Source organism: Eptesicus fuscus, chromosome 22 (genome assembly GCF_027574615.1).
Source record: "Eptesicus fuscus isolate TK198812 chromosome 22, DD_ASM_mEF_20220401, whole genome shotgun sequence".
Taxonomy (NCBI): Eukaryota; Metazoa; Chordata; class Mammalia; order Chiroptera; family Vespertilionidae; genus Eptesicus; species Eptesicus fuscus.
The window spans coordinates 9,007,596-9,109,536 of NC_072494.1; the positions used below are offsets into that span (position 1 = coordinate 9,007,596).

Consider the following 101,941-nt stretch of genomic DNA (forward strand, 5'->3'; position numbering starts at 1 on the left):
CTTTCTAGGTCTGTGAAATATGCTGTTGGTATTTTGATGGGGAGTGCATTGAATCTGTAGATTGCTTTGGGTAGTATGGACATTTTAATGATGTTTATTCTACCAATCCAGGAACATGGTATGTTCTTCCATCTGTTTACGTCTTCCTCTATCTCTTTTTTCAGTGTCCTGTAGTTTTCTGCGTATAGGTCTTTTACCTCCTTAGTTAAGTTTATTCCTAGGTATCTTAATTTTTTTGGTGCGATGGTAAATGGGATTGCTTTTTTAGTCTCTCTTTCTGTAAGTTCATTATTGGTGTATAGAAAAGCCATAGATTTCTTGGCGTTAATTTTGTATCCCGCTACATTGCCGAATTCATTTATTAAGTCTATTAGTTTTTTGATGGAATCTTTGGACAGCCAATTTTGACTGCCAATTCTAAACTGCCTTCCGATTCCTTTCATCAACATTATTAAATCAAGTCTGAGGCAAGACACTGAAAGGACAATACTCAAATAGAAAGATAGTAACTTCCTTGATAAACAATCTCCAGCTGTCATTCAGAAGCTGAAGTTATTTGATGGCTTGGGAAGCAGTGTCCATTGAGTTTTCCTTTCTGACCTGAAGCGACTCACTGCTGATGGACAGTAATTCCCGAAGTTCCTTATTTTCAAGCTGGAAAAAAAAAAGGTATATGTTTATTTCAGGTATTTTGACTGTTTAACTGCATTGGAACACATTGTTTCGGGTCAGGAACAGAAAGCATATTATTTTAATTTTTAATGTTTTAAGGAAAGAACTGAGTTTCCTAAAATACTACTTATTTATTCATTGAACAAACATTTACTGAGCAATTTTTATATGCTACATTGTTAGGACTACCAAAAAAAAAAAAAAAAAAGATTCCGCTCCACTAGAGGAATTCTCTGCTTATAATACTCTTCTTGGTTCCCCAAGTTTTGCTACTGTTTCTTCTGTCTTTCAAATTCCTAACACTTTCACTCCGCTCAATCTTCTCTCCTATATGTCCTAAAGGAAAGGGGGAGAAGAAACTAATTAGCCACACAACCAGGAACCACCTGGGTGTCTTACATGTATTATCACCATCTGTAGGGTAGGCACCATTGCCTATATCCATACTCTCTTTGAAATGAGGACAGCGTGGCTCACAAAAGTCCAAAAACTTGTCCAAACTCGGGTACTTGGATGTGGTGTTGCTGAAATCTCCATCCAATGCCATGCTTTTCCACTTGAAGTATTAAGTAAAATTTGTCTCGGGTTTCCTGAGGGCTCTTTCCATAACTAAGGAGAATGTAGACAAGGTTGTTCCATCATTTGAACTAACTCCTAATTCCTACTTGGAACCTTGTCACTCCCTTAGATTTCCCGATAGGGCCATTAGCACTCTTTATCCTTATTCTCTCTGCAGGAAATTCTGGTTTTCAGGCAAGAATCAGAGCCTATGGTCATTAAATCTTCTACCATATAAAGTGCTTCCCTTGTACTTTGTATCTCTCTCCTAGCATTTATATACCATTTCACATCTTACTAGAGGCCTGGTGCCATGCACTGGTGGGGTCCCTCGGCCTGGCCTGCGCCCTCTCGCAATCTGGCCTGGGAGGGACCGTGAGAGGTTGGCTGGCCAGGGAGGGACCTCGGGAGGGCTCCAGGTCGTGTCCGGCCCATCTGGCCCAGTTCCAATAGGCTGAACCCCAGCAGCAGGCTAACCTACCTGTCGGAGCATCTGATCAACCCAATGATCAGACACTTAACACATTAGGCTTTTGTATATATACTAGTAGCCCTGCACACGAATCCATGCCACAGTAGCTCTCTGCCCCTTTCTTGTAGCTCCCCCCAGCCCATAGCTTGCTGCCCTGCCCCCTCCAGTAGCTTTTCGCCGCCCACTGTAGTTTGCTGTCCCACCCTCCTGCAGATCCGTGATCTGGTCGTTACTCGGTTGGTCGTTATGCCTCAAGGTGTAAGGGGATAATTAGCATATTCCTCTCTTATTATATAGGATTATGTAGGATCTTATAAGTACAATAAGTCGTCATTTAAAGTCATCAATAAGTACTGTGACTTTAAGCAAAACAATATATAAAGAAACCAATTTTACCATAGGCTAAATGATATAAACAAGAGTTAAGTTCCTATGGTATCTCATCAATGTTGTAATGAAATGACATTGAACAAAATGAAGTTATTCAAGGACCTGCTGTACCAGTTTCGTTCCTTTTACTAGACTCTGAGCAGGGATCCTAGCTTGCTTTTTCTGTTATTTCTCAAAGGGCTCACGATAGCACCTAGTAATAAGCAGCATTCAAACCATCTAATGTTTTTCCTTAACAATTTTATGGGCATACTAACACCCCAGGCCTTTCTTTGTAGAGTATTTCAATTTTAATCAAAATAATATATGAAAATAGCTTTAAAAAAATCAAGATTACAAGGCTTATAAAGTAAACAGTTATCCCTTGGCTTTGTTCCCCAAAGGCAACCACTTTTAATACTTTTATCTATTTCTTTAGTATTTACTTCTATAATTTTAAATAATATGCCTGTACTGCTATTTCCTTATCATCAACTTTAGACATTAACTATTTGACTTCCTTTAATGGCAGGTGAGGGATTATAATTCACATGTAATCTATCCTTTCCACACTCTCTGCCCTCTGGATATGATAACATCTCCATTTCTAGCCAGTACATAGTTGGCATTTTCATTGCTTGCTGCTGACTACATTTCCTTTTTTGAAAAGGGTATGGAGTTTTAATTTTAAATCAGCAGCAGCACACAGAAAACATCAATACATTGCAGTGACAGGATGGCGATGGCATTCTCCAGACTCTATGAAAACTTCCTGAAATACTGTGAACCTAAAATAGCAACAATCTTACCTCTAATTGGGCTAGTTTTTCCTGAATCTTACAAAATTGGTCATCATCCACCTGAACTGCTTTCCTCATCACTTCTCCCATTTCACAGATTCTGTCGATCTGACTCTCGATTTCCTGTGAAGATAACACAAAAAAGGTGAAAAAGTCATCTTTTTTACAGATAGGAAGCTCATGAGAACATGTCCATTATGATGTTAAAAAGTTAATTTAATCTATGCTACAGAGGTTACACAGCCAATTCACCATATCTGAGTCCTCCGAGGTAAAACCGTAATAAAGTTATCCTGTGGTATTCACAAATAATTTGTTTTCAAAAGATCGATTCTAGTCTAACCACCCACTGAATGTTGGACAGCATCTCTAAGGAGCTTCTTAACTTAAACTTGAATACTTTTATTGGCAAGAAGGTCAACACATTCAAAGGTACCTTATTCCCTCTTTGGACTTAGCTTTTTTTAATTTTTACTGATTTTTGGAGAGAGAGGAAGGGAGAGGGAGAGAGAAACATCAATGTGAGAGCAAAACATTGATCGGTTGCCTCCTGCATACTCCCCACTGGGGAGGAAGCCTGAAACCCTGGCACGTATCCTGGGAATCAAACCAGCAACCTTCTGGTGCATGTGACCTCACCCAACCAACTGAGCCACACCAGCCAGCGCTGGACTTATCTTTTAACAAGTTTTCCACATGAACTAAAATCTGTTTCCTTCAAGGTTCAAATTTTCTCCTCTAGTCTAAAGAAAATAAAATTTATCTTTCTCTTCCATATGAAAGCCATTCACATATTTAAAGCATCGCTGTTCCCTAAGACTTTTCTTAAGTCAGTAAAATGCTTTCAGGGGAATCTAGGATGAAACTTTCCCTAAATTTCACTGCAGCAAATAGTGAGGCACTGATCTATTAATCCATGATTAAGTGATACAGTACATGTGAATGTACAAGGACAACCATAAAGCACTCTACAGACATACGAACAATTACTGGGTCTCCCAAGTTCAATCATAATCAACCAAAGTGTAGAAACGATGCCTTGTATATGTATTTTTAAACCATACTTTTCTCTCCTAATGAGCACGATGTTATGTGGTTCAGTTTAATAAAAGTTTCCTGACTGCCTGCTGTGTACCAGGTACTATGTTACGGATAAAAGATGAATTTATGCTCCTTACAACCAAGGAGCTTACAAGTTAGTAAAATGTACAATCATAACCAATCAGGTATTTACGGAGCCCCTTTGACACTAACTAGCATCATGTTTGGTGGAAGAACTAAGCATTCATTAGCATCTGGAAAGACCTTGGTGAGGGAGAAAGGATCCTTAATCCTATTCAAGTGAAAGAACATGAGAGTCCCTTACCCTTCTTTTTATTCAAATCTTTACAAAGCTACAGCAAAACCAACAGTGAATGTGATAAACACGAAAGGAAAAAAAGCTTACTTTTCTTCAAAAACAGGCACACAAGGTAACACAATTTCAATTCAGTTCATTTAGAATTTATCAAGCTTTCTTACTGCAGAGTGAGTTTGGTGAGCTTTCAGGACTGGTTCAGCATCCACTGCTTTTTTAACAACCATTAATTGTAACATCTGTTTCCGGTATTTGCTCATGATGAGCTCCAAAGCATCCTGGTGTTCCTCCAAGGACACCCACAGTTCTGTCAAAAAATAAAAGAACTTGGCAGTGATGTCCGAGAGAGAGCTTTCAAAGCCAAACTCTTAACAGTTGGAATTTTATGGCACTCCATGAGATATTGTGATTCCAAGTCATTGCCTAAGTCCACAAAACACAACATTTAAGGTCAATGTGAAACATAACTCCAGGCAGAGCCAGCAGAGTTTGGTAGAAACATGGGCTTTGGAATCAGAAGGCATGGGTTTGCGTTCAGTTCTGTGAGTTATTAGCTTACTACTCTTAAGCAAATCATTTAACCTCTCTGAGCCTATTTCTTATCTGGCTCATATACTCAATATGAAAATATAAGAATACAATGGGATGATATATGTGGAAGCCCTCTGTCAACTGACATACAAATAACTATCCATACTTCTATCATCAATAACGCACTTGTCAAACCTAAGAATATACATCCTGAGTATAAGATTCAGCTCTTCCACTTTGTACAAGAACATAAAAAAACTCTTCAATCTTTTTTAAAACTCTTTAATCTTAACTTTAGTACATTTGAATATTTAAACTTTACAGTTGAACCCCTTGAGGATATTAACTCTAATTCACCTCTACTAAGCACTCTTTGATAAGCTGCCTATAAATACAGACAACCTTGAAAAGGGTAATGTAACAAACTTTATTTTACTGGACCAGCACAGGATAATTCTGTTACTAAAAGTACTGATTTGGAAATACATACAACATATGCACTTTAGTAAACGATTGGGCAGTTTTGCAAGAACTTTCGCAATATTATTACTGGGGATGAGAAAATCACAATAACTACACAAAAAGGCCTGACTAACCTCTGTTTTCCTGCTGCAAGTCTCTAATCTGTGTATTCTCTTGGGACAGCAGAATGTGAGGTTTGTATTTGGACATGTCCTTTATATCGGATGCATCCTCTTGATACTGGACAAACAGAGACAGACTAAGCACAGGTGCAACCGAACAGGCAGGTGTCAGGGCTCCAGGGCGGCGTTCTCAGCCCCGATCCCGCAGAAAGCTTCTCACCGCCGCCCCCCAACCCCCTCCGAGACCAGGAATACATTCCAGGCCGAGGTCCCACTTGACCTCGCCCTCCACCCGTCAAGAGCCCAGAACCTGAGGGCACGGAGCCCTCCTCTCTGCCCGACCTGGTCCGGAAGCGCCGTCCCCGCCTCCCGCATAGCGGCCACCCGCCGGTGCAGCGCCGCCGACTGATCCACCAGCGACTCCGCGGCCGCATCGTGCTCCCGCAGCCTCTCCAGCAGCGTCTTGGCGTCGGTCAGGATCTTCTCGATGGTGCAGCTCATAGCGACTGCAGGACCACAGCCCCGGCGCTGCTCACCTAAGCCGGTCGCTCAGGTCCTCCTGAACCTGTCCCAGCGCCACAGACGTCACTTCCGGTACGCTTAAAAGGCAGCGGGGCCGCCGCCACGTGCGCCTGCGCAGTAGCTGCCAAGCCCGTGGGTGACCTGCTTTGCTTTCACCAGAGGCTTCCCTGCAGCCCCGCCCGGCACAGAGCCGGAGGCCTGCCCTTGCCACGCCCTTGGTTTCCTGTTCCCACAGCCCGGTGGGCAAGTTTGGATTTGCGGGGCAGGTGGAGTTTCGTTACTGTTTTGTTTTGTTTTGTTTTGTTAGGGTATGTTTATTACAGCTGGGGACAGTGAAACAAGGAAGGGTTCAGGATAGAAGAAGCAACAGGACAGAGCCTAGGCTGGCGGTTTGGGCTCTAGAAATGGTGTAGGAAAGAAATGGGCGTAGGTGGGGCTGCTTTGGCTCACTGAGAAGTCAGAGGAAAGGGGGCCTTGGAGACAGGGTCAGGGGGTGAGCCCCAGCAGAGCTGCCGCTGCCCACTGCTCCCCTGGTTGTAGGTCTCTGGGCACCATTAGAGTTTAGATGCTCCCCTGAGAGGGAAGAAAGGCCTGGGCGTGCTCCTGGGAGGCAGGGCCCTCTGCCCTACTGGTTTTGATTGATGTGGGTTGTTTTTTTTTTTTTAAATTTAGATTTTTTTAAGTTGTGGTAAAATACACCACCTTAACCATTTTTAAATGTACAGTTCAGTAGTCTGACGTACGTTTATAGTGTATGCAAGCATCACCACCACCCATCTCCAGAACTCATCTTGCAAAATTGAAACTGTACTCATGAAACATTAGCTCCCTAGTCTGCCCTCCTCCCAGCCCCTGGCAACCACTATTCTACTTTCTGTCTCTGAATTTGACTACTTTAGGTACCTCATATAAGTGGAGTCATACAAATTGTATTTGTCATTTTGTGACTGGCTTATTTCACTTGGCATAATGTTCTCCAGGTCCATCCATGCACATCACAATTTCCTTTCTTTTTAAGGCTGAAAATATTTCATCATTATATATATATATGGTGGGGCAAAAGTAGGTTTACATTTGTGGGCTCACAAAACAGTATTCTTGTATTATTACTGTGTTTTCAAACGAACAACTGTAAACCTACTTTTGCCCCTCCCTGTATATCACATTTTATTTGTCCATCGATGGACACGTGGGTTGTCCACCTTCTGGCTGTGTGAATAACGCTGTTATGAATACAGGTCTGCAAAAATCTGTTTGAGTCCCTGCTTTTGAATCTTTTGGATGTATACCCAGAAGTAGAATTATTGGGTCACATGGTAATTCTATTTAAAAATTTTTGAGGAATGACCATAATGTTCTCAACAGTGGATGCATCATTTTACATTTTCACCATCAGTGAATAAGGCTTCCAATTTCTCCACATCTTTGATATTTTCTGTACACTTGCTATGTTCTGGTTTTTTTTTTTTAGTAGCCATCTTAATGGGTGTGAGATTGAGTTATTTTCTGCTTGCCTATTTTTTCCATTTTAACTCAATAAATTGAGGATATATTTAATCAAAATAGCAATGGCTTTTTCACTGTTATAATGGTTTATGAATTTACTTTGTCTAGCTTATATGTCAAACTTTGTTCTTTTTCATTTATTACTTTAGTAAATATTTTTGGAAAGCCGCCTTTGTTTCAGGAACTGTTCAGTGACTGGGAATTCAGCATTATCTTTGCTTCCAAACCTGCTCCTCCTGTTTTAGTAAAGAGCACATTCATACTCCCACTTGCCCAAAAACAGAATCCTGAAAGTCAACCTTTATTCTTACTACTAAGTCTTTACACTTAGTTACCAAAGCAACCCATCTCTTTTATATCTTTAGAAGGTATTTCCTTTTTTGTATTTTCACTGCTAGGGCCATAATTTTTTCTCACCCAGATAAAGCAAGTTTCCAGCTGGTCTTTTTCCTACTTCAAGTCATCTCCTCCTCTAGTAGCTCTACCTCAAGGTTACCACAACCCCTTGCCCTTTCAATGGCAAGTAATTATTTCTATGCCCCACCCCATTAGGACTGAGAATTAGACTGGTCATACTAATTCCCCAATGAACTGACAAACAATTACTTTTACTTGCTTGTGTAAAACCTCCATTTTATTTGAAGTTGGTTTTATCTAGCTGAAGACTCTTCTCTCCCTTCCAATTACTTACCTCCTATTTTGGGTATTCTCCTTTATTCACAGAAGACTTGAGTTGGCTTACAATCTTTTTGATTAATCCATATGTAGCTCTCATCTTGGGTGATATTCATGGCCATGTGAATTCTTCATGTAATGTTCTATTCTTCTTTGGCCTCCTCAGTTCTAGAAACATTTATTTCGGCTATCCATGGCCAAGCCCTTTATCATTCACCAAAAATTGTTCCTCATCAGAAATGTTAAGCTTTAATATCTAATTATTTTATTGCAACCTTTGCTTCAATCTCTCTAGTTCTCGTAACTCTTTCTCCCACTACTTTCTCTTTGACCTCACCCAGCTCTAAGATTTCTGAAAATACTCATATTCCCCCTACTTATCAGACTCTTTTCTTGTAGTTTTATTTTCTTTCCTTTATCAGGCTGGGCTCTTATGATTGGCAATCTGAATCATTGTCTTTCTAGCATCCCTAATTTATTTTCACCTCTCTTTTAAAGCCAGATTCAAGCAGTGAACTCCAACCTCTGACCAACCCCATGATTTTAATAGTGGTTAAAAAGGGATACAGAAACAATGGAAGGCTTTTGTTGTAATGAACAAATCTTGAGTATATTTAAAAGGCTTTATAAAGGAAGGATCCAAACGAGAAAGAGATACAAGAAAGTAGGGAGATTTTTAAAAATTATATTTTTATTTATTTCAGAAAGGGAGAGGGAGAGAGAGAGAGGAGAGAGAGAGAGAGAGAGAGAGAGAGAGAGAGAGAGAGAGAGAGAGAGAGAAACATTAATGATGAGAATCATTGATTGACTGCCTCCAGCATGCTCCCAACTGGGGGCAGAGCCCACGACCAGGGCATATACCCTGACAGAAAATTGAATGACCACCTGGTTCATAGGTTGATGCTCAATCACAAAGCCATGCTGCCCAGGTAGTAGGGGGATTTTTGAAGGAGGAAGAACCAGGAGGAGAAGGGGCATAATAGCTCCTTAATCTTTGCTGAATATTGATTGGGATGATGGGCATAGGGTTAGTACATAGGTGAATATGCTGGACTTGAATAAGAGACATTCCATTCTCCTTAATTAGAAGGAAAGTAAAAAGGATAGGCACAGATATAGATTCTAAGTGGGGAAACATGAAATTGAAGGGAGTTGTAACCTTGAAGCCATCCCAGTGCTTCTGCAGCCCTTCATTAAACCAGTAAGAGAAGCTCAGGCAACTTTAGTGTATGGGTATTACAAAATTACCCAACATCTCTTTTGCTTGTTCTGACTTATTTCTATTCTGACCTAACTTCTTTCTGGCTCCTGTTTCTTGGCTCCCTTTCCTCATATACTTTGGGCCAGGAAGCAATTTTGGGTCTCCCTACCTTCATTTTCAGATGGCCCTATTAGAAATTCTACTCCGGCCTTTCTCAGAGTATATACCTTATCCCAGTGATCCTCTAATGATCCAAATGCCAAATCTGACCTACAGGGCAGTGTTTCCGCCCCACTTACATGAGCTCTAGAGAGGGAGGGACTTGGACATGTTACTGAAAATCTCTCTCTCTGGTACCACGCCCATTGCTGTTGCCATACCACACAGGCAGGATAACAGGCTCACTCCTGAACCTGAGATGCCCTGCTCAGAGGTGTCGGAGGACAGGGGGCAGATGGTGGTCCCAATGGTCCACAACAGAGACGGGTGGAGAGACTCAACTTTCCTGCCCCTAGCACCCCCACAGCTTTCTTCAGTCATTGTCCACACACCTATACTGCACCCTGCTGATGTCAAGCTTTTGATACCACTGGAAAATTTTGTAGCAATCCAAAATGCACATCTTTATAGTAGTAGACACTTAGAATCTATGTTTAGGAAGCATAGATGTACAACATTACATGCTCCATATTACATTTATTAAATAGCCCAGTTGCTCCTTTTTCCTTCTCCAAATCATAAATTTTGAGCTTTCAGACCTATTTTTTCCTGTTGTTGCTAACTAATGGCTTTCTAGCACTCGGCCTTGAAAAACCACAGATCCTCATAATTATGGTGAAAGAAATCTCAGCAAGGTAAGGAAAAATGTTCAGTCTTCTAGAAAGTAAGAAAAGCAGAGATTAGTTTTTATTATGAAACTCTCCTTGTAACTGTTAATTCTAATTAAGGGACACCCTGACTTTAGAAACCGTTGCTGCAACCTATGATTAGAAGGCTGTATTCTGATCTGAAAATTCTTCAAATCTAGAGTTCTCATGTAATGTGTAATAAATCAAATATATATATATATATACAAATATATATATACATACACACACACATATATGTATATATATCAACTTAATATTTCAATTCCATGATATTGAAATTCCAAAAATTAAATAATTGTAGTGAATGTTTCTAAAGCACTTCCCTCTTTGACGCTTCAGTTTCCCCAGCCACAAGTGATTAGATTTATGCTAATTAATACAAAAACAACTATTTACCTCTTTCTCCTAATGCCTTTACTTTCACATTTGTTTTTTAGGCTGAAGAGGATAGATCACTCTAATTTCCAGTGTTTAACTACAGTTTGATAAAAATCCTTAAACGTGGGTATCACGTGAAAAATGATTTTGCTAAAGGTTAATGTTTTCATGTTTTTAGTAAGTATTAGTGCCACTTCTGCATCTTGTCAAAATGATACAAGTTCATTCTGACAGGACTCAGCAGAGCAGCTAACAAAGAATGACTTGATTTAAAAACAAGAAAGTTTAAACACAAGAAAAACCAACTATCCTCTTCCATAGATAATTTAAAAAATATTCATTCTAACTTTGACATTAATAGAGAAGTGCCAAGTAGTCATAAACACTACATTAAAAATGTGAATCATTTCTTACCCTTACAACTAGAGCTTGAACTGATCTGTCAGTGCCCCATTACACAAAACAGACTAATAATGACAAAAAAGAGTCTGCACGAATAATGTGTATTTCTATAATATTATGCCAAACATAATATTAAAGACAAGGGGAGGTATAATGAAAAAAGTCTTAAGAGTACTTAATTCTATATTTTAAAGTGCATGTATACAAAATATCTGACATTACATTACAAAAAAAACAATATTTAAAGTTTCCTTAAACCAACAGGAAAATTTCCACGTGAGGAGTGTCAGTATCATAAATGGTGACTCCCAAATTCTCCCTGATATTATTCAGTTTTTAATTCACACAAAGAAGATTTACCTGGCTATTTAAGCCAGGTGATTCCCCCCCATACTCCCACCCCCCAAATAAGGACCCTTAACAGGTACTCCTGTATTTTTCTCACTTTGGAAAAAAAGTAATATTTTTCTCTGCAGATTTTCACTGGTATTATAGGAAATTATTGGGCGTAGTAATATTTTCCAAATTCTGTCTATAAAAAAACTTTAACTAGAATACTTTAGAAAATTTTCCTGTCCTTGAAATTGAGATTATTATAAGATTTAATTTCCTCATTGGTTATTTTATTAATGTGCTTTTGAAAATGTATAATTTCTGCAAAAGCTGACTAAAGAAATTTTATAAAATCTCTCTCTGGAGCACATGGGCACCTTTCCCCTGTCCTTCCTCCAGGCGTGTTCTCTCTGCCTTTCTTTTCCCTAAGCTCCAAGGACCCTTCTTTTGTTGTAACTTGTTTCCTGAACCCATTTTTTCCACAGCTCACTTCTCCTAACTCTGTGATATTCTAAGTAAATTTTTGCTTGTTATTTGAAAAAAAAAAAAAAAAGGAACCATAAATATTTGGAGCTGTTTCTTCATAAACCAGTGCTAATCAAGAAGATCAAAATATATTAAGTATCTATCTATATATAAAAGCCTAATATGCAAAGTGTCCCCTCGGGAGTTCGACCAATTGGGAGTTCTATCTCTCACTATGACGTGTGCTGACCACCAGGGGGTGGCACAGAATGAAGGAAGGTCCTGGCCAGCAGCTGGCAGCCACTAGGGACCCTACCTGTGCACGAATTTTGTGCACTGGGCCTCTAGTAAATTATAAATAGGAAGAACTAACCCTGTCATAATCTACAGATATCTGTATTATGAAAGGTCTGTGCTACATTGATGTACTAGAAACAACATAAAAATGAAGAGGAAAGTATTTTAGAAACATATCAATTTTGGGTTCAACAAGGCTTTATTGAGTACCTCTTATATGCAAGTCACTTGGTTAAGCACCAGCGAGATAACAATGAACACGATCTCTGCTTAAAGGTATACATGATTAATTTGTTAGGTAAATCTGAATGAAAACAATTATAGTCCAGGGAGATAAAGCATAACAGATGTATACACAAAGTGTCAACTACTAACGCTCAGTTTTCCTCCTAGACAATGAGTATAAATCTTGAATTTAAAAAATTTAAATTCAGCTTGTATTTCAAAAAACAAAATTAAATTTAAAATTCATGTTCTTAAAGATTTAAGAACATGAAGTCCTTTAGTAAGTATTCTGATTTCCCAGAAGCATTCCTTTATTACAGCTTTACTTTTAATATCTGGATAGTTAGTTTCGTTGGTTAGGATAGCAGTCATTCATTCTTCATTCATTTATTTTTACTTATTAATCATCTGTTATGAGGCAGGCCCTGGAATGGGCACTAGGAACACAAATATGAAGAAGATGGCTGCAGACCAAGAGTCTAATGGAATAGTAATGAATAAAATATCATAGATTGAATCACCCTATGAGCCTTTTTCTGCTCCAAACCTACAGATCAACCCCTTTAGCTAGCAAAGTGCAATGATGAACTAGAAAAAAAGCTTCAAGAACATGATCAATTGATGATCAGCCTCTAGCATCATTTATTTTTAATTTTTATTGATTTCAGAGGGAAGGGAGAGGAAGAGAGAGATGGAAGCATCAATAATGAGAATCATTGATCAGCTGCCTCCTGCACACCCCCTACTGGGGATTGGCCTGTAGCCCGGGCATGTGCCCTTGACTGGAATCAACCCGGGACCCTTCTGTCTGCAGGCTGATGCTCTATCCACTGAGCCAAACCAGCTAGGGCAAGAGTGGAGCATTTTTATTTTTTTAATATATTTTATTGATGCCCTAACTGGTTTGGCTCAGTGGATAGAGCGTCGGCTTGCAGACTGAAGGGTCCCAAGTTCAATTCTGGTTAAGGGCATGTACCTTGGTTGTGGGCAAGTCCCCAGCGGGGGGTGTGCAGGAGGCAGCTTATCAATGTTTCTGCCTCTCTATCCCTCTCCCTTCCTCTCTGTAAAATATCAATAAAATAAATTTAAAAAATATTTTATTGATTTTTTACAGAGAGGAAGGGAGAAGGATAGAGAGTTAGAAACATCGATGAGAGAGAAACATCGATCAGCTGCCTCCTGCACACCCCCTAACTGGGGATGTGCCCGCAACCAAGGTACATGCCCTTGATCGAAATTGAACCTGGGACCCTTCAGTCCACAGGCTGACGCTCTATCCAAACCAGTTAGGGCAAGAGTGGAGCATTTTTAAAAAAATAAGTCACATAACACTTTGTAGTATTCTCATTAAATTCCAGTAGAACAATCTTTTAGAATTTAATTTTAAATCTAATTTTGTTTTTCAAAACTAGCTGAAAATTTTGCTTGTGCAATTTTTAAAGTATATCTTAAACTAAGAAATATATTGTGCACTATCTCCCATGCTCCTTTTCTTTTTAAAATATATTTTATTGATTTTTTTATTTATTTTTTTTTACAGAGAGGAAGGGAGAGGGATAGAGAGTTAGAAACATCCATCAGCTGCCTCCTGCATAGCCCCTGCTGAGGATGTGCCCACAACCAAGGTACATGCCCTTGACCGGAATCGAACCTGGGACCCTTCAGTCTGCAGGCCAACGCTCTATCCACCGAACCAAACCGGCTAGGGCCCATGCTCCTTTTCATTTAACTAAAAAATAAGTATGATAGAAAATAACACCTCTATAAGTGGCTTGATTAAAAAGGAATATGATTTTTATAAGTTGTAGACCTATAGACATGCAGCTGCAAACTCTGCTTTTCACATCTCTGGATAAAAAATCTTGTTAAAATAACCACCCTTGTATAAAAGAATTCAGATAACTATGTCAAGAGAAGTGCTTGCTGTAGGTCTTCAGGATTCTTTCATAATAAATGGAAAACAATAACAAAATAACTAGAATACTCCTATAATTAGTTGCAGCAGTTTTTAAAGAGCTGTTACTTTGCCCAGATCCTATTCTTTGTTTAAATTTTGTTTGACAAGCGTTTTATAAATGATTAGAGGAGGTGGTTTCTGTTTCATTAAGTTGATAATGATTAATTACTAAAATGGAATTTACAGTTCAAAACTAGATTAAGAATGAAAAGCCAATTATGTAGAAATGGTCCAGTTGTACTAAATGTGATTTCCTTTTACTGTTAAAAACCTCAAAAATTTAAAACACTTGAGAAAAAGCACACAACCATCTATCTTGTAACTTTATTTCTTACAGTTTTGTTTAGAATGAAAAGCCATGTCTAGTTTAGTTTTCAAATTCAATGAAACAGCTCCAAACCCCAAAATGGAATAGACATTCTTTTTGGTTGCTTAATATGAACTCTAACTGTAGATTTCAGAGTTCTTCATATATTCTGAATACTAGACCATTTATTAGTAACTAGACCTCAATACTAGATATGTGATGTGCAAATATTTTCTCCTATTCTGTAGATTTGCTTTTCATCTTCTTGGTAATGGTCTCTCATGCACAAAAGTGTTTAGTTTGGATGATGCCCAACTTTTCTATATTTTCTTTTGTTACTCATACTTTTGGTGTTATATCTAAGAAACCATTCCCAAATCCAAGATCATGACAGTTTACCCCTACGTTTTTTTCCAATAGTTGTATGATTTTAGCTCCTAATTTAGGTCATTGAGCCATTTTGAGTTCATTTTTTTTATATGATGTGAGGTAGGGATCCAACTTCATGCTTTGCAGGTGGATATCTAGTTGTCCCAGCACTATTTGTTGAAGACACTATTCTTTTCACCAACCGAATGGTATTGGCACACTTGTCAAAAATCAATCAGCCATAGATGTATGGGTTAGAGACTGTATTTTAAATTACTGAAAAACAAAATGGACATTTCCATCTTACCACAAAGATCCTCAAAAATGTGATTCCAGACCAACATGGGTGTGTAAGGATTTTCCAGGTGTTACATGTTCTGGTCTCCTGGATTGGAAGCTACTAGGGTTTGAATCATATCTTTGCATTTATTTGTCATTGACCTCAGACAAATAACAATCTGTTTCTATAGGACTATTGCCAGAAGTTGTTGGTATGTTGCCCAAAACTGTAGTCATGCTTCTGAGCTATGTTCTTTTACTGCAGTAACAACTGGGTGGGGAAGGAGATTCACTGGATGTTTTCTTTATGACAAAGTGTGTTGTAGAAGAAAGGAGTTTGGTATTTACTTTCCCATTATATATGCTGTTCCCCTTACATCTTCTACTTAGTGATGTGGACTCATATCAACTTATGGAGTCAATTGTATGCCTCTCTTTCTAACTTTGTGTTCTGCAAAATCACATTGGTAGCTGGACATTGGCCTTGATGGGAATATATACACTAGGGATATTATCAAATGTTATAAATCGAGTTTATTTTTTCCAGTGACTTGGTTCACTAACTTACCACTGCTTCCTATCTTGCCTTTCTAATCTTTTAAATATTTTTTTATTGATTTCAGAGAGTAAGGGAGAGGGAGAGTTAGAAACATCAATGATGAGAGAATTATTGGCTGCCTCCTGCACGCCCCCTACTGGGGATGGAGCAGCAACCCGGGCATGTGCCCTTGACTGGAATTGAAGTCAGGACCCTTCAGTTCGCAGGCAGACACTATATCTACTGAGCCAAACCGGCTAGGGCTGCCTTACTAATTTTTAAAGAGTTCGTTTAAGTGAAATCTTATTCCAGAAATCTTCACTCACCTCCCCAGGTTAAGTGTACTTCCTCTCTGCTTTCATGGAAGCTGGTGTGTAACTTTATTGCCTTTCAAGGATTTTTTGATGGTCAACTTCTGTATCAGTCAGGATTCAGAGAAGCAAAAGTAGGAATTTTATTTATTTATTTATTTTAAAAAATATATTTTATTGATTTTTTACAGAGAGGAAGAGAGAGGGATAGAGAGAAACATCGATGAGAGAGAAACATCGATCAGCTGCCTCTTGCACACCCCCGACTGGGGATGCACCCGCAACTAAGGTACATGCCCTTGACCGGAATCGAACTCGGGACCCTTGAGTCCGCAGGCCGACGCTCTATCCACTGAGCCAAACCGGTTTCGGCAAAAGTAGGAATTTTAAGAAATTTATTATGAGGAATTCATTGATGTAATTGTGGAGGCTGGCTAAGCAAGACCAAGGTCCATCAGCAGGTGGTTAGGAAGAGCAGTTTCCCAGCAGGCTAAACCCATGGGCATGAGTTGTTTCGAGTCTTCTTTCCCACTCCCTTTCCTCTCTGTATCATTAGTCTCCCCCCACTTCTCTGCTCCCCATTCACAGCAAAGTCAGAAACTGGATGTGTCAGGAAAGGTAGAGATGCATATTGAAGCTGTGCTATGTTATGTGAAAGAGGACTGAGACCAGAACCTAGAGTCAGGTAAAAGAAGAGTCATAAGGGCAGAGGAAGTGGGACTAGGAGAATAGGAGTTTAGTGGTGGGACATGTTTTTTTACTTTACCTCCTTAGAAATGCCTTACAGGGATGAAACTATAAACCTAGTGTTCAACAGACTTTGTTTATTTGACATTTAAAAAAATCATAATGAAGTTATTTATAACTTTTCTGACTTTACTGTGAAGGGAAGCAGAGAAGTGGGATGGTATTTAGATTGAGTTGTTAGGTTGTAGATTTTCCTGCTTTATTTTGTTGTTGTCTTAACTTGAAGTTGTAGACTATGTAAGATGATGGGAATGATCTCAGAGAAGAGGGGAGAGACTAATGATCGCACTCCTCTCTCCCTTGGCCTTCACAAAACTATTGTTCATGGCCGTGGGCTTTTAAAGGAACCTGGTTCCTATTAGATGCCAAAGGAGACAAATTTCAGAAATACTACTATTCGAGTCATCTTCATGGATATAGAAACCTTAGCCATGAACCTCACACATGAGTAATAAAGATTTTTCAATACAATCTCAGAAGTTTGTCATGTATATCTTTGGGTATGATTTAAAACCCATTTGCTTCTATTTTGGTCCTTTTCAAAGGTGAAAACTTATCTTCTAAACAGAGAGGATAAAGCTATAAAATATGCTGGACTCTCTAGTGACCTTTATTTTCTTCTAATAACTTACAATTTCTTAAACTGTGATTTCCTGTTTAAGACTATTCAAAGATGCATTATTTTTGGAGTTCCTTCCTAGGAAATAACAAAAATAGTTTTTCCCATTGGGATAGTCTTAGATTTTGAATAATTTTTCCTCATAATAGCTTATGATTTCTAGACTTTATTATTAAAATTAAAACACTTTCTGAGTAATCAATAAACTATTTTCATTAGTCAAGTATACTCCAAATTAATATTTTAATGTTTAGCATGTCACAGTGCTATGAAAGAAATATTTATAAAAACTTAAAAGAAAAAAAAAGTGCTATGAAAGCTATTCTTTTCCTACTCTTTAATTTCCTACATTAAAAAGTTAATTTTTCTTCTTATTTTATCTAAATTTAGAACACTTGACGTCTTGAAACCATTAGAATAAAGGTTCTGGGAATCAGTTACTAAGTCAAGAACTGTGTTGGATTTTACATACATTAATTAAACTCTCCCAACAACTTTGCTAGGAGAGTTTTTATTCTCTTCTACAAAGGAAGAAACCAAGGTTCAGGGAGATTCAGTCAATGACCCATAAATAAGTATGAGAGCGGTGTGTAAAGCCTCACTCCAAAGTTTGGTACACTTCCAAGAGCCACTGTGAGTTTACTAAGATTTATTAAGTTGTTTGCAAAAAGCTGAGCAATAAGAAATGGGCAGAATTAAATAATTTGGTGTGTAGGAATATGAAAACAATCAGTATTTTCCAGTTAAAATCTAAATATAAACTCATATGTAAATTCTGCTAAATTCTTTATTTTCCCAAACAGTATTTTACTTAGGCTCTACAGCAGCGGTTCTCAACCTGTGGGTCGCGTCCCACAGGTTGAGAACCGCTAGCAGGGTTGCCTAAGACCATCGGAAAACACAGATATTTACATTATGATTCATAACAGTAGCAAAATTACAGTTATGAAGTAGCAACGAAAATAATTTTATGGTTGGGGGGGTCACCACAACATGAGGAACTGTGTTAAAGGGTCGCGGCATTAGAAAGGTTGAGAACCACTGCTTTAGAGGAAACAAAGAAATTTGTATGTGGTTCATTACTGGCAAGAAATAATTTATAATTAATTGTGTTAGAAAATAAGAGCATAAACATAAAAGTTTAAAATTTAAATAGTTGTTTGAAAGGAAATAAAATTATTAGTTTTATTTCTTTTTGTTGGTTAGCTGCAGGAAAATGCAAATGCTGAACTGTGTTTTTTGCGACTCTCAGAGACAGTAGTCCTACACATACAGGGGTTAATGGATTTTACCAAGGGACTCCCAGGTAATCACTTTATCTTTGGAAAAAAAAATAAATTTAACACAATTTTTTTTTCAAGTTCCTTGTTTTAAAGGAAAGGGACAGTTTAGGAAAATAAAAACCTCTATGTTCTCATTAAAACTGCTTCTAAATGCAAAAACATGTTTATTTTTCCTGCTTTAATCGATCAAGTGGGTAAAAGTATAAATATTTAAAAATATTATTCAAACTAGAGGCCCGGTGCACAAATTTGTGCATGGTGGGGGCCGGCTGGCCTGCCCTGATTGGCCCCAATCGGGCTGGGGGAGAGGCCATGGGAGTTTGGTGGGCTGGCCCCACCCCCAGTCAGGGTGGGGGACCAATCGGGGGAAGGGCTGGCTGGGGGGGGAGGGGCCACAGGTGGTTGGCTGGCCGGCCCTGCCCCCTGGTTAAACTCCCAGTCGAGGGAACAATTTGCATATTAGCCTTTTATTATATAGGATTATTTCAAAAACTGCCCTAGCTGATTTGGCTCAGTGGATAAAGCCTCAGCCTTCAGACTGAAGGGTCCTGGATTTGATTCCAGTCAAGGGCACATGCCCAGTTTGTAGGCTCAATCCCTAATGGGGGGCATATGGGAGGCAGCAGTTGGTGGTTCTCTATCATCATTGATGTTTCTATCTCTCTCTCTCTTCCATACTCTCTGAAAATAATAAAAATGTATTTAAAAAATTATTTCAAAAACTTAGACGAAAAATGTGATTGGTTGTATGTTTTTTCTTTTTGGAAATAAATTGTTTTTGTTTTTTATATAAAATATGGAATATAAAATTTGCTATGCAATATAAATAAATCAAGACACTGTTGCCTAAAACTTATTTAAAAAATATTTTTATTGATTTCAGAGAGGAAGGGAGAGGAAGAGAGAGAGAGAAACATCAATGATGAGAATCATTGATCAGCTGCCTCCTACACAATAGGGATCAAACTGTGACTTCCTGGTTCATAGGCTACTGCTCAACCATTGAGCCACTCTAGCCAGGCAATCTATTTACATATACAGATAAATCACTGTAAAAATAAATTCTTCAAGGCTAAAGTATGTTTAATTTGCTCTTGCTATAGGAAAGTGTTACTTAATTCTGATAAAAGTGCCCCAAAATATTGCCATGTGGAATCAAGAATTTGATTCAGTCCGGCTGGTGTAGCTCAATGGTTGAGTGTTGACCTATGAACCTGAAGGTCATGGTTCAATTACCGGTCAGGGCACATGCCCAGGTTGCAGGCTCCATCCTCAATAGAGGGTGTGCAGGAGGCAGCCGATCCATGATTCTCATCATTGATGTTTCTCTCTCCCTCTCCCCTTCTCTCTGAAATCAATAAAAATATATGTTAAAAAAAGAATTTGATTCAGATTTAAAGTCATATCATGATTATTCTAAGGAAACATTTAAGATTTATATAATTAACTAAACAAATAATATAAAATGTTAAATCCTATACCTGAAAAGTTATCTTTTCATTATCTATTTAAGACAATTATGTGATCTTTTCTTAAAGGATTTAAAAATTTGACCAATGAGGATCAGATTGCATTACAGAAGGGATCAAAAACTGAAGTGATGTTCCTTCATGCAGCCCCACTTTACAAAGACTTGTCTTTCATCAGCTGCTGAAAGTAAAAAAGGCCAACTCAATCTTAATAGTTACTATTAAATTTAGACACAAATTTATAACATTAAGCTTTTTTTCTTATTATATTTTAATTTTACTAGTTAGTGTAGGAAGTACTTCATAATAGTTGTTTTTTTAAAAAATATATATTTTATTGATGTTTTACAGAGAGGAAGAGAGAGGGATAGAGAGTTAGAAACATCGATGAGAAACATCGATCAGCTGCCTCCTGCATGCCCCCTACTGGGGATGTGCCCGCAACCAAGGCACATGCCCTTGACCTGGAATCGAACCTGGGACCCTTGAGTCCGCAGGCCGACGCTCTATCCACTGAGCCAGACCGGCCAGGGCCATAATAGTTGTTTATAGTTTTCTAATTTATTGGTCTGACTTTTGCTTTTCTTTTAAAGAAAGCCATTCTTTATTATATGGCATCATGGAAAAAATATTTTTGGAGGGTCTTCTATATAATATTTCTATAAAATATGAACTATCTAGCTTTATGTTTCAGTAATAAAAATGATAGAGCTACCTTTCATTGAGAATGTTTCCTTATGTAACAGAGTTTAGAGATTGAATTTACTATCTGTATATTTTTTAAAATCAGAATTTATATTTTTCTCTTTTACTAGGTACTGTGAGATTATCAAATCATCCAGATCATTCACTGAATTGTCACAATCATACCGGTGTTGGAAGTGTTATTTATTCTATGGAAACATTTTGCAACAAAGCCTGTTCTTCCACTATGCTGACTGGTAAAATATAACATACAATACAGAATATTAGATGGAAAAGCATTGGCCAGGTAGAATGTTTCATTTTCTTATACTTATTTTTTTTCTTTTTTTAAATGATTTTTTACAGAGAGGAAGGGAGAGGGATAGAGAGCCAGAAACATCAATGATAGAGAAACATTGATCAGCTGCCTCCTGCACACCTCCTACTGGGGATGTGCCCGCAACCAAGGTACATGCCCTTGACTGGAATCGAACCTGGGACCCTTCAGTCCACAGGCCGACGCTCTATCCACTGAGCCAAACAGGTTAGGGCCTTATTTTTTTTCTTAGAGAAAAAAATTATAATGGTCATATCTGCGACTCTGCACTAAGTTCTGATGAAACTACATTTGATATTATTTTTAGGTATTGCTGAAGAATTTACTGGCACACTGTTTTACTTCTACAGAAGAATGAATGAGCTTAATATTATTAATACTGAATAAGCTCTGCTCGCAGCAACAACTGTATTTTTTTCAGGTAAAAACTATCCAGCAGTAGAAATGTGGATTAAGTTTGGCAATGAAATCATGGTTTGTGGTTTTTATATTAATCACTGATGCCAAAAGTACCCATTTTGATTCAAAATTGCCTTCTCCATAAGAGCATTCCCTTAAACATGCTGTAATTTCTTGCCTCTTAAAAAATACCTTCTTGACCTCACATCTCCTTTTCAGCTAGTCTCTCATTTCTCTGTTCTACATTATAGGAAAAAAATGTTTTTAGAGTTGTCTACACTCCCACTTCCATGTTTCTCTTCTCATTTACTCCCGAACCCAATACAGTCAGATTTTATCCTCTCCTGTGCATTCCCCCATAACTTATGAAGATCTTCTGTGATTTGGCATTGCTAATGCTACTGGTCAATTCTTAATCTTCATCTTACTTGACTAATCAGTTAGATTTGACAGAGCAGATAACTCCCTCTTGCTTTTTTTTTTTAAATATATTTTTATTGATTTCAGAGAGGAAGGGAGAGGGAGAGAGAGAAGCATCAATGATGAAAGAGGATCATTGATTTGCTGCCTCCTGCACACCTCACATAGGACCGAGTCTACTACTGAGCATGTGCCCTGACTGGGAACTGAACTGTGTCCTCCAGGTTCATATGTTGAAACCCAATCACTGAGCCACGCTGGCTGGGCCTATCTTTTTCTTAAACCTATATTAAATATGCAACAAATCCTGTTGGCTCTAGCCTCAAAATATATCCAGAACTCTTACTCTGTCCCTGCTACCCTAATCAAAATACTGTCCTATCTCGCTTTCCTGCGTCTGCCCTTGCCTCCCTAGCTTCTATGCTCTATACAGTAGCCAGAGTGATTCTTTGCAAACAAGCCAAGTCATGCCATTCCTCTGCTCATAGAGCTTTAATGGCTTTCTATTTTACACAGATTAAAGCCAACGTTCTTTCTATCATTGCTTATCACTATTCCTTTTGCTTTTCAAAAATTTTTTTAACTAGAGGCCTGGTGCACTGGATTTGTGCACTGGTGGGGTCCCTCAGCCTGGTCTGCACCCTCTTGCAATCCGGGATCCCTCGGGGGATGTAGTAGTGTGTGAAGTGGCAGGTGGCTGGGGAGGAGGCTGAGCTGGGCGCTGTGCTGCTCCTGCTCATCCTGGCCCCGCTGCACCTGCCGCTGCAGCCGCCACCACTGCTGCTGCCCGCTAGCACATCATGCAGCAGCGGAGGCGCTCCCACTGTGGGAGCTCACTGACCACCAGGAAGCAGCTCCTGCATTGAGCATCTGCCCCCTGGTGGTCAGTGCGTGTCATCATAGCGACTGGTCAAATGGTTGTTTGGTTGGTCGGTTGCTTAGGCTTTTATATATATAGATTCTCACCTGAGGATATGTTTTTCACTGATGAGAGAAACATCGATTTGAGAAACAGTGATTGGTTGCCTCTCATAAGTGCCCCAACCCAGGATCAAACCCGAAACCTGGGTATGTGCTCTGACCAGGAATGGAATGTGCCACCTTTCGGTGTACAGGACAACATTCCAACCAACTGAGCCACACTGGCCAGGGCTATCCCATTAGTTTTTGATGGATATGTTCCTTGAAATTTTGAAGTAGGTTTCTGTCACGGGTTCTATACTTGATAAATCTTGGAAAGCTCTTTTCCTAGATAGTTACATGGCTCCCTCCTTTTCCTATCTTGGATCTTCGCTAAATGTCTTTTACTTATGTTTACCCTTTTAAAAATAGCTACTTTCCCTCCACTCTATATTCTTATCCTCTTTACTTTTATTTTTTCTATAACACCTATTACTGTAACTTGTTTATTTTAAAAAATGTGTACATGTCTCTTTCCTCTCCTACTCCTCCCAGACCCAGACCCAGAATATAAGCTCAATGAGGGGCAGAACATTTTGTCTTGTTTGCTGCTGTATCTCTAACACAATGACTGGATGAATGAGTGCTGCTGCCTAACCATTCACAATACTCTTCATAGAGTATTATGAAGATCAAGTAAGACATTGCATAGATGCAATTTACTTAGCATAATATTTGGCATATGTTAAGGATTCTGTAAATATTTTCAATTTAAAAAATAATTTGTGCCCTGGCCGATTTGGCACAGTGGATAGAGCGTCGGCCTGCAGACTGAAGAGTCCCAGGTTTGATTCCGACCAAGGGCACATGCCTGGGTTGTGGGCTGGGTCCCCAGTGGGGGGCGTGCGGGAGGCAGCCCATCAGTGATTCTCTCTCATCATTGATGTTTCTATCTCTCTGTCCTCCCTTCCTCTCTGAAATCAATAAAAATATATTTTAAAAATTTAAAAAAATTGTTTTAAATTCATTATCTGCTACCATTTTCTAGTATTCATTAAGATAAATGACAATTTTTGCAGATCGTCCATGCCTTAAAAATAAGCTACATGTGGAAAATTTACAAGAACCAATTTTACAAATTTTTACAAATATTCCAAAGTTTATCATCCAGAAGACCTACAGCATTTTGCTCGGCTCATAGGGAGGCTCACGGAACTAAGGACACTCAATCACAGCCATTCAGAAATACTTAGCATTTGGATAACAAAGGACCCCAAATTGGCTAGTTTACTCTCTGAGAAATGGAATCTGAATTCACATTGCTGAAACTTTAAAATGTGGTGTACCTTAAAATTCCTAAATCTAGGTTACCGTATCATTTTAGGATGACTGATTTGAAAAACATGAGTGGCATTACTATATTACCAATATATCACCATAAAATGGACATCACCGGGACTCATTATATTTTGTTGAATATAGGGCACCACTAGAGGGACACCTGGTATTCTTTTCAATATTGGATTCAAAAGAAGCAACCGTTATTGTTACTGTATGTTTCCTTCAAGAGGGAATAATGCTAAGTATAGTTATTACCTGAAGAAACTACTTTTTCATTTAGTTTAAAATTGAATGAAAAATATGTAGATTTCTTATAGACATGAAAAAAGCTATCTAGGAGAAACTATGTAATCAGAATAAAGGCAGTTTGTGAACCACATTAATTAATATGTGATTGATGGATAAGGAACTAACATTTAAACCTATTCCTGTTACAGTATTTTATAATTAAAGAGGAAAAGAGCTTTATTCAACTTTCTCCTTTTCTTAATGTCTTTAAAAAAGAGATTTTTTATAAGCCCAAATTTAAAAATTTGTGATGGCAAGATACTGAAAAAAAAATAGTGACAAATCACTAAAACATTTTAACATATATTGGGAAGTTTAGCACAATTTACTGCTCATTCTGGTAGACAATATTTTTACATTTGTTTTGTCAATACCTTTTGTAGAAAAAAATGAAGCTCTTAAAATCTTTCCACAAATATTTTCATTCTTGTGAGGATGGTTATACATTACAAATAAATTTCAGCCCTAGCCGGTTTGGCCCAGTGGATAGAGCATTGGCCTGAGGGCTGAAGGGTCCCGGATTTGATTCCGGTCAAGGGCACATGCCTGGGTTTCGGGTTCGATCCCTAGTGTGGGGCGTGCAGGAGGCTGCCGATCAATGATTCTCATCATTGATGTTTCTCTCTCTCCCTCTCCCTTCCTCTCTGAAATCAATAAAAATATATTAAAAAAATAAATTTCATGTGAAAGTGAAATTCTATGGTGGCACAATTCTTTTGAAAGACTGGATGCAAATAAATACCGTGAATTAAGTTAATTTAATACTAGAAGTAGCATTTTGGTTTTCTATAGAGAAAAAAAAAAAGACCATAGTTGAATTTTTCGTTGTTGTAAAACTTGGAATATTTAATTTATACCCTCAACTTAAAAATATCTTACTCAATGTATCAATTACCAGCGGGTACCTTATGCATATTCTTGGTATCATTTCTTCGAGGGAATATTTCATCCTTTTTATTTTTTTATTTTTATTTATTTATTTTAAAATATATTTTATTGATTTTTTACAGAGAGGAAGGGAGAGAGATAGTCAGAAACATCGATGAGAGAAAACACCGATCAGCTGCCTCCTGCACACCCCCCAATGGGATTGTGCCCACAACCAAGGTACATGCCCTTGACCAGAATCAAACCCGGGACCCTTCAGTCCGCAGGCTGACGCTCTATCCACTGAGCCAAACCGGTTTCGGCTATTTCATCCGTTTTAGGAAAATAGTTCAAAGACTCAATTTTCTTTGAACATCCTTTCTTGAACATCCTTTCCAGCTCGAAAATTTTGTAATTTTAGCAGAAAATAGTATGTCTGATAAATTTATACAAATTTAAACAAAATGGGTTATTTAAAAATATTACGGAAATCCTTTGGAAAGGCATCACTTATATACATGGAGAAGGTTAGAAAAACTCATTGCTCACACCTGGTACTTAGCACCACACTATTTATTGTATCTAGTCTCCCAAGCCTGAAACCAAAACCAGGTGGTCGTCACCCTTAGACTTTTCTCTCTTTCGTTGCTCACGATCAAAAAAACCATCACATCCTCTCCACATCAGTTCCTTTTATATTTGAAACCTCTTTATATGTGACTACCACTGTCTTAGCTCAGACCCTGTTCTCAGGCTACTGAAACTCTATCTACAACTCCAGTCTCCTAAGCCTAAACCATTTTCATCCTACACATTTTCCTCTGAACTTGAGCATGCCTCCCTTTCTGCTCAAAAGTCTTCCAGATTCCCGTTCACGAAGGCTAATTTCCAAGTCTCTGCAAGGCCTTCATATCCGCTAAGTCTCCAGCCTCATTTCTTGCCATTTTCCCACTTGGTCCTCACAACCTACACCCTTCTTGGACTCACTGGAATACACTTTATTCAGGAATACTCTTTATCCCGTTCCCTATCTAGCCAACTCTGTGGCCACCCTTTTATTCTCCATTGAAGCAGTCACAGAAGCACAGGACAAAGCCTCTCCGACCCCGCCAGCCACTGTGAGCGCCGCTTTCCCTGAGTCCTAACCACTCCTTAAACATGACCGCCTTTACATGAGGACACGTGGTTATTAACTGTTCGTTTGTATATCAGTTTCCTTCCTAAGACTGAGCTCTTGAGGACAGAAGTGGGTTTTTCACGCTCAGCTCTCATCCATCACAGCAGCAGGGAGTTGAAAGCACGTGGCCTGTACAGAAAATACTGGAAGGAACGGTTACCGACCGAAGGGGAAGTCTCGCGAGATGGAAGGGGAAGTCTCGCGAGATGCCAGTCGTGCGTGCTCACGTGCTGACGCAGTTGACGGTTATTGACCGTTATTTAGCCGTTAAACCGCCCCCAGCCTCATCACTTCTGCTCCGTCCTGCTGGCCGTGCAGGTGGAGAGTGGTTTCCCCGCCTTTTCTGAAGTTCGGAGGCCGAAGTTCTCGTAGGTTCTTTTAGCGGCCTTCCTAGGTGGCAGGTGGGGGGCTCTCGCGGACTTTAGTACCGGGCAGGTGTACCGACTTCCATTTTGGAGGCCAGGACTGGAGCTGGGACATGTCTCCCGCGCCTTCTGGGTGGTGGGCCGAGAACCCAAGGCGGTTAGGTTCCCGCCGCGAGGCGAGGCGGTGTAACAGGGCTGGGGAACGCGGGAACCCGCTTTCTTTTCAGGTCACAGTGTGATGCCGTGTTGGAGTTTCTCGCTAATTTTTGGGGAAGAGGGAGGGAGAGAGGGGGGAGGGAACAAACAGGGGCGCGTTTGCTCCGACCCCCGCAGGGACAAGCGACAGGTCCCATCCATTCCTTTAGATGGTCCCTGAGTATACCAACATCACCTTTTATTTATTTTTAATTTATCTGTATTGTTGAAAGTATTACATATGTCCCCCCCGCCCCCGCCCCCCCCCCCGCCCGTCCCTTTCTATTTCCCGTTGACCCCTTCCACCCTGCACCCACCCCTCCCAGGCCTTCACACTATTGTCTGTGCCAGTGGGCTGTGCATATAAGTCTCCGGTTAATCTCTCCTTTTAAAATGTTAATGAAACAGAGTAAAACATTTACCCCTTCCACTCCCCTCCCCGCTTTGGGGCAATAGGTCCTCCCGACTGCAAGAGAGAAAATGGAGAAACAGAAGCCGTTTACCTTGTTTGTACCGCCAAGATTAAGTAGCAGCCAGGTATCTGCCGTGAAACCTCAGACCGTGGGAGGAGAGTCTCATTTCTTCAAGGTAAATTTGCATCTGAGTCTTGAATTTGACTATTCTTGAGGCAAATGAGGCCAGGTGTAGTTTCTTAGTGGTGATATTTTTTAAAAGCCTTTTCAGTAAATGTAGTCTGATTTACCCAAGAATTTTTTTTTAATATGTTTTTATTGATTTCAGAGAGGAAGGGAGAGGAGAGGGAGAGAGAGAGAGAGAGAGAGAGAGAGAAACATCAATGATGAGAGAATCACTGATCGGCTGCCTCCTGCACATCTTCCAGTGGGGATCAAGCCCACAACCTGGCATGTGCCCTTGACCTAATCGAACTGGGACCCTTCAGCCCGCAGGCCAATGCTCTATCCACTGAGCCAAACCGGCTAGGGCTGCCCAAGAATTTTGAAAAGCATTGCTTTGGATGAACAGTGAGCATATTTAATATGTGTAGGAAATATTCATTTCAAGAAGTGATCACGGTGGCTCTAGAACTCTGCAGACATAATGGAACCTGATTATTTTAATTCTTTCTCTTTCTTTAAATGATTAGAGGCCACTTATAAGACATACACAATGATATAGTAAAATATCAATGAGAAGAATATTAGGATCAAGGAAAATTAAGAACACAGAGATAAGTATGTCAGCATACTAGTAAAAATTACTAAAAATAACTAAAAAGAATAAAAAGAAAAAAAATTACTGTGTGACTGACCTTAAAATTTGCCTCTGAGCTTCCTGGTTGGCAGGATAAAAAGGGAAATTTATATAGTAGAGTTCTTTTTAAAAAAATATATATTTTATTGATTTTTTACAGAGAGGAAGGGAGAGGGATAGAGAGTTAGAAACATCGATGAGAGAGAAACATCAATCAGCTGCCTCCTGCCCACCCCCTCCTGGGGATGTGCTTGCAACCAAGGTACATGCCCTTAACTGGAATCGATTCCGGGACCCTTCAGTCCGCAGGCCGAAGCTCTATCCACTGAGCCAAACCAGTCAGGGCTATATAGTAAAGTTCTTATCTAAAGGAAGAATTATATCAAGTTTCTCAGGCAAAACAAAGCTTTTTCTACTAAATTATTTAAAAAGTTTTTCATGTTGAACTTCATATTGGAGATGGAATGAAACAATGAATATTTAAATTTTTATATGCCATAGAAAACATATCTCTTTAGCCAAGAATGTAACATTAAAATATTATATAATAAAAATAATCCTTAATTATGATGAAATTGAAAGATCATAATGAAATTGAAGAAAACTAATATCCTATGCTACTAATTAAAATTCCTAAAGTTATTCTTGAATACTTACAAAGCATGTATTGCATAATAGATAATTTAGGTTCACCTAAAAAGTGAGAATACCTAATTAAATTTTTTGCTTCATTTACATGGCAAAAGCATTTGATATTTTTAACTATGTATATGTTAAAGGATTTATAATTATAGTCACTTAAGCAGATGTATATTATAGGTGTAACTACATATTATACTGCTTTATACTGCTTGTTATCTGAGTTGTTTGGGACAGTTTATTTAAGAACTTCTTTGTGTTTCTAGAGTTTCAACAAAGATACTGAAGATGACACTTGTTTTCCATTTGAGATGACTAATCGGAAGAACATTGATTCAGGTAGGAGACTGAAAAAGCAATATATCACCTCACATAGAAGCATTTTTAAAATCTACGTTGCTAGATATTGAAAATATAACAGTATTATGTTAATAGTCTTGACACTAAGGTTAGATATAATACTTAATGTAAAAAATAAGATGTTCACATACTTAATATCTGTTGTCTTTTATCTTGCAGATGCTACTTTACAAAAAGTTAACTTTTTGCCCATGCTTGAACAGGTCAGTTAAGTATAGTGCCTGTAGATATAATCTGTTTAGGCATTAAATTGCTTGCTTGAAAAAGAAAAAAATTCTTTAGTTGTTGGATTACTACTCTTCAGTATTTAATTGCTACTGTGTAGAAACTCTCATCAGAAATATTTTCTTACAGGAAACATTTATTCATTTTTTAGGTTGATAATTCTGACAGTTGTTATTACCAGGAAGGATTAAAGGACTCTGATTTTGAGGTCGGAAGTTTTCCCATTCATATGAAATTTCTTGCAATTAGAATCTCATTTGTTATTATTTATATATTTTTCTTTTGAGGCTTCAAAAGAAAGATTGGTTAATGTTTTAAAGTATACTCTTTGATTTCCCCCCTTTTTTTTCTTCATTTAAAATTGCCAAAACTCTAGGCCAGGCGTCCTCAAACTACGGCCCGCGGGCCACATGTGGGTGTTTTTGCCGTTTTGTTTTTTTACTTCAAAATAAGATATGTGCAGTGTGCATAGGAATTTGTTCATAGTTTTTTTTAAACTATAGTCTGGCCCTCCAACGGTCTGAGGGACAGTGAACTCGCCCCCTGTTTAAAAAGTTTGAGGACCCCTGCTCTAGGCTTCTGTATTTTCCTGGGTTATAATGGCATCTGCTTTTTAGGGGCAATTTAAGCTATAGAAATCAAGAATAGAAGAGGGAAAATGGATGCAATATGTGAAAAGGCTGAGAATCAAACCCAGTATTTTATAATTTTTTTATTAATAGGTATGATTGTGTGGCTGGTTTACTGTCTAAGGAATTTGTAGGACTTGCTATCCTTTTGATTTTAGTTGTAAAAATGTTCTTACTAATGGCACATACATGTCTTTAAAATGAGAAATTCCATGACCTAATAAAATAATAAAGTACTATATGTTCGTTGCTGGATTATTGTATCACAGAATTTTAAAATAAAGAACTTATTTTATATATTTTGATAATAAAGAGCATCAATGAGCAGAAATCAGTGTGATTTAAAACAAAAGAAAACAAAAAATACTTTGGCTTTTACCTTGTAATGTAGAAATCAATAATGCAGGAAATCCAAGTAAAATCTCAGGCTAAATGAAAGATCTTGTGTTCACTATTATTTTTCTTGTCGTATTTTAAGCTTCATGTTCTTTATTTAACCCTCAAATGTTTATATTTCCAAAACGTTTCAAGACCATTGTTAAAGTTTATAGATTTCATGTACAGTGATTTATTTTAGATTTTCACCAGCTAGATTTTCTCCTTGACTAAAATATTTCTAACTTCTGGCTTAGGTTCATTTTGAAGTTTTTGATTTTATTCAGCAAGGTATAACTTAGTCAAATGACCAGTAACTTTGTGAAGTAAAGTAACTAGGGACTGCCTTAAGAATACAAAAAAGTTAATATAGCTTTCACTATGCTATTAGGGCATATATTTTGAGGAGAGATTTGGTCTCAAATATTCAGATACTATTACTCATGGATGTTTTCAATAGATTTGGTTATACTAACATTTTGAACAATTAACAATCTTTGAAAACCTATTTTTAACAGAATTCAGAGCCAATGAGCAGACTATATTCAAAATTGTATAAGGAGGCTGAAAAGATTAAGAAGTGGAAAGTGAATGTAGACTCTGAACTGAAGCAGAAAGAAAATAAGTTGCAAGAAAATAGAAAGATAATTGAAGCACAGCGGAAAGCCATTCAAGAGCTACAGGTATGCCCTAGCCGGTTTGGCTCAGTGGATAGAGCATTGGCCTGCGGACTGAAGGGTCCCAGGTTCAATTCCGGCCAAGGGCACATTCCTGGGTTGCAGGCTGGATCCCCAGTAGGGGACGTGCAGGAGGCAGCTGATCAATGAGATTCTTACTCATCAGTGATGTTTCTCTCTCTCCCTCTCCCTTCCTTCTCTGAAATCAATAAAAATATGTATTTAAAAAAAAGAACTACAGGTGTATGTGATTTGGAATTAAAAATGTAGTATAATCTTATAATACAGTTTAAAATAGAATATTGAAAGAAATATCACATGATCTCACTTATTCGTGGAATCTAATGAACAAAATAAATTGACCAACAAAGTAAGACCCGAAGCAGGGAGGCATGGAGCAGACTAAAATACCTCAATGTGGGGTTGGGGGAACAAGAAGAGATAAACCAAAGAACTTACATATGTATATGCATAGCCCATGGACACAGGCCATAGGGTGGTGAAGACCTGGGGGTGAGGGGTGGGAAGGGACTGGGAGGAGGAGAGAATGGTGGGGAAAAGGAGATACCTGTAATACTATCAACAATAAAAAATATATTAAAACAGTATTGTTTCAGGGTAAGTTGCATTTATCTTGTTTCTGTGATGTAGATTTTAAGGACTGGTTTTTTGAAGTTTCATTAATATTAATTGCATTTCAACTTTAGGATGGACACAGAGGATGAGTTGCACAAGATAATTCAAATGATTAGGGAAATGATTGATTTAATGATACTGAGTTTTATTCCTATTACTAATGATGTTTTACTTAATACAAATGTCTTTTATTACATTTAATATAACATATATAGATAAAACTTTAAATTTGAAACTGTTTAGCTTCAATTTTCATGGCATAGTGATAGAAAAATGTTGAGAAACTGCAACATTGGGCTAGGATGAAGATAAAACATTTCAAAATGTTTAGGTAAGATAACTTGATTTTAGATTGATGAAAGTGAGACCCATTGTCTTATGGGAAATCCATAAGCTGTGACAAATACTTTTTGGTGTTCAAAGAAAATAATTTTTATGGACCATCATAGCATGTTAGCAAAGAAATACTGTTTGCTTTGTTTACATAGCAAAAGTACTTGATATTTTAAACACTATATATATGTTAAAAGATTTACAGTTATAGTCACTTCTTTAAGCAGATGTATACTACATGTGTATTATAGTCACTTCTTTAAGCAGATGTATACTACATGTATATTACACTGATTGTTATGCTCATTTATTTTGCTAAGCAATATTTGATGAACTATTCTGTTTTGTAAATTAGTTTGAAAATGAAAAAGTAAGTTTGAAATTAGAAGAAAGAATTCAAGAAAATAAAGATTTAATAAAAGAGTAAGTAATAATGAATTTGTTCTTTTGAAATTTATTAAAATAATTTTCAAAAATTTATTGAGCACTTTCTGTTATAAGCTCCTCATCATTTCCAAATACTTGGCCCTATGTATCTTTTCCGTCTGGCTGTTCCTGAATTATATACTTGTATAATAAACTGGTAATCTGGTAAGTAAATTGTTTCTCTGAGTTCTGGGAGCCATTCTAGGAAATTAATCGAACCTAAGGAAAAGGGTTTGGGAACCTCTGATGTATGTAGCCAGTGGGTCAGAGATACAGGTAACAACCTGGGCTTGTGACTGGTGTCTGAAGTCTTGTTTATTGAAGAGGCTGTCCTTTTTCCATTGTGTATTCTTGACTCTTTTGTCATGAGTTGACTGTATATTCTTGGGTTTATTACTGGTTTCTCTATTTTGTTCCATTAATCTATATATCTGTTTTTATGCCAATACCATACTGCTTTGATTACTATAACTTTGTAATATAGTTTGAAATCGAAGTGTGATGCCTCCAGCTTTGTTCCTCTTTATCAAGATTACTTTGGCTATTCAGGGTCTTTGTGGTTCCATACAAACTTTGATTGTTCTATTTCTGTGAAAAATGCCATTGGAATTTTCATAGGGATTGCACTGAATCTCTAGATTGTTTTGGCTAGTAGGGACATTTATACATATTATTTCTCCTAATCCATGAGTGCAGAATATCTTTACATTTATTTGTGTCTTCTTCAGTTTCTTTAATTAATGTCTTAGAGTTTCTAGTGCATAGTTCTTTTACCTCCTGGGTTAAGTTTATTCCTAGGTATCTTATTCTTGTTGATGCATTCGTAAATGGGATTATTTTCTTAATTAATGTATAGAAATGCAACTGATTTTTGTATATTTTGTATCTTGCAACTTTACTGAGTTTATTGTATTTGTTGTTTTGGTGGAATCTTTAGGGTTTTCTATCTATATAATAAAAGCCTAAGCCATTGTTATGGTGGAACAACCAAAACGACCAGTCGCTATGATGTGTGCTGACCACCAGGGGGCAGACACTCAATGCAGGAGCTGCCCCCTGGTGGTCAGTGCACTCCCAAAGGGACAGCACCGCTCAGCCAGAAGCCGGGCTCAGCTGGTGAGTGCAGTGGTGGTGGTGGGAGTCTCTCCTGCCTCCGCGGAAGTGCTAAGGAGCAGCGAGCTCAGCGGTAAGGATCCTGCCATTAAGGAGCAGTGAGCCGAGCAGTAGGGAGCAAGCAGGTGGGTGGTAAGGAGCGAGGGGTCCCAGACTGTGAGAGGGCACAGGCAGGGCTGAGGGGATCCCCCCTCCCAGTGCACGAATCCCCCCTCCCACATGCACTGGGCCTCTAGAGTGCGTGTGCGTGTGCGTGCGCGTGTGTGTGTGTGTGTGCACGTGCATGTGTGTGTGTGTGTGTGTGTGTGTGTGTGTATGTGTATTTAGTCCCTTAAGACTTTTATATATATATATAGCCTAAGTGACCGAACTACTGGTCGACTAGTCGCTATGACGCGCATTGACAACCAGGGGGCAGATGCTCAACGAAGGAGTTGCCCCCTTGTGGTAAGTGTGCTCCCACAGTGGTATTGCCGCTCAGCTGACCAACAGGTGCCAGACACAGGGCTCACAGCTGGCGAGTGCCACTGCAGTGGCGTGAGCTTCTCCCAATCAGGACTGACTGGGGGTGAAGTGGCAGGCACTGTGGGGCTGGGATGAGTGGGAGCGGCAGGTGGCATTGGACTGCCGGTTTCTGCCCGATCCCTGCAGGCCATGCTGAGGGACCCCACTGGTGCTCAAATCTGTGCACCGGGCCTCTAGTATATAATAACATGCCATCTGTAAATAGTGGCAGTTTTACCTGCTCTTTTCCTATTGGATTCCTTTTATTTCCTTTTCTTGCCTAATTGCTCTGACTAGGACTTCTAATACTATGTTGAATAAAAGTGGCAAGAGTGGGCATCCCTGTCTTGTTTCTGATCTAAAGGAAAAGCTTCAGCTTTTCACCTTGAGTATGATGTTAGATGTAGGTTATAATATATGGCCTTTGTTATGTTGACGTACCATTCCCTCTGTACTCACTTTCCTTGAGAAGTTTTTATCATAAATGAGTATTGAATAATTTCTCAACATCTGTTGAGGTGATCAGAGGTATTGTTATTCACATAATGAATAGAATATTACCTATTTTGTGTTTTTGAAGGTAAGGTAGCTGGAATATTTATGAAAAGTCCAACCCTCTCTTCTGACCTTTAGTCCCTTAGGCAAATCTAGAACTGTTTACTAAAAGGTTATTGGTAGCTACTTGGGTAGAAACTTGTTAAGGAGTTATTCCTTTTAGTTTTAAAAGGAGGCAGTTTCACTAACAGTACAGTCAGCCCATTTTTTCTTCATATAGTCATTTATGAACAATATGATATATACAAAATATGTTTAAGAATTCCTTTAAAAATTGTAAAAATAATGTTTCAAACTCTTTTATATATGGTTTTACTTGCAATCGGATTAAACTTAGGCTGTTTCATTTGTTCCAGGAATAATGCTACAAGGCATTTATGCAATTTACTGAAAGAAACCTGTACCAGATCTGCAGAAAAGACAAAAAAGTGTAAATATCTTTCTTGTTCTATGTGATTTTATCAATTTAATATTATTTTAATGTGGGGATTCAGAGTGGAAGAAATAGTCCTTTCACCATTTAGTTTTAGGCTCTCAAGTCAGAGATCAGATGGTGGTTTGAAAAATCTTTTAAACATTTTTTAGATGATCTTTTACACAAACTAAAGATTATATCTTAGTGTGACAGGAGGGATGGTTTTTTCTTCTTAAAAAATTCTTAATACTTGCCTTATTATATGTGTGGCCTGTTCTTTCTTTATGACTGTATCTTCCTCTCCCATTGAGGCCATACTATCTTGGTTCTGTTGAGGACATCGAGTAATTTTCTGAAATTTTCATCTGGATTCTGTAGAGTTCATTTTCAGTGATAGGCATATTTCCTTTGTTTGATAGTATTTTTTCATAGGTATCATATAGATTTTCTTCCCTTATACATCATAGATAAAGGCAAGAACTATCTATACTAAATAAACTACATGATAAAATGAGTTTGATCCTAATTTACCTCCCTTGGTTTAGTGGTTGAATCCTCTTTTCATATTTATAATTGTATGGCAGGTCACTTAGCAGTTTTTAAAGTTTTCGCCTTGCACAGTTGTGTCTTCTTTCTGCCCCTTCTGCTGGTTTTTTGGTATTCTGGTAAATTTTGTAGAGTATATGATTCTTAGTAATTTTAGTCAACAAACTCAAGCATGCACAAAATTTTTATATCTTAAAATGTTTTAAAAATCTTAATTTATAAAAATCATAATGCTTTGATTCTGCTGGCATGAAAAAACTTAATCTTAGTGAATTTGTGAAATTTTCTCCTTTCCCTGGGGTTATATCTAAATTTGGGAATGCGCATGTAATACCATGTGGTAGAGAGGGACATTTGTTTTTCAGTCATCTAGCCATTGAGTCTTTTATCAGTTCCATTAGTATTCAGTTAATGGTCCACATGGGTTGCTGCTGAGTTGTTCCTTGTACCTGTCGTCATGACCCAACCAGGTCCCCTGGTTTTCTGTGCTCTATCCCACCATGCTCCTTTGCACAGGTTGTTGAAACCAGGGAAACTCTGAGTCTAAGGCCCAGTCTGTGAAAGTGGGAAGATTGAAGGTGTTGGTGATAGAATGCAATTCTTTAGTACAGATAGTTTCTGAGGAATAAAGAAGGGTTGTTGCTGTATATTAGGTAGTTGAAAATGAGACAGTGAATAGGTGGAGTTAGAAGTTTGAACTATCTGTTGAAACACTGATGTGTTCTGCCTCTGTTTTCTTAAGATTTCCAGGCTTTTAATATTCAAATAAAAATAGTTCAGCTCTTGTTCCATGTGCTATGATTAGTTTAGAGATCTCTCCAGTATTTTTTGTTTGAATATATTTTTTATTGATTTCAGAGAGGAAGGAAGAGGGAGAGACAGATAGAAATATCAATGATGAGAGAAAATCATTGATCAGCTGCCTCCTGCACACCCCACATTGTGAGCCTGCAACCTGGGCATGTGCCCTGACTGGGAATTGAACCACGGCCTCCTGGTTCACAGGTCAATGCGCAACCACTGAGCCATTCCAGCAGGGCTCTCCAGTATTTTTGAAGGATTTAGAGTACTTCTAAAGTCAGTTCATGTACCTTCTTTTTGGTTGTTTGGCTCCTTGTTGACATTTGAGTCTGCAATAGCTGCTCTTCTCTTGTTTTGCAGCTGTTATTGAGAATCTGGAACTACTACTGGCCAATTCAATGTGGTTTCTGTGCTGCTGACCTCATTTAGGGGAAAAACTACATTTTCTTATACTGCCTTCTACCTTAATCCCCCACATCACTACCTACCAACTCTAAGTTCTACTGACTTTACTGAAGGCTTGAGTAGAGTTAGAGGGAATCATTGCTCACCTAAAATAAAACACAAAAAGGTCATAAGGGATTCATAGGGGGTTTCTCTTTGGGGCCATTCTTAAACTTACTCTTCCTATTTTAAGGTTTTCTTCCTTTCTGCCTCCTCAGAGATAGAACAAGAGACAAGCGCAAGCTCTACCTTTCATGTACCTCATGAATCTTAAATATACAAAGGGAAAAAACACTTTATAGAATAGTTGTTAAACCTCTATTTGTTGTAAAGGCTAAAATTATAAATATATTTTACAAAACTTGAATAAATTCATAGATAGTAATTTTATGAAAGGAAATTAGAGATAATTAAACAGCACCAAGTTTTTGAGGTTGATATGAAGTATAACCATGCCTCACTATGAAACTGCTTTTGGTGCTACTTTAAAGGGCTCATAAGATATAACTAACACAAAATTTTAATGTTTTCTGAGGCATTTTACTATTATCTTGTTGGCATCGTGTTTTAAAATTTAATTTTAAATATTTTATATTAATAATAGATGAATATGAACGAGAAGAAACTAGGCAAGTTTATGTGGACCTAAATAATAACATTGAGGTAAGTGGTAGTGAAAATTTAATATTTTAAACAAAGTTATTTCTAAGCAGAGTGATAGCTACAAAGATATAGAAAACTGTTCTTGCCAAAGGGATTATTATTTATTTGTTGACATATGATAATACCACCAATAAAATCCCCCAGGTTCTATATGATGAGTGTTAATATTTGTCACTGGGTAGCTTTTGAATTTACATGTAAGTGACATTATTTAACTTAATTTATCAATTATTTATTCTGTGTCAGACACTAGCACATTGTGACACAAAATCATTAATTTGAAAAACATAGTAGTTTAATGTAGTATCTGGTTCCTGCTTAACCTGTCTTATTTCATCTCCTGTCATTCTCTTCTTTGCTTCTCTGCTGAAGTCACTCTTATGTTTCTCAAACTTGCTAAGCTCTTTCTGATCTTGGTTCTTTCAGTTTATTCCCTTTGTCTAGAACTTTTGTGTCCAGGATCTTATGCAGACTCATAAGCTTTATTCTTTTTAATTACGTCCTTACTACTTTATCTAAAATATCTTTCTATTAAATTATAATCTCTTCACCTCGTTCAACTTTTCTGAAGAGCACTTAAAAATACATGACAATTACCTGATGTACATATACATGTGTGTATTCTTTTTTATTCTGGAATATGTTAGTTTCAGTAGGATAAGAACTGTTTCTTATATTTTACGTGCCTAACACAGTACCTGGTATATAATAGATACTCAGTAACTGTTTATTAATTGAATAAATAAATTCATCCAATTTTATAAATCAAGATTTGTTGAATGTTGAATGAATTGAACTCATGCTGCCCGATGATGAACTTGTAATTTGGACTCCTATGGGAAGGAACCTCACAGAGATTATGCTTTAGTGGGGAAGACAGATATTAAATAACTAAGTAAAAGTAAAGATAAAATTATAGATTTTGATACTAAGGCTATTAAATAAGTGGTAATCATTTTTATTGCTGTTTGATATTATATAACTTGTCTGTAGTACCTAGCATCTGAGAAGCTAATACAATAGACAATACATTTTTACAAATTATTGGATTATTGAAAGTTATAGGGTTTTCATTGTGCAAAGTTGTATGGTTTTAAATCTAATGACCATATAATAGAAATTTATTAATATTTTTATAGTTTGAAGAAAGCTACTTTAAAAAGTCTTAAGTATGATTCTTAAAAGTTAAAACTTTGTATTTCAGAAAATGGTAATAGCTTTTGAGGAACTTCGTGTGCAAGCTGAGAATTCCAGACTAGAAATGCATTTTAAATGTAGGGATCCTATTTAATTTTTATATTTTTATAAATATAAAAATATTTTCATTAGATTCTGTTTTAATTTTTATTACATTCTGTTAATTTGTTAATGTTTTTATACCTTCATCTTGATGCCTAACTCTTTGAATTTTTGTATTGTATGCGATTTTGTAAGCCTCTCAGGATCTTGTGGAATGTGACAGTGAATTGACATATGTTAAAAAATATGTTTTTGGTTTCAAAGCTACATTTTTTCTGAAATAAAACTTACTATGGTTTGTATTTAATTTTTAGAAGTGTGATTTGGTCTTATTTTTACATTTCTTGGTGAAGTTGCATGTAAAAATAACTATGTATTTAAAATCTGTTATAAGGAACTTTTATATATGTGCTATATAAAAGTAGAATTTTCCTGAGTTATTGTTACTTTGCTATTAAATTCACTATTTTACTAAAATTACAAAGAAAACAGTTTTTGCTTGTTAGAAACATTTGGGATTTTATATCTAGCTAAGTAGATTTAAAAATTTTAAGTTTTGTTTGTTACACAATTATATTAATACTAGAGGCCCGGTGCATGAAATTTGTGCATGGGTTGGGGGTGGCAGTCCCTCAGCCTGGCCTGTACCCTCTTGAAATCCAGGACTGCTGGCCCCTAACCATTCTGCCTGCCTGCCTGATCACCCCTAAGCACTCTGCCTGCCTGCCTGATTGCCCCTAACCACTCTTCCTGCCTGCCTGATCGCCCCTAACCACTCTGCCTGCCTGCCTGATTGCCCCTAACCACTCTGCCTGCCTGCCTGATTGCCCCTAACCACTCTCTTGGGGGCTGCCGGCTGGGGTGAGGGGCCGTGGTTATTCTGGTCTCTGATCATTCTGCCGTTTCGGTTGCTGGGCTTTTATTATATAGGATGTTAAAATATATTTGTTTTACTTTTAAAGTAAAGGAAGATTATGAAAAAATCCAACACCTTGAAGAAGAATACAAAAAGGAAGTAAATGACAAAGAAAAGCAGGTATGTTTTTAAAATTAACTTTCTGTATACTTTGTATTTGCTAATTTATAAAATATTTAAAATTCCAAAAGAAACGTATATTTGCTGACTGCATGGTAGATTTCTATTAGATAATTTTAATATTATATATATTAAATAATCAGCCTTTTCCATAGCAGAATTAGTTTCCATTGACTCAAATATGCACATGTGATGAATGCTAGTCCTTTTAAAATACTAATCTTCTACATTATTTATATTAATGAGTAATAGGACATTGCTGCAGAAATAGTTTATTTTGTGAGAACTTCTGTTCAAATAACCTCATAAAATGTAAAAGTCACTCTCCCACATTGACCACTCAGCCCACATTTCATAGTTTATTGTGAAATACACTGTTCATAACACCAATGAAGGTGAACTAAAAATTTTTTTCTTCTTTCTATTAATGTTACATAGTGTTAGACTTAAAAATGGCAAGTCTTTGTTCTTTGACATCACAAGAATGTTGGTCTCAGATAATTATTAGGCCAACTTTATCAGTTTCAAGCCTTCTGCTTTACAGTGGAAAGCAATATATAGAAAGGAATCCTCTTTGTTTCCTATTTTTTTCAATTTTTCTTCTCTGATTTGCCACATGATACCTTGTAATGATAGATAATAACAATATCTACTTAAATAATAGTAGCAAAAGTTAATTGAAAGTACAGAGAGAAGATATTAGAGTTTTATTTTAGTTCTGGTTTAATGTTAGAATAATTTGTGTCATGCTTAGATACTTTGAAAGAGTTAGCAATTTTCTATATTTTAACTGAATTTTTAAACCAGATTTCTAAAAGGAGGTCTTTTTAAAAGTTAAAAGTGTGCTTATTATAAAGAACATAAAAATAGAATGCAGTTTTAAAAAGCTTGTTGGCGTTTTTAGTGTATGGGCAGAGCTTATAGATTGTTGGGGTTCCCTGTAAAATGATGGTATGGCCAGCTAGTGTTTGTGCTGGTGACTACTACATGTTGTCGTTGTTATTACTACTACTACTACTACTACTACTACTAGAGGCCTGGTGCACGAAATTCGTGCACGGGTGCGGTCCCTAGGCCTGGCCGGCAATTGAAGTGTGAGCGTATGGCATGGAAGGGCAGGTCCCAGTTGACCTCTGGGCCCTGGGCAGCACCTTTACCCCCTGGGCCCCTACGCGCCCCCTTCCACCTCAGTCACGGTGTCTGAGTCCCCACACGGAGATGTGGTGAGTGTGGCTGGACACTGTGGGCCAGGGCGAGTGTGGGCCTCTGGGCTGCCCAGTGGCGTGGCACAGAAGCTGGACGTGTAGCGCGCTCTCTCCCGGCTGGCCTCGCAGACCAGCTCCTGCGTGAACCCACGGGGAACCTGACCACCTGCAGTCCTGGTGGCTGCAGCCCAGCTCACCTGAAAGAGGCTGCACAGGTGTGGGGCGGGCTCCTTGTGGGCGCCTGGCACCTGCGCTCGAGGGCTTCCCTGGCTCGCAAGCCCTGGCATCCCAGGGGAGAAGAGCAGGGAGAGTGACAGTGAGCTCAGCCTTCACCCTGCATTCTCACTGCACCTCCTCCTCATCACCCCCGCCCCCAGGTAGCTGGAGAGAGGTCGCAGCGCGTTGCTGACACCTGCCATGTTCCATGCCACCCCCTGGTGGTCAGCGCACGTCATAGAAAGCGGTTGAACTCTCGGTCTCCCAGTCGAACTCCTGGTCGAACGATCACCCAAGGGGACAATTTGCATATTAGGCTTTTATTATATAGGATTTTTTTTTTCCTCATCAGGGCCAGACCTGTTTTATTGCCTGTCAATATCCATAACCCCCTTGGCAACTCCACCTTCCTGCCTGCCCCTCTCAGGATTTTAGCCATCTGAATATTTTCAGTTCTGTGTATGAAGCATGATCTTTTGATCCTTTATGTCCTTGTATGAGTCTAGAACAGTGATTGCCAACCTTTTGGACCTCATGGATCACCAGTGGTCTGCAAACCACCAGTTGGCGACCGCTGCTCCAAAGATTTCCTTAAACCAGTGGTCGCCAACCTTTCGAACCTCTCAGACCACCAGTGGTCCTCGGACCACAGGTTGGCTACTGCTGGTCTAGAATGCTTATTTCCCCATGTTTGCCTAATTAATTTCTATTTGTCTGTAATACTCAATTCAGTCCTCTCTGAGAAGGATTACTTTTTTATTACATCCCCCAAGATTGATAAAGGTGTTCCTTTCCCAATTCCTATAATCTTTTTGCCCTATCTTCTTACCTAATAATAGACAAATATGTAAATTGACCATACCTCAGCTATGCCACCAGCCAATCAGGAGTGGTATGCAAATTAACCCAACAAAGATGGCAGTTAATTTGCATACGTAGCCGCTGAGTGACAGCAGCAGGATGCTTGTGTCGTTGCCATGGCGACGACCCAGGCATTCTGCCCCACTCGCGGTCTCTCAGGGCCTCTGGGCAATGTGGGAAGGCGGGGCCAGAGCTGAAAGAGGCGACTCTGGGGCCTGAGTGGAAAGGGGCTGGGCGGGAGTGGAAAGGCGGTGCTGGCAGCCAGGGAAAGGAAAGCTCATTCTAGCATGAATCTTTGTGCATCGGGCTTCTAGTTACTAATATATTCAAGTAGAGTTGTTTGTTTACTAGTCTAGGCTATGTGTTTTTTGAAGGTTAGTTCCTTTATGTCTCAGTATTCAATGCTTATGGTTTCTGGAATGGTGAATATCTGTCTTTTTATATATATAAAAGGCTAGGTGACCGGCTGACGGGTAAGTATGACGTGGACTGATCACCAGGGGGCAGCTGCTCAACGCAGGAGTTGCCGAGCGATAGCAACTTTGCAGAGTGCCCTCTCACACGCCGGGACTCCTCAGGGGATGTTGGACTGCCGGTTTCAGCTTGATCCCCGCAGACCAGGCCAAGGGATCCCACCTGCCAGAGGGACCCTACTCACTCTGCAAATGCCCTTTGAGCCCCAGTGCCACCTCAGATGCAGCTGGCCAGGAGGGACCCCAGGAGGTTGGCTCCAGGGCGTGTCCAGCCTTTCTTGCCCAGGCCTGCCTCGAGGCCACCTTCTAATTAATTTCCTTTTGATATTCACGAACCCATGCACCAGGTCTCTAGTTTATGGAATAAATGAACCAAGTAGATTTTATTATATAATCTCCTCAGTAATAAGTTAAAATGCATACTATAATATTGGGTGTGTCATATTATAGTAAGCCTCACCTAATGTCATCAATAGGTTCTTGGAATAAAGTATAATGAAACCAATTTACCATAGGCTAATTGATATAAACAAAAGTTAAGTTCCTACGTCATCTCATCAAAATTATAACGAAACAACATTGAATGAACCATTTTTGAGTACCTGCCATAGTTTCTTCATTTAGTAAAGGATTTTTTGGGCAAGCATGTACTAAATACTAGGCACAGCCAGATAAAAATATATAAATAAGTACATAAAATAATCATAGGTAATGATAAATGCTAAGGTGTTATATTTTATTTTTCTTACCTATAATATGTTAATTAAATATTTAATTTTAGGTATCACTGCTATTGATCCAAAACAACGAGAAAGAAAATAAAATAAGAGAGTTAACATTGCTGCTAGAGGAATCCAGAGATAAAGTGAATCAATTAGAAGAAAAAATAAGTAAGAATTTATATAATAAAATATAACAACGTGTCTTATGTATTCCTCTTTGTTATGCTTTAATTTCTGGCTTTCATTACAGTTTTGTTGTAATGCTTTCTAGAACTGTAATTCTAAACCTGGGTGAACCTGTACAAGGAGAGCATAATAGAGTCACTTAAGGAGCTTTTTCAAAGTACATACACTCCTCTTTTCCTTTCATACTCTTATTTAGTTTCAAAAAAGTACTCTATGAAAACAGGGATCTGTGTCTTTTTGTTCACTGATGCATTCCAATAACAATTGATTATTTTAATGTTCTTTATATTTCATCCTGAATTTTTATCCCTTTTTAGGGGAATGGTTTGTTGGATGATATACCTCCCGCATTACACCAGTTTTAATTTTATATAGGTCATTTATAGAAGTTTTATTTAGTTTATGGACATCTTCCTTACCTCTTTTCATTTTTAAAGATTGATTGATATAATATTTATTTTTAAAAAACCCATAGTCAGTAATTAGAACATCTGAAATCTTTGCAGGTCCAAGTCTGGCTTTTGTTTATTCTGCTGAATTTGTTCGTGGTGTTTTATTTTCCCTTGTGTTTTTTGATTGTAGGTCCTATAACTTCATCTGTGGAAATTCTTTAAGATCTGGGTTGGAAGTATATTTTTACAGAGAAAATTTGCATTTGTAGCTCTTGGATCCTGGGAGAACTTAGGAGTACTTCAAATTAAGTTTTGACTTGCAGTTTTTTTAGGACATTCAAACAGCATACATTCAGTTCCCACACACACCTAAGGACTAGTTTGTGGTTATAATTTCTCAGAGAAGACATTTGATTATCAGACAATAATAAATAGTATCACAATGGACACCATAGCTTGGCCAGCATGGCTTAGTGGTGGTTTTTTTTTTTTTTTTGGGGGGGTGGGGCGTTATTCCTCACCTGAGGATATTTTTCCATTGATTTTTATAGAGAGTGTAAGGGAGAGGGAGAGAGCTAGATAGAGAGAGAGAAACAGTGTGAGAGAGAGACATCAGTAGGTTGCCTCCTGCATGACCTTGACCAGTACTAGAAATTGAGCCTGCAACCAAGGTATGTGCCCCTTGACTGGAATCAAACCCAGGACCCTTCAGTCCTCAGGCTAATGCTCTACCCACTGAGCAAAACCGGCTAGGGCAATTCTATAATTTTTAATAAATACCTGTCCAAATTAATAATCAAAGTGTCTATATGGTCATTTATAGTGGCTACATGTTATACAATTGTATGTATGTACCACTATAATCTATCTCCTTTTGGATATTTAGATTGTTTTCAATGTTCAGCTATTATTAAAAATGTAGCATCGAAAATCTTTATATATTCACCATTGAGTGCTTGGAAAATAACGATCTTGAAAAGTCAATAAAAATTGATGATGACCAATACCAGCGGTATCTATATTTGCATATTTCTCCCTCATTTTGGGGTATCTAATAGAGAAAAAAACGTAATTGTTACAAGTTATTTGTTTTCTATTAAGTACTACTTATCTACAATTTTCTTTTTTAGAATTACAGAATGAAAACTTAAAAGAATCAAATGAGAAGCATGATCATTTAACATCAGAACTAGAAGATTGTAAAATGTCTTTGCAAAGAAGTGTGGTATGATTTAAAAACTGATTAGTGTGTGATAAGTCTCACACTATTCATCAGTCAACAAATATTTATGGAATGATAATACTATGTACAAAGACCCAGATCTTCAAATAGAGAAGATACAATCCCTGTCACAAAATGCTTATGGTTTAATTAGAGACATTAGTTGAAAGGACATTAAAATATAACTAAAATACAATATCATTCATGCTAGGTACCAATAGTGTGATTAAGGCAAAAATTGCTTCGATAGCAGTAAGAATTATAAGAACGCTGCAGGCTGGATGAGCTAGGAAGTCTCCATGGAGAGGTTGAGACTTTAAGTGGGCTTTGGAGGAATGGTGAACTGAAATAAGATTAGTAGGTGGGGTAGAAGAGTGGGGTAACAGGATAAGGAGTGACAGCAAATTATAGAAGCCGAGGAGTTCAGCATTTTTTTCTTAAGGGCTTTGGATCATTGCTTTTGTTTTCTGCTTTATTTCATTCAGAGTACTCAAAAGGCTTTGGAGGAAGATTTACAGATAGCAACAGAAAAAATACATCAGCTCACTGAAGCAAAAGAAACTCAAATGGAAGAATTTAATAAAACTAAAGCTGCTAATTCATTTGTGGTTACTGAACTTAAAACTACCATCTGCAGCTTGAAAGAGTTATTGGCAACAGAACATCAGAGGTAAAAATATTTCTTATTTAGATGAATAAAAAAGGCTTAATATTCAGTGCCATTTTCTATTCATTGTCAACTGACATGTAATTCCTATAACAATTGTAACCAGTCTTTTTTTTTAAGTATAAACTGGGAATACATTTTAAAAGTTTGTATTGGGTAGGCAGATATACTAGGAAAAGATAGCAGGTATTTTCTAGGATCGTTCCCATGCATACTTTGCCATAGAGTCAAGCTAAATAGATAAGCTGATAAGTGCTGATGCAGTTATATGACATATTTAAACTGGGTTATTATTGATTTCATAGAAATAACTTCTTTTGGGGAAGTGAGGTTTATTTTACTGAGGTCTGTAACATTCTTTCTGATTTATAAAATTAGAATTTAACCTGGTACAAAGAACATACTACATATTTTTTTTTTAATGAATCTTTATTGTTCAGATTACAATTGTTTCTCCTTTTTCCCCACATATCTCCCCACCACCCAGTTCCCACCCCCCTCTGCCATTACCTCCCCCCTGCTGTCCTTATCCATAGGTGTATGATTTTTGTCCAGTCTCTTCCCATACTCTCCACACAGACACCCCTTTCCCCCTGAGAATTATCAATCCACTCCCATTCTATGCCTCTGATTCTATTAAGTTCACCAGTTTATTCTGTTCCTCAGATTTTTAATTCACTTGACTTTTAGATTCACTTGTTGATAGATATGTATTTGTTGTTCATAATTTTTATCTTTCTTCTTTTTCCTCTTTTTAAAGAATACCTTTCAGCATTTCATGTAATACTGGTTTGGTGGTGATGAACTCCTTTAGCTTTTTCTTATCTGTGAAGCTCTTTATCTGCCCTTCAATTCTGAATGATAACTTTGCTGGGTAGAGTAGTCTTGGTTGTAGGTTCCTGCTATTCATCACTTTGAATATTTCTTGCCACTCCCGTCTGGCCTGCATGGTTTCTGTTGAGAAATTAGCTGATAATCGTATGGGAGCTTCCTTGTAGGTAACTAACTGTTTTTCTCTTGCTGCTTGTAAGATTCTCTCTTTGTCTTTTGCTCTTGGCATTTTAATTATGATGTGTCTTGGTGTGGTCCTCTTTGGATTCCTTTTGTTTGGGGTTCTATGCGCTTCCTGGACTGGTAAGTCTATTTCTTTCATCAGGTGGGGGAAGTTTTCGTTCATTATTTCTTCAAATAGGTTTTCAGCATCTTGCTCTCTCTCTTCTTCTGGTACCCCCATAATTCTGATGTTGGTTCGCTTGAAGTTGTCCCAGAGGCTTCTTACACTATCTTCAACTTTCTGAATTCTCTTCTCTTCATGCTTCTCTAAAGGAGTGTCCTTGGCCTCTTTGTATTCCAAATCTTTGAGTTGATTCTTGCAATCCTCTAGTCTGCTTTTGGGTCTCTGTATAATATTTTTTATCTCAGTCAGTGTATGTTTAATTTCTAGTTGGTCCTTTTTCATATCCTCGAGGGTCTCATTGAATTTATCGGCCTTTTCCATGAAATTCTTGAAAAACCTTATAACTGTGGTTTTGAACTCTATGTCCAGTCGCTTGTTCTCCTCCATTTCTTTGGTTTGTGATCTGTTTCCTTGCCTTCTCATATTCTCTGCTTCCCTGAGTTGGTAGGGTAGCTTTGTGTACTAGGTGTCCTATTGGTTCAACGGGTCAGCCTCCCAGTTACCTGAGGTGGACACTCTTGGTGTACCCTTGTGTACTGTGTGTCCCCCAGCAGGAGCTACAGCAAGAACTAGTTTTCTCCTCCTTTGCTTGGGCGGTTTTGGAGCAGTCTGACTGGAGCTGCAGTTAATTTGGATGAGCTGCCACAGAACAGGCCATTTATATGCAAAAGCCGCTGTGTGGAGCCTGGGCGGGTTTGTAGAATGTGCGGGGCGTGGCCAACGGCGATGGCTGCCGTCAGCCCTCTCTGCCTTTCCACGTTTCCAAGTCCCTGCGCCCCGCGCTCCAGCGCAGTAAACAATGATTGCTGGGCGCACCACTGCAAAAAAGTCACTCTCACTTTCCGACCCGATGGCCGAGAGTCCAGCCTCTCCCCGTAGGTGTCTGGGTCCCCCGAGTGTCCCCAGAAACTGGATTTCAGAGCGATCGGGAGCTTGTTTCCCTGCGGGTTGAAGAAAAACCGCGCGCTCAGTCGCCCGCTGCCAGCCCGATTCGCGAGCCTCCGTACCTCAGCTCCCCAGCGTTTGTGCTCCTTTCTTTTCCTAGTTGTAAATCTTCCACTCAGCCAGCTTTCCCGTGGTTCTGGGTGGTAGACGCTCTGTCCCTTAGTTGTACCCTCGAAATTGTTGTGTGAGGCAGCAGATTAGCTGCTTAACTATGCCGCCATCTTGGTTCCTCCTCCATACTACATATTTTTATTAAATTAATGGATTAATGAGTTAATGAATATGATTAATTATAAAATAAGCTATTCATTTGCATTTCATCTGAAATAGTTTGTCTAAAATGTGAGTTAAAAACGTGCTGTTTTTCATTACTTTATATTAAGGAAAAATTCATATAAAGCAGTGTTATGAGGCCTCGGTAGTTATTTTTGTCTTATTAGAATTAGGGTTAATTAGGGTGAAAGAAACAAGTTTTTCTCTTAAGTCATGGACTGGGCCTAACAGTATTTCTTCTCTACTGCTTGTGTCTTGTAAAGGAAGAAAAGCTAGCTTTTCTAGCTCAGCTAATCTTATATTCTTGATTGACCTATCTAGTTGATTTTCAAATTTTAGAACTGTAAGCGATTTTAGATGTCATCTGTTCTAATTACCTCAGTTTTATAGATAAGGAAACAAAGGCAGAGGAGTTGAGCAAATTGCATGTGTTTTCATAATTATATTGTTCCTGAGGCAGAATTCAGTATAGTAGTAGTTACATACTCAATCTCAAAGTTCTAGGATATATTTGATTACCATAAATAATTAAGAAAGATAAATTGTGATCACAAGCTTTTATGTAGATTAATTAATATACAACTATATATTTATACTAGCAATATTTTATTTTGAAGTGTTACACTATCCATCACAGAGTAGGTACTCAAAAAATGCTTTATAATTGAATGAATGAATCTCTGCTAAGATATATTGCACCAATTTTAGATATTAGATGAATTCTCACTAAAAGAATATTTTATATTGCAAATTAATAATATATTTTACAAGATTGGAAAAAAGTGAAGACCAATTGAAAATACTTACCATGGAGCTTCAGAAGAAATCAAATGAACTGGGTAAGATTTAGAGAATTATATGTGTACGTGATAATATTAGACAATTCTAAAAACATAAACACTATTTCAGAATAAAATGTAGTTTCTTTGTCATTTACCAATATTCATTATTTGATAATTTTTTTGATTTTTCAGAGATAGAAAAAAATGTAAACCTTAAGAAAGACAATTCAGTTCATTATGCAGTTCAAATCTGACTATTTTGTGTTACAAATTTAAGAGCCATCTCATTGCCTAAGTTCAAACTCTTTAAATATGAGCTGTCTTTTCATTGTCCATTTAAATGGGTGTATACCAAGTTAGTTAAAGTTAACTGTAAATATAAAAACTTTGTCAAATAATTTTTTTTTCAGTTTCTTTACTTGGTATAGTTTTTAGTCTGATGTTGCTGTAAATAGTTTTTAGCTCCAGTGACCAGTTTTGTGTGTATATACCCATGTTTGCTTTCACTCTAAATATATAAAAGATTCTCCCTCTTGTGTTTTCTATTGCTTCTACTGCTTATTATTAGACTAGTGGCCTGGTGCACAAAATTCATGCACATTAAAAGGGAATTAGAGGAAATATTTTAATATTGCTATTTGCCCTTTCTCTATAATAGAAGTGTCAGAGATGAAAGAAAATTAGTAAAATGTATATGAAAATTTCCCTCCTGTCAGAGTCTGGGGCATGCCACAGGACCCAGAGTCAAGTCCCTGCCCACCCGCACTTGCCTCAAAATCACGCGAGACTCAGACCCGGCCAGCCAAACCCCCGTCAAGCCCCGCAGGGCGGGGGGTGCAGCCTCAGGTCCCCCTAACCCACCGGGTCAGTGGCACAGCCTCAGGTCCCTCGGCCCAGCACCGGGTGGGGGGTGTGGCATCAGGTACCCCGGCCCAGCCTCAGGTCCCCCAGCCCCAGTCCGAGGGCACGAGGGTGTGAGGTTGTGATGACCATTTGCATATTAGCTCTTTATTATATAGGAAGGATACTAGAGGCCTGGTGCACGAATTTGTGCACCAGTAGGTTCCCTTGGCCTGGCCCGTGATTGGGGCCTATTAGGGCCGTCTCGCCCAGTCCTGATCAGTCCCGATTGAGACTGATGGGGGTCGGAGCATCTGCCCCCGGGTGGCCAGTGCACATCATAGCGACTAGTGGAACAGTCAAATGAATGGTCGAATGAATTGTCAGACACTTAGCATATTACGCTTGTGGAGACATGCTAGTTTTTTTTAATATATATTTTTAAAATTGATTTCAGAGAGGAAGGGAGAGAGATAGAAACATCAATGATGAGAATCATTGATTGACTGCCTCCTGCATGCCCCCTACTAGGGGGGATCGAGCCTACAACCTGGGCATATGCCCTTGGCCAGAATTGAACCTGGGACCCTTTAGTCCGCAAGCTGATGCTCTATCCACTGAGCCAAACCAGCTAGGGCAAGACATGTTAGTTTTAAAAAATTAACTGTTTTTATTTAAAATTAAACTTAATGGTTAAATAAGCTTTGCATGTGACAGGTTTTTCTTTTAGGGTCTTTCATACTTTGTTGATTTTTTTTTTAAAGACTGTGGTCAATGATTATAAGTATTTTGTTTGTTTTGAATAATATATAGTTATATTTACAACAATTAAAAACTCTCTCAACAGTGAGGAAAGACAGTGTTTCAGATATAATAAAATTTAGGTGACAGACATCGTTTGGGAACTTTGTAGATAGTTAAAAAATGTAAGGAGGAAAAAAACCCAGGGGGTGGTGTGGGCTGGAAAGATTTTATAATTCATTAGCCTGATGTTGAATTCATGTAGGTATAGAAAGAAAAGCATTGTAAAACATTATTTAATGTGACAAGAAGGAAGGGTGTCGGAAAGAAAATAGGAGCAGGAGTTAGGAAACAAATCTGAATAATGCAAGGTCTGGAAAATCAAATCGAGAAAAGTAGAGTGGCTAATAGTATCAAATACCAGAAAGCACCATAATGATGACAAAGAATTACACCACAAAATGATTATTTGTGATCTTTGAGATATTAGTTCTGCATGGGGTTAAAAAAGAAGTTTGTAGGTAACCAAAAAGGAATAGAGGCAGAAAGGTCAATCAGCTCCTTTTGTTTTGTATTCAAATAAATATTTACCTGTGATAAGGGAAATTAAAGATTCCTCAGCAGAGAGTCAATTTATATTGTTAGTAAAGAAACTAAAGTCTCAGAGGAGGTTGGAATGTTGAGATACAGAGTATAATGGTTAGAGTTAGCTGGAATTAAGTGGGTTACTTAAGTTTGGAGTGAAGATTAAGAGGCCAGATATTTAGAGAGGGATGATGAGTTGAAAGATGATGAGTTGAAAGTAAAAGCATACATGTTGAATGACCACATTCCAAATACAGATATTGCTTATTTTGTTTAATGAACTCTGGGCTCATTGGTTGTGGAATTAACTTTATAGAAACATCCTATATAATAAAAAACTAATATGCAAATTTTCCCCTTGACTGGGAGTTCGACCAGGGGGCGGGGACAGCCTGCCAACTGCCCACAGCCCCTCCCCTCAGCCGGTCCCACCCCAATCAACCCCCCCACCCCGATCAGGGGCGGGGCTGCTGGCCAATCGCCCCCAGCCCCTTGCCCCTGGCCATCCCAGCCCGATCGCCCTGATTGGGTTGGGCCGGCTGGACCCCACCCATGCACGAATTTGTTCACTGGGCCTCTAGTTATTAATATTTATCTATGATTTTTGTGTAGTTCCATTTGGACTTCTGGGCAGTGATTTTCAACCATTTTCATCTCATGGCACACATAAACTAAAATTCTGCAGCACACCAAAAAAAAAAAAATTTGCCAATATGACGAAAAATAGGTATAATTTTGATTCATTCACAGTGGATGGCTATTGTTGTATTGGTTGTTGTCATTTTTTATTTGACAGTATAAGGGAAGAGGTCAGTGCCCCTGACTAAATAGTCAGGTATTGCATGTTTAAAAACTTTTTGCAGCACACTGCTGAAAAATTGGTGATTTAGGGTACTCTAGTTACATGAATTCATTTCTTAGTTTTCCCCTTTCAAATGGTATTATTCTTGTTTCTCCTTTCCTAATCTTTTAATCCAGCTTTTAACACATTTATATTCTTTTGCTTGCTTTAGAAGAGATGACTAAGCTTAACAATAACAAAGAAGTAGAACTTGAAGAATTGAAAAGAACCTTGGTAAGTATTTAGTTTCTCTTAATATAGAGTAATTACTACTGACTTAGATTCTCACACTATAGATGTTTTATGCTAGTTATTTTTTCAGATAAACTATTAAAAATGACATTTGGTTTTTAGTAAAGCCACATTCTTACCTATACTAATATTTATACATCTTGATAACTGTCTTCATGTCTTTAGAGGGCTTTAAACAATTTTTTAATTTATTGGTTGATGAGAGAGAGACAGAGAGACAGAGAGGCAGAGAGAGACACTTGTTGTTCCACTTGTTTATGTACTCCTTGGTTGATTCTTTTTTTTTAAAAATATATTTTATTGAGTTTTTACAGAGAGGAAGAGAGAGGGATAAAGAGTTAGAAACATCGATGAGAGAGAAACATCGATCAGCTGCCTCCTGCACACCGCCCACTGGGGATGTGCCCGCAACCAAGGTACATGTCCTTGACCGGAATTGAACCTGGGACCCTTGAGTCCGCAGGCTGATGCTCTATCCACTGAGCCAAACCGGTTTCGGCTCCTTGGTTGATTCTTATATGTGCCCTAACCCAGAATGGAACCATGATCTCCTGGTCAATGGGTCGATGCTTAACCACTGAGCCACATTGGACAGACTGTTGAACATTTTTGTTTTTGTGTTAACGAGAGTTATTTGCCTGTAGTTTTCTTTCCTTTGATTGTCTTTGTCAGCTTTTGGAATCAGGCTAATGCTGGCCTCATAAAATGAGTTGGGAAGCTTTTCTTTCTGTTTTCTAAAGAGATTGTGTAGAATTAGTGTTATTTTTTCTTTATACATTTGGTAGAATCCTCCAATGAAATCATCTGGACATAGAAATTCTTTCATTGTTATAGAACTACTCTGGTTACTTGCTTTATCTTGGGTGGTTTTTGTAGTTTGTGGTTTTTGAGAAATTAATACATTTCACTGAAGTTGTCAGATTTCTGTGCATAGAGTTATTTATAATATTCCCTGTTATCCTTTTAGTAAATTTTTATGCTTTGTGAGCCATGTGGTCTCTGTTGAAGCTATTCAACTTTGCCGTTAATAGGGCAAAATAGGCATAGATAATACATAAGTAGATTGGCTATATTACAATAATGCTTTATTAAAAATAGGCAGGGGTGGATTTGGTCTCTAGAATGATGAATTCATTTCTTGGCACATTAACACATTGCACACCAGTAGTTTTATTGCTAGCTTTCCCAGTGGCCAGGTAAGTTTCTATTGAACGAGTACAAAAAACATTTTATAAAGTATTGTACTTTAAAAAGATATTAGCTTGTAAGAACATGTAATAACTTCAAAATGCAATGGGTATTTAATTTTAAGGCATGCCTTTAACATTTATGTAAAACACTGTGTAATATGAAAACACGAGAATGCTCGTGATCTGCCTGTAATGTGTTAAGATGGTATATTAACAAAGTGAGCCCATCCTGATGGAATGATGTAATTTAAAACTGTTTCATAGGAAGAATGCAAATATTCTTAAAGATTTTAGAATAGTTAAGAGAAAAGTTAGGGAGTAATGGTAACTCTCTTCAAATATTTACCAGTTGTCATGTGAAAGAGGAATTGGACTTTTATGTGATCAAGGAAGGCAGAATAATGACTATTGCATGAAAATTATAGTAAAGCACATTTTTGTGCAATTATAAGGACAAACAGGATTGATAGAATAATGAATGACTAGTAAATGCTAATAAATTGGAGGGATTTATACATAAATTAAGGTTTGACTTCATATGGTCTGTATGATTTTTTTTTTTTTAAATAAGAAAATTCCAGGGCTCTGTCCATTAAATCCTGTCATTATACTTTGTTTTGGAATTTACTTAATAATGACAAACATTTTCTTTCTTTCTTTTTTTTTTTTTAAATGTATTTTATTGATTTTTTACAGAGAGGAAAGGAGAGGGACAGAGAGCTAGAAACATCTATGAGAGAGAAACATCGACCAGCTGCCTCTTGCACAGCCCCTACCGGGGATGTGCCCGCAACCAAGGTACATGCCCTTGACCAGAATCGAACCTGGGACCTTTCAGTCCGCAGGCCGACGCTCTATCCACTGAGCCAAACCGGTTTCGGCACATTTTCTTTTAAGAAAAATTTTAGCCAAAGGGCAACTCATCATTTCTCCCCAACTTTATTTAGGAAGTTCAATTATTTTGAATATGTATGTGCTTTGATTGTCATGATTTGTTAATATTTTTAAATAGGCAGAAAACCAAAAGCTTTTAGATGAAAAGAAACAATTTGAGAAGATTGTTGAAGAATTAAAAGGAACAGAACAAGAACTAACCGGTCTTCTCCAAACCAGAGAGGTTTGTTTATAAAGGATACATTTTTCTTTCACATATTTTGTTAGTAGAGTATAGATTATAGAATACATTATGCTGTAGCCATTATCTTTGTGAAAGGTTTCTTCACAAGATTTATTTTTATTTTATTTTATTATTTTTAAAAAATATATTTTATTGATTTTTTACAGAGAGGAAGGGAGAGGGATAGAGAGTTAGAAACATCGATGAGAGAGGAAACATTGATCAGCTGCCTCCTGCACACCCCCCACTGGGGATGTGCCCACAATCATGGTACATGCCCTTGGCCAGAATCAAACCTGGGACCCTTCAGTCCGCAGGCTGATGCTCTATCCACTGAGCCAAACCAGTCAGGGCAAGATTTCTTTTTAAAGTATGTGTTCCTGCTACATTTAATATGCTAATGATTGATTTAAAACATATCTAGAAAACTTCCATCTACACTAATAAAAGAGAAATATGCAAATTGACCATACCTCTGCAACACCCACCAGCCAATCAGGAGTGAGTATGCAAATTAACACAACAAACATGGCACGTTAATTTGCATATGCAGGTGTGGAGCAGCCGGGAACAGGGTGGGAAAATCCCCGGGACCCAGACGCTCTGAGCCGGCACCCATGCAAGCAGCTGGGGGCAGGGTGGGAACATTCCCTGCAGGGATTGAGCAGACAGCAGGGCCCTGCTTGCCCCTGGCCATGGCAGCAAGGGGCAAGCAGTCCCCCACAGGGTCCCCACAGAGAGCAGACACCAGGGCCTGCGGTGGTGTCAAGTAGGCAGGTCCGCAGAGAGCAGAGAACCACGGGGAGCAGGCCTAAGCCATCAGTAGGACACCCCTTGAGGGCTCCCAGATTGGAGAGGGTGCAGGTCGTGCTGAGGGACACCCCCCCTCCCCGTGCACAAATTTTGTGCACTGGGCCCCTAGTGCTATATATAATGTGGGAGAGAAAGGTCAATATTTAAGGTATCAAGAGTATGTACACAATGCCATAGCTTGTAATTACATTTATTGATACCGTGAGTATTTCTTAATCAATACATTTAAAAGTTAGCCTTTATTAAGTTATTAGTTTACAGTAGTTTTTATAGTGCTCATGTTATAATTTTAGAATGTCATTTATTTGAAAAAGTATGTTTTCTGTCCATAACAGCATTATAACTACCTTTTTATAATAATAACAGCTTAGTATTTAAGGTGCTGATTTTATTAATATGTTTCTTCTTAATATTATAGCATTTAATTTAATTTATTTATTTATTTTTTAAAATATTTTTTATTGATATCGGAGAGGAAGGGAGAGGGGGAGAGAGATAGGAACATCAATGATGAGAGGGAACCATTGATTGGCTGCCTCCTGCATGTCCCCCACTGGTGACCGAGCCAATAACCCTGACATGTGCCCTTGACCGGAATTGAACCCTGACCTCCTAGTTTATAGGTTGATGCTAAACCACTGAGCCATGCCGGCTGGGCTATGTAGCATTTTAATTGAAATTACTTGGTAGAGTAAAAGTGACAAAAATATTTTAAAATGTGTAAATATAATTTTACTGGTTGAGCTTCAGAATATCAAGATGAAATTTACTTATATTACATTTGTCATTGCTCATTGTTTTAAATTATAATGGTTATGGCACTGAATCTACTTAAATTTTAAAAAATTGATACATTCTTACCACATTTTTGCCAAATAAATGACTTACTTGCATAGAGTGACCACATTTTTTTAAATGAGAATATTGTAAAAACATTTGCTGTGGTTATACACATTTATTTTTCAGAAAAAAGTACATGATTTGGAAATTCAATTGACCACCATTGCCACAAGTGAACAACAGTATTCAAAACAGGTTAAAGAACTGAAAACTGAGCTTGAAAATGAGAAGTATGTTTTCTATCTGTCTATGAAATAGCTTATGTATTCAATTATTAAGTTTTCTAGTATTTAATAATAAATTAGTGAATTATGTTCAATATTTATTTGAATGAGCTTAAAGTTGTATTTTATTCCTAAAGATCAAAATAATTTATCAATTTTATTGCTAAGAGAAGTACATATTATTTACATAAAAAGAGTTCATCACAAAGTTAAGAACTGCTTAAGATTAAATATTCCTTTTCTTAGAGATAGTTGGTTTCTTAGGAAAAAAACATTTTTATTTGCAGTTCTAACTAGTTATTTTGATTGATTTGCTAAATTATCTCATAGGTTTGAATTGATGAAATGCCAGTGAGAAAATACAAATTCATTTCTTATATTGTCCAAATAAAATATAAAATTGAATGATTTACCTACTCAATAAGTTTAATTTTGAGAAAAAGTGAGAGGAAAAAATTATTATGTTATTATTTATAGAGAAGTAAACTCAAGTAGCCAATCTAGTGGTGAGCATGATTTTTTTCTTTTTGGTTGCTTCTCAGCTCTACATAAAAATGAGAAGTAAGAAGTTTATTCAGGGTCTTGTTTCTTTCCTTTCAGCTCCCATTCCCTCCTTCGGATATATTTTCAACAGTGCTTTTTTAGGGGTTCTGGATAAAGTTTATCTATTAACCAAAATCCCTTTTGATAAATAGGCTGATTAGTTATTTATACTTTGGTATAAATTTGTTATCTTCAGTTTGCCTTTTCAACCTTTCATTTTTTTAATGAAAACTTTTATTTATTTTTTGATGAATTTCCATTAAAATAGTAGGAGATAATAGGTGCTCCTGAAATCATTCCTAGAGCCACACATTCCCCTTCATTTAAAATTGATCCTTGCTGCAACCAATAACAGCAGTAATCTCTCTTCCAATGTAGAGCATGAGGCCTCCTAGTATAAGAGCAGTTTAAGTATTTGCACAAAGGTTAAACCTAGTTTTTGTTATTTTAATTTAAAATAGGTCATGCCTCATATATTACTTTAATCAAATCATCAGAAGCTTGAAACAGTTTCTAAGAGACAGTCTATTAGAAAGAAAAAATATATGAAAAATATATACCCTTCAAAATTTGTGGAAAAGTAATGGGGGGTAATGATGTGGGGAGTATACAAAGAAATATATGACATCATGAAAAACTTATAGAACAATTTCAAACATGTACAAAGTAGAGATGTAATAAACAAGCATGTACTTGTCACCCAGCTTCAGAAATTAAGTAGTGGCCAAACTTACTTAATTTATAACCCTAGGTTATAATCCCTGCTTTCCTATAAGGTTATTATGAAGTAAATTTCACATCATATAATTTCATACTTAAATATTTTGATATGACATATTTTTTAAAAATAGGCTTAAGAATACTGAACTGACTGCAAGCTGCAACAGGCTTTCACTGGAGAATGAAGAACTAGCACAAGAAACAAGTAAAATGGCCTTAGAACTTAGTAAACAGCAAGAAGATATTAATGTGAGTTGAAAAAGAAAGTACCAATGACTTATTTTTCTTACCTGTAAAATTAGGGAGTTAGAATAGATGACCTCTAAAGATTCTTTCAGCTTTAAAAGTCTAATTATCTTAGAGCTGATACTTTATTTTAGAAGAAAAATATACATACTGATTTTACATGGTGATAATGAGCAACAGAATATAGAGGCTTACCCAATGATAAAGTTAGTTAATTTTAAGCACCAAGATTTATATCAAGTATTCAACAAGTATTTATTAAGTAATTTATATGAGACACTGTGGAGGATATGGTGATGAATAAAAGGTCATCCTCTTTAGGAGCTTATAACTCAAGAGAAAAAAAAAAAGCTCATAGCTTAAATAAAATAGTATATGTCTTGTTTTTGGGACAAAGTGTTATCTGCATCCACAGGATCACTTCTGCTTTGGTGGAAGAGAAGGCTTCAGAGAAAACGTAGCATTGATTTTAGCCTAAAAGATAAGTAATTATGAGTTCAGTAGGTAACAGTGAGTGGAAACACATTCCTAGAAGCCACAGCAATATAAACAAAGGATATGTCTCAAACTATCATTGGGAAACAGCAAATAAGACTTGTTTTGTTAGCTGCTGAATAGAGATTGTTAAGGAAATGAAGTTTGGAAAAGTAGTGTGGAACTATGCAAGTTAGCCCATTCTCTTGCTTTATATATAACTAAATGAATTTTATGCTGACAGATAAAGGTCTTAAATATTAGTTTCAATTTTATTTTTGTTGCAACAGGATAAATAATATGAACAATATTGATTATTTCTTTAGAATAGCAAAAAGCAAGAAGAAAGGACATTGAAACAAATAGAAAATCTGGAAGAAACAGAAACACAATTAAGGCAAGACTAATGAGTTGGTGGCCTCTTTTGTCTGGCAAAGATTTTAGTATTCTTTTCTATTAATTTATTATAGTTAATTTAGATTAAACTTATGTTGACTATAATATAAAGTAAAAATGAGACTTAAATTACTGCTTTGGAATTCTGCTTAAAAATAATGTTGTAATAATGTCTATTTTATACTCAGCATTGAAATAGTGAGATTAGACACATTAATTTTAAAGCATCATAGCTTTCTAATATTTATTATTTATTAACTAAGAAGATACACTAATCATATGTCAGAAAATTTAGAAGAGAAATAAAAAATATTATTTTAAGCATTAGCCATGTTTCTAGGCATTTTCACAATCATCTCTTGTAATGTCTATATACCAGTTAATCAAGAGGATATGACATTTTTTACTTTGAGTCTTTCATATTTTTGGATATTTATATTTTACCGTTTTTCACTATCATAAATAATACTGTAGTAAACATCTTAGCACATACAGATCTTTTTCTTATTTTGAATTTGTTAGGATAAATTTCAAGTAAGTAGAATTTATTGAGTCAGAGGAATAATTATTTTAATGAAGAATAAAATTGAGCAAAACTATCTTTCTTGCCTTTGTCTCTGCTATACAGTTTCCATACCTGTGTATGTTTCTAGAGATACTCTGCTACATATATAAGGGTATACATGTATACAGATTTCTCAGTCATGTAGTTTTTCATTAAAATCACTTGTATTTATGTATCTAATTTATTTTAATAAAATTATACTATGTCTTAGAATAATGACTAATTTATGACTAAGAGAACAGTAAAGTGAGATCTTGACTTAAATTAGGACAAGCCTTTCTAGGAGTTTTTTTATTTTATTTTATTTTATTTTTTTGTTTTTTGTTTTAATTTCTTTATTGATTAAGGTTCTAGGAGTTTTTTAAATAGAAAAGCAACTATAAGAGTCCAGATAATTAATTTCAAAATAAATGTGTAATTTAAATATGAGAGTGAATTGTGCCAATTTAGTGTTAAGGCATGAAAAACTACCAAGCAAAATGAAAATATAAACCAATGAAGTTTAATAGTTAATCATTTTAGAAATTCAGAAAGGGAATAAAATGAAAATATAAGTTTTATCTCAGTGCCACTCTTCCATTTCCTTTAAGGAATGAACTGGAATCTGTGAGAGAAGAACTAAAGCAGAAAGGAGATGAAGATAAATGTAAATTGGACAAGAGTGAGGAAAATGTATGTTATATTTTATAATAAATCGTATCACAAAATTTCCAATCATAAAAGCAATACCACATATCTAAAAGAATGGTGACGTATACTGTTGAATACATAACTAGTTAAGTAGGGACTTTTATAGGCTTTTGAATTTTAAAATATAGGGCAAAATTTGGTTATTTTGCATAGTTTATATCTAGAAGAAAGAGTAGTATACGTCTAAATTTCTTTTATAAATGCTCAATATTTAATGTTGATTTACATTTTTAGGCTAAATAAATGGCTTATGCTTTAGTAATATAGAATATACTGACATATTGAGTAATAAGTTCGTTTTGTGCTTCGGTGGATATGATTTAATAAGTTGAGCTAGGAATAAGGTCTTTAGAAAAGAATGCCATGAAAGTGGAATAGTACTAAGTATGTGACAAGATAATAGTGTATAACATATATAGTGGGAGAAAATTGTACAAAAATAGATCAAAGTAGATTGTGAAGGCCTTAACTGTTTTTTTCATTCATTCAACAAATATTATTGACTACTTACTCTGGGGTAGGTAGGAACTGTTCTGGGTGCTAACTTTAGATTTTATTTGTTTTGGTAGACAGTGGTGATCCAAGGAAATGATATTTTAATTTCTAAGAATGGAATAGGGAGAGGTGAAAAACACTGGAATTAGTTGGAAGACTATAAAAAATAGTATTGTAAGCTCTGAAGAAAAGCCTTGGAGAAGACTGGTCTTGTGGTTAGGGGATAGAATAATCTGGCCAGGCCTGAGCTGCATGTCCATTTGTGCAGATTGATCAGCTTCCCTCAAACTACATGGACTGAGCAGAATCATAGTGGAATTTACACTAAAGGAGTCTTTTCAGGAAATGATGGTGGCCAGACCAAAACATAGGTCCTCTATATAAATGCTCTTAGAGATCATTGTAGAAACATCTGATCCAAACTTGAGTTAGGACAAGCCAGCTTCCTGGAAAAAAACATTTAGTTTGAGACTTAGACTCATAGGAATTTGTGGAATGCAGAGGGGTGGACACAAGTATATTAGACCTATATATTAGGTCTTAAGAGCTTTACTGAGGAATGTCATAATTATATTTACACTTTAGAAAGTTATAAGACTATTATTGGTAAAGTCCAAGGATGAGATGACATAATATTTTTAAGGCTTACAAAGGATAAGAAACATTCTAGGCTCTTTATATATGTTATTTAATTGGAAGTAATTTTTATCTTCATTTTATGAATTAAGAAATCGCAATTCCAGAGCGTAAAAATTCTTCAAAAGGCTACTTGACTAAGAAGTAGTAGAGCTGATCATCTAACATTCTTTAGCCTATACCACATTTTTTCCCCTCAGCTATTTTTTCTTTCAGTTTCATATTTATTAATGAAATTCAACCAGAAAAAAATGAATTTAATCTCAAGAATTGCTGTGTAATTCATTACTTTAAAATTTTTATCAGAAGCTGCTTCAAAAACTAATCTTGTTTGTGATGAGGTAAAGTGTGAATTTGATGTTTAATTTAAAGTAAAAATCCTCCACTAAGAATATAAATTTATTTTACCAAAGTAAAAAATGTTAGTGATTAATTAAGGAAAAAAACAACAATGTATGGCAGGTTGTTAGCATATTGACTCTTTCTATGGTTGAATTTCAATTTACTTATTGAAACAGTTTCTAAGAAAGAATCCAAGTTGCACATATTTCTCACATATTTGGCCTGACATTAAAATTCAATACTCTCTTTTTTCCCAATCCACTACCTTAGTTCAGACATTTATTTTTTTTGTACATACTTTATCTGAGCCTCAGATTCCTCATCTCAAAATGGAAATAATATCTATCCTTTCTATATCATTAGGTTGTTAGATGGTTTAGATTAACAAATGTTTGTGAAAGATCTAGTTAAGAGATTTATAAATATACTAGAGGCCCAGTGCATGAAATTTGTGCATGGGTAGAGTCCCTAGTGCCCACCAGCTGGGGCCCTCCCTTCATTCCATGCTGTCTCCTGGTGGTCAGTGAACATTATAGCAAGCAATCAAACTCCCGGTTGGTCGAACTTCCGAGGGGACACTTGGCATATTTAGCTTTTATATATATAGATGCAAGACAATTTTTAAAAATTCAAGATAAATTTGGAAAGCTAATAAAATATTGCAAAGTGATACTGAGCTAAGATAAGAATGATGAATATCCTATCTAATAAAAGAGTAATATGCAAATTCACCACCACTCCACTACATCCACAAGCCATGCCCAGCAGCCAATCAGGAGCAAGTATGCAAATTAACCCAACCAAGATGGCTGCAGCCACGGAGCAAGCAGGAGGTTTGGGTTTCCCCGGTAATGGAGGAAGCCAAGCTTTCAGCACACCCTGGCCGGCCTAGGCCGCCACTCAAGGCTACAAAGTATCAATTATAGAAGATAAATAAATCCCAATAAAAATGGCAGCAGCCGCGGAGTTGGAGAGAGCAGGAGGCTTGAATTGCCCCCGGTGATGGAGGAAGCCAAGCTTCCTCCACTCAAGGCTACAAAGTTTCAATTATAGAAGATAAATAAATCCCAACAAAAATGGCTGCAGCCACGGAGCAAGCAGGAGGCTTGGCTCTGCTCAAGGCTACAAAGTTTCAATTATAGAAGATAAATAAATCCCAGATCCCAGGGCCTCTGCTTGGGTTGCTGGGGGGCGTGGCCAGCCTGCAAACCACCACAGGCCTCTCGCCCAGGCCACCCCATGCCCCAAGGGAACCCCCACCTGGATCCAGGACACCCTTCAGGGCAAACCAGCCGGTCCCCACCCGTACACCAGGCCTCTATCCTAATAAGAGTAATATGCAAATTGACCATCACTCCAACAAACAAGATGGCTGCGCCCATGTGGTCAAAGATGGCTGTCCCCATGTGGACACAAGATGGCTGCCACAAGATGGCCAGCAGGGGAGGGCAGTTGGGAGGGACCAGACCTGCAAGCGAGGGCAGTTGGGGGCGATCAAGCCTGCAGGGGAGGGCAGTTAGGGGTGACCAGGCCGGCAGGGGAGGGCAGTTGGGGGTGACCAGGCCTGCAGGGGAGGGCAGTTGGGGGTGACCAGGCCTGCAGGGGAGGGCAGTTAGGCATCAATCAAGCTGGCAGGGGAATGGTTAGGGGGTGATCAGGCTGGCAGGCAGAAGCAGTTAGGGGCAATCAGGAAGGCAGGCAGGCGAGCAGTTGGGAGCCAGCAGTCCTGGATTGTGAGAGGGATGTCCGACTGCCCGTTTAGGCCCAATCCCAGTAGGCGTGCAAAATTTCATATTTTGTGCAGCTGTATTTGTTGTGGATATCTTTAGTGTGACACGATGTTTTTTTCAAAAATCATTCTTAGACATCTTTCCCATCTCTCAAGAGAACTGCAGAAAAATTTCTGCTCCATTTACAAATAAACAAAGGGAATGTAAATGGGCAGTCGGACATCCCTCGAGGGGTCCCAGATTGGAGAGGGTGCAGGCTGGGCTGAGGGACCCCCCCACTCCCGTGCACGAATTTCGTGCACCGGGCCTCTAGTTAATATATAAACATGAACACAAAGACAGTTTTAAAAGAAAGGATACTGAAATAATCTGGGCGTACTGATAAATTTTTTGTTGTTATTAATCCTCACCCAAGGATATTTTTCCATTGATTTTTTTAGAGAGAGTGGAAGGGAGGGGGAGAGACAGAGAGAGAGAAACATTGATATGAGAGAGAGACATCAATTGATTGCCTCCCACATGTACCTCCACCAGGGCCAGGGATCCAGCCTGCAACCAAGGTATGTGCCTTTGACTGGAATCCAGCCCAGGATCCTTCAGTCTGCCAGTCTGAGTGAGGGCTGATGCTCTGTGCATTGAGCAAAACCAGCATGGCCTGATAAATATTTTTGTAAAAGCAAAAGGTTGAGTTTTATAATTCCATTTCTAAAAGATACTTGTAGAAGAAAATAGTAATTCTGTTAACATTTTAAATCTGATGTCAATTATTATTTTTTAGGTTCGAAGCCTTGAATGTGAAGTTTTAAAAAAAGATAAACAAATGAAGATATTAGAAAACAAGGTAGTATCAAATTGCATACAGGTTTGGAAGTAGAGACTTTGTAACAACATATGTATGAATAGATTCTTTAGGGCCAACCTTTACACTTTTTTTTCGTTTTGTTAATTCTCACTTGAGGATATATTTTTAGGGAGAGTGTAAGAGAGAGAAACATGGATATGAGAGAAACACATTGATTGGTTGCCTCCTGCGTGCACCCCAACCAGGGCCCAGGCTGGGAGGTATGTGCCCTTGACTGGAATCAAACCCAGGTCCCTTTGGTTCACAGGCTGATGCTCTACCCACTGAGCCAAACTGGCTAGGACCAGCCTTTACACTTTTAACAGCCTTTATATAAATCTCAATTCTCTTTTGAAGGCTTTGAGGAGTAATGTAGAGTTTTTATTGTAGGTCTTTGAAGAGGCTCTGTGTTCAGGATTTTTTTTTGCACAATGCTTTAAAGAGCAAAGTTTCATTAAATTCCTCATAGATATCTCTTCCCTTTTGCAAAATTTCATACTCTGTGCAGCTGCATTTGTTGTGGATATCTTTAGTGTGATAGGATTTTTTTTTTTTAAATCATTCTTAGACATCTTTCCCATCTCTCAAGAGAACTGCAGAAAAATGTCTGCTCCATTTATGTGACGTGTTCTTGCTGGCTGCCCATCCCAATTCACTTTTCCCTTCTCTGTACCTCACTACACATTGGTCCTAAACCTGACTTTTCTATATAGAGAGTAGTCCTCTGGAAAGTATAGTTCACTTTCTGTAGTTTTGGCCTCTAATAACACCAATTTGTTTTTCCTACCTAGAAATCTGATGATTAAAATTCTTTATTACTCTGCATAAGAGTTATTTTTTAACTGTGATAAGTTTAATACCTTTTCAAGATTTCTGGGCATTCCACCAAATGTATTTATTTTAATTAGTCCTACATTTTGAGATTATTTAAATTTAAAAGGATTGAAAATTTAAGTTACTTTAATTTTCATTAGCTTATTCAGAAAGAAGGGAGAGTGAGATAGGGCAGTGAGTGTTGTAAGAAAAATATTTAACAGAGAATTTTGTGTTAATGTGGGAGATGAAAATTTTTTTCATTAGAATTTCTTTCTACTTCAATGGAAATTAGAATGATTTACGTATATGTAATGTAGGAACCTTTAGAAATTTATGCTGCTTTTATGGTACTCCACAAATTTTGGGGGCTAATACCTCTTATTCCAGTTCTGCATGTGTACCCAGGTGAAGTAGTCCCTCAAAGTGAGATATAAAAAAAGTGTTCAGCTGATATTTTTAAACAGGAATTAAAATGTAGTTAGGAGGAGACAGACTATTATATTATTTCCCTCCCCTATAGATAATAAGTACAAGAAGTCTCAGAAATGAAAATGGAATTGTTTTTAAAGTAGTTGAATTCAAATGTTCTTTAAGTATATTAAGAATTGTTAAAAATTTCAAATTTGTATTGAGATAATTGTTAGTAAAATTTGTACCCATTCACATGATTTTAGACATTAATGGAATTATTTAACAATATGATTTTTGAAGTGACTTCTATATTAATTTATGTAATATTTTTATTAGTTTCAAATTACTTATGTTAACTAGAATATTGAGTAAAATAATTATAATTTCTCATTTTTTTAGTGTAACAATTTAAGGAAACAAGTTGAAATTAAAAGCAAGAATATTGAAGAATTCCAACAGGAGGTATATATTGATTCTCAATATCAAAATTATTTTAAAAGATTTTTTTCACTTCAGTTTTAGAGAATAATGCTTTCCTTTCCTGTAGTAATTTCAGTCTAGGTAAGGTGGCAGTGCAAATTTGAATCACTTTGGTAGTAAACGTAATTGTTTATTTTTAACTTTTAACAGAATAAGGCCTTGAAAAAAAGGGGTACAGCAGAGAGCAAGCAACTGAATGTTTATGAGATAAAGGTATTTGGAATCATTATTTTCGTTTTTTAAAAAATAGTAGTAAATAGATAAGAACATAAGAATTTTATTCCTTGTGGTACTTATCTTTCTCTGACTGGCTTATTTTGCTTAGCATAATACTCTCCAGAACTACATGATCTCACTCATATGTGGAATCTAATAACCAAAATAACCTGATGAGTAAAATAGAACCAGAGACATAGAAGCATGGAACAGACTGAGAAATTTCAGCGGGAAGGTGAGGGTGGGAGAGTGGGAGGGGAGTGATTAACCGGGGAGCTTATATGCATACTAGAGGCCTGATGCATGTAGTTCATGCATGAGTAGGGTCCCTAGGACTGGCTGGCGATCAGGGCTGATGGGGGCAGGGTGGGGGGCGCTCGCTGGCACTGCCTTGGCTGGCCTGGTGCTGTCCGCTTGCCAGCCCCACCCCCTTCCACTGCTGGTTGTCTCCCTCTGCGGGGCGATCAGGGGCTCCTGCTGGCACCCACCTTGCCTGGCCTGGGGCCTGGGGCCTGTGGGCTAGGGGCAGCTCCTGCGTTGAGCGTCTGCCTCCTGGTGGTCAGTGTGTGTCATAGTGACCAGTCATTCCACTGGCCATTCTGCCATTTGGTCAATTTGCATATTAGGCTTTTATTATATGCATATATGCATAACCCATGGACACAGACAATAGAATGGTGAAGGCCTGGGATGGGTGGGTACGGGGTGGAGGGGGTCAATGGGAAAAAAACCCCACACAAATAAACAAAGGGACATCTATAATACTTTCAACAATAAAGCTAAATTAAAAAAAATTTATTCCCTTGTAGCAGTTTTCAAACATCTGAGATTGTGGGAATCAGTCCTTTTAATTATAAGAGTGCTTATCTGTGACTTATATGTGTTAAAATCATTTAAGCAACTTAAAAATATATGTGTGGGTATGTATATGCATGTATTCATACTCCTTACCTATACATTAAAAATTAAGGTTGAGCAGGTTTGGGGTGTAGTCTTGGAATCTACATTTTTAAAAGCTCCATATATGGTTATCTTGCTGCATAAGGGTTTTGATAACCACTGAGTTTCTAGGAAACAAATTAAAATCCTGGAATATAAACTCATGATGTCAGGGTCATATTTTGTTTATTTTCTTAGTCCCAATTCCTTGAGATATAATTTACATGTAATAACATGCATGATTTTAAGTATACAATTTGATGAACTTTGACAAATGTTTTTACAAATGTAACAACAATCAAGATCCAGGATTATTTCCATTATCCCAGAAAGTTCCTTCATATTCTTTTATAGTTTAAAACCTACTCCCCAGCGGCAACCAGTATTCTGCTTTTTCTCTCTATAAATTAGCTTGTCTATCTTAAAACTTCCTTTAAATGGAAACATGCCAAATATATTCTCTTGTTATAAGGGTTTATTTTGCTCAGCCTGTTCTGAGATTCACCCAGGTTCCTGTTATCAATAGGTCTTTTATTATTTCTAAGTCATATTCCACTGTATGAATATAACAGATTTGTTTACCTAGTTTCCTGTTAATGGACATTTGAATTGTTTCCAATTTTTAATCATTATGAGTAAAGCTTCTATGAGCATTCTTTCATTGGACATTATTTTTTTATTCTCACCTGAGGATATATTTTCAATTGATTTTTAGAGAGAGTGGAAGGGAGGGAGGTGGGAGGTGGGGGAGAGAGAAACATCGCTGTGAGAGAGATTGGTTGACACATCCCCCTGTCCTACCCTCCCCCCACCAAGATCAAATCTACAACCCAGGTACGTGCCCTTGACTGGGAATTGACCTCAAGACCCTTTGGTCAGTGGGCTGACACTCCAAACAATAAACAGTATGGACATTTTATTTTATTTTATTATTTTTTAATTTTTATTTATTTATTTTAATTTTTTATTTTTAAATTTATTGATTAAGGTGTTACATATGTGTCCTTATTTTCCTCCAGTACCCCTCCCATTCCCCCAACTCATGCCCTCACCCCCCTGTTGTCTGTGTCCATTGGTTAGGTTTATATGCATGCATACAAGTCCTTTGGTTGATCTTTCCCCCTTACCCCCACCCTCCCCTACCTTCCCTCTGAAGTTTAATGGTCTGATCGATGTTTCTCTGTCTCTGTCTCTGGATCTATTTTTGTTCATCAGTTTATGTTGTTCATTATATTCCATAAAAGAGTGAGATCATGTGATATTTATCTTTCTCTGACTGGCTTATTTCACTTAGCATAATGCTCTCCAGTTCCATCCATGCTGTTGCAAATGGTAAGAACTTATTTTTTACTGCAGTGTAGTATTCTGTTGTGTAGATGTACCACAGTTTTTTAATCCACTCATCTGCTGATGGGCACTTAGGCTGTTTCCAAATCTTAGCTATTGTAAATTGTGTTGCTATGCACATTGGGGTGCATATATCCTTTCTGATTGGTGTTTCTAGTTTCTTGGGATATATTCCTAGAAGTGGGATCACTGGATCAAATGGGAGTTCCATTTTTAGTTTTTTGAGGAAACTCCATACTGTTCTCCACCAGTCTGCATTCCCACCAGCAGTGCATGAGAGGGCTGGACATTTTAAAGTAAATGTCTTAGAATAGAGTTGCTGGGTCATAGAGTAGATGTATATATAGTTTTTAAAGAAACAACCAAATCATTTTCCAAAGCGATTTTACACTCCTTATAGCAATGTATGAGAGGTCTAGTTAGTCCATATCCTACTCACATTTGGTGTTGATAGTCTTTTCAGTTTCAGCCATTCTTGAGGGCAGAACCTAGTTTCTTGTTTAGTCATACAATGTCCTACACTTAGTTTCCTGCTCTATTATTGTAATTTTGAAATTTTAAATAATTTATGAAGTATATGTTCCTCCTTTTTATTTTGCATCAAGCTCTGCAAATTATATAGCTGGTCCTGCTTATAGGTATAGTAGTATCCATTGTGGTTTTATTTTTCATTTGTTATAATAGTGTTGACCATTTTTTCATGAACTATTTAGTTATTTGTAGATTTCCTTTATGAAGTACTTAAGTATTTTGTCCTCTTTATTTTTTATTGTGATAAAATACCCATAACATAATATTTACCATTTTAACCTTTAAAAAAACTATACAGTTCATTTACATTATTGTGCAACCAATCCCCAAGACTCTTTTTATCTTGTAAAAATGGAAATGCTATACCCATTAAATAGCTCCCCATTCTCTCCTCCTCACAGTCCCTGGCAACCACCATTCTCTGACTTACGACTACTCTATTTACTTCATATAAGTAGAAAAATATAGTATTTGTCTTTTTGTGACAGCTTGTTCATTTCTGATAAAAAGGCAGAATTTTGATAGAGATTGCATTGAAATCAGGACACTGTCGAGAGAGTGAAAAGACAACCCATAGAATGGAAGAAGATATTTGCAAATCATCCTCTATAATAAAAGGCAAATATGCAAGTTGACCAAATAGTGGAATGACTGGTTTCTGTGATGTGCACTGACCACTAGGGGCAGATGCTCAACATAGGAGCTGCCCCCTGGTGGTCAGTGTGGTCCCACAGGAGGAGTGCTGCTCAGCCAGAAGCCAGGCTCACGGCTGGCAAGTGCAGCGGTGGTGGCAAGAGCTTCTCCTGCCTCCATGGCAGTACTAAGGACCCCCTCAGGGGATGTCAGCCTGCCTAAGCTGGCAAGCGGACATCTCCCAAGGGGTCCTGGACTGCAAGAGGGTGCAGGCCGGGCTGAGGGGCCCCCCGCCCCCCCAGTGCACGAATGTCATGTACCGGGCCTCTAGTATATTTGATGATGATACAACATCTAGCACATAAAAAGACCACTTCCAATTCAGCAGCAAAAGCCAGTCACAGAAGGACAAATACTGCATGTTTCCTCTTATATGAGGTACCTAAAAGAGTCAAACTCAGAAACACGGTTAAAATGGTGATTACCAGGAGTTGGGGGAAGGGAAAAGGGAAGTTATTCCTCAATTTGTATGAGGTTTCAGTTATGCAAGATAAATTAGTTCTAGAGATCTGCTGTACAGCATAGTGCCTATAGTCAACAAATAATGCATTGTGCACTTACAAATTTATTAAGCCCTGACCAGGTTGCTCAATTGGTTGGAACATGTCCTGTATATCAAAAGATTTTTGGTTTGGTTCCCAGTCAGGGCATATATCTAAGTTTCGGGTTTGATCCGCATTTAGGGTATGCATGGGAAGCAATTTATCGATGTTTCTCTCTCACTATATTCCTTCCTCTCTCTCTAAAAAATCAATGAAAATATCTTTGAGTGAGGATTAAAAATAAAAAAAATACATTTTACCAAATGAAAAAAGGAAAATGATCCAACTATAATCTCCATGAATAAGTAATCTTTTAAAAAAATTAATTTCTTTATTGATTAAAGTATCACATATTTGTCCTCATCCCCCCATTCCCATCCCACACCCCTCCCCACGCATGCCCCCACCCATGAATAAGTAATCTTTAAAAGATTCGCAGAACCTCAAAATGAACAATATTGTCAAGAAATCCACAGTATTTACTAATGTTCATGCTACTTTTTTATTTTTTACACAAAGGTCAAGAAATTAGAGTCAGAACTAGAAGGTGCCAAACAAAAATTTAAAGAAATGTCTGACAGCTATAAAAAAGAAATTGAGGACAAAAAGATATCAGAAGAAAATCTTTTGGGAGAGGTAGGAAAATTAAATATGTGTGAGAATTGGTATATTAAAAACTCTGTTTATTAAGTAGCATTTTAAGAGAAAAGTAATACTTAATTTTTAATATGACTTTTAAAAGGTATAATAAATTTATATTAGGGACAGTTTCTTATAGAAGCTAAAAGTATCCTTATTATTCTGTTTGAGTATTGAGCAGTATGTAATTATTTTGAAAAGATTAAATGATCATTACAGTGTTATACTGTCATTTCACTTGATAGAGCACCCTATAATAAACCAAAATAGTAATGCATTTTTTTACTTGGCTTTCCTAAATTTCTGGTGTTTGATTTCTGCATTTTATATACTAGCACATGGTCTCTGCATTTTGTATAATAATATATGGTCTCTAAATTTAAATTAAATTTGTTTTTTGTGTTTAATTTTAATAAACACTTAATTGATTTGATAGGTTGAGAAAGCCAAAGTAACAGCTGATGAAGCGGTACGATTACAGAAAGAAATTGATATACGATGTCAACATAAAATAGCTGAAATGGTTGCACTTATGGAAAAACATAAGGTAATATTTTTCTTTTTGTGTAATGAAAATTATATACTGGAGCCATATTTATGCATAAAATGGTGAAATTAATATAGCATTCTGACTTATCAGAAAAATTAGTGGTAATTTTCTCTGATAATTATAGATATTTATAGTTATAGATATAATTGGAGATAATTATAACTGGAATGCCCTTGATCTCCCATTTCTCTGGGTTTAAATCTTAACCACACAAAGCTTAGCTTGAGTGTTACTTTGAGAAAATCTCTTATGATGGATGGAAGTGGTCATTCTTTATCTGAATTTTCCTAGTATTCTCTTATAGCACTTTCCATCCAGGATATGTGTTTTGTTAATATTTGTATCCTCTATGTGTGTCTAATATACATGAGGCTAAATGAATTTTTATCAGTGGAATAAATAGATGAAAAGCTTAATGTTTGTTGTATTTGTGAGTGTGCTCTATTTTTTACTGTTGTTTAAAGTAATCGTTCTGTTAGCAAATTAAGCCTTATTCTCTTCAGGTGAGCTATATCTACCTATTCATCTTTAAAAATTGTTGCTGCGATAGAACATTACTATGAGGTAACCAGTGAGGATTAAAAAAAACTTTTTAAGTAAGTTTGTGAACTCATAGATTTAAACATATTTGGTGTATTTCAGTCCAATGCAGTTTTTATATTTGTCTCATCTTTGGCTAGTGGGAGCCTCTTCACACTGGTGGCAAGTCCTTTTGACTTGACTTTAATAGTCCTTGATAGCTTGCTTGCTTTCTCTTATAACAACATTTAAGACTCATCATGTATTTCCTACCTCAGATCTGGAATCAGCCACTTTTCTAAGAGGTCCTGTTTTTAAAATTAAGAAATTCAGTGTTTCCAATTAAAAAGAATAATTTCTTGCTCATGTGTTGTTATTTCCAAGACAGTTATCTAGGTTTCATTGTTTATGTAATTAAAAAATTTCAAAAATATGCTTAAATATATACATCACTTAACTCATAGTCATTGTTTTCTTTAAATTTTAAATGCACAAGGATACCAGTCATATTAAAGCATATTAAAGCATAATCTATTTTGGTTCTAAAATGTTTTTTCTGTTTCATATAGCACCAATATGATAAAATCGTTGAAGAAAGAGACTCAGAATTAGGACTTTATAAGAGCAGAGAACAAGAACAATCATCGGTGAAAGCATCTTTGGTGAGATACAGAATAAATAGTCATAAAAGCCAATTTTCATGTTAACATGACTGCTGGTAAAGAATAATATTAAATAAAGCCATAATTTTTTGTTGTTGTTGCCTCCTGCAAGCTCCCCAACAAGGGCCAGAGCCTGCAACTGAGGTACCTGCCCTTGACCAGAATTGAACCTGGGATCCTTCAGTCCAAGGGCCAACACTCTTATCTACAGAGCCAAATCGGCTACAGCTTGACATAATGTTTGAGTTGTAAAATAAAATAAAAAATCTTAGATCTAAAAGGAATCTTATAGTTAAATAGGCTTCCAATTTATTTTTTGAAATGGTGGAATGAACTCTTTTCCCCCCAAAATGAATGCTTATAAACTACAGTTACAAATAAGTTTGGAGCTCTGATTGAGATTGGGAGAACTGGGAAGGGGTAGATTGGGAGAGGATGAGGAGGAGAGATATATAGTATTAACATTTCTTTAGAATCCTATATCATAAAAGCCTAATATGCAAATCAAATGAACAGCAGAACAACTGGTCGGTGGGGGGGGCTAGGCCAGCCGCTTGCCAGTCTGCGCTGGCCCCATCCCCCCATCGGCCCGCTGGTAGCCTCCCGCAGCAGAGGGAGTCCTGACTGTGACTTAGGCCCGCTCCCCAAAGAGCGGGCCTAAACCATCAGTTGGACATCCCCTGAGGGCTCCTGGACTCTGAGAGGGCACAGGCTGGGCTGAGGGATCCACACCCCCCCCCCTCCCCGACTGTGTGAATTTTCATGCACTGGGCATCTACTAAACAATAAAATACTTGTAAAAATGAAATCTTTAGTTACGTTCAGGTAGCAGCCTTCATATTAGTAGGCTTAAAGTATATAAGTAATTTATTTCTCTATAAAATTAAATTTATTTGAAACACTAGTTTGCATTTATATGTATGTAAAAACTTTGTGTTTTTTTTTTCTTTAGGAGGTTGAACTAGCCAATCTCAAAAATGAACTTTCGTCTCTTAGGGAACAACTTGAAATAGAAAGAGAAGAAAAAGTAGGTGTTGTGGCATTATAAAGTAACTAATTGTAAGGTTTAGGTGCAGCCTTATATTTTTGTAAATATGTAATATTGGAAAATAATATGATACATTTGAATAACTGGATTAAAAAATAGAACTTTTCCCCCATTAGCTTTTTTTCCCCCCCAAAAGTATTTATAATTTAGCTTAAAACCAGAAAGTGATGCCTCCTACTTTGTTCTTTCTCAGGATTGCTTTGACTATTTAGGATCTTTTGTAGCTTCATATAAATTTTAGGATTGTTTTTCTACCTCTGTCAGAAGTGCCATTGGTATCTTTTTTTTTTTTTTAAGGGGCGGCTCTTTCTTTTAAAAAAATATTTTTATTGATTTCAGAGAAGAGGCAGAAAGAGAGAGAAACATCAATAATGAGAGAATCATTAATTAGCTGCCTCCTGCATGCCCCCACTGGGGACCGAGCCTGCAACCCAGGCATGTGTCCTTGACCATAACCGAATGCCCAGGACCCCTCAGTCTGCAGGCTGATGCTCTATCCACTGAGCAAAACTGGCTAGAGCAGCCATTGGTATCTTGATAGGGATTGCATTGAATCTGTAGAAGGCTTTGGGTAATATGGACATTTTAATTCTCCAATCCATGAACACTATAACTTTCTTTTGTGTGTGTGTGCGCACGTGTGCGTGCACGCACACGCGTTTTGATTAATTCCACCAATGTCTTGTAGATATTTTTCACTTCCTTGGTTAAATTTATTCCCAAATATTTTATGTCTTTTGATGCTATTGTAAATGGGAGTGTTTTCTTTATTTCTTTTCAGACAATACTGTTAATAGAAGTACTGTTAATATAGAAGTACTACAGATTTTTGTATGTTAATTTTGTATTCTGCAAGTTCACTGAATTTGTTCATTAGTTTTAACATTTTTGGTAGCATCTATAGGTTTTCTCTATATAAAATTATGTCATCTGCAAATAGAAACAATTTTATATCTTCATTTCCAATCCGATGCCTTTTTATATCTTTTTCTTACCTGATTTCTCAGCAGGCCAGTGGGGAGGGAAGGTGGGGGTGAGCAGGCCAGGAGGGGTGGCAGTTGGGGGTGAGCAGGCCAGCAGGGGGGGCAGTTGGGGGTGATCAGGCTGGTGGGGGGGCATTTGGGGGCTAGCAGGCTGGCGGGGGGTCATTTGGGGGCTAGCAGGCTGGTGGTGGGGTGCAGTTGAGAGTGAGCAGGCCAGCAGGCAGAGTGGTTAGGGGCAATCAGGCAGGCAGGCAGGTGAGCGGTTTTCCTATAGTTCTGTGCATTGGAACTTTCCATTCTCTGATGTCTTTAAGGCTCCCAAGGCTGTAACAATTCTTTTTTCTAGATGATTGTCATATTAAAGACCTACTACATATTCTTTTCTATAGGACAGGTTTCTTTTCTTTTTTTTTAAACTTCTGAATAGATACACCCTAATCTCCAGTAAAAGTGATGTATTATTTCCCAAGCATTTTTTGCTTTTCTATACTTTATCCTTCATCTCTTAATCTCATGTTGAAAGTTCATTATTTAAGAACAACACACAGAGAAAAAGTGAATTATACCTCTAAAGGCACATAATATTTCGGATCTCTTAGCAGCTCTTTATAGTTAGTTACCTGTGTGTATTTCCTTACTTTATAAATATGGTCCATCCACTTCATTTTATGAATGAGAAAGTTGTGATTAAAGTTTTTAAGAGACTTACTCTTAAGATATTTGAAACTAAATAACATTCCTGTAGAGAAGAACTAGTTCATTTTTCTATTTACTTTTTATTATTTTTATAAAATTTGTAGGTCAGTATTTTTTTCTTGTTCATACTTTGATAATAGAAACATTCATTGTGGTAATAGTAATGATTACATTGTATGTACTTGATATTCATTTTTAATAGGAAAAACTCAAAAGAGAGGCAAAAGAAAACACAGTTACTCTCAAAGAAAAAACTGACAAGGTAAGAGTTTTATATAATTTTCAGTTTTCTTTATAACCAATTCATTTTCTAACATTTACTTAGAAAATTTTTTTTGTTCATAAATAGGAAAAAAACATTTAAAATATATCACACAATTTCATTTCCTAAATTGTTTCTTGCTATTTATTAAAAAGCATTTGCTAAAAACTTTAAAGCAGTTGTCACTTGGAGATTTAGAGAAGTTTTCAACCTTCTATAATTTTAATTACAGTATTATCTTAAATTAGGTAAATTTGTGTTTCTTGAGCATTTTCTAATGTTTAGAGGCAAAAAATTTTCCTTAAAAACTCCAAAGCTTATATTTAGATTATGTCTAGTTTTGGGTTTGAGAGGCCTAAATAAATGATATCCTGCTTTTCTTACTTAAGTCTGAACCAATCGAGAAAGACAATGAAAACCAATATAATATCTTTGTTATTGATAAGTAATATTGGAGAATGTAGCTTTTATTTGAAGGTAAGGGGATTTCTTAATCCTGAAATCCCAAATTAGACATATTTGTCTACTTTGTCACAGTAGATCTGAACTGGGACAAGTTATCCACTTAAAAATGGCTGCTCTTGTAAAACATATGGCATAAAGGGGAGGAGAACAGAATGTGTATCTTCCTTTGGTATCAAGAGTAAGAGTAAGGAAGGGTTTAAACTATATTTGTCCAGTTTCTCCTTTCAAATTCACTAGTCCAATTAAGTTATTATTCTTCCCCTAAGGAAACAGAGGTTAGGAATGTTACCCTCGTGTTGCTTCCTACACATGGAAGGAAGCACCACGTATGTGGAAGAGGGATACCCCTCCCTCAGCTTCTAACACATTACAGAAGAATTCTAAATGCAAGTTTTAATGATTAAACATTCTTTCTACACAGTGATGTAGTTAATCTAAGTCCTAAGTCCCCACAGAGGTTGCTTTTGACTATAAACTGAAAGTGACAGTAGTTGAGAACAGTTGAGTTTTAGGTATCCAGCGGTCGCCAACCAGTGGTCCGCGGACCACTGGGTGGTACGTGAGGTCCAAAGGTTGGCGACCTCTGTATACAACAATTTTGTTGTATTTGGGTTCAAAGAAAGAGAAGGAAAGAAATAAAATACCATTGGATGAATATTGAGTGCTTCATATGTTCCAAATACTGGGTAGGCACTTTAAAAAATATTTGGAGAAATTATTGTCATATTAAAATTAGCCAGCAGAATTAGGTAATAGTCTAAGGGAAGTGTCGGATAAAGATAAATAAATTGGTTAAACTCTAATATTTATTTCCAAATATAGAATGTATTCATACTATGCAGGTATATATCCCAATTTGTTATAAAGTTGTTTTGACTCATGTATAATTCCACTAATATATGCCTATTATTTATATCTATAATCAAGTAGATTAGTAAATGCCTTATATTGTGTCTGGGGTCTGGATATATATGGAAAAAATTGAGAAAATGAAAAAAGAAATAATGTTAATATGCTTTTATTTGCTATTCTTTATTCCAAAATTATGGAAATATCACAAGTCTATATAATAATCATTAGGTTTATCAAACATTTCTGAGTTTGGGCAAGTTACTTAACTTTCTCATGCCTCAGTACCCTCATTTATAAAGGGGTAATAATAGTACCTATTTCCTAAAGTTGTTATGAGGATTAAATGAAATAGTATTTGTAAAGCATTTAAAATAGTGCTTATTAGCACATAGGAAATACCATATAAGTGCTTAAAAAGTACAACAGAGAAAATCATGAATGTTCTGAATATATGCATCACGGGAAGTGTAACCTTTAGAAAAGAAGGTAACTTGTAGGAAAGTGCATACATTTCCATGATGTATTATGAAGAGGGTTATTTCAGTATTCTAGAATGAGGAGGGGCGGTTGCATTTTCTTTTAGGCTACCAGGCTACCCAGGAAATGTTAATTCTCCGACATGGCCACATGGTGGTGTAGTTGCCATTATCAGTCCTTTTTGGGGAGAAACATTTGTCCATGAAAGCAGTTACATTTTGGAGACTACTAATGAAGCCAGAGAGCAGAATAACTTGGTTTTCATTAAAATTGTGCTATCAACTATGATCTATAAATGTTTAGGAAAAATAATACAGAAGTGCAACTGTGAAAAAATGTTACTAAGATTCATACCTACTGGAAAAAGGACTATAAAGTGAGATCACTAAGGCTAGTCAAGAAACCTACAAATCACCTTATTTAGCTCCTTGATTATATAAACGGATAAATTTAAGCCTGTAGATACTTAATGACTTGGTTAAAATCACCTTGCAAAGTAGTAAAAGTTCCTGGAGAAAAGAGCATACTTGACTCCTATTTCAGTGTTTTTTATAGTACTTGTGGTCATGTCATAGTCCTGCACCCTGTACCCTGTACCCTCCTAATTTGAATAATGATCTATTCTCACTGCAGATTCAACCACCAACCTTTTGAAAGTGTAGCCTCCCCCACCTTTTTGTTGTTGTGTGTGCCACTTCATTCTTTCTTGTGAGTGGTTGCCTTGATTGTATTCATGGATATGATGGTAACCAACAAAAGTGGTAAAATAATAAGTAATAGGCATGAGTTTCACATAGGGTTCCACTAAAGCAGCTATTGTTACTAGCTTTTACTGGAAAGCTAGGTCAGGTGCTGAGGGAAAGATATATAAAGGTAGAGAGAAGGAAACCAAATAAATTGAGTTGAAATAATATCTAAGTATTTAGAGTAAATTTGCAATTTATTTTCAGAGTTGAAGCAAATAGCTACTTTATCATTTTTTCCTGATAATTTCTCTAGTTCTTTGCTATCATAATTTTTGTTCCCCCATTTTTTTTGAGGGGGGTAAAATTGGTGGATAGGAAAAAGGTGACATTTATTAATAGATAAGAGAAGATAAGAAAGCATAAAAGAGAATGAATGGAAATGAGAATAAATCTCCCTCTAGTTTTTAGACTATTAGAATAAACCACGGATTAAGGCATTTTGCCACCAGGAATAGAGATTTTTCTTTATAGAATCCTCAGTTTTTGATCAGATAGAGTTGAGATATCTTCTTTGGTTTCATAGCAGCTCCCTGAAGATAGGAATGGGCAGATACCATTTTCATCTTAAATAGGAAAATAAAGTGACAAAAAATGAGTTAATTATTTAATTTAATCAGTATGTAATTTATTCAAAGTTATCTAATCAATAATAAATTTGGGGGTAAATTTTAGTTTATTCCTGTTATTTCTACTAGTTGCTACACTGTAATTTAAATGATATTTAACGATGATTTTATTCATTTCTGCTGTCTAATACAGAAAATACAGACATCTTTATCGGAAACACTTACAACCAATTATCGGAAATTTGATCCTAAAGCAACTCCTTCACAAAATATACCTCGAAACTTCACATCAGCTGATTATGGCAAACCCAAAGAAAAAAAAGACAATCTGAGGACACCTGCCAAAAGTACTTTATCTGAATCATTACCAAAGGTTGGTTGGTAAAATTTCAAAAGAAGTAGTAATTTTTAAATTAAAAAAGACAATTTGGTGTTACATATCACATATCTAGTATCAGACATACTAGTAGATATAAAACCAATTTCTTAAAAGTTTCAATTTTTTGTGATACCAACATGAAATGTGTGTGTGTGTGTGTGTGTTTTTTCTGTCACTGTCCACAACTTAATGGCATCTTGGCAGCTTTCATAACTTTCTAGCATTCACCAATGTATAGGTCCCTGATGTGGGAAACTGGTTCTGAGTTGACATTTTCCAGTGTTACCCCAAGTTACCTCCACATCTTCTTGCTGCTGGATTCTTTACTGAGCAGTCAGCGCTCATGGAGCAGGTGCTGCTAGCAAAGTAGCTTAATTCTAGCTGCCTTCCACATGTTCAACTAATTCATGGGGAATTCATTCATCCTTTCCATGATAAATGGCAGTGTAGAATGCTCTACTTCTGATCTCTCCTTCTCTTCTCTGCCACCCATCTCTCTGATTTCTTTTTACTCTGCTCAGCCAGACATAGAGACAGATAAACTAATTTTTTACCTAGGTTTATATCCGACTCGGGAGTGAGATGCCAACCTCACCTTGAAGGCACACCTAGTCTTTCTAAGGTTGCTGTTAAGAGTTATTTCCTCACCTGTCTTGGGAGTTGAGGGGAAAAGTATCTCCACCCCTCTAAGCTAAAATATTATGTCGTTCTCTCCCAATTTCCTTAATATAACTGGGAATAAGGAAGTTGTTTGGTGATTGTAAGGCTTGCTTTTACGTAAAACACTTTTTAGTAAGCCCCAGAGAAGGATCTGGCCTTAATTATAGGTCACTTTGTTTAGAATATCTGTTACTAGCACTTTCCCCCTCAGCTGTGTACCCCTGTTGACAATTCCAGAGCAAAAGGAAGAGTTCCACTCATATCCTGTTATCTCTCTCTCTCTCTCTCTCTCTCTCTCTCTCTCTCCCTCTCCCCCCGAGGCCCGATGCACAAAATTTGTTGAATTTGTCTTCCATTCTTTTCAGCTACCTTATGACCATTTCTCTGAATTCTTTCTCTGACAGGTTGCTTGCCTCCATTTCGTTTACTTCCTTTTCTGGTGATGTCTGCTTTTCTTTCTTATGCGGGCTATTTCTTTGTCTCCCCATGGTCTTTCTTCTATGGATGTCTGGTTATGTAGTTCTCTTTCTCCTTTCTGTGGTGGGGTGTAGAGCTCCTCTGAATCCGCGTATTTGCGCCAATTGGGGACCGGTGTTCTGGGGTTCGCAGCTGTTTGGTGGGTGCTGCAGTTGTAAATTTTCAGGCTTCCAATAAGATCCACTTTCCCCTTCAAGATGGCGCCGTCTCCGCGTCCGAGTGGGTCGCTCTGGGAGGGAACCCAGCAGCAGCCGGGGCTGCCCGGTCAGGGGAACCCCGTCCAGCAGTCCCCCACCTTCTCCTAGAGTATAGCTGTCCCTTAACTCGCCAACAAACACTCCCCGTGCGACCCTCCGCTGTTCATTCTTTCTGCTCCAAGACAAGGCTCAGGACAAGTCTGTCTATTCTGCTGCCATTTTTTTGTGTTCCCCCCCCCCCCAAATGCACAAAATTTGTGCAAGGGGCTCAGCCCTTGCAGCTGTGACAGCTTGCCTCGGCCCTTGCAACCCCGGCTTCATCCAGAAGGTCATACGGCTGTCTGGTCTAATTAGCATATTATGCTTTAATTATTATAAATTATCCAACTCATAGAAGTTATGAAAATTAATTTACATAGCTTAGAGAGGCTTTTATATAAAGCTATTTTCCTGTATTTACTACTATATTATTCAGAATATGAAATGATTTCTATTAAAGAATGACCTTACTTTAAAAAACTTTTATTTGAAATATATGAAAGAAGAATGCAACTTGATGAATTTTTATAAAACCAAACATAACCTTGTAACCATCACTCAGATTAAAACATGAAATGTTATCACCTCAGAAGAGCTTCTTATTCCCTCTTCCAGTTACTAGCCCTCCCCCAAGCCAACTTTTTTTTCAGTAATACTTTTAATTACATGATTAATTATACAATTTCTACTGTTCAATATCTATACTAGTAAAAGGGTAATATGCTAATTAGACCAGACACCTTCCGGACATCTTCCAGACGTCCTTCCAAACAAAGCCACAGTGGCAGGAGCTGAGGTTAGGGGAGATCAGGCTGGCAGTGGGAGCAATTAGGGGGCGATCAGGCTGACAGGGGAGGGCAGTTAGGGGCTATCAGGCTGGCAGGGGAGAGCAGTTAGGGGTGATCAGGCTGGCAGGAGAGCAGTTAGGGGGCGATCAGGCCAGCAGGCAGAGGTGGTTAGGGGCGATCAGTACTATAATGAGATGGGCATATCTTCTGACATTTAATTCTAGGCAATTGAGGTAATTTCCTACACAGTTCCAACTTATAATATTAGGTGTATTATCTGTTTTTGCATTTTCTATAAATAGAACTATGTATTTTTTGCTTTGGCTTTTTTTCCACTTAATATGTTTGTGGGTTCATCGATATTGTTGCTTGAAGTTGTAGATTAGTTTTATTTCTATATAGTATTTCATTGTGAGTCTGCACAACAGTTTTTATATTGTATTGTTAATAGACATTTGGGTAGTTTCCAGATTGGGTTTTATGTATAGTGTTGCTATAAAAATTCTAGTACTTAACATGTATGCATTCTAGTACTTAACATGTAGGTTGGATATGTCTCTAGGAGTGAAATTGTTGGGTTATAGGCTTATGCATAATGCACTCTATCTTAATAGATACTATCTTGAGTTGTTTTTACTCTGATACAAAATGTATGTGTGTGTTTCCTTACACTTCAGTTCTCTAACTCTCCAGACACTAACTGGGTGTCCTACAATTTGATTCTGTTCTGACACTATCTATCTGGACTTAATGTAAACACCCCAGATTAAGGGCTCAATCCCACAAGGCTCCCACTTCAGATGCCAGTCACAGTGTTGGCTTGCTACCATTTGTACTACTGACCAGCTGGCTATTAATTGGGGGTTCCTATAACCCCCTCCTCAATTTGCTAGTATGACTCTCAGTACTAAGGAAATTACTCACTATTTCCAGTTCATTATAAAGGACACAATTCAGGAACAGCCAAATGGAAAACATGCATAGTAAAAAAATGAAACTAAGGAAGAAATCAGAAATTATCTTGAGACAAATGAAAATGAATACACAACAGTCCAAAACCCATGGAACACAATGTTAAGCAGTCCTAAGAGGGAACTGGATGAAAGAAGGTGAAGGGATTAGCCAAAAAAACATATATGCATAACCCATAGACACAGACAACAACAGTATGGTGATGGCCCAAGGGAAAGGGTAGCTGGGTGGAGGTGTCAAATAGGGAGAATAGGAAGACATCTGTAATAGTGTCAACATTAAAAATAAAGAAAAAAATTTAAAAATAACATATTTACAAAGTCCAATGACTAGGCTTCCTTAGAGATAGATTCTGTTGATCCCTCATTTTCCCATGTAAGGGCCATAATTTCTGTTTGGTTTTTTTTTTTTTGCATGTCTCATTTTTTTCTTGAAATCTGAACATCCTACCTAATAAAAGGGAAGTATGCAAATAACCATCACTCCGCTACACCCACGATTGGGCCGGTGGCAGGCTGGGGGCGGGACTTGGGGTGGCCAATTGGGCTGACAGGATGAGCGGGGGGCGGGGGACTCACTCGTGAGTCCCTGCCCCCTGTTCCTCCCGCCGGCCCCAACAGCCGGCACTGCTGGAGGACAGATGGAGCCGGCAGAAGGCACCGATGGTGGAACTCGGGGTGGCCAATTGCGTGGCTGCCAGCAGCAGTTTTCCGCCAGCAGCAGTTTTCCTCTGGCCACCCGCTGATCGGAGCACCTCCTGATCGGAGTTCCTCTCAGGGTGGCCGATCGCGCTGGCAGGAGGCGCTCTGATCGGCGGGTGGCCAGAGGAAAACTGCTGCTGGCGGAAAACTGGTGCTGGCAGCCAGGTGAAGGAAGGTCTACTGCACGAAACTTCGTGCAACGGGCTTCTAGTAAAAAATAATATAATGTGAGCTCTGGGAATCAGATTCTACCCTCTCCTCTGGGTTTGTTGTTGCTTCTCCTTGTCATAGTTGTTATTGTTTGTTTAGTTACCTTTCTAAACTAATCCTGTAAAGTTTATATTCTTTTAGTTCCATTGAAGTCTCTACTTGGTTAGCTTTATGTTCAGCTAATGTTTGAACAGATATCTCCTTAAAAGCTTGGACCAACAAATCTCCCAAACTTTGCCATGGACTATTTGTTAGGGCATCCACTCAGCTAGATAGTTGACAACTCAGCCTTAGCCTTCAATTCCTGCTTGTGCAGACCCTCAAGATCTGACAGAGGTAAGAGCTTAGGGCCTTTTCAGGTCTTTACTGCGCTACTCATAGCCCTGTGCATGTGCATGGCTTTCTATATTTTCAGGCGTATGTCAGAGCTTTCCAAAAACCCTTTGGACATCTCATTTACAAGCTGTACTCCTAAATTTTTGTGTAACCTATCATTTACCCCAACTGATAGTCCTTGTCTCAGTGAGCTACTAAGTTAAAACACTTGCCTGTAATTGTTTTTAAGAAATGCTACTCCCTAACCCACACACACCAAGTTGAAAGTTTTTTTTATTGAGTGAGCTCTGAATCAGGTCAAAAACAAAACTGCCTTGTAAGTGAGGTCTTCCAGAGAACTGCTGTACAAGTCAAATAAGGACAGCCCTTTGGGAATACAGCTTTGAAAGAACCCCTATATGGCTGCCAGGCTGGACCACGAATATGGGCTGTCATTTTTTTTTTTTTTAATATATTTTATTGATTTTTCCACAGAGAGGAAGGGAGAGGGAGAGAGAGTTAGAAACATCAATGAGAGAGAAACATCGAACAGCTGCCTCCTGCACACCCCCCACTGGGGATGTGCCCGCAACCAAGGTACATGCCCTTGACCGGAATCGAACCTGGGACCTTTCAGTCCACAGGCCGACGCTCTATCCACTGAGCCAAACCGGTTTCGGCTGGGCTGTCATTTTTTAAGGGTAACATAGAGCTGGAGGGCAGAGGATGGGACAAGGAAAAGTTAATGGAAAATAGCTCCAGGTTTTGGCAAGCTTTGGTTAATTCAAAGAGATCTGAAAAAGCTGACACCATTTTTATCAGTATTTTCTTTGCTTTATGAGAGAGCGAATTTTTGGAGCTTCTTACTCTGTCATTTTTGCTGATTTCGCGGACCTTACTTTATAAAGATACTTTTTAAAAATTATAAAACTTACAGGGCAATACGGAATAACAAACAATGACTAATGTGAATTACTTTACCAACAAAAAATTGGCAAACTTATTTTCTTATAAATAAGGATTTTTGTTGAGAGAGCAATGCTCACTCAGTTCTTTGGTTTTAATAATTGCTAGAAAAATTAAACTCCCTCTTAAGATTGGTGATTGTTAAAACTGTAGTGTTTTTTTCTCTTCCTTTCACTCTCTCCCTCTCCACCCTCTAATATCTTCTTCAGTAAGTTCAAGGGAAAGAGAAAGTTCACTATTGTATATTATTTTTAAAGAAAGTTATACAAGTTTTATTACGGAGAACATATAAATTAAATTCTTATCCAAAATTTACACTTCATAAACATGCTAACAATAATGGAGAGTTATTGATTACTAAAGACTCAACTTGCCTTTGTTAACAACATATGTTTTATTTGATGGGATAATGTGTTGTTTTTCTTTTTGGGTAGGCATATACTGTGAAGACACCAACGAAACTAAAAATCAATAATGTGTTGTTTTTCTTTTTGGGTAGGCATATACTGTGAAGACACCAACGAAACTAAAAATCCAGCCAAGAGAAAACAAGAATGCACCCATTGAAGAAAATACTAAAAAGAGAAAAATGGTCTTTGAGTTTGATATTAATTCAGATAGTTCAGAATCTGCTGATCTTCTGGTAAACACATTGCAGATAATTAGTATTTATTATTTGTTTACATTATTGTCTAATTTATTTCTTGATAAAGAAATATCTATCATAATATTTATCAATACTAAATACAGTAGAACTTTATTATAACAGAATCCTAGGCTTTTATAGCATTTTGAAAATATTAGGGTTCAAATAATTTCTCTAAAATTTAGAAAACATGGCATTTTGAAATACTTGATATAACATAGTTGCATTTGAAATAATTAACCATATTGTTTTCCAACAGTGTTATAAAGGAGCTTTTACTGCATTTTCTTTTTCTTTTTAAAAAAGAAAGGTTAGCCCTAGCCAGTTTGGCTCAGTGGATAGAGCATCGGCTTATGGACCAAAGGGTCCCAGGTTTGATTGTGGTCAAAGGCATGTACCTTGGTTGCAGGCTCTTCCCCGGCCCAGGCCCTGGTCAGAGCTTGTGCAGGAGGCAACCAATTGATGTGTTTTTCCTCAAATCGATGTTTCTCTCTATCTTTTCCTCTCTCTTCCACTCTCTCTAAAAATCAATGGAAAAAGATCCTCAGGTGGAATTAACAAAAAGAAGGAAGGTTAGGCCCTGGCAGGTGTGGCTCAGTTGGTTGGAACATTGTCCCATACACTGAAAGGTTGCAGGTTCAATTCCTGGTTAGGTCACATACCTGTCTGTGGGTTCCATCTTCAGTTGGGGTGCATATGGGAGGCAACCATCAGTGAGTGGTTCCCCTCCCCTCCCCTCCGTTACACTTTCTATCTTTCTAAAATCAATAAGCAGGCCCTCAAGTGAGGATTTAAAAAAAAAAAGTGAGTAAATATTTCTGCAGCCAAATTTGTTATTCAGGGACCCTCTTGATTTTGCATATTATACGTGTTCCTTACATGCTCCTTTATTTTACTCCACTTATTGGTTGAAATCTATATCAAGGTATTGGTTGACAACTGTAACATTATCGATTTTAAAGAGTTAATGTATTAAAGATGGCCTGTTTAAGGAGGATATTTCTCTTAGCAGTTTTTTTTTTATTGTTTAAAGTATTACATATGTGTCCTTTTTCCTCAATTGACCCCCCTGACCCCTGTCATCCCCGAGGGCAAGCCCCCACTGCCCCAGTGTCTGTGACCATTGGTTATGCCAACATGCATGCATACAAGTCCTTTGGTTGATCTCTAACTGCCCCCCTACCCTGGCCCTTGTCTCTGCATCTATTTTTGTTCATCAGTTTATGTTGATCATTATATCCCACATATGAGTGAGATCATGTGATATGTATCTTTCTCTGACTGGCTTATTTTGCTTAACATAATGCTCTCTAGTTCCATCCATGCTGTTACAAGTGGTAAAAGTTTTTTATAGCAGCATAGTATTCCATTGTGTAGATGTACCACAGTTGTTTAATCCACTCATCTGCTGATGGGCACGTAGGCTGTTTGCATATCTTAGCTATTGTAAATTGTGCTGCTGTGAACATAGGGGTGCATATATCCTTTGGTGTTTCTGGTTTCTTGGGATATAGTCCTAGAAGTGGGATTACTGGGTCAAATGGGAGTTCCATTTTTAACTTTTTGAGGAAACTCCATACTGTTTTCCACAGTGGCTGCACCAGTCTGCATTCCCATCAGTAGTGCACGAAGGTTCCTTTTTCTCCGCATCCTCGCCAGCACTTGTCGTTTGTTGATATTTATTCTGACAGGTGTGAGATGGTACCTCATTGTTGTTTTGATTTGTATCTCTCAGATGATTAGTGACTTTGAGCATGTTTTCATATGTCTCTTGGCCTTCTGTATGTCCTCTTTGGAAAAGTGTCTATTTAGGTCCTTTGCCCATTTTTTTGATTGGATTGTTTATCTTCCTTTTGTTAAGTTGTATGAGTTCCCTGTAAATTTTGGAGATTAAACCCTTATCTGAGATAGCATTGGCAAATATGTTCTCCCATGCAGTGGGCTTTCTTGTTTTGTTGATGGTTTCTTTTGCTGTGCAGAAGCTTCTGATTTTGATGTAGTCCCATTTGTTTATTTTTTTCCTTAGTTTCCATTGTCCTAGGAGCTGTGTTGGTAAAGATATTGCTACGACATATGTCTGATATTTTGCTGCCTATGGAGTCTTCTAAGATTTTTATGGTTTTCCATGTTACATTTAAGTCCTTTAACCATTTTTGAGTTTGTTTTAGTGTATGGTGTAAGTTGGTGATTTAGTTTCATTTTTTTTGCATGTATCTGACCAAATTTCCCAGCACCATTTATTGAAGAGACTGTCATCACTCCATGACTACACATGAAAATCAGTTATGTTTCTATACACTAGCAATGGATAAAAAACACACAATTCCATTTATAATAGCATCTAAAATACAAAAAAAGACTTAGGAACAAATGTACCTAAGAAAGCGAAAGACTTATGATACACTGAAAATTAGAAAACATTGCTGAGAGAAATTAAAGAAGACCTAAAGGAATGGAAAAAAATTGTGTTCATGGATAGGAAGACTTATAATTGTTAAGATATTGATACTACCAAAGCAGTCCACAGATTCAATATAACCGCTATAAAAATTCCATTGGTCTTTTTGGCAGAAATGGAAAAGCTAATACTGAAATTCATATTATACAATCTTAGAAAAGAAAGGTAACATTTGGGGACTCAACAGTTCTTGACTTTGAAACTGACTACAAAAGCCAGTAATTATAAGTTACTTAGTACTGTCATAAGGACAGATATAGACCAGTGTGATAAAATAGAGAGCCCAGTAATAAATCCTCACATATATAGTCAATTGATTTTTGACATTCAATGGGGGAAAGGACAGTTTTTTCAACAAATGGTGCTAGGAAATCTGTACGCAAAAGAATGAAGTTGGACTCTTACCTTACACAAAAATTGACTCAAAATGAACCTAACACCCAAACGTAAGGGCTAGAATTCTGAAACTCTTAAATGAAAGCATTGGGAGAAATCTGAATGACATTGAATTTGGCATTGACTTTATGGATATGGTACCAAAAAGCACAGGCAAGAAAAGAATAAATAAATTGGACTTCATCAAAATTAACTTATGTGCATCCAAGGTCACTAATATTAAAAAACTGAAAAGACAAGCTAAAGAATCAGAGAAAATATTTGCAAATCTTATATCTGACAAGGGGTTAATATCCAGAGTACATAAGGAACTGCCATGCGATACTCAATGACAAAAACCACCCAATTAAAAAATGGGCAAAGGACTTGATTAGACATTTGTCCAAGACATACAAATATAAAAATGGTTGATAAGAGCATGAAAAGATGACTGCTATAGAATTACAAGGACAGACAAGGTTTTGTTGTTCTAAGTTTGGTTAAATTATTTTCATATGGTTAGTAATGAATGATCAGTTACTGTGCACTAAGTAGAGTTTTAATGATAGTTCACAATATACTTTCAAAATAATTTCTCTTTTTCAAGCTGGTCAGTTGGTGCATACTGGTTCTGAACATATCCAAATAGATAATTCTTTATGACTTTGAATTCTGCTAAAATCTTAGAATTCATGAAGATACTAATATTTTTCTTCTATGAAGCCTCTGAAGTTTTTGTTAAATGTGACTTTAATGAGCAGGAAGAGATAATGTGAACTGATTGCTTACCTGACCAAATTTGTGTAGCTTATTCATTAAGAAAATGGATTCTGCCTGGCTGGTGTGGCTCAGTGGTTGAGCATTGATTTATGAACCAGGAAGTCATGGTTTGATTCCCAGTCAGGACACATGTCTAGGTTGCAGGCTCAAGCCCCAGTAGGGGGCATGTGGGAGGCAGCCAATCAATGATTCTCATCATTTATGTTTCTGTCTCTCTCTCCCTCTCCCTTCTGCTCTGAAGTCAATATCTATATATCTCTATCTCTATCTCTATCTCTCTCTATATCTATCTCTATCTATCTCTATATCTATCTATCTATCTATCTATCTATCTATCTATCTATCTATCTATCTATCTATCTTTGATTTTGGAGCTAGCCTACCTGCATTTGAATCGTGGTTCCACCTCTAACTAGCTGTATAATCTTGTGCAAGTTACTTAATGTTTGTGTCTCAGTTCCTCCCCTATTTAAAATGAGGATAATAATATACCTACTTCACAAAATTGTATTAAAACTAATTAAAATATGCAAAGTGCTTAAGACAGTGCCTGACATAAAGAAAGTACTAAATAAGTGTTAGCTAGTATTACTTGGGAGGATTACAATATTCATAAATTGATTAACTGATATTTTAATTTTTACGTGATTATAAATGCTTCTTATATAGTACTTAAGTGTGAGTTGTGTAAGTAGGCTGGGGAGTAAGGGGAGGAGAAGGTGGTAATAAAAAGACTCTGAAACTGAAACCGAAGTTAGAAAAATACTATTCACACGCAGCTTGTATTTTATATAACCTTTCAGGAATATAGTTAATAGGATCAAAATCTAGGTTTTTGGCAGAATGAGGCTATTTTGTCATAGTCTTCTTTCTTTAGTCTTCTTTTTTGTCTCTTTTTTCTTTTTTCTCTCTCTCCCCTCTTTTCTTTCTTCCCCCCTCCTCCTCCACTTTCCCCCCCTCCTCCTCTTCATACGTGGTATATAGAAAAAAATGTAATATTTATGATGGCAAAACCCAATTTATATTTTTGTATTTTTCTTTAAGACCATGGTTTCAGAGGAAGAGAAATTGAAAAATCTATGCAAGAATAATTATTCAACAACTTCTCATTTTTGTGTCAGAACACCGAAAAAGGTAACTTACAAATTTATTTCAGAAAGCAAATTTCAAAAGCTGGACTTTAATTTTTTAATTAAACATATTATGATTTTATTTTGAATTCAGACCCCTTCATCTCTAACAGCCCTTGGATCTGCGCCGAAGTTTGGAGCTATGAGGAAAATGCGGGATGACCGTTGGGCTGTAATTGCTAAAGTGGATAGGAGAAAAAAACTAAAGGAAGCAGGGAAGCTATTTGTTTAATTTCAGAAAATCGGTGTGATTAAGGATGCTAATAACAAAATTTATAGTTAACTTTTTCTCACTTTATAAAGAGCCAAACTTTTTCTGTAATTGAGGCTTTTTAATGTTTGCATACATTATTTCTTTATATTTTGGTATAAATGTGAAATAACTACATGTTATCTAAAAAATTGTATTCAGGTAATTAGATGATTTTATTTTGTTTTTACCTTTATTTGTTATTCATGAAAAGTGTTTTGGCTAAGTTTCCAAATTTTAAAGTTAGCCATTGAATGCTAGGAATAGACTATTGAGATTTACTTTTAATTCTTTACTATTAAAATATTTTGAATGCAAATAAATGCTTCTCCTTGATTCTGTATATAGCAACACTACTTACTATCAATTAGCTGTATCGTTTAAGAAAAAAATTGAAAGGAGTTTAATAAACAGATTTTGTTGCAAATGGCAGATTATTCTAATGTGACTCTGACAGATAATTCAGACTTCAGATGGATAAACTGATTTTTAAAAAAGTATCTGTTGTACAAGATTTTAGAATTTCATGGAAGTAGAACATCTTGCAAGCTATCACACTCACTCTTTGAGGAGGGTAAAATATTAATAAGTCTCATTCATAGACAGCTAACCATTAAAATTTTGATAATACTGCCGAAACCGGTTTGGCTCGATGGATAGAGCGTCTGTCTGCGGACTGAAGGGTCCAGGTTCGATTCCGGTCAAGGGCATGTACATTGGTTGCAGGCACATCCCCGGTGGGGGTTGTGCAGGAGGCAGCTGGTCGATGTTTCTCTCTCATCGATGTTTCTAGCTCTCTATCCCTCTCCCTTCCTCTCTGTAAAAAATCAATAATAATAAAAAAACTTTGATAATACTATTCATTTTTTAAAATCTAGAGTTCATTTTATCCAAAGTTTACAGTTCTGAAGTAGCTTTACCTAGTTTATAAAATAGACAATTTTTTTAGTTGCTGAAAAAAGGCTATACCTGTATGACTTCCTAAATTACTTCACTTGTCCAACATTCATTGTTGAATATTTATGGAGTGTCTACCTAAGGATGAAGCATAATTCTAGATACTGGGATACAACCATGAGCAAAACAAAATAAACCCTCTGCTCTTCTAGAGCTTACATTTTAGTGAGGGAAATAGACAATAAACAGAATAAATAAATGAAACATACAGTATATTAGTTAATGGTAATTGCTAAGGAGGAATAAGACAGGGCAGAGTAAGTATTAGGGAGCATGAAAGGGGTTGAAATTTTATGTAGGGTGGCCCCCACTAAAATGACAATTGAATAACATGTCTGTGGCTATCTGGGGAAAAATGTTTTTGGCAAAAGGAACAGGAAATACAAAGGCCCAGAGGTGGGGGTGTGCCTAAAATATCTGGGAAGCAGCAAGGAGGCCACTGTGGCTGGAGGATAGTGTGCAAAAGGGAGAGTAGAAGGAGAAAAGGCTTGATAATTAACAGGATGGGCATGCAGATTGTGTAGTGCTTGTAAGCTGCTTTAAGAGCTTTGGCTTTACTCTGAATAAGATGTGAAATCAGTAGATTTTTTTGAGCAAAGAAGAGCCATTCTTACTCATGTTTTAGCATACGGATCTTTCTTTCTGACCACTATATTGTAAACATTATGAAAAGGGGACAAAAGACTATAACAGAAAACAGGTTTAATAATGCATATGAGAGATGGTAAGTGACTGGAGCAAGGGTGACAGCAGGAGGGGAGTAAAGTGGTCAACTTCTAGATTTATTTTGAAAATTAGATGTGGGATGTGATAAGAAAGAGAAGGGACCAAGGATAGCTTCAATTAGTTTTGGACATGTTAAGTTTGAAATGCCTCTTGGACATCCAAATAGAGATGGTAAGTTGGTTTAGAGACAATTCCCGGGTAATGGTATAAATTTGGGAGCCAACAGCATGTTTAAAGTTATTGAAGTAGTTCAGATGAGAGATGGGAAAATTTCTTAGACTGAAAGTTTAAGTTCCAAACTTTTAGATTAGATCTAATACCTGTCCTAAGAAAAACATCCATAACTTTATCATTCTACTCCTAAAATGTCTCCTTCTTCATGTAAATGTAAAAATTAATGATGTCAAAGAGCAAGTTGCTTTGGTTGATATAAAGGTTAGAAATAAATTATTCATAATTCAGGCAACCTGAATTGAGTATAATTAATAGTCCACAGGCTTTAGTAGTACATCAAGAACTTTAATCAGGGCAGGTCAACTGTGGGTTAGAAATAGGAAATGACAAACAGGAGACAGATAAGACTTAACATTATTTAAGTTATGAAATCAGAGTTTAGAGTTGAAGGTAACTAAAAAGATCATTTCATTTAAACATCAGTAATTTGAGGCCTATAAAAAAGAAAGGGAGAAGTTGGTTTTAAAAAATGACTTAAATTGTGTATGCATATACATAATTTACATCAATACATAAATGTAATCATCTAAAATCTTAGTGTGCCCTCTTTTTTTCCCCTTTTGCTTTCTCCCTTACCTACTCTCTTCTCTCCATACACATCAGGGTCCCCCTCCACCAAATTCCCCTCTCCTAGTAACCTTAGAGAAGAACAGAGAGGGTATTCTTTTTTCCCTTCCATGGTAGATTGCTAGTAGATATAATGTATTTAATTAGTTGTATTTTTACATATGCAAGCATGAGTTTATTATAATAGGTATATAGTGGGATCTTATTGTTTTAATTTTTATTTCTCTGCTGACATATGATGTGGAATATCTTTTCATATGCTTATTTGCCATCTGTATGTTTTCTTTAGTGAGGTATCTCTTCAGCCTTTGGTCCATTCTTATTTTTTTAATATATTTTTATTGATTTCAGAGAGGAAGAGAGAGGGAGAGAGAGATAGAAACATCAATGATGAGAATCAGATTGTCTGCCTCCTGCATGCCCCCTACTAGGGATTGAGCCCGCAACCCCGGGCATGTGCCCTTGACTGGAATTGAACCTGGGACCCTCTAGTCTGCAGGCCAACGCTCTACCCACTGAGCCAAACCAGCTAGGGCCTTTTGTCCATTCTTAAATCAGGTTGTTAAGTTTTAAGAGTTCTTTGTATATTTTGGATAACAATCCTTATCTGATACGTCTTTTACAAATATTTTCTCCAGTCTGTGTCTTCTCATTCTTTTGACACGATGGGCTTTTTAGCTATACTTTCATTTTTAGTGGTTGTTCTAGGATTTGCCATATACATCTTTAACATCATAGTTTACCTCAAATACTATTATGGCACTTTACATATAGTATAAGAACCATACAGAAATATATTTCTACTAGAGGCCCGGTGCACAAAATTCGTGCACGGAGGGGGGTTGTCCCTCAGCCCAGCCTGTACCCTCTCCAATCTGGGACCCTTGAGGGATGTCCGACTGCCCGTTTAGGCCCGATTTGGGATCGAGCCTAAACGGGCAGTCGGACATCCCTCTCACAATCCAGGACTGCTGGCTCCCAACTGCTTGCCTGCCTGCCTTCCTGATTGCCCCTAACCGCTTCTGCCTGCCAGCCTGATCACCCCCTAACCACTCCACTGCCAGCCTGTTTGCCCCAACTTCCCTCCTCTGCCGGCCTGGTCACTCCTAACTGCCCTCTCCTGCAGGGTTGATCACCTCCAACTGCCCTCCCTTGCAGGCCTGGTCCTTCTCAACTGCCCTCCCTAGCAGGCCCGGTGCCTCCCAACTGCCCTCTCCTGCTGGCCATCTTGTGGTGGCCATCTTGTGTCCACATGGGGGCAGGATCTTTGACCATATGGGGGCAGCTATATTGTGTGTTGCAGTGATGATCAATCTGCATATTACTCTTTTATTAGATAGGATAGAGGCCTGGTACAGGGGTGGGGGCCAGCTGGTTTGCCCTGAAGGGTGTCCCTGATCAGGGTGGGGTGCCCTTGGGGCGCGGGGCAGCCTGAGCGAGGGGCCTGTGGTGGTTTGCAGGCTGGCCACGCCCCCTGGCAACGCAAGCGGAGACCCTGGTATCTGGAATTTATTTTCCTTCTACAATTGAAACTTTGTAGCCTGGAGCAGAGACAAGCCTGGGGCTCCCTCCGTGGCCGGCAGCCATTTCTGTTGGGGTTATAATTGAAACTTTGTAGCCTTAAGCGGGTGGGCCCGGCCAGGGTGTGCGGAAAGCTTTGCTTCCCCTGTTGCCGGGAGCAACCCTGGCTTGCTCTCTCAAGCTCCATTCTGCTGCCATTTCTGTTTGAATTAGTTTACCTTCTATAATTGAAACTTTATAGCTTGAGTGGAGGCTTAGGCCTGGCAAGGGCAGGCGGAAAGCTTGGCTTCCTCTGTTACCTAGGAAACCTTGCTCTCTGTGGCTGTAGCCATCTTGGTTGGGTTAATTTGCATACTCTCTCTGATTGGATGGTGGGCATGGCTTGTGGGTGTGTGGGAGGTATGGTCAATTTGCATATTTGTCTATTAGGTAGGATTATTAGGTAGGATTTCCCATTTCTGTTGTTTCTTGACATACAGTTTACTTGTTAACATACAGTTTACTTCTATATATGTTATAAATCCCACAATGCATTGTTATTTTTGCTTTAAGCTGTCAATTGTCATTGTTTCAAAGTTAGGTGAAATTCATATAATTATGCATTTTAAAGCAAATATATTTTTGGTATTTAATATGTTCACAATGTTGTGCAAACATTACCTTTATTTAGTTTCAAATAATTTTCCTTATCCCCAAGGGAAACCATGTACTCATTAAGTTGTTTTCCCTTATTTCCTACTTCCCCCAGTCCCTGATAAACTACTAGTCTGCTTTCGAACTCCATGGCCTTAGCTATTCTGTATATTTCAAATTAGTGGAATCAGACTATACATGATCTTTTGGTTTTTTAATCCTCACCCAAGGATATTTTTCCATTGATTTTTTAGAGAAAGTGTGAGAGATAGGGAAAGACAGAAATATCCATGTGAGAGAAACACATCAATTGCTTGCCTCCTGCATGAACCCCAACCAGGGCTTGGGCCGGGAAGGGGTCTGCAACCAAAGTACATACCCTTGACTGGGAATTGAACCCGGGACCCTTCAGTCCACAGGCCAACCCTCTATCCACTGAGCAAACCAACTAGGACTATTCATGATCTTTTGAGTCTAGCTTCTTTCACTTCATTTGTTTTTTAACACACATAGCGAAGGAAGTTAACTGCATTACTAGTATTAGTTTATTATTTCTTGGCTTCCACAGATTAATTTACTAACAGAATTCTTTATTGATTTTTACATATAACAATATGGTGATTCTTTTAAAGTAAAAGGTGTACTAAACAAAGATGAGAAAAGTTAAAATAATTTTTGGTGAGATTAATAACATTGTTGATTAGTTGCTGAGAAGTGGTTACACGTGTTATTGTGAGTACAGTTAATACTGCTCATATTATTCAGCCAGAGAAATAATATCTAATTACCAAGAGGTTATATAAAGTAACAAAAATAGAGTGAATGATATACTAAGGGATAGAGAAGTAAGTTTTGATATACAGGAAAGAATACTTGATACTGATCTTTTATAACACCATGAGTTTTATTACAGAATATGTTAGCAATTCCTATTAACATTTATATATGATCCTAACTTAAAAATGTTTTGAAATGGAGAAAGCTTTTGTAAATTCATATGAATGTGGCGTATTGGGGGTTTTAACATATTATCAAAAGAGAGAAGTAAATTGACATAATTTTTATACATACTAAATTAGTTTTGTCTCTCCACTTGAGAGCTTCAGATAATACAATGATTAATATGCACATTAGGTCCAACTCTACTTACTATCAATTATCTGTATTGTTTAAGAAAAAAATTGAAAGGAATTTAATAAATAGATTTTGTTTCAAATGGCAGATTATTCTAATGTGACTCCTACAGATAATTCAGACTTCAGATGGATAAACTGATTTTTTTAAAAAGTATCTGTTGCACAAGATTTTAGAATTTCATGGAAGTAGAGCATCTTGCAAGCTACCACACTCTTTGAAGGAGGCTAAATATTAATAAGTCTCATTCATAGCCAGTGCCATTCCTCTGTTTAATTGAATATTGAGGCTTTATTTTCCTTTTAAAAATGAGTTACAATTTTAATGCAATAAAAAGGTCATCAGGAAACTTTGATTTTAGTATGGCTTTGTTGTAACTATTTATAGAACATTAGAGCAGTTAGTAATGTCTCTTTTTATCTAATTATAAACTCTGGAAATAGCACCTGCATTTCCACTTATTTATGCATTTAATAAGTATTGATTGAACATCTAGTATGTGAAAGAGTCTGGTTTTACCATGACAGGTAAGCCTCTCCATTTATGGTGTCTACATTCTAGTTGGAAGGGAAGAAACAGAATAAAAATGTAAACAAATAATATAATATTAGAAAGTTATAAGTGCTATGAAAAAAGAATGAGATAGTGGGATAAAAAGTGACAGGGGCAGATTTAATGGTCAAGGAAGGTTGTTCTGAGGAAGTAATTTTTATCCTGAGATGATGAAGCCATTTGAAGATCTGGTGAAAGAACTCTTCATCATGAACAAATAGCACATGCAAAAACCCTGTTGCAAGAACAGGTTTAAAATATTCAAAAGAACATAGTAAATAAAAGGTGGAATGAGACAGTGGTATGACATGAAGTCAGAGTAATAGGCACAGGTCATTTCTAGCTACTGGATTTTTAAGAACAGCTTTGTTGTGGTTTGACATACAATAAACTGCATATATTATTTTCCTAGGGCTGCTATAATAAAGGAGATTGTTTCTTCATTTCTGTTTCTGATAGTTCAGGGTTGGAGTATAGAAACACCATAGATTTTTGTATATTAATTTTATATCCTGCAACTTTAACTGAATTCATTTATTCTAATGATATTTTGGTTGAAAAAAGGTAGGTTTACAGTTGTGAGTACATAAAACACAGTTTATTCTTGTATTATTACTACCTATCATTACCATTTGAACAACTGTAAAACTACTTCTGCCAACCCCTGTATATATAGTATCATGTAATCTGCAAACTGATAATTTTACTTCTTCCTTTTTTATTTGGATGCCTTTTAATTCTATTCCTGCTCTTTGGCTAGGTCTTTTAATACTATGTTGAATAAAAGTAGCCATATTGGGGATCCTTATCTTATCCCTAATCTTAGAGGAAAGTTTCCATCTTTTCATCATTGAGTATGATGTTAGCTGTGGATTGTCATATATGGCCATTATTGTGTTGTGGTACATTTCCTCTACATATGCTTTGTTGAGAGTTTTAGGAAAACAATGCATAAACAATATAGCAATATTGTTGTATTCCTATAAATATTCTTCAGCTTTGTTCTCTGAGTCCGTTCTGTTGTTTGCAAATAGTTAATCCTTTTGGGTCTTGCTTTAAAGATTTGTTAGACAGGGTCAGAGCAGCATTTAGTCTAGGGCTAATTTTTCCCTACAATTGAGGCAAAATCCTTCTAAGTATTCTAACTAATTTCCCATGAATTAGGACATTTTCCACTGTTGTTAGTTGGACCAAGCACTATGCCTATTTCTGTGTGAGTCCCAAGACTGCTCTGATTAATCTTTCAGGTATTTCTTTTCCCAGCCTCATCTAGTTTCTTTACATGCATGAGTTTACCAGTTTTCAGTTGAATATTCCAAGAGATTATCTGCAGATCTCCAGAAATCACTCACTCTCTCTGCATTTCTCTCCTCTGTAATAGGTTTCCCTGTGAACCCCAAGTGCCTTGGACTCCATGGACTCACTCCCAAGTCCATCTCCTTAGTTTGGGGACACTTCTTGCCTCTGCCTTTGATACCCATCCCTGCACGAGAAACTTTCTTCCAGCAGGAAGCTGTAGTTCCTTTGTTTTCTGTCTCTTTGGGGTTACTTTCCTATATTGCCTAACCTTTCATGTGTGTAGAACCATTGTTTCATGTATTTTGTCCTGTTTATAGTTATTTGAGATGGGAGAGTAAATCCAGTCTGGAAATGAAAGTTTAATCAGCCTGGATTCTCTTAACAATATGAGATCATATATATTAGAGCCCCTTTGAAAATAAAATTATTACCCAAATGCATGATATTTTTTTATAATTCTTCTAGTAGTAAGCCAAGAGTATGTCAGTTACCTATTATGTGTATATATATTTCCTAGGGATATGTACATAAATCTGCAAGAAACTGAGTACATGAATCAATACTTTATACAACAGAGGCACTACTTGCATTAGAAACAAGCATCTAACAGTCCCACAGTTTCTGTACTTTTATCATCTTGCGTGAAATCACATGAAACAGGTTAAGTTTGGCATCCTCATTTTCACTTTACTCTTTTTAGATTTCTTCTCTTACTACATGTTAGCTCACATTCCCAAGATTTGGGGTCCCTTGAAATGGCTATTGCTGGTATATCTTCCAGATTCTGCCCTAACCTCTCCATTCCCCCTCCAGGTAGACTTGCCTATACCAGGCCTCATTTTTTTCATTAACTTTCATTAATTATAAAGATGAGGACAAGTGAGGACTTACAGGGTTATCAATAATCTGTAATAACATCTATGATTTATTGATCATCTGCTATGTACTAGATGTTCTATATATTTTCTCTAATTCTATTAAACAGCTAACCTCGAGTGAGGCGTGGGGGACTCAGAGGTTTTGCAGAAAGGGTGCTTTCTCAGTTAGGTCATGAAGGATGAGTAGGAGTTAGGGGAGATGAGGCATGGAGTGGGGGGTCAGGCAGATGTTACAGAGGGAATGGCATATGAAAAGACTTAGAGGGAAGAGAGTGACTAAATTGAGGAACTCAGTTCAGTTAGGCTGAAGAACATAGAAAATGGAGAAAGGATGGAGAAGATAAGGGGAGGGGTGGGAGCTGGGGAAAGATGAAATTAGAGATATGAAGGACTTTATAAATGATACTAAGAAGTTTGGACCTTTTTTCTCAGTATAATGGGAAATTCTCGTTGAACTTTAGGCTTATTACAGTGAGGCAAATGGATTGAGGGGGTAAACGAGTTATAGCTATGGAGATGGAAAAATGTGGTTTTAAAAATTCAATAATTATTCATGCACTCCCTTAGCCATTTATACATTCAACAAATACAGTGACTGCCCACTATGTACGAGGCACTGTGACTAAATATTTGCTAAGTAAATAAATGTTGAATTATTATAAATTAGCTATCAGTTATTGAAGACTTACTATATGCCAGACATGGTGTTAAGTGTTCTACATAAACAATAAATAAATGAAGAAACTGAAGTAAAGAGAGATCAAGCATGCCAATGTCATATAGCTAGTAAAGGATTTGATCTCAGATCAGTTTAATATCCTGTCAGATTTGATCTTTACTTAAATGATTGTTATCTCACATGTAAATTTTATGAATTTCCTACTTAGGACTGCTTTCGCTGTGTCCCATAGATTTTGGGTTGTTGTGTTTTCATTGTTATTTGTCTCAAAGTATCTTTTGATTTATTCCTTGATAACATTGTTAACCCATTCTTGTTTAGTATCATGTTATTTAGTATCATGTTTAGTATCGTGTGTGTGTATTTTTCAGTTTTCCTTGTAATTGATTACTTCTGTGGTCAGAGAATATGCTTGATGTGATTTCTTTTAAAAATATTTTTATTGATTTTAAGGAGGAAGGGAGAGGGAGAGAGAGAGAGAAACATAGATGAGAGAAAATCATCGATGGGCTACCTCCTGTATGCCCCTGGATCAAGCCCACAGCCTGGACCGGGAATCAAATCATGACCTCCTAGTTCATAGGTGGATGCTCAACCACTGAGCCACACCAGCCAGGCATGCTTGATCTGATTTCAATCTTCTTAAATTTGTTGAGACTTGTTTTGTGTCTTAACATGTGGTCCATCCTGGAAAATGTTCCATGTATACTTGGGAAGAATGTATATTTACTCTGAAGACATCAATTAAATTAATCAGATCTAGTGTGTCATTTAAGGCTGCTGTTTCCTTGTAGATTTTCTGTTTGGAAGAGCTATCCATTGATGTCAATGGGATGTTAAAATTCCCTACTCTGACTGTGTTACTTTCAATCTCTCCCTTTATGTCAATCAAGATTTGCTTTATATATTTAGGTGCTTTTATGCTGAGTGCAGAAATATTTACAAGGGTTATATCTTCTTGGATTGATCCGTTTATCATTATACTAGAGGCCTGGTGCATGAAATTTTGTGCACTGGGTGGGGGGTGGTCTCTCAACCCGGCATACGCCCTCTTGCAGTTTGGGACCCCTGGCTCCTTACCACCTGCCTGCAGCTGAGGCAGGAGAGGCTCCCACCACCGCCGCTGCACTCGCCAGCCATCAGCCTGGCTTCTGACTGAGCGGCACTCCCCCTGCGTTGAGCGTCTGTCCTCTGATGGTCAGTGCACACCATAGCAACTGGTCATTCCACCGTTCAGTCTATTTGCATATTAGGGTTTTATTGTATAGGATATGTCCTTCTTTGTTTCTTGTCTTTGTTTTAAAGTCTATTTTGTTTAAGTATTGCCACCCCACCTCTTTTTTCTTAACATTTGCATGAAATATCTTTTTCCATCTTTTTACTTTCAGTTTGTGTCACACGTAAAATTATTATTTTTGTTTTACTCAAAAACATGTGTGCCAATTGTCCTGGATTTCTATAAAAAGTTGTCTTGGCTTTGTAGATAAGCAGTAATTTTATTTACATCTAAATGAGTACTTACGTAAAATTTGGGGCACTCAAGCCCTAAATAAATTTTCATTCCCATATCTTAGATGATGTTAAGGTTTTTTTCCTCCTTCTGTGTGCATTCTTTGTAATATTAATAAAGAATGTATTTTAAAGGGTAATTTTATTTTGAAATAGGAGAAAGGAAAATTTATGCTGCAATAATGTCAGTTTCCAGAGGAAGCCCTGTTTATCTAAACACATTTTATTTGGGGTTCAGTATGAATTTTCAATAGATGTTTTTCAGATAACGAAGCAGTAATTCATACGCAATTATATAAACAAGAAGATCAGAGAGGAATTATCCCAAAGGGTATAAAATGAGCCAAGAGGTTTTGGTCTGAGTCACTTCAGCATCAGCTCACCAATGCAAAGTAAGGTAGGTGTCTACACTGAGAAGGCTTTGCAAAATGAAATGTTCTTTTTCCACTTTCACCATTTTAGCACTTACTAAAAAATGGCAAATGTTGAGTGATACTTTGGATTGGCTCTAAGAATTTTAATTATTGCTCCAAAATAGTTCAATGTTGAGTGAAGTTGAGTGAATGAACTACATATATAAAGATGAGGAAAAAGTTCTATTAACTAGAAGAGGTTAATTCCCTGATTGATGTTCATGGTTCATGGCTTTCTCTTCCTATTTAGATTTCAATTGAAATAATTTTATCAATTGAATAATATGTTATTAAATTATGTCAATTACTAATGGTTATCTTTGATGATATACTTCTGGGAAAACTTAAGAGTGAATTCAATTTTGAGTATCTGTAGGTGAAATTTACTGTGTCTTATTTCAGTTATTTAATAGCTACACCATTTTTGGATAGTGTCCCGTGCACACACCTGCCTTATAGTACATTTTACTCTCTAGAATAATATGTTGCTTTAGTAAAGTTCCTGGATTATTTATAGGGTGGGCAGTTGATTCTTTTCATAATGTAGTAAGGGATTTGGAGAGAAAAAAATGGGTGGAGGAAATTGGCAGAGCAGAGAGAAATGTGCTTATTGAGAATGAAGGTAGTGAGAGGGGAAAAAAAGGAAAGAAAAAGTGGAATAAGGGTCAAAAGAAAGAAGATAGCTTAGAATAAGAAAAACATTGGAAGTGTAGACATATATGGGTATGCCACTGAAAAAAGCATCTCTTATTAGTTAGGGCCTAAAATCATGCCTTATGTTTAGCTGTCCAATAAATAATTTGTGATAATGTTAAAAGAGGCAATTAAGTTGCCAAGATAAGAATCTGGTGATAAAAGAGAAATTGTGGCAGATCATAGTGATATATATGTATATTTATGTATATATTTATATAATCT

General features: G+C 37.2%; 2 protein-coding genes and 1 pseudogene across 4 annotated transcripts; 2 read left to right on the forward strand and 1 right to left on the reverse strand.

Moving 5' to 3' along the window:
* Positions 1-397: 397 nt before the first annotated feature.
* Positions 398-5,912, reverse strand: SIKE1 (suppressor of IKBKE 1). 3 transcript variants are annotated; one of them, XM_054712074.1, is made up of 6 exons: positions 5,686-5,912; positions 5,356-5,461; positions 4,393-4,535; positions 2,881-2,994; positions 1,072-1,281; positions 589-654 (listed from the first exon to the last, which is right to left on the reverse strand). In XM_054712074.1, exons 1-5 carry the CDS (start codon positions 5,842-5,844, stop codon positions 1,108-1,110), a joined length of 696 nt encoding a protein of 231 aa, XP_054568049.1. In that variant the 5' UTR covers positions 5,845-5,912; the 3' UTR covers positions 589-654; positions 1,072-1,107. The 3 variants fall into 3 exon arrangements, with proteins under 3 accessions (XP_008145423.1, XP_054568049.1, XP_028009927.1); XM_008147201.3 differs by lacking the exon at positions 1,072-1,281 and having other exon boundaries at positions 398-654; XM_028154126.2 differs by lacking the exons at positions 589-654; positions 1,072-1,281 and adding an exon at positions 686-1,008.
* Positions 5,913-6,015: 103 nt separating this feature from the next.
* SYCP1 (synaptonemal complex protein 1) lies at positions 6,016-90,078 on the forward strand. Its single transcript, XM_054712158.1, has 33 exons — positions 6,016-6,131; positions 27,525-27,656; positions 29,186-29,258; positions 29,439-29,482; positions 29,656-29,712; positions 31,027-31,191; positions 32,510-32,577; positions 35,109-35,182; positions 37,563-37,621; positions 38,826-38,895; positions 39,823-39,896; positions 43,433-43,541; positions 45,082-45,176; positions 45,659-45,843; positions 49,007-49,074; positions 52,197-52,258; positions 54,479-54,583; positions 56,363-56,466; positions 57,855-57,972; positions 58,770-58,840; positions 59,995-60,076; positions 64,076-64,138; positions 65,765-65,827; positions 65,996-66,058; positions 70,633-70,749; positions 71,189-71,299; positions 72,391-72,483; positions 73,436-73,510; positions 75,413-75,472; positions 78,772-78,951; positions 84,782-84,925; positions 89,586-89,675; positions 89,766-90,078. The coding sequence occupies exons 2-33, from the start codon at positions 27,549-27,551 to the stop codon at positions 89,901-89,903; spliced, it is 2,988 nt and encodes a 995-aa protein (XP_054568133.1). The 5' UTR covers positions 6,016-6,131; positions 27,525-27,548; the 3' UTR covers positions 89,904-90,078.
* On the forward strand, positions 18,363-24,161 carry LOC129147991 (bile acid receptor-like; annotated as a pseudogene).
* Positions 90,079-101,941: the final 11,863 nt, after the last annotated feature.

Excerpts from the sequence above, each read along its gene's own strand:
- SIKE1 (XM_054712074.1), bottom strand. The coding sequence starts at position 5,844 with ATGAGCTGCACCATCGAGAAGATCCTGACCGACGCCAAGACGCTGCTG. Across the intron at positions 2,995-4,392 it reads CTCACCAAACTCACTCTGCA|GAAATCGAGAGTCAGATCGA; the intron begins GTAAGAAAGCTT and ends TTATCTTCACAG. Across the intron at positions 1,282-2,880 it reads AAAAACTAGCCCAATTAGAG|TTATGGAAAGAGCCCTCAGG; the intron begins GTAAGATTGTTG and ends CATTCTCCTTAG.
- SYCP1 (XM_054712158.1), top strand. The coding sequence starts at position 27,549 with ATGGAGAAACAGAAGCCGTTTACCTTGTTTGTACCGCCAAGATTAAGT. Across the intron at positions 29,259-29,438 it reads TCGGAAGAACATTGATTCAG|ATGCTACTTTACAAAAAGTT; the intron begins GTAGGAGACTGA and ends TTTATCTTGCAG. Across the intron at positions 84,926-89,585 it reads CAGAATCTGCTGATCTTCTG|ACCATGGTTTCAGAGGAAGA; the intron begins GTAAACACATTG and ends TTTTTCTTTAAG.